At 40.4% G+C, this 115,685-nt stretch overlaps 6 protein-coding genes across 16 annotated transcripts; 2 read left to right on the top strand and 4 right to left on the bottom strand.

The window, feature by feature from the left end:
- Window positions 1-3,502: 3,502 nt before the first annotated feature.
- On the bottom strand, window positions 3,503-46,180 carry nbeal2 (neurobeachin-like 2). 6 transcript variants are annotated; one of them, XM_044117673.1, is made up of 55 exons: window positions 45,593-46,180; window positions 36,776-36,864; window positions 36,461-36,625; window positions 35,592-35,673; window positions 35,155-35,267; window positions 34,820-34,902; window positions 33,236-33,321; window positions 32,818-33,121; window positions 31,945-32,051; window positions 31,614-31,700; window positions 30,806-30,889; window positions 30,530-30,628; window positions 28,906-29,561; window positions 28,690-28,822; window positions 27,929-28,048; window positions 27,504-27,834; window positions 27,301-27,383; window positions 27,122-27,214; window positions 26,733-26,904; window positions 26,035-26,168; window positions 23,834-23,993; window positions 23,431-23,533; window positions 23,164-23,314; window positions 22,748-22,903; window positions 22,031-22,190; window positions 20,814-20,902; window positions 20,012-20,725; window positions 19,056-19,240; window positions 18,800-18,956; window positions 17,978-18,121; window positions 16,300-16,623; window positions 15,452-15,601; window positions 14,391-14,548; window positions 14,177-14,301; window positions 13,973-14,090; window positions 13,700-13,857; window positions 13,465-13,598; window positions 12,642-12,749; window positions 12,446-12,541; window positions 12,240-12,364; window positions 11,494-11,634; window positions 11,278-11,408; window positions 11,079-11,188; window positions 10,873-10,990; window positions 9,629-9,726; window positions 9,247-9,360; window positions 9,076-9,159; window positions 8,874-8,983; window positions 8,246-8,418; window positions 8,053-8,147; window positions 7,833-7,949; window positions 6,117-6,278; window positions 5,597-5,745; window positions 4,942-5,077; window positions 3,503-4,780 (listed from the first exon to the last, which is right to left on the bottom strand). In XM_044117673.1, the coding sequence occupies exons 1-55, from the start codon at window positions 45,665-45,667 to the stop codon at window positions 4,673-4,675; spliced, it is 8,457 nt and encodes a 2,818-aa protein (XP_043973608.1). In that variant the 5' UTR covers window positions 45,668-46,180; the 3' UTR covers window positions 3,503-4,672. The 6 variants fall into 6 exon arrangements, with proteins under 6 accessions (XP_043973608.1, XP_043973609.1, XP_043973610.1 ...); XM_044117674.1 differs by having other exon boundaries at window positions 19,056-19,237; XM_044117675.1 differs by lacking the exon at window positions 45,593-46,180 and adding an exon at window positions 44,514-44,625.
- A 1,664-nt stretch (window positions 46,181-47,844) lies between these two features.
- On the top strand, window positions 47,845-56,143 carry ccdc12 (coiled-coil domain containing 12). Its single transcript, XM_044117672.1, has 7 exons — window positions 47,845-48,013; window positions 50,800-50,873; window positions 54,373-54,452; window positions 54,534-54,595; window positions 54,678-54,712; window positions 55,160-55,236; window positions 55,761-56,143. Exons 1-7 carry the CDS (start codon window positions 47,888-47,890, stop codon window positions 55,838-55,840), a joined length of 534 nt encoding a protein of 177 aa, XP_043973607.1. The 5' UTR covers window positions 47,845-47,887; the 3' UTR covers window positions 55,841-56,143.
- A 130-nt stretch (window positions 56,144-56,273) lies between these two features.
- On the bottom strand, window positions 56,274-74,590 carry si:ch211-257p13.3 (kinesin-like protein KIFC3). The gene is made up of 20 exons (XM_044117671.1): window positions 74,376-74,590; window positions 74,051-74,179; window positions 73,659-73,752; window positions 73,395-73,546; window positions 73,050-73,302; window positions 63,448-63,620; window positions 63,001-63,066; window positions 61,949-62,086; window positions 61,664-61,861; window positions 61,402-61,575; window positions 60,630-60,777; window positions 60,414-60,544; window positions 60,219-60,330; window positions 59,964-60,145; window positions 59,787-59,891; window positions 59,239-59,369; window positions 59,034-59,154; window positions 58,812-58,941; window positions 58,486-58,715; window positions 56,274-58,413 (listed from the first exon to the last, which is right to left on the bottom strand). The coding sequence occupies exons 2-20, from the start codon at window positions 74,156-74,158 to the stop codon at window positions 58,288-58,290; spliced, it is 2,772 nt and encodes a 923-aa protein (XP_043973606.1). The 5' UTR covers window positions 74,159-74,179; window positions 74,376-74,590; the 3' UTR covers window positions 56,274-58,287.
- Window positions 74,591-79,073: 4,483 nt separating this feature from the next.
- On the top strand, window positions 79,074-85,107 carry cep72 (centrosomal protein 72). Its single transcript, XM_044117667.1, has 15 exons — window positions 79,074-79,190; window positions 79,386-79,513; window positions 80,024-80,216; window positions 80,308-80,419; window positions 80,898-80,977; window positions 81,060-81,118; window positions 81,350-81,392; window positions 81,645-81,845; window positions 81,958-82,139; window positions 82,235-82,328; window positions 82,419-82,597; window positions 82,691-82,817; window positions 82,905-83,016; window positions 83,987-84,113; window positions 84,418-85,107. Exons 1-14 carry the CDS (start codon window positions 79,115-79,117, stop codon window positions 84,045-84,047), a joined length of 1,647 nt encoding a protein of 548 aa, XP_043973602.1. The 5' UTR covers window positions 79,074-79,114; the 3' UTR covers window positions 84,048-84,113; window positions 84,418-85,107.
- Window positions 85,108-86,575: 1,468 nt separating this feature from the next.
- Window positions 86,576-102,875, bottom strand: LOC122831469 (tubulin polymerization-promoting protein). Of its 2 annotated transcripts, none has more exons than XM_044117669.1 (5): window positions 102,379-102,875; window positions 91,954-92,034; window positions 90,466-90,801; window positions 86,955-87,108; window positions 86,576-86,869 (listed from the first exon to the last, which is right to left on the bottom strand). In XM_044117669.1, exons 2-5 carry the CDS (start codon window positions 91,965-91,967, stop codon window positions 86,660-86,662), a joined length of 714 nt encoding a protein of 237 aa, XP_043973604.1. In that variant the 5' UTR covers window positions 91,968-92,034; window positions 102,379-102,875; the 3' UTR covers window positions 86,576-86,659. The 2 variants fall into 2 exon arrangements, with proteins under 2 accessions (XP_043973604.1, XP_043973603.1); XM_044117668.1 differs by lacking the exon at window positions 102,379-102,875 and adding an exon at window positions 93,073-93,182.
- A 468-nt stretch (window positions 102,876-103,343) lies between these two features.
- zdhhc11 (zinc finger DHHC-type containing 11) lies at window positions 103,344-112,623 on the bottom strand. 5 transcript variants are annotated; one of them, XM_044117661.1, is made up of 12 exons: window positions 111,202-111,288; window positions 110,954-111,073; window positions 108,899-109,117; window positions 108,071-108,249; window positions 107,066-107,167; window positions 106,858-106,982; window positions 106,617-106,772; window positions 106,403-106,527; window positions 106,278-106,327; window positions 106,135-106,189; window positions 105,951-106,029; window positions 103,345-105,139 (listed from the first exon to the last, which is right to left on the bottom strand). In XM_044117661.1, the coding sequence occupies exons 2-12, from the start codon at window positions 110,984-110,986 to the stop codon at window positions 105,006-105,008; spliced, it is 1,257 nt and encodes a 418-aa protein (XP_043973596.1). In that variant the 5' UTR covers window positions 110,987-111,073; window positions 111,202-111,288; the 3' UTR covers window positions 103,345-105,005. The 5 variants fall into 5 exon arrangements, with proteins under 5 accessions (XP_043973598.1, XP_043973596.1, XP_043973600.1 ...); XM_044117663.1 differs by lacking the exon at window positions 111,202-111,288 and having other exon boundaries at window positions 103,344-105,139; window positions 110,954-111,195; XM_044117665.1 differs by lacking the exons at window positions 110,954-111,073; window positions 111,202-111,288 and adding an exon at window positions 112,292-112,490.
- Window positions 112,624-115,685: the final 3,062 nt, after the last annotated feature.

Here is a 115,685-nt window from a genome sequence, read left to right as displayed (position 1 = left end):
CTATGATTGTCTAAAGTGGTACCATGAAAAAAATGAATTTTAATGTATTTTAACCCCTTCCTTCATCAGTATTTTGATAAGGTTTTTCTGGCTGCTTTTAATTTAACCTACTCATCCTGACACATAAGGCTTTGAAGAAAAGATTGCAAACCTTAAGGCCTGCCACAAAGTTACAGTTTATACTCCATTAGTTGAAAATCATGGAAAAAATCAAATTATTATTTTAGCATAAAAAAAAGCATATTTTAGCATCATCTGGCAAAAGAAGGGTGATGCACCTCTCCGGTCTCTAACTGTTGATAAAGAAGTGAAAAAGTTATAAGACCGTTTTGGGCCTTCAAGAAATGAAAGACGTTTAGCACAGAACTCCATGTTTGAAAAAGCAGAACTTACTGGCCAAAGATGACTCTCAATCCAGTTCTCAAGAATCTAATTTTACTCTGGAAGCACAGGAAAACAAACAAGCAACTGATAATCAGAAATTCACATAAATAAGCAATTCCTGTCTTTATCGTGTAATATTGTAAATCATCCAGCAGGAGCCAGGGCTCATGTATTAATAAGAGGGCTGAGTTCCAGTCTCAGTTGGGTTTGTGCGTGAGCTGATCAGACTGTTGTGAGAAGAAAAACAAGAGATAAACCACTCAAACTGTGACCGACAAAAGGCCAAGGTGCAACTTTTCATGTAAGTACATTTATTCTGTGGTTAAAAACAATCCACCTCATAAACAATGATTGTACAGCTGGTTCTGTTTTTAGAGATGCCAACTATAACATTTTTGATCAGTAATCTGTTGCCTCAGGCTTTCTGGGGAGATAAATATAATATTGGACACATGGCTAATTTCTTTTACCAAATGTTCAAAGTAGGAAGGACAAACAAACATGCCACTTCAACAAGAGCATGTCTGCGCTGAATCTGATTATCACAAGTCGGGAAAAGGTTTCCTATTTCTAAAGCCAGAGAAATAGTTTACCGTACTGTGACAAACAAGACTGGTTGAGGACCCAAGTTTATCTTACCAAAGGTAAAAAAAACACCTCTAAATCTTACAGTGTTAAAGAATAGTGTGTGTGTTTTAGGGTCACCAGGCACTGCAAGAAGAGTCAGACTCCATCTCGAATAGATGATGGCTCCTTGGAAACACATTTTCTGTCCAACCGATCTCTAACTTAACCCTGCAGAGTTTGATAAATGCAACTGGAAAACGTCACTACACTGCATCCTGTAGTATTTCATTACATTCATCCTCTCGTCCTGCCCTCTGGTCTGGAGGAGTGGGCAGGGTGGGAGAGGGGAAGGCTGCTGGATCAAAGAAAAACATGGGGCCACCACTAAGAGAGAGGTGTCAATCCGTCCCCCTCCTCTGTCGGGGTGAGCACACAGACTCCTCACCTCCTAATGCTTGATTGGGGGTCTAGTTTTACCACCCACTTCTGCTTCCCCATCCCATCCTCCCTCCACTGCAAATTGTTCCCCCACGGAGGTGTTTATGGGGAGGCGGACAGGATGTTCGGCCCAACAGGAGATCAAAGCCCCCCCACTTCCACTCCACCCACGGCTGCTCCCCGTGACCTTTTCAACTCCAGTAAGGGTTAAAAATCACAGACACATGCAAAGCTGTGATTACAGTAGAGAAGCTGGATGATCTATGATTGTGGCAGCGGGATCAGTTTCCCCGTCCTCATGTAGCTCAAATAGAGGCTCAATTTGGAGTAACAGGCCGCCCTCCTCGGGCAATCCACAGAAAAGAGTGGTATTAAGTATCAATGCCACAATCACTGCCTGTTTTTAACACAGTTTTCACAGAGAGAGGGAAATTTAGTTGAAGTGAAGACATATCTTTGAATTAAGATCAGGTAGTATGGGTTTTGATGAATGAAACCCATTTTTCAACATGTTCCAGAGGTAAGACCTCATGGATTGTAAACAACAAATACCAAATAAACTTGGTTTAAACTGTCCGTTTTCAATCTTGGATGGTCTCTAAAACACACACACAAACACACACACAGGCCACTGTAAAAGTATTCACTCCCATTGAACTTCTCCACACTTCTGTTTCACATTATGACCACAAACCTCAGGGCGTTTTAGTGGGATTTTACGTGATGGACCGACACAAAGTAGCACATAGCTGTGAGGTGAAAGGATAATTATGGTTGTCAAACATTTCTCCAAATAAAAATCTAAAACGTTCGGCTAACGTTGTATTCTGACTCTGCTGAGTCAGCAGTTTACTGTAACTACAGCTTCAAGAGTTTTGGGGTACATTTTTGCAAAAATGCTCAAGCGCTGTATGATTAGCTGGACAGTAATTTTAAAGTACTCCTACAGATTTTCAATTAGGTTTATGTCACGGTCATTCTAACGTGTTAATATGTTTTAATCTAAACTAATAGATTATAACTCTAAAAGCCCAGTTTCAGGTTTTCTACAACTTTTAACACCTCTTTCCTCATGATTTCAGTATCTCCTACACATCTTTTGTTAAAGTTTTGATCAGACTTCTTTCAATACTGGCTTTTTTTTTTTTGCCACTCTTCTACCAATCAATTCTCCCACCTGAGCTTTGGCCCCCTGCAGCTCCTCCAGAGTCACCATAAGATTCTTGGCTGCTTTTCTGACCAATGCTCTCCTTGCATCGTTTCAGTAGGTTTACAGTTCTGCCATTTCCTAATGCTGGAGCTGTTTGAGGTGTTATAAACTTGAGGTTCTGTTGAATGACCAAACCCTGTTTTAAACTCCCCCACATGTTTATTCCTGATCCGTTTCAGGTGCTTCTTGGTCTCAATGTTTTACATTAACCAAGTTTCTCTGGCAAACCTCTGAGGCCGTTACGAAAAGGCTGCATTCGTACTGAGATTAAATCACACACATACGGACTCTATATACCAGCTTCTGGAGACACTTAGAAGCAGATTTTATTCAGGGGTATTAAAGCAAAGGTGGGCTGAATACAATTACACGAGGCACTTTTCAAGTTTTTACTTGGAAACTGTTTCGAAAACCATGCGGCATCTTCCTCCCATTTAACAATTACGTTGTGTTTCTCTGTCTAAAGACACAAAGTTGGGGCACCGCGTAGCTCAGTGGCAGAGCAGCCGCACCAGATGTGGAGGCTATACTTTAGGCAGATGTTTCTGGTTTGATTCCTGACCCTGGCTCACCTACTGCATGTCTTCCTCTAGATAGGCTAACGTTTCTCTACAAAGATTTTGTGGCCCTAGATCACTTGTGGCGTAAAAAAAAATACTAATAAAGAATAAATAAAATAAAAACACACGTCAAGGTTTGTGGCTGTATCGTGACAAAATGTTACGAACTTAAAGGATGTGAATACTTTTTAAGGCACTGTAATTTTCAACACTAGATTGTGTTTTCGTAATGTAGCTTCCTTTGTGTTTTCGTGAAAACGGCAACTAATTTGTGTTCTGTACTTTTTCCACCAACAAGACAATAAAAGAAAGAAAGAAAAACAGACAGGAAGCAAATTCCCCCAGAGTTTCCTCAAGGACTGTTTAACTTGCTGCAGATTCTTTAGATGCTCTTTCACTACAACAGCAACACAGGCGAATAACTTCACACGGAAAACAGTTTACTCATGGCTTCATTCAGAACATCTCTTCCACATCTGAGTCACAATGAAGCAGAAAAGTGTCACATCTTACAGTAAAATCATTGATTGGAATTCAGTGTTTATTACAAGTCCTGGGAAAGGAGGGGGGGGAAAAAGGCACTTATTCGATAAAAATCAAACAAGGATACAGGCATGTGGCAAAATGCAAAACCGCTAAAACCGTTGAATTAAACTGTTCATAAAGGCCGATTGTGTGTATAAGGCAACAGAAGGCTCTCTCTCCCTCTGACATGAAAGCTCAATTGTCATTTTTAACAAGTGAATATCTTTCACATACTCGACTATTAAAGCAGGGCTGCTTTAATTGTAACAGGTTTTAATTTCTCAGAGCCTAAAAAGGAATGCAGGCCAATAAACTGCTGCGAGTCGAAGCATCTGTCAAACACTAAAACCCACAACACAGCAGAGGTTCACAAGCTTTCTACAGTCCCTCCGCCTCCTCCCTCCCAACACTCCCCTCTTGTGGCATTCACCAGTATTGCAACGTGGAAATCTCGAGAGCCGTCCACTGCGGTTTCGTTTTTTGTGTCTTTCAAGTTTCCAGGAGTTTTAAGATCCTGTTGCCAATCAATGGCTTTAGGAGTTTTTGTTTTTTTTAAAGAGTGCAGAGATCCCAGCACAAAAGGAGCTGTGCATGGCGCTCGGGGTTGGGGGAGAGGTGAAGGTCGTGGTAATTTTCACAGCGTCACTTCTGTCTGAGTCTAAGTGTTCATCAAAGTGAGTCATTTCGCTGAAATGTGACTCAAAGAGTTCCCGCGATCCATCATGAGTTTACAGCCTGAAAGCCCCTCCCAGCCCCGAGCTCTTCCACCAGAAACCAGACGAACAAGGCCACTCTTTGGATTGATGCTGATTGAAAACAGCACACCTGCTAAAGAAATCTGCAATAAAATATAAAAACATTTAGGATGTTTTTTTTTTTAAAAAAAGTGCTCAGTGTATAATTTCTCTCCCAGAGAGATATCAGTGGCTTATAAGTAAAGTTCCCCCAGTTTTGTTTTTAAGAAAAAGTCTTCGAGCCGCAATTCCTCTTATTTGCCGACTTTCTCCGCAGGATTGTACTCGGTTTCACCGGCCGACACCTGAGAGATGCGGCGTGTGGAGCCCCACAGGCGACGGGAGAACTGTCCGGAGCGAACCTGAGAACAGGAGAGAACGTGCATTTTATTCACAAGGGATCGGTTGCACCAATTACACCATCGTCTGAGAAACGTGGTCCTCAACAAATACTCTGTATAATTATCCTCCTCCCCCTTTGCCGCCTTTCCATCTCACACACTCTTGAAGTTTGGCTTCTCACCTCTTCAGGCTTCCCTGCCCCCACCACTATTAGCTTCCCGTCCTCCAGTCCCACGAGTATGTGGCTGAACTCTTTCGTGACAGACACACTCCTCACAGCAACCCTTAAGGCCAGAGGTGTTATCAGAGAATCCAGGCTGCAAAACAGGGAGATGTTAGAGCTGGCTTATCTTTAAGAGTCAAATCTATTTAATTTAGTCTATTAAAAAGATTAAAAAGTATCAGAAGTAAATAAATGCATAATAAATTGTATAATTTATATAAAATGAATATGTGCTGTGTGGATGCTTTTCTTCAATAGAGAGAGCAAACTTGGTCAGCCTGATCGAGCTTCAATTATTTTGCAGATTATATTGAGCAAATATGTCACTATTGATGTGCATGACTAGTAATTAGAACTATTGACTCGTGTGGACAAACCTTTTAAATGTTTTTCTAAAAATATATATATATATATATATGTATATATATATATATATATATATATATATATATGTATATATAAACATGCAGCATTTTACTTTACATTTCCATGTGTCAATTTTTGTTGGTTTATCATAAAATCCAAATAAAAACATACACTAACGTAATGTGACTAAATGTGAAATGGGACTTTGAGTAACTCTCAATAAATGACTTATTCGAAAAGCCTCTACCTGAATAAATCCCGGACGTGGAGGCTGCCCTGCACGGTCCCCAGGATGACGTATTCAGACACCAGGTGAAGCGCGGTCATCTGCTCCTCCATGGTGATAGAGGACATCAGGCAGCCGTTCACAGAGTAAACATGAACGGAGTGCTTGCCCTGAAGGAATAATCCTCACATGAATACCAGTCGAATTGCACTGCTCTTCTTTACTGGCTGTGGTAGTCAAGGGTGATGTTACATTATAAGCACAAAAATGAAAGCATTTTGTTATGATTGCATGTGGTAGACCAGCACAAAGAAGCACACATTTGCTGGAGAAAGATTATACAACGTTTGCAAAACATCTGTAAAAATAAATAATCTGCAAGATATATTTGTGCAGTTGGCCCTTGGACTTTTAATTAGACACTTTAACACCTACATACCGCTGGTCTGTGTTTGTCCGTCACATAAAATAAGTACAAAACAGATTAAAGTTGGAGGTTGTGAAAAGGCTCAATGGGGAGTGAATACTTTTCTTTACGTACCTTCCTGTGCGAGCGTTCCTCCTGAGACGTCTGCACCACGATGTGGCCTTCCATCCCGACTTGGAGCGCACTGATGGGGGCGCGTACGCTGCTGTCTCCAGGAGGCCGCAGCGTTCGGAGGTACTGTCCCCGTCGCACTGTGTGCACAATCACAGTCCCATCCTGGGAAGGAAGCAAAGCAATAGGCAGAGGGTCAGGAAATATGCAACAGCTGCTCACACAGATAGACCACTAAGAGTTTTTCAACATGTATACAGACCTAAATGGAAGCATTGTGACTCTGTTTATCATTTTTAATTTGGTGGCAATATTAAAAAGGTAATGAAATAGAGGATGGTCTAGGAGAAAAGACTTAGGAATGCAGTATAACCTGGGAACAGGCTTCCTGCTGACTGGGTTTCCTTCCTCCACCACATAAACCTTCTTAGACTTCAAAGACACACATTTTTGTCTAATCAGCCTTTAACTATCACTCCCAGGCTCCACTTTCTTTTCCTAATTTGGTCATTTCCAACCGCACGAAAACAAGATAACGCACAGTCGCGAAACCAACGAGTGTTGTCATGGTTACAGCACAGATCTCAAACTCATAAACAGAGTCGTCTGGGGTCAGATGAGATCAGCTAAAAACTTCATTTTCTACATGTGTACATGTACTGAACAGCTAATGTGTTCAATGACTCACTATTGTCTGAGTTGTTGGATTAAGATGTTACTGCTGGCGGTTCTGTCAGCAGTTTGTGTCTTAAAAGGTTCAGTGGAAAAGTCTGTCTGACAAAACTCCAAGCTGTTTGTCTGGAGGTCAGGGTTCCTGAATATCTCACATCCTAACATTGCTCATTTTTCCAGAGTTCTCAGTTCTACTTTTACCACATTTTCCTAAAAACAAAACAAAACAGATTTTCAGGGAAGAAAGGGAAGGACGGATGGATGAATGGATGGATGGCATACACATGTTCTTCTTCATTTGCTTGAATCTGGAAAATATTTAAACCCAATTCCAGATTTTTCCATACAGCCCGGGAAACACTAATGAGCAAAACGCATACAATCGTTGCTTTTTTACTTTTTTTTTTTTTTAATGACACCTAATCTAATTTTAACGCAGGCCGCTTTGGTCTCTAATTGACAAGCTGAAATGACTAAAGTCATTTTATTTAAGAAGTTCAGAAACATGTGCTGACGATTTGGTTTCCTGCGGCAGCAGTTCGCACACGCAACGTGCACAGGACCATTTTCTGCTGCAGATGCTTTCCCAGAGTGAGTTACAAGGCACTGGGAAACGTCCATCTGGAGTACAGAGAGTGCAGGATGAGATGTAGAAAGTACACACCGCAACATGGTTTCTTTTCAGCAGACTAAGAATACCGCGTATAGCTCCTATTACACGTTGCATATATTATGTGTTGACATTCATGCCACAAGCATTTGAGTGTATCCTAGAAAACAGAAAGGAAGGACCACCTATGTCCGTTTTAGCTGTGTCACAGAACAACTGGCATCTTGTTTGTTAGAGACCCTCCAAGCTGCAGGAGGCATATTGTAAATATTTAGCTCAAATAGTCAAAGCTGTATTGTTAAGCACTCCAGAAACCCGTTGTTGATGGAAAATAAACCACAAGCAGGAAACGTATCGATGTGAAACCAGGCATCGAGATTTCTAAAACGACGTTTTAGTCACGGCATCTTCTTGTGCTGAGCCGTAACATCTCTGACCTTTGACCCAGAGACAGCCATGTCCAGTTCGGTGCTGATGGCCACACAGGTCACCTCCTGGTCGTGTCCGCAGAGGATCTGCACAGGCCGAGGCGACAGGCTGCTGGAGAATCCGCCCTGCGGGACGATTTAAAATAACCGTGAATACACATCTGACGGCTTCGCTTCCAGCCAGAGCAGCTCAGTGTGGGTCTGTGTGGGGGGGCGCAAAGATATTCACCTGCTGCAAAACCTGCCACACTATGCAGGACGTGTCTCTTGAACCAGAGATGAGGTAGATGCCACACAGATCCAGAGCCAAGCAGGTAACAACATCTTAATAAATACACAAGTAAAGAAAAAAAATTAAAAATCACCTCATGCCAGTGAAGAAAAGAAAGAAACCTTTCTCTGCGTGCTATGAGAAAGCTCACCGATGTGCCGGCAGATCCTGCCCACCAGCTTCCCTTTCCCCAGCTGAGTGACGCGAAGGCTGCAGTCCCAGTGTCCCCCGCTGAACAGCAGACGACCGTCGTTGGACACCACCAGCACCTGAGCGCTGAGCTCCACTCCGGGAGAGAAAGGTCCCGCCAGGAAACGCTGAGTCCTGCAAACACAAAGAAAGGTTGAAGCAAGCGAGTCTGTTGGGATCTGAATGCGACCAGGTCAAAGCTCTCAACATTTGTTCCTCATGGGATACAGATTGGATCAAAGTAGACTCCATTGCTCAGAGTTCATTGAACATAATTTTTAATTTATTTCCCAACAATTACGACCATAGAGGACTTCAGCAAGGCTTGGTGGGGCCAAGCTTGGGAGTCACATAAAAGGAGCATCCTGGCGTGGGCATCGTAGTTTGTCATGTTGATCATGTTGAAGAAAATCAGCTATGCACCAGGGAGAATATCAAATTTCCCCTTTTTTTGTGGAGCACATCTGTAACCCACACTGCATGACAACCAGACAAAACAATAACATATAACATGCTTTGGAGTTTCCTGAAGGCCAGCGCTAAGCTAAAGAGTCTACCACTCTGAGTGCACTTTATATAAACTCACTCACTTTGGATTGGTCATCGTTGGATCTTTAGTGAAAGTGAAGTAGTTGGTGATGTTTTTGTCATATGGAAGCCAGCTGTGTGTCCCAATCAAGCCACTTGAACTTACAGTCACCTGTACAGAAGAAAGCGACTTGGCGTCAGAATAAAAAAAAAAAAAGCTTGTAAAATGATTACTGCTGTAGCCGAGCTCGGTTTGGACGTTACCAAGGTGTCTGAGCCTTGCATGATGGAGTGATTCTGATTCTTTGGTACCAGTGCTTGAACCAGAGGAAGTCCATCACTAACCACCTGAGGCGGACCCAGGTAGACGTGTAAATAAATACAGCGCGTTCGATTATTAAATCAGTGGAATTAGATGAGCACAGGAGTCCTCACCTCCACGAACGGCCGGAGTTTGCCGAGGTGTTCAAAGATGTTTGCTGGTAGGTTGTCTAGGCGGGCCTGCCGCCGAGATGCATTCTGGGCCGTCATCCGAGGAGGGTGAGGCTCCTGATCGGAGACAAAGGTTACAGAGAAACACTGTCATTTTCTGATGCAGAATTACAGACGGAAGCATTTTTAAAGCCGATGTGACTGAAATCTCTAGAAGAGCTGAAATTCTGATCTTTTTAAAACCTGCAGAACAATTACACGTTAATTTGGCTGGTTGAAACAATATGACTAAACTAGAATTAGAATAGAACAGATTAAGTTAGAAAAATGTTAACAAGAGCCTCGAAAAAGTGTCAATTTCTGTTTTCACTTTCACTTAGTGTACCTTAAGCAGCTGACAGGGAGTCTGTCCAAAGTTGCTGATTATTCCTTCCAAGGCTTTTCGCTCTGTCTCATTGGCAATGGCGTCCAGATCCACAGCACCTGCAGCAGCCAATAGAAGACAAATATTAACTTTTTCCCAGAGAAAAGTGAGATATTTAGAGGTCAGATACAACTTTTTCATAAGTTTATGTAAAACAATCTTCAGACAAGAAGTCTTAAAATAAATCAATATGCATGTTCCTTATTATTATTGTTATTATTACCATTATTTCAGAGAGCGGAATATTTAGCCAACAAAAATTCAATTCAAGCAAGTCAAAAATGTATTGTGATCTTCAAACGTTTGGAACTGGTTCCAAAAAAAAATAAAATAAATAAATAAATAAAAAATAAAAATCGCTACTCGCCTAAACTGACCTTTATCCAGTCAAGGGACGTAATTTAAAAGCTTAAAGCAACTAAAACCATACCCAGCTTTATGTTACCGCCATGCACAGTGAGAGTCATGGCCAGATATCTAAGAAAGGCTGGGAAATAAAAATAAATATTTATAAAAAGGTACTTTACACATGTTTAGAGTGTAAGAAGTAACAAAAACATGGTTAAAGTTACATTTCAGTCTGAAAATCGGACATATAATAAAAACCCCTTCGAGCCAAAGTGTTCTCATAAAAGGTCATATAAACATGTTAGCAAAAGATCAGTGGTGTCATAAAATTTTAGATGAAAGTGGAAAACGCCCCCCAAAAAACCCTTCCCTGTAGTTTAAGGCCAACTGAATATTTATCTGGTTTTAAGTTTAATGACAATAAAACAGACAGATTTTCTTTTTGATGTTTCTGCATTGTTACAGTTTATCAGCTGAAATCGAGGAAGCACAACCACACAACTCCTTTTTTCCTTAGCCATTTTCTTATTTCCTCCCAAGTCCCAAGAGGAAGCAAACAAACACAACAAAGATTTAAACTGAACAGCCACTAATACGAGCAAATTAATCCTTTACTCACGTTGTTTGTTTAGCTCATAATTTTCTGTTGTGAACCTAAATAAGCTTGTTCAGGCACACAGGAACAACTAAATGCACACAAAAGAATAGGAGTGATTACCCTTGTCCATATTCTATGGCTCTGCAGGCTCAGGAGAAACACACTTCACATGTTTTCCTTTCCATTTAGCAAGGATCGCCACAAAAACATTGCAGTTTGTTCATTCGTTTCCTCACGAAAGTCCTGGTTGCAGCCTCACCCTCGTAAGTGCAGTAGTAGAAAACGTTGAGCGCTTTCACCGCCTCTTCTCCTCTCTGCTTGCATCCAAAGATGAGGTCGATCCACTCGTGGAGGTGGGAGGACACGTGTTCGGACTCCTGCAATTCAAGAGTTGCTTTCATGCTGTAACTCTGGCAGCAGATGCATGACTGAGTTTTATGGCTCTGCGTGTTGTTGGTGACTCACCAGGGCTTTCATGTGTTTCCTGATAAAGTCTTCCCTTGATGTCGCCCAGGGAGGCAGCAACACATCTGCCACCAGGTCCTGAGATAACTGCAAGCGGCCCAAGTCGAAGCCTAGCAACGGATTTAAACGGATTACTTTCAGACCGCAGCGGACATCCCGGAACGGCACCGGGTTTGCCGCTGCTTGTGGAACGTCTCACCATTCATGTTCTGCAGGAACTCCGGGAAGTAGAAGAACTCCGGGATGAGCTCTTTGACGTCGGCCGGGCTCTCCATGCGAGCCTGCCAGGCCGCCGCCACCGAGTGGAACTGTCTGTCTGCGACGTCGAACCTGAACGACGGCGACACGTCGCATATTTAGAACGGAGGAACACACGGGAAGCTAGGAGACATCAGACGGTGGCCACGGTCCTCACCTGCCGCTCTGCAGCTGGATATGCAGGGTGGTAAACGGCTCCATGCGGATCATGTAGTGCATGACTCCTGCTGCATTAGAGTAGTGTGTGCCATAGTGGAATTTCTCGGTGGTGCCTGATGGGTCTTCAAAGCTCTCATACCTGAAAAAAAAAAAATTTTTTGGCCTTTATTAACTAAAAAGAATTTTAAAAAAAAATGATAAAATTGTGCACGATTGTAACTTGGAAATTCGTTAAAGGCTGAAATGTTTATGAATTCATTTAAATAATCGTCAATTAATTTAGTAATCAACCTTTACTAAATTAAAAACCCTCTTCTGTAAATCTGTTCCACCCAAAACTCATCGAGTGGCTGTTTTAGTTTCACCTGGTTCAAATTCTATTAAAAAACCCTTTTGCTGTCCAATTATTAATTGTTAAAACATAATCAGCAGATCAGTCCTACACTGTATTGACGTTAGATCAACCAGAAAGGGCATTTAAAGGAATTCCGTGTTATTGAATCTCAGTCAATAAAATGTTTATTTTCTTGTTTATAAAAGGAATTTGTTAATTTTCATCTTTTGATGTATTTAAAATATTGTATTAAAAAAACGGCTTAAATGAAAAATCTGCAGAATGTGCCAATTCCCCCCTCCTCCCCTGATCAATCATCAGAATAATCAATGACTAAAATAATCATTAGTTGCAGGCCTACACTACGTTGTTTTTGTTTTTTTCTCTTTTGCATTAACAGAGCCTCTTACTTTTCTTTGACGTTCTGTGCATGACGTGGGTTGACCACACCTATGGGCTTAGATAGATCTCTGAAAACTGAGGGGTCCTCCAGATCCAGATTAGGAGAAGTGTAGTCACACAGAACCCAGGGGAACTGAGGAGAAACAACCAACACAGACGTCTTCTTAGACTCAGAGTGTACCACTGGAAAAACAAAACGTGCTTCGGTACGCACCACGGGGTACTGGGACAGGTCGTTGTACGTGCGCCCAGCGATGGTATTCAGCTGCATCAGGTACTCAAAGTTTGAGATTTCTCTGTAAACCCATTTCTGTTAAATTCAAGAGGACATCACATTAGGTGGGAAACATTGGAGCCACGTAGCGCTGAATGGATAAAACACACATGGAAAAATGATGTCAATAAAACACCTGAGTAAGGCCTGACGCTTTCAGCAGCTCCTGAGGGGAGCGGGAGCCGAAGTAGAACAGGTTTGGAGGCCGCAGCCCGAGGATCCTTGAGTACACCTTGTTTCGTACCTACAAGGTGAGAAATGTAGCATTTTAGAGCTTCTAATGCTTATTTAACATCACAGCATAATTTGGACAATACACAACAGCCTCCATATTTCTAGGTTGAAGTGTGTTTATGGTTTAAAAACCCATATTGTCACTGAAAACTGAAAATGTGTTGGTAGAATAGATTTAAGATGGAAATCCTGACTGCAAGAGGGATTACAACCCTCTACTAATGACAGTTTTACTTAATTAAAACCAGTTTTGACTCAGAGGAAAGTTGCAACAACCCTTAGATCTTTAGGAATTAAAGCCTGAGAGATGAGTCTCCCAGGAAGACTAACCACACACACACACACACACACACACAGCAGCAGCAACGTGTGTGCTCCTGCTCCAATTATGAAAAGATTGCGATCACTTTAATGTGAATCTCAGAACATAAATGCTGAAAACTATTCTATTTGTCTTTATAAAAAGGCTTTAGGAGCTTTATGTTCATGCAGAAAGACAGCAAGATGAAATTTAAATCTGAGAAGAAAATGCTATCAACTTAACTTTGCACTTCCTTAAAAGATATGATGGATAATAAATGCAAGAGATAGTTTGCAATATTGCACACATCAATATCGGGAATTACAAATGATTATCGTTTCAAATTAAGACTATTGGGAAACGTTTTCATTGTTACTTTAACAAAAAGGAGCTTCTGTTTTTAAACTGCATTCTTAAATTTGACCTTCTTTCTGAAGTTGATGAAGTAATGGGCCTGGTCAATGAAGAAAAGTTCCAGCGCAGACCGTCGCAGGTTGTATCTCCTCAAATGGACCTCCCGAAGCTGAGACAGAGGTCTCTTGAAATCGAACCCGATTCCTGCAGGATAAGGGAGGCAAACTTATGACTCATCCGAGACAGAAACCTTTAAAGAACCATAGCACAGAGAGGTGTAACTTTCAGATGTACTCGTTTCTTACCCTCCTCGGTCTCTTCCTTCTCACTGCTGCCGTCATAGAAGTACAGATGATGCGTGGTGACCTCCAGCCGACCCGGCACCACGGCCACGATGGTGATGAGCTCACAGTCCTCAGACAGAACCAGTTTCTCTTTCTGATTCTCGTCTTCTCCTTCCCCTCTGAAAGCAGCGTTGAAGGAATCAGGCTTGATGCGGCTTTCCTCTATATTTTAGTGCTTATTTGAATTACACACACAAGCGGCTGACACTCTTGGTTTGAAAAGTTTAGACTTACTTGTTATCCAAAAAGACGAAGTCCTCTTCTTCCAAGTGGTCATCCTCCATGTCGCTTACTTTCGCTTCCTTAGCCACAGCCAATGGGATCGGATCAGAGCTGCGAGGGCTTTCAGCTCCTGATGATCACAACACGACTTCTTTTAATAGTTTGCAAAAAGATTTTTAAAAAATGAAATATTTCGATAACAAACTGTCGTCACACCCATGTTGTCCCTCAGAGCGCTGGCCTCACTGTGGGAATCATAGTTGTAGTTGGGCACAAGTTTGAGTCGCATCTTTGAATACGTTTCAGCAGCGGACAGTTTCCATTTCACCTCTGGCTGAACTCTGACGTCAGGCGTGAGACAGACAAAACTCAGAGCAATCTGACTTGCAAAAGGGAGAACAACAGGCTGAGAGGGGAGATGCAGTCGTACCTGTTGGCCCACGGCCCCCTCTCACAGGTGAACAGCCTGCGGAGAGCTCTCCAGTGCTGCCACACCACCCCCTGCTGGCTGGCGTTCTGCTTCTGCCAGATCACATATCTGTTGCTCTCACTGCGAACTCGCTTCATGCAGGGGTTAATTATCACCTCCTGTTTGCCCAGAGAGACACATTAGCTACAAAAAACAGAGGTCTTATGGTGGAGTGTGTGGACAATGCATATATAGAATAGAATAGAAGTACTTTATTCATCCCAGCAGGGAAATTACTTCGCAGTTGCAGCACAGAGACAAGACACAGTAACAACTAGTTGTAGATAAATAAAATAACTAAATTGTAAAATTGTAAAGTGCTGTGAAAAATAAAATGCAAAATGTTGGTTGCACCTTTAATGCATTTTATTTCAGTTTTATAGGATACATGTTTGAAAATAAAACCTGGTTTTCAATTTTTTTTTATTTTTACAAATAAAAGTCAGAAAAGTGTAGCATGTATTTTATATCTAGCGAGCAGAGATAATGAGTGTGTGCAGCTGCAGGTTTTTTGGAGCTCTCTACCAGTTTGGCACGTTTAGAGATTTTTATTTTTTTTTTCCCCCCATTTTGTTTTGAACATCAATTTTTAAGTTTTGCCCCAAATTGTTCATTAGATTTAGGTCTGGACTTTGACTGGACCTTTCTAAAAAAAAAAAAACACTAAGATGATCTGATCTAAACCTTTCCCTATTACCTTTGGTTGTATCTTTAGGCTGTGAGATCTTTCCATCTGTTTTTATACTGATATTTAAAATCAGACAGATGGTAAGCATTTATAGCTAAATATGAAAATAGGAGGCTGGACAGATATGGACAGCACACTTTTGAGTTTTTTTTTAAAGTATAATTAAAAAATGAAAACATAGTTTTGCATTTCTTTGTATTTGTCTTTGATCTTGTAAACCTCCCGAAAAACAAACAAGCAAACAAACAAAAAAATTGACGTTTGTTATTGTAGTAAAGAAAAATTTCTTTAAAGCTGTTGAATACTTTTGCATCAAAGTGTAAACGCACAGTACCTGAAACTTTGACTTGCTGTCAGATCTGTCCTTTTCCCGTTTAAATGCTGTGCTCATTAGATCGTCAAAACACGAGTTCCAGAAATTGGACATGATATCATGACTACGCCCAAATGTGTCCAGTTCGTACTGCTCCATGGTGGGCTGAACCTGGGAAACAGACAGATAACCATCACTACTACCTTTAACTTACTATTGACTTCAATGTATGTGATAGCCAAAAAGTGATGCTTAGATACGGAGGTCCTGTTTCAATTAATAGAAATACACACACATATGTCTAAAGCAAACACAGCATCTATATAAATAAATCCTGAGAGGACGGTTTATATTCTCTCGCTGCCCTTTTAAAAGTTGTTTTAAACATTTGCAGCAGCCAAAGTTCAGCCACGGTGCGAAACGTGCTGGAAGATCCGAACGCTGAAGAAAACTAAACAGAACAGATTTATGGGCAGGCGAAGTCACACAGAGCCATGATGAATCTGAGCTCCAGCGGAGTGGAGGGTGTCTGTTTGGCAGCAGTTTGTCTAAGGTTCGAGCATAAACTGCTCCATAACTAAGACCCTCTGAAGGAAAGTTTAAGGAATGTGATGTAAAGCAGCAAAAGCCTTTTAAAAATACTAAACTTTGCAGTAAATATCTCAGGGACAATCTGGGGGGTAGCAGGTCAGACAGAATACAGGATTACTAAAATATGTTATGTGTGTAAGAATTTGACAAAGAACAGAGTTTGAAGTGTCTGAAAGACAGAGGAGCAGACTCCCTGGACTCCCTAAACACCAGATAAATGTCAGCCTTTTCTTCTTTTTTTTTTTTTTTAAATACACAAAGTGTGTCCAGACACGAACCTTCTGCTGGTAAAAGCTCTGCCACTCCAGCGCTTTACAGTAAACCTTCAGGTCCTCGGCGAAGGTGGTGCTCCCGTTGGTGATGGGCAAGTTGGGCAAGTGGTTCTGGAGGGTGATGGGGTCTGCGTGCTGGGCCAGCAGAGTCCTCATAATGGGCACCAGCTGGGCGAAAGTCTCAGAACAACTGACGTTGGAGTCTTCCGTTACACCTTCTGGCCACAAGGGGGCGCCAAGCTTTCCCAGCAAGAAGCAGACCTCCTCCCAGCTCAGGCACAGAACAGTCTGCAGGAGACTGTGGAGCTTCAAATAGGCCATTTCACACACCTGAAGATGAGCAAAGACACATTCAGTCAAATTCAAACTATACATGTAAGATGATGTAGATTTTTTTAATTTACTTTAGTAAATTATAAATGTGATAAACACTCTTTAATACTAAAAAAAAGCAAAGAATTTTAGCAAAGTTAAAAATATATGCAAAATTCTGAGCAATTATAACAAAAGAAAAGTCACAAATATGTGGTGCATCAAAGAAAAAAATGCCAGAAAATTCAAATGTGAATAAAAAATAAACAGTCAGGAAAATTATTTAATTTTGTTGGATTTCTCCTGTTTTCTTTATTCTTGGTATCTCATACGCTGACACTTTGTTCTCACCTCAGAGGGTTACACTGTAAATCAAGGCCTACAAAGGCATGGTTTGTTTGTGTCAGCTGCCTCAGCCAAAGCAAAAAGCTTCAATTTGAGACAAAGAACTCCTTCAATCATTCTTTGTTAACTCCAGTTTACCTTTAAAGCTCTGAACATAAAAAAAACAAACAAACAAAAAACATCTTGCATGAATAATGTATCATCTCCCTGACCTTCCATTCAGGAAAAACTGGTTGAAGAGGTGTAAAGAATCTAAAAATAAACACAACTGCTGCAATTCAAACAGGAATGGTGGCAGAAATCAACAGTGTAACCTGTCACACTAACAACTGCCATTTCAGCTGCAACTGTATTAATAATAATATGCAAACTATAAATAAAGACTGAAAGTGACTTCTTCATCTTCTTTCAATCCTAAATTACTGCCTCCATAAATAAACCTGCAGAAGATTTTCCCCACACCAACATGTCAGAATAACCAGACAGAAAGACCCCCCATATAAGTCAGTCATAATTGAATAAAAATGCAGTGTTTTGGTAACCAAAGATTAGGAATCGTTTTACTCATGACATTACATTTTTAACATTAGAGCAAATATAACATTTATTTCTGAGCAGAAGTTAAAGCAGATCCCCCTAAAGGTCGTAAATACTGAACTCAAAACATTACGCAAACAAATTTACTTCCTGTCAGCATTATAGATGATCAGAGCAGCAGCACGTGATGGAAATCCAAATGGCCGATTTAATTTACACAGTCCTACAAGAGCAGATGTCATAACTCAGAGGGGAACTACCCTTTCATGCTGAACACTCCCTAACAGGAATGACTGAATACCAAGCCTTGTAGGGCTCTCTTTGCAAACGGTCTCTTTATCTGAACTCACTTATCAAGTTAAATAAGTTCCTTCGGACAATTTTCCACAGCATCTTCTGCTGATATTGATCTCCGAGGAGATTAGGATGTGAAAGCAGAGACATTTTAGAGTTTGCGTGCTCCACAGGTGGGACTGTGGGTGCGGCTGACCTGCGAGTTCTGCTGGTGGATGTATCCTGTGATGATACGCAGGCCGATCTGGGCCATCTCCTTCAGCTCTGTGTTTCCTGGGCTGCCGGGGGTGCTGTGCCAGGCCTGCAACCTGTCCAGCAGGTTCACCACCCCTTCGAAGATCTGCAGCAAAACAACAGCTGTCAACAGAAAGCCTCGGCAAGAAAGGAAAAAAAAAAAAAAAAAAGCACAGACCTGTTTCCACACCTTACAGTAAACCTTAACTACACCCCGAGCTGCGTTTAAAAGTCAAACTTGACTCTCTAGGCCTTTCTGTAACACAACCAGTGGCATTTGACCTTTGTTGAACAGTGGCAACACCCAGAGATTTCTCATTTATTATACTTTGTGTTTGCTACTTTGTTCTAGGAAGAGTAGGAACAATTTACTTAACTATTATTACAAATATTTACCCATGACCTTGAAAAAATATTTATTTTTATTTTACTAAAACAGAATAATTAACTTTCTGAGAGAGTTAAATCTAATTTGACATCCAGTACAGTTCTAAGTTAACCTGAGTAAGAACAATTTACGTTTTGACTTAATTTATTAAGGGAAAACACACCTAACCAAACCAACCTGACCCAGAGTAAAAAACTAATTGGCCCAAAATATTAATTTGTTCATCAGTCAATTCAAAGTAAAACATTGCATCTTTAGATCACATTGCAATACGATTTTCCCACAAACTAAATTTGACATCAGATTTAGGTGACATCAGGTACTTTTTGCTATCTGATGTCAAGACAGTGATCACGTGAAACCCATCCTGAACATGGACACTTGAACAAAAGCTACCTTCTCACTCCACAGCGTTCGGTTGTCTGTCCCCTCGGCAAACAGGAAGTCCTGCAGCAGCCTGAGGAGCCGCACCAGACTGGGACAGAAGGGCAGAGACACTCCCTGTGCGTCCCTCAGGTCTGACAAGGACGACTCCAGCATCATTTCCAGAAGACTGTCATGTGCAAATAACAGAAATACATTTAACATAGCACTGCCTAGCATTGCGTTGTTTATCAGAACAGGATCTCAAGTTAAATTCTGCATAACACACCTGCGTTTGATTTCATCAGGAGGGCGAACCAGTTGGCAGGAGGAGCCCAGTTTGGTGAGAACAGAAAACACCTGTCCCCTCTCCCTCCACACTGCGTCCCCGGACCCCTCGGCCCCGCTCCCGCTCCACAGCACGGAGAAGACGATGTTGGTCAGCAGGTTGCACAGCTCCTCCTCGGGGGTCTGCTGACGTAAAAACAGATGAGTGTGAAAATGAAGAACTAGTTTACGGAGCCTCGTCCACATTTTACTGGGATTTTTGAGAGACCATCAAAAAATAACAGTTGTAATTTCTTACTAACAACAAGATAAGAACAATGTGGCATGCCTTAATAGTCACCAATACATCTAAATAAAATCCAGTGCAACCAATTGACTAGTGGTTACCTGGTTACCAAGGAACACACCAAACATGTCATGTAAAAGTAGGTATTGAGAAGTTTCAAAGTTAGGTTATAAAACATTATTCAAAGCTTTGGACATCTACAGCTCAAGTAATAACACCTGTTGGACAGCCATGGCATGCCATAAATATGGCCAGAGGACACAAAATGCTATGTTTGGAAGAAAACAAAACGAAACATCAACCTGGCCTAAACACAACATCACCACAATGAAACATGGTGATGGGACGATCATATGTACCTCTGACAGGAAAGGTAGTCAGAGTTGGTAGAAAGAAAGATGCAGCTAAATGCAGTCCTAGAAGAGGCTGTGAAATACTTGAAGGTTTTCAGTCGTCTGATGTGTGAAACAGAGAGAATCACAAACAACAAAGTTTGCATCACAAGCTGAAGTGAAAGACCTTTGTTCAAGAAACCTTAATACAAATCCATGGCACGTTTTTCAGTTCAGGAGTGGAAAATCCCTGGGTATTATGGAAACCTTCACAATCAGGCACAACCCTCAGCTGGTCTTTCATATGAAGTAAAATCTGAGGAAACAAAAGAGTAATACCTGAGGATTGGACGTATTGGAGATGGTGTCTCCAGTAGGAGGGTCTGTCCCATAGCTGGTGTCATCCAGTATATTAGACAAACTGGAGCTCTTTCTCGGCCTTAGTGGTGGGAAAGGTTTGGAGTGCTCCAGAGGAGAAGGCGTGTTGGTCAGACTTCCTGCTGGGGTGTGTGTGCCAGTGTCCCCCACGCCCCCTAACTCCAAATCAAAGGGAGAAGTGCCAAACGGGGAGAGCGGCTGGTAGTCTCTTCCCTCATCATCCGGCCGAGGCGAGACGATGTCAACCGGATTGGAGGCGGAGGAGGAGTGGCTCCCCTGATCCACCGAATCAAACGACTTAAAATGAAGCGAGCTGCCATAGTTCTTCAGCTGGCCTCCTCCTCCACTGGGTGGCGACTGGGATAAATCAGAAAACCCCTCAGAGATGTCCCGGGGACCACATTCATCGTCCTCCTCCTCATCTTCGATGTCCCTCGAGTTGCGATAGTTCATGTAGATGTCGGTGCGCGAGTCTTCGACGACCACAGACTGCTCTCGGCGCAGCGGTGGCCGGTAGCTCGGCGCAAAGGAGGCGTGGTTGCCAGAGTCTGAGATGCACACAGCGTGGACTTCTAAGGACTCCTTTACGTAGAGTTTGGTCAGAACATCCTGCCAGCCCGGCTGCTTGGCGAGCTGCTTCACGTAATCCTCGTTGGAGTAGATCAGATGAAAGAGCTGCAGGGGATTTAAACGAAGCACAAAGACATCTCAGATTTGCTCATGATGAAAAGAAGCAATTAAAATTAGATGTGAGGAGACTGACCTTGCGACAGACGTCCAGTCGGACGGTGAGCTCAGCTCGATGCGACAGACAGACCACAGCCAGGAGGTCTCTGAAATTAGGGCTGGCATCTGTAGCAAACAGTAAGACGTGTTTATGACTTCATTAATTAAATTGAAGGTATTTGAATAATATGAACAGCAAATAAAATTATAGATTTTTCTTAATTTCTCTAGAACATTTCTAATTTTTAATAAATGGTACAGAAGATGAAAACCACTTTTTGGTCAACTTTTTACAGACAATTTTTATTTAAAAAAATACTCTAAGTAACTTTTAGGCACTTTAAAGGAACAGTAAGAATAGAAAGTAAAAAGCTATAACTAATAAAAACTATCCACAATTGTAGTTGTCAGAGAATTTTATAAATATAGGCAACACGTTTAAACCAGATATTTATTTTTCATAACTACATCTTATCTAAGACTGCAAGTTACAGAGAAAAGTGAACTTCTGCTTTTGGTACAGGCTGAGACCCCAATGTAAAATAAATGCAGCTAAATATATTGTGTAGCGTTGATAAGCTATTCTCAAGAGACTGAGGGAACTTCCTGTCAGTGAGGATCAGCTTCAGCTGTGGGAAGTCGAGTTTCTTTATCTGAACTCCTCATTTCAGGGCCTTCAACAGCATTTCTGCTGAACTAAGGTCAGGAGTTTCATCTGGCTCTTCCCAAAGTTTAGGATCTCCACTTGTTGTAGTGGAATAAATTTTGTGTTGATGCCTCCTGTGTTACTGCGAGGAATAAATTTCAACTTTCACAAAGATTTTAATCACGAATAGAGATGCTTTGATAGTCTCCCTTTTATAGAAGTCATTACAGACATGTTAACATAGATTCAAGGAATGACAGACCCAGTGCAATGTTTAATTGAATAAATACGATTTTTCTGTTAGGAAGAATCTTTCTGTCCAATATATCCCGCTGATTATCTACAAAATGTTTAAATTAGTGTCCTGACTTTTGACCTCTCCATGTGTTCATTAACATAAAGGAAACAATTTCCAGTGGTGTTTCTGGCGAGCGGCGGCTTAGTTATTTTTCACACCAAGCTGAATTTCCTTGACTTACAATCAATAAGGGCAAAAATTTACTTGAAACAATTCACAGAAAATCAAGTGGACCAACACCAAATAAGAACCTCAACCTTTGTAATCTGTCCAAAAGCTCTGAAACTAATAAACAAAACTTTTGTCTTACCTGTAGCAAGGACCTGCTCATATAAACAGCGTACAGTAATCATGGACACAGGCATATCTTCAAGAAAGCAAACCAGGCCGAGATAACCAAAATCCTTTAGCTTGATTCGTTGCTTGTTGCGCTCTGAGACTTTCTCACTCTTGAGGATTTTGTACAAAACCTGGAACAACACAAGAGCGATGCACCTCAGTAGGTTTAAGCGTAATCAAAAAGTGAATTTAATCCAGTAACTCAGTTCAAGAGATAAAATTCCTAGATGTATTTCACGTAGAGTGGAAAACCCAGAATTCTTTAATTAAGATCAATTGAAAAAGGATTTGTTTGACAGGGACTCAGGTTAAACAAAGAACATGTCTATGTTCTACGCAGTGTCTGCACTCATTACTTTGTCTAGGCTTTGTCCATCTACATGACTAAATACATCAATACAGCATTTCACGGAACGCTAAAAGAAGAAATTTGACCGCTGAAGCTTATATCTGGAATATGTCTCTTATGATGGCACTTTTTCCTCCCACTCAATTATTTGATAACACTTTTGCAAACAGCAATCCTTGAGAAGCCTCTTCATTTTTCAATCTGCACAAAATGATTAATTTTTAAATAGATTTATTGAAATAAATGAACTTTTCAACTCTATTCTAATTTGTTGAGATACAGCTTTCCTTAAAAGCAATTTCTTGCTATTAATTTGCTATTTTTATCAGTTGTTCTCACCCTGAACACCCTCTCTCTGGCCTCGTCCCCAAAGCTCGCTGTGAGCAGCAGGCTGTACAGCTGCTCCACGCCCCACTCCAGCAGCACAGCCTGCACCTGCTCCCGAGGAGGGCTGCTCCTCAGCAGCTCATACAGCACATCCAAGGCCTTCACCACCTGACAGACAGGGAGAGCGGCTGACAAATTACAAAGAAATGTGGATGGGCGCGGGTTAAGTTGTGTAAAAAAAAAAAAAGGAGTATGAAATAAAAGATAAGCACAAAAAAAAACAAACATGAAGCCAAAGAAACAAAAGCTGAAAGGAAAGATGAATGTTTAGCTGGAAACCGGGAGTAAATCATCCCAGTGAAAAGGTCAAAGGATTGCAATATCAAACTGCTGGAAGAAAAACAGGCAATAAGACATTTCAGTATTACCTGCTGCTCCTCTCCCACTGTCAGGATGTAGGCGAGGACGCTGTGAAGCTCCTCTGCTGTCGGAGACTTGAGGAACTCTTTCAGCAGCGAAAACAGAGACGTCTGAATCGTCTGTTTCTCATCAGACAGAGGGCTGCCATCCTGCTCCACACTGCGACCGAACAGATGAATGAAGAGACTGACATTAGGCTTATGAATGGAGATGAAAGACTCAACTGAACTGAGCTTCAACAGGCTATATTTGGTGCTTTAATGTGTTTTGCTGACCCGTAGTACGTCCGAATAGTATCCAGAAGGTACTGGACCCCGTACTTCCTCTTCATGCGCTGCTTGCTTTTGTTTATCACAGATGACAGGTATTGCACATGTGCTTCAGAGGAGAGAAAAGACACACAGTTATCCCTCTGGCTGACATTTAGAAATGTCAAATCATGATGTAAGGTCGCGTTGAGATAGAGTTGTTACGTAAAGGTTATTGAAGTAAGGCACCCTCAATCTTGACCCAACAGCCTGAACTTGAGAATTTAAAGTATTCTCCATCCACCCTTTTTGCTCCCCTGACTCCTACTCTAACCCTCATTCCTGCTGTGTCAATACAGACAGCTTTGGCATACACGCAAAGCCTCACAGGTTTTATTCAGCAAGAAGGAGGGGGCCGCTGCTGCCTTACCCAAACAAACGGCAAAATGGCTCCTGGTCCAGATGCGGAAGTTAAAAAGCAGGTGCTGGTAGAGTTGCTGCAGCAGCGGGCTGTTGCCTTCATTAAAAACCTGCTCCAGCAGAAGCTGACATGCCATGAGAACGTTCATGTCCATCATAGTGCCTGGAACCTGCAGAAGACACAGAGAGATACCAGGTTTTAACTCAATTAGTTCACACAAATATCCTCATTTTAGCTCTATAGTGTGTAAGTTATTTTTATTTCATTGTAAAGCCGATGAAGTGGCTCCATCTTCTGAAATGATATGCTTCAGAAGTATACATGTTTGTACATTTACACCTGAGGTAAAAATGTTGCAGTCGCAAAATTCACCAACGAAAAATGCTAAAAATTTCAACCTTTAATTTGAATGTTTTTCAGAGGTTAAAAACATCTAGACTAAGAAATTATAAAGGGGAGTAAGAGAACAACATTCAGAGCAATATCTACAAAGTTTTAATTTACTGGAGTTACAATAAAAGACTGGCTTACATAGCTAATTTGCACATTAGGCAAGATTTACCAGGTGAAAAAATATTTCCAAAGTTCAGTGAGAAAACCACACCAGAACGTGGCATTTTGGGGACAACAAGTTTCCATAACAACCATTAGACATCATGGACCTGCCCACTGTTTGTTTTGGGGACATACCCAAAAAGGCTTTCCTGTCCAACCATCACAAAAAGAAACATGCTAGTGGCTCTTTAATCACCCCAAAAACACCGACATGCCAGTCAACGGGTCCATGAGGACACAGGTGTCAGCATGACAGCTAAGAGGTTAACTAGATCCACACACTTTGATCAGGTGAGAATAAGATCGATCCTTTCAGGAACAAGCACTCCAGCTGGGTTTGCCTTCAAACACAAGATCAATATGTGGAAAAGCAGCCTCTACTCACACTAAAGTAAAGTAGAAGTAAAGTGTATAGTGCATGGCAGTAATTAAGATGGTTATTCAAAAAAACCGTGTATTAATATGTCCGTGGCTGCTTCAGCACAGTGATGATCGAAAGCATATGGCCAAACAAACAAGGAAAATGTTCACAAAACAAGCTCAACCCTCTTTCACAACCATCTCAGCTTCCAGATACAAATGCTGGAGAGAGCATGTTGGGCATGAGAGAGGAACCAGAACCTTTCCTCTTCAGTGAAGACAAAAGGTCAGGGATCCTGCTCCGATTGCTTCAATCTCACAAAATGTTCCAGGAGATTATTATTTTCTGCCCTGTTGACAAAAGTGGATGTATATTGACAACGGCATACCAGTAATATGTATTTCTTACAAAGATTATTTACCTCCAATGAATTAACCTAATCAAACAAAAAGTTGTTTATTGAAGAGTGACGTTTGCAAAACAGATCATATTTTGCTGCTTTTCACACCTTTACCAGGGGCAACAATAGAAGTAGGTAGATGTGTGTGTGCATCTTTTCCACAACCAAATGTGGAAACAGCTAATGAGCCTAAAGACAGAAAGTAGTTTCCATACAAGTTGCTCCACCTTCACAACACGGATTTCAACATGTCCTGTCTGTTTGCATGAACATCTCAGCTGCATTAACACAAGGCCTGGTTGACTGGAGTCATCCATGAGTCAAATCTGTGAAAAGTACAAACAGTTTGTCCCTCACAGCACATTGAGCAGTCTCTACAAAAGTTCAACTTTTCAACTACGTAGAAACCATTGCCTTTAAGTCCTCTGCATCGCATTCAGCTTATTTTCATACAAAAATTAACTCTGAATAACTAGGAAGCTCACATTTGTCACCTGCAGTTTCAGAAAATGTTTCACAATTACAAGCTTACACAATGAATGAAAAATATTACACCGAAGTCTGTTGTCATCTTGATTTTGTCTTGTCTTAGTCCATTTTAAATTCTGCTTATATTAACAGTTTTAACTAAAAATACTATTCCTTTTGTACTGCTGTGGTTAGAATTTCTTACTCATAGTGAAACAATACAATGTCTGCATTAATTGTCCCACACATGCATTTCAAATAGTCATTCTGACAGACCACTGCTGTTTCAGCAACACCAGACCCATTTATTACAAAGCAATTATTCAGCAACAGCGCAGTGGAAAAGGTCAGATGTTCACTTTCAGATGCTAATCAGCTCGTCTTGCACTTAAGTTTCTAGAACAAGTTGCTGTGTGGGGGACCTACTTTGCTGAGCATGGCACCGATGATGCTGGGGCCGTGGCACAGCAGCAGACTCTCCTGATTGACGGGGTGGTGACGAATCAGGTTTTTCACCATCAGCAGGAAGGCAGCGATGCTGTTTCTCTCAAGTCTGCCTTCTGGGAAAAGAATAAATAGGGCAAAACAGGGTTTAAGGTTTCCTGCGTAAGCCACAGTGATATTTCCGCATTACAAAGCACGTCATTGACATCGAATGTCAAGATGAGTCATAATTATAAGTTATGTATGTTTTACTTCTGCGACGTTTTTGTAACGTAGAACGTATTCATGTGCACACACCAACCCCTCGCTTTTTCACTTTCGAGATCTTAGCTTTGAGTTTTTAAACTAAAATTGTCCATCATTTCCTGTTTGTTATTGCATCATGTGGTTGTGGGCAGACCTAAGTTTACTCAATTCACAATGTTAAGTCTTTCTTGGAAGTAAAATGAAGTGGAAAAAAGTAAAACGGCTAATATGACGGTTGTGACATCGATTGGTGCAACGCTAAAAACAGCATTTGATCCTTTGTTTTTTACGCCATTTCAGCCGACAAAATGATTCTCACTTTACCAATGTGATGCTGGAGTAAAATGTTGGTTGAGATTGCAATGATCTGCAACCACATTGTGTACCACGGGGGGAAAAAAACTAAAGAACCTTTGAATGAAGGAGAAGCTGACCTGCGGATTTGTTAAGAGGCAGCAGCAAAGCGGCGGGGCCTCGGGAGGAAGTGAGCTCTGGTCCCAGCAAGTCTGAAGTCTCCTGACCGCCGTTGTAAACCTGCTCGGCTTCACACACCTGCTCGAGCAGCGGCAGCAAAACCCCGATTCCTCCCATCACATTCACAACATCCTGCATTAACATAACAAATAAATCAACGTAAAAATCCATTTTATGCAGCAAAAAGAGCAAAAGAGTGAACATTGCAACAAAAGAAAGTAAATCCATGTAAATCTAGATTAGAGCTTCTAATAAATAATTTCAAAATGTTCACAGAAATAACAGAAAACTAACAAAAATCTCAGTTTGAAACAAAGCTGAAAAAGAAACAAACGGAATCATTTCCGACCTTGGTGTCCCAGGTGACCACTCTGTGTCCTGTTAGTCTGCCATCATGCTGGTGATGAGGCGCCAGATCCAGACATATCTGACTCTTAAAAGCCTGAAAATACCCCCCAAAACACATGCGTGTTAATATCTGGTAGAGACTGCGCAATACAGACGCGTGTTGTTCTGAGCTTCGTTTACCTGTGGAGTGTAGTACAGCAGCAGCTTGCTGTTGAGCTCTGACAACTCTCCGTCCGCTTTGAATAAGGGAACGTGATTGGGTCCTGTGACAGGGAGCACAAAGTTAAAGGCCATGATGAACATGTATGCAAACATTAGTTGATGAAAGTTTTGATTAATGATGACTAATGCTTCTAAGATATGGGCAATGGAGTGTGACGAACCTGCCGCATGCAGCGCTCGCGCCTGGGCAGGCTGCAGAGCCTCATGGCAGATGAAGGCCGTGCCCAGCAGCCCATCTAGAGATGTCGGCGATCCCCACTCTGTGTCCTGCAGTCCTGCTGAAATGGTGTGCACCGGGGAGTCTGCCATAGACCCCCACCGCCCTCCCGCCAAGGACGCTGGGAAGGATTGGGAGCGGAGGAGGGAAGGAGCGTGGGGCGGGAAGGCAAACTCTGGTGACGGGCAGGTCGTGAAGGATGAGGGAAGGTTCGGCGACGTGGTGGTGGTAGTGGTGCGGTGGCCTGCGGAGCCGATGCCGCAGTAGATAAACGGCTGCAGCGTCAGGCCAGGTTATGAGAGAGAAAGTTAGAATATCAGAAACACTTCACTAAAGTCGACCTGGAATAGAAAAATATATTTTGTTTACCTCACTAAAAGATGGAAAACGAAGCTGAGCAGTTTTTTGTTGCTCTCCATCGATGTAGACCGTTACCAGGTTCTGACCAAAAGGTCGCCGCCCTGGTATATGGACTACAGCCACTGAATGCTGGAAGGAAGATAAAACAACAGGGCTTTGAAAAAGTTGCCATTTTTCTCTAAAATTTTATCACATTAAACAAATTTCTGTGTAATTTATTGTGTTTTTACACAATAGACTAACAAAAACACTGAATAATTGTGAAGTGGAACAATATTAATACGTGGATTTTTAAACCTTTTATGAATAAAAATCTCACAAGTCTGGTCAGCAATCGCAATCAGGCCCCTTTTTTTTTTTTTGCTGATGCCTCTAAATACATTACAGTGCAACTAAATCAGAAATGAAACAAGTAACCTTCTATTAAACCGTAGTCCACCTGTTGGCTTCAATCCAAATTATTCTCTGAAACTATTGAAGAACAAACAGGATCATAGGGAATCCAATGAAGGCTAATGCAGGATTAGGTAACAGAGAGAATTGACCAGAGAAAGAGCTAAGATGCCTGTGGTAACTCTGGAGGAGCTGTAGACATCCACAGCTCTGTATAGCAGACGCAGTCGGAGTTGAAATTCGGTACAGGTATGAAAAAGACACTTGGATTGTAAAAGTACCACTAATACGACACGTTGAATCTCTTCTAAACTTTGCTGAATAACGACAAATACTTCCCCAAAACAAACGTCTATGTTATGAGTGTTTATACTCACCCAGCGTGAGTCAATGAGTGGGTATTCAGGCAAAGCAACAGCCATGTAGTCCTTCTTAGTGCAAACAGCTACTACCAGCACACCCTCCATGGTGAAAAATGCCTCTAGCCCAGTTCCACTTGCTGTGAAGAAACTTTACACAAGAAGAAATGTGTTAGTCGAAAACATACAAGAATATCTGGGATCAAATTAACCTCAAAGCAATGTCCTCTTTACCTATAGAGTTGCTTTCTGCGTGGCCCTTTTCCCATGTCATATTGAGACCCCTTGTCAGTGTTGGAAGGATGTTTATTGTTATTAAAGAACTCGGAGTGATAAGATGGGAAGTCCATGTTGAGGCAGAGCCAAGCATGAAATGCAAACCCACTCCCTGGCCAGCGCTGGACTGTCGGGACCATAATCCCTGCCATAGGCGGTGTGAGATCAAAATATTGCAGAGCGCTGTCCCGGCCCTCTCTGGCTGCCATGGCTGAAAGCACGCATATCATACGGGTGCAATAAGGGTGTATCTTCCCTCCCACAGCACCGCTGTCCTGATCCATCCTGAGGAGTCTAAGGAGGCTCTTCAGCTCCTCTGGTCTCATACAGAGAGAACCCAGGTCCTGCAAGAGGCCCAGCAGGGCGTCTGCACACTGCCTGTCCAGACTCTGGGGTTGGGAGAGCACTTGCAGTAAGGCGCCCACCATGCCAGCCTCCACAGCCACGGTGCGGCACGACCTGGAGCCTCCGGACACGGCCGCCAGCCACTGGGCCACCAGCAGCTGGAGGTCCCTCTGACCGGACAGGTCAGGCAGCCACTGCAGGAGCAGCAGCAAGGGCTGGTCGTTGCTAATGCCAAGATGATGAGCGTGGACGTGCTCGCCCTCCACTGCCTGAGGTGAAGACAAAAACAGAAGCTCAAACACAGACAGAGTAAAGCAGTCAACGATCAAAACCAGATACGATTCTGACCTGGCTCTTTTCAAATGATCAATATGGGAGTCCGTGACTAAGATTAACTCCAGATACATGTCAGTTGTCTGATTTCAGTGTATTTACGTCAGCCTAAACTCAGTGATTCATTTGGCCTTTCCTCTGGTGAACCCTGACTGTTACTCAATAACAGGTGGAGAAATTCACAATCCCATGCATCCATAAAATACTTTATAGATGCATAAAGAAACATTCAAAAGAAACTAAGATTCAAAGCAAGTCCCCAGTTTATTAAACATGATATGAGCTCCTTTGTAAGTTTTGTTGTCACATGGCTACCTACATATGTACTGAAATGGTTTCCAAATCGAATGATCAATGAGTAATATCAAAACCAAGAGGTAACATGCTAATGTTACATTAGCAAGTCAGGCAATCTTTTCACATGCAACATTTGCCAGAAGGACCATGTGAGTATTGAAGATTGAGACAGCAATATATCTAGAATAAAGAAAATAAACAATTCATGATTTGGGTGTTAACTCATAACATTACTGAATTTTGAAACAAAGTTAAACCCACATATGATCAGTATTTGTATGAATTCCTGCAGAAACTCCGACTGGGGCAATTTATCTTTTATTTGCAAGAAAAACTGCATCACCGCTGCTGCATCCAGAGCGAGTTACAATGAAATACAATCAGGCTAATGTAGATCATGTTATACACAGACTTTTTTATTGCATATTAAATCCACTGAGCTTTTAAATGACAAATGGCATTTATTGTATTAACATTAGTATAATAGCAGATTATGACTCACATAAAGTCTCATCTAAAATGACTCGGATCGATATATGGGCGCAAAAAAAAACAATAAAACAAAAATCACAACTCTGTGCTAAAAAAAAATAACTGTAGACTTCACCATGTTCATCAGCTCCTGCAGCAGCCGCTTGGTGGGTTGACCTTGACTCTTCAGCACATCAAACAGCTGGGAGTAGCCGATCCTCTCCTTGAAAACCTCCTGAGTGCATCAGAGACAGAAATAGGTTAGGGAAAAAAAAAAAACAAAAAAAAAAAACTGCTCAACAGAGATGATTATCTGGCACACTTCCATTACTGATAGGAAGCAAAACAAGCATGTATGAATAGAAACTTTATATATAGATTTTGATTCTCTGAAATCATTAAGAGGGTTCACCTTCGCAGAAGGTGAGTTGCTCATTATTGCTGTAAGGACCCCCAAGGCATGGACTGTTATACTGTCTGCTCCTTTCTCCAACACCTACATGAAAATAAAGAGCGCTCAAAATGTACAGCATCCAACAGAGACACGTTACTAAAAGTTAATTTAGTAATATCTTTCACCAATAACATTGTTCAGCCTGATAATCTGTTAAGTGAGAGAAGTAAACCACAATTATTGCAGCAAACTAAATAGAAATGAGGGCATTATCTGTACCATCTGCCACACAATCACCTCTTTGTTTAATAAAGACAGGCCCTGGCATGCAAAAAAGCCCCAAAAATTCAAACCAGCCATCAAAAAAGACAATAAAAAAGAAAGAAATGAAGCAATCCTGCTGGAAATTAGTCAACATCAAGCTCCAGGACACGAGCCAGGCCTTTTTACACAACCCACAGCAGTCTCATGTGAAAGCAGGAGGTAGAAGAGAAACACGGGAATACATTTAATTAAACACCATCCATTTCATGCACAAAGATGAGCACAACATGCCCTTTTAGGCCCGTGCTGGCAGCAGGGAATTCAGCCGATAACTGTTTGGATCTATGTCAATAAATTCAATCAAAGCTACAGATGAGATAAATAAATAAGAGTCTACCTGATGGCAGTTATCATATCTCACCATATCTGTTTTATTTACAAATGAGTATAAGCCTGACTTCCTGCCTACAACTTCCTGTTTAAATAGCACAGAGTGAGGCTGAGTTTCCTGCTGACGAGACCAAGAGCAACACTAAGCACACACAGGGGAAGCAGGGAGTACCTGGTCCACTTTGACATCTGTGAGTAAATGTGTGGTGAGGTCACACACAACCTCACGCTCCGGCCCACACCTGCTGCTCTGAAAGAGCTTCGGGGCGCAAAAACAAACGAAAAAAAAAAAAATGCATGCAGCAAACACACAAGAGATTGACAATTAGACCCAAAAACAAAATCATCTGAGAGAGGCTGGAGACTGGCAATGCAAGGAAACGCTTGTGACATTTCAAAAATACTACAGACAGAAGTTAAAGCAGCAGTATCATTGAAAGAGGAAGTGGACATGATATAATAAGAATGGTGACAGAATGACACAGATGGGCAGCAAGTCGCACCTTGCTGTTCTGAATCAGTCTGAGGATGTGCTCAAAGCAGTTGTTGTTGAGGAAGACGGCCTGCAGGACGGGTCTGTCGGCGCACTGCAGGATCTCAGGAACAGCAGCTAAAATAAATAATGAAAATTGTTGACTTTTGACCTCTTGTGCAAATATCTCAATAAATTAGAATACCATTAAAAAGCTAACTAATTTCAGTAATTCAAAAAGCTACACCCACATATGAACACAGACCAAAACACACAAAACATGATTACTGGATCATAAGACGTTTGTAATCCAAATAGTTAGGACATTGCTAATTCTGAAACCGTTATTGGTTCAGGAGAGGCTTAACAGTCCTGAAGCTAAGAAATGCAACAGTTGCAGGCCATTTCCAGTACATCTGTGTGTGTGGTGGCTCTTGAAGCTCAGACTCCAGCTAAAGTTCAGACCCTGTGGTTGCAAAATTTGGTTATTTCTCTGGTTTGTGGTCCTTTTGTATTATGCTTTTATCCCCTCCAAAAAAGCTGCCATTAATATACCGGTACTTGAATGCACCACTTTAACAGCCATCCTGTATAGCGATGACCTTGCATGACTTAAACGTAAGTCAAGGACTGTCTGCTAGACTAGAGACAAATCAAAAAATATTTTCTCAGTTGTTTAATCTGGTATTGTAATTTTGTGAGAAACATAGTTTTTGCTATTTAGTTCTAATCATCTAAATCACCAAAGCTAAAATCCTGAAATATTTTACTCTGTGTGTAATGAGTCAATGTGAGTGTTCTAATTTAAAATACTAAAATCAAAGTTTTTGATCAAAGTGATTGAGATTCACCCGCACTTGGGACACAGCTATGCCACATAAATCTGCAGTAGTGATGCCCTTACTCAGCATTTGGCTCTGGAGTAATATCAGGCTCTCTTCCCAGCTCTGCCTGTCTTCCTGGTCACTGCTGAGTGGGCGGTTCCAGTTTAGGAGTTGGAAGTAGCTCTCCAGTATCGTCTTGATCTCCACCTGCCGCTCCACAGGACTGCTGGAATGCAGGAGGTGGATCATCGCTGTCAGGCACTGCAGCGTCAGCCGAGGGAGCTTTGTCTCTTTAGATTCGGCAGAGATCCGGCAGCACCACACCCGCAGGACGGAGAACAGGTCCTCAACAGACTGTGGGCTGATGGAAAGGAGGCCATTTTTCTAGAAATAATAAAATAAAATAAAAAAAGGAAGTTAGATGAACTTTGCAACCCCTCCTCTTTTTTTTTTTTTTTTTTTTTTTTTAAATGTAAATAAGACAGATTAGTTGCTGACCTTCCCCCCACTGATGACAGCACCTTGGAGATGAACCAGTCTGAGTATAAGGAGCTCTGGGATATTTTCACTATCCTGGAGACTCTCTGGATGAGGAAAAGAAATCAACACAGTGCATTTAAGACGAGGCAGAAAAACGAACACAGGAAAAAAAAACAAAAAAAAAACATACATACATTTCAGCTGACTTTATTTCAGAAACACTAAAATATTAAATTACAGACATAAATATTCAAAGTAAATAATAGTGAGATGGGAAAATAAAATATTACCATTCAGTGAATGTACAAAAACATGTTTAGCTACTAAGGACATGATTCACCTCTTTCATCTAAAATGTCAAATTTAGCTAAAAATGCTCCACACATGTACAACAGTGTGTTTAATGTTTTTTTTATGACAGAGTGACCTAAATAGGTTTTGATGGTAACTGAGAAAAAAAAAAAAGAGACACTGAAAGCTACAAATAATCAAATTAAATTATGCAGAAAAAGTCAGAGACTGACTTGGCTAAAGATTTATGCCTTTCGGCTGAGTCATTCATAAACTCAATAATAAAAAAATATATTGCAATAGCATCAAAACTTGAGAAGCACATATCAAAATATTTTGTCCTATATCTGATCTACATATTTTTGCTTTCGGTTTTGTCTTTCAGGTGAGTATAACTTCTCTTTAAGAACTTATTCAAAGTATTTTTCTGGTTCTCAAGCAATAAGTGGTCATTGACCGTTTATGTTAGAAGCAGGGGCAACATCACACCATGTGACACGTTGTGGACCTCTTTAAAACAAAGACAAAATGATTACATGATGTACAGTTTGACATATCATATTAGAAATTTATCTTAAACATCTTACTGATGCTAAAAATAGCAAACTTTGAGTCATTTGACTGTCACAACATTCATAGCAAAACAAAAAAAAAAAAGTGTTATAATGAGAAAAAGATCTGCATTTTTGGGTTTCCAATCAAGAAAGCACCCTTCAGTGGTACTACTAAGCAGTGGTCACATCTGCTGCATAATTTTTGCATCATTTCTGAGTATCTGCCACCAGTTCACTTCAGCAATCTCCATCTCTGTAATAAAACTTTAGAGGAACCCCGGCTTGACCACCAAGACTATTGTTTTTTCTTTTCTTTTGTAAAAATGTTCCTGCTGCGACTTCTTTCTCAAAAAATAAACCCCCTTAATTGGTTAAACATTATATAAGTGGCCCTTAGCATTTCCAATCAAAGCCTGCCATTACAGCATAATCCTCTTAAAGACTTGTACATACTTCAACTGGCCCAAAATGAGCTTTCCCACATGGCTTATAGATCAGCACTTGCTAATCAAATGGAATTATGTAAAGACAAACCTGATAAGTTGATGGAGGACAACAGAGTTTTAACCTTAACTGAACCAAAACAGGTCGGACCAGATCGGAATGGGCTTAATGCTGTTTATAAAACATCAGGATGTTTTTTGGGGGTTTTTTTTATGTTAGATGTAACAAGAAATGTAAGCATTTGAGCAAAAACATTTTGACTGTCGAGATTTGTGAGGTCTGACAAAGACCAGAGATGCTGGTTGTGTCTCACCGTGAAACAGAGCAGGCAACTCTTCAGGCAAGGCCAGTGGGGAGAACTTGTACTTGTTCCTCTCCAGCAAACTCACCTCCTCCCTGCAAAACACAAATCCTTGAGTCATCGCCATCCTATCACGCCTCAGAATCAACAGGCGATTTTCACTAATGCTTGCTGGTGCAAAGTTTGGTTTGTTTTCAAGGCGTAGGGAGCCACAAGTTGAGGTGTTACACATCGCAGAGGGTTGGGCAAGACAACGTATTCACAAGATAATCTTTGAGACTTTGTGTGACGGAGTCTCACCTCCTACGCAGTCACACTCTGAAGGGTAAGACAACAGACACACTCACCCTGCCAGACGTCTCCTCCACGTCTGATAAGGGTCAAACAGACTCTCGCAGAGCACCAGTCCATACTGAACCACCTGCTCCAGTGATGACTTCTCTCCTTGTCCCTTCTTTAGCTGTACAAACAAAAGGTTTGTGCACAAGCACTCATTTTCCATTCAGCCTCAGTTTTCAGGTACACCTGTTGAAAGTCTTTCAATGTGCAACAATTCCAGTCCTTTGAATAGAAGGTCAAACACACACCCACTTGTCTTTCACTCTAAACTAGATTTGTCACTTCAGGGAGAGGATGCCACAAGCTACAGATATGATGAATTCACTCAGAGTTTATTCTCGCTTTGATTTGACTTTTCTGGGATTTGCAGGCTGTACATGCTGAGCATGTCTGGTATGCGAGTCATAAATCAACCACTTATTTCTTTTGTTTCAAAGGATCTTACCTGCTCCAAACAGAAATTTAAAAGCTTGATAGTTTCAAAAACAAAGCTGGGTGTCTTTTCAGGATCGATGTTCTCCATGTTCCTAGAAGAAGGCAGAAATGAATGCCGTTTTTAGAAACATTAACTAATAGCTTAACTGGCATTTAGAAAATTTTGATAACCCTTTGTGGGGCTGTTTTGCTGATATTGGTACCGATCCTTTCCATAAAGTGAATCGAATTAAAAGAAGTAGGACTAACTCTTCAGAAGGACTTAATTCTTCGGATTCACCTTAAGCAGCTGACAATTCAACACTTGAACTCACCCAAGTGCTCCAACAGAACAACAATCGCACATCTAACACTCATCGCATTAGACTTTGAAATGGATAAAATGGGTTAACATTAGGGTAGTGGAAATCCAAGATTGCAGCCATACTAAAAATGTTCAGACTATGGTTAAAAGTCTAGTCTGTGTAGGACATCAACGGATTTAAATTAGCTTTAACAGTCTGTCTAAAGGAGCTGATCTATGTCAAGATGAGTTATTCAAAAAAAATTTTCTGATGACTACAAAAAGTGCATGATTGAAACGCAACTTGCAAATGAATCTTTTACCAAATATTTCTAGGGATGTATGCATATATTTAAGCATATACAAAGCAAATTAGAGAAGTCAATCAGCATTTGTATCACAGGCATTTTTTCTTTACTGTTTAAGGATTTATAATACTACCATGAACAATAGCTAAATCTGAAACTTCTAACCAATTACTTCCAAATATTTTATGCTGTGTTGCATTTTGGTCACTTAGACAACAAACGTTGTCAAGCAACTCTAAGACGACCCCAGCAGCTACAAAATATGCACATAAGGATTAGAGGTCTCACCTGCAGACGATGATAAAGAACTTTATAAGGAGCAGCGGGTGTGGCGTGTTGCCATTGTCCTCGGTGGCGCTGGAGAGGTGGAGCGCGCTGTGCCATAGCTGGGTGCTGAGGAACACCAGGACCTCCCTGGGGAGCAGAGGCACTTCTGAGCTGCTCTCCTCCAGCCTGGGAGAAAGGCGGCAGAGGACAAAATGAGGAGAGGGAGAAACGTGCACTGGGGTGGCACTGTGCAACATAAACACGTCAATGCACCTGCCTTGTGGGAATGCAAATCAGCAGCAAGGTAGTTTAAGATTTTCAACTGTTACTACCCACCTCCGAGGCTCCAGAGAGTGTACATCGATGAGCCGCTCAAAGGATGCCACGAATGCCTCAAGCCACTGCTGCAAGTAGCTTACATCTTTCTGCAGGACAAAAACAACACATGCGGAGAGTGAGTTAACAATACATTCAGAGATAATACGCATGTCTGAGAATGCTATGACTAGTCTGAGCAGCAGAAATTGACGACCTGCGGCCGAAAAGATGGCAGTGACTAAACCTTTTGACCTGTTTTTGAAACAGGATGTTGCAAATAAATGTGACACGAACAGAGGAACGCATGAGGCAATTCTTTCCTTTTACAAAAGGACAAACAAAATCATCCCTGTCTTTCAAAGCCCACATCTGTCACAGCACAGAGTAAAACTCAGAAGTCTCTGTTGCTATTTCTTTCAAGATGGACATCTTGATGAGAGGACTTCTATGTTTCTAGATCCTTTGAAAGTCATGTGAGTCAAGGATGTTTACAGATGCCTGTTATCGTGGTTTCAATCAGTCTCTGCAGTGCAACATATCCTGCCAATCATCCCTTCAGAAAACAGTCGCATAAATTCACGTCAGACAAAGTAGGTCTTCATGCAAACAGCTTAACTCTTAACGTTCAAAAACGGCTCCATATTAGGCTGAAAGTTAATGAGCCCAGATGAATTAATTAAGGAGAACTACTCTGCGTTTCAAAGTGAAACTACACAACAGAATGTGCAGCAGCAGAACAACCTGAACATGTTGATTGGATGAGCATACCAGCCACCACCGTTGCTGATTTGGGACACAGAAGCTTCTCAAAAGCAGGCTGTGAGAAGAAAGATGAGTCGCTTTGGACGTACTTACTCACTGTTCATAAATAACACATGGAACACGACACGAGGAGCAACAACTCATCTGGTATTTCCCTTATCTGACAGGCATATACAGTATATAATCTTTGCTAGAACACTACAATAAAACAACTTTTGATCCAACATGCATTCAGTAAGACAGATGTACTTTTCTTTGGCATCTAGTAAAACTCTCAAATACTCCACTATTGTTAAATTAGCCTTACCAACTGGCATTGATTTGGGTGCCAGTCCATCTCTCATTGTTTGAGTCTGAGCAGGGTGCCAGGTTCCAGCGAACCCAGTCTCTGGTGAAACCTGCAAAGCGGACAATAGCAGGCAGCTCGGCTGCTGCACTTCACTCCTCAACCAAACTCGGGCGTCTAACTCAATCGCCTCTTGTCTGCTAACGTCAAGCAAGCAGCCAGGAAATTACATGTCACTTTAAGTGAAGCTCATTTCCTTCATACTCGGCTTCCTAGTCAAACCCCTTCCTCTTTTGGTTTGTGCTGCAAGCAGCAATGGAGGTAGGAGGCCTCTGTCAAAACTTCCCACAGCAACAACAAAGAATCGGGCCCACGTTATGCTTTTCCTAAATATAACATCAAAAACATGTCACAGGACAAACAGGGTTATTTTTTTTTTCTCATTTGGGTAAAAAAACAATAGACAACTGTCTTTTAGAATGCCCTAACTTGATGCTAAGCATCAGATCTGTGTTCTGATCAAGCACATTTTTAAATGATAATCATTCAGCTGTCTTAATAAACCCTGTTCCCACTATCACCGTTTTCATTCCCTGTAGGGGTCTATTTATGTCTTCAAAACTGTATTATAGGAAGTGCACATTGTGTGTGGTTGATCAAAAGAGTAGGGTTTTTTCACCACTTATAATAATGTTTAAAGTGTAAGACGGTTCTGTCTGTCTCAGCTTCCTGTTTGTCTATAATTTGAAGGAGAGGTGGACAGAGAGCTGTTGAGGCACCAGTCACTTACGACATTCAGAAGCACAGATATTACTAAGTGGAACAAGTTCTGTAGGTTTTCTTTGCACACAATTAACATGAGTAGCACTGAATTATGAACAAGATTAACTGTCAGAGGATTATATCACAATAAAGATTATATCACAATAGTGTACAAATGCTAACACTAGCTTAGCACTTCAGCTATCTGCTATAGATGAAAATAATGACAGCACTGAAACTTTCAGCTGTGGAGGCAGATATGGGATTAGAAACTAATAAAGCTTTCTTCTGCTTTAGATTAAATTAACCTAGCTTTCTGAACGTAGTTAAACTGCGATGGAGCAGAAACTCTGGTTAGGACACCATATCTGTGGCTGTTGAGAAAAATTAATGGGGGCAATTTTAGCATCCAGAGCATTTTTTTATGATTTAGCCAATGAGGTTTCAAGCATATGTTTGGCATTAATTACATTGCATTCAATGATGTATAGGACAGGGATACGGTATTGAAAGCAAATTGATAAAACTGGAGTAGACAATGAATCCACTACGTATATTGTTGAACCAATCGACTGAATTCAATTATGAAAGGCGAAGATAATCTTTATCAACACTGCAGAGCATGACCTCAGTGGAGTGACCTCTTCTTTTCCCAAATGTGTAGAAACAGGAGTTACATCTGATCCAGCAACCAACAGCAACCAGTGTCAGATTGTTACTAATGCACCAATTTATGCACGGCATAAATGCAACCCGCTGCATTGCAATCAATCAAATTTTATTCATATATTACTTCTCATACACACATCAATGGAAAGAGCTCTACAGATTCATAACAGCAAACCTCCAATCCAAATAAATCCCCATCTGGATTAAAAAGTCATTTTCAACAGAAATATACACATGCCCACCCAAAAAACAGACACCCCATCATTCATGCCAACACACTTTTAAATACAATGAAAAACTATTTTTTTATTTAGCAGGAGCAACACTGCCGATGAGCTAACAACAAAGGAAATAAAAAATTTGAATCACAAAATAATAAATAAATAAAACTAAATGTGATTGCAAACATGTATATATTCAGTGAAATGCAAATTAATGAAATAAATTAAAATATAATAATATTGAAAAATGTAAAATCAATTCTTGAACTATAAACACATTTAAGAATGTAATTTCTATAATTAATTTCTGAATAAAAACAAAGTAAATATATTAGTAAAGGAAATACACAAACTTGAAGGGACAATAAATCTATGTTATTCTGCTGGATGCTACTGTAATTCCTCTCTGGTTGCACTGCCTGAAAACAGGAAGCTGCTAAACAGCCCATTGTTTTTCTTTCCAGCATCTGGACAAATAGGTATCTGGGATCTGAGAAGGGAAGCGGCAAGGACATCAGTAGAAGCTACGATTCAGTCCTCGACGATACTCATGGCAGAGTTTGAGTTTTAGAACAACATTTGTCATTTGCTTATGCTGAAGCCTCGCCCTTAAGAGAGTAATATAGGATGTAGTTGATTAAGCTTTATGGTTTGGAAAATATTGTCTTACATATATGTGGGGTGCAACTAAAGCCCATGTAGCATGCTTGGCTTTCCAGTTTTATGTGAATGTCACATTTCTACTCCGGCCTGAGTTTGCCCTGGACGTCTTGTTGTAAGTTCAGTTGGAAATTTTACGAAATATGTATAGTTTTAAGTCTGATAAAAAAAGAAGAAGAAAAAGAATTGAGATTCCAGGTAGGAAGTGAGACCAGTTCGCTAATGAGAAGCAAGACAAAACTGGCTCCACCCGTTAAGAAATCCTTCACAAAGTTCTCATTGATTAGCCTCCCATGAGAAAAAATTACTGCAGTCGTATCCGATTCTTTCCCTGCACATTACTCGGAGCAAGAAGCATTTGATTAAGGTATCTTAATGGGATATTTACTGACACAGATATTAAAGCCAAAGTCCTAAATAGGGATGCGAAACGAACCCTGCAAACTGTGTTATTTAGCAGTTTGTTTTTTTGCACATGGCCAAGCAGCTGTGCTTCTCTGTGCTGCTTGGCATTCTGCTTCGCTCCGGCTTCCTGCACAAGTGAAAGCAAAGAGGACTTTGATTTTCCTGGTTGGCGGCTCTGTTGGTAAACAGAGGAGGCCGTGGCTCATGGTGGGTGCCGGGGGGGTGGGGCAGCAGGGATTCGATCACACAACTTTCATCAAAAGCTGCAGGAATGGTTGCTGCTGCAGGTTACATTCAGAATCAGGTGAACGCGGCAAGATAAGTAATGTCATTTGTTCAGTTCTCAGAGGGATCCAAGGGGGATGGTTTCACAGCTGTGCCGATGAGTGGCAGTCGGGTTGTCGCTGTGGTCTGGTTTTGCCTCTAAGGGCTTTAATTAGTCCCCTCAAGTAAGAAAACACAGAATAATCACAGATTGTTTTTCTGCGAGCAGGAAATCTTTTGGATCACCACTAATCGTTAGGAAAGATGCTTATTTGTTCCTTTATTCTCATTCTATGAACATCTGGAGGGCTATGCTTCAATGTTGTATCTGGGTCATTTTCTCAATGCAAAACCCAAACAGCTTATTTATCAGTAAACTCTAAAGGTGAATGACTGTTTGGTAAGGAGTTGTCTGGGCTAAACAAAGAATATGCAATACAACATATAAATGTATCAGCCAATAAATAACCATCAGATAAAGACCTGCAGATAAGGATAAGTTTTGTTCGGTTGTGACTAACAGGGCAAAGCTCATCCAAGCTTGGTAAAATGGGACAAAGTATATAGCTTTACTTAAAAGGTCATATAAAAATAGATATGTAATTTTCCTAACTGACTTTGACTTTGATAAAAATAGCAACAATAATTAATTTCCTCTATAGAGGAAGTGGAATGATCATCAACTGTGACTTGCAAAAGTACCCACTCTCCCTGAACCTTTCATATTTTGCTGCATTGCAATAACAAAGATGTAATTTATTAAGACTTTTATGTCAGACCAGCACAAAGTAAGGCATAGTCATCACCTATATACCTTTTAAAAAAGCCAACTTACTTAAGAAGCCCATACCCTTTAACACTTCTTTAGGCACAATCTGAGAAGGTTAAGTTTGTCACAATTTGATCTGCCTTTTCTTTGCCTGTAAGGGATAAAAACTAGCATAATAAATGAGAATAAAACTCCTGAAGCAATGCCAGCAGGACTGGTTTTAACCTGGCAAGATTATAAACAAGAACTGAAGCCTGGCTCTGCTATGAGGGTCTGTTAACACAACCATAGGTTTGTTTAGCACTTAACTGCAAAACCCAGGGAAAACTCAAGAAGCATTTAGAGTGTAAACGTCGTATCTTTACAGTGGCCCCTGAGTTATTTATTGACCTAAAGTATGTGAAGGATGCATGGGATGATAAAGAAAGTGGGAGGCTTAAAAAAAAGCAAACATTAAGAAAACCATCAATAGAGATAATTTGTTATTCAGCGCCTGCATGTTTGATGACTTTTATGGAAAATTTTTCTCGTTGCATCAGAGCGTCTTTTCAAACAATCTACAGAAGTCGGTGATCTAGAAAGTCCTAAGAGGGGTGTGTGTTTTCTCACACAATTGAAGGAAACAGCTCTTTTTTTCAATGACAAGCCTGTGCAAGTCGTGCTTTTTTATTGCAAGTACGTGAAGGCTGAGAGCCTTCAAGTCCTAAACTACTACAGAGAGACAAACAGCTGAAATGATGCATCTAAAACCAGTAAAGCATGTCGTCCATGGGGACTCTGCATGAAGATGCTGAGGGTTCGTCAACAGTTTTAATAAAAGACTCAACAAAGCCCGGCTTTGCTGTGCAGGTCAACGTATTTACTATAGTCAAATCTCTCCTTGATGTGTGATGAACCAGACCTGTGAGTCAGCAAAGGGATGTGTCCAGTTGAGAAATGATTGTCTGTGCCAACTCACCTAACAGGCAGATAACAAAAGCACTAAACACAATGGTGTGGTAGCCACTAAAGGAGACGCTGGGGAATCAGTTCTGCTGCTTCTCTGCAGCCTCTTGTGTTTCTATGCTGCGTGAATCACATGAAGTGGTTGCATCAGACATGAGTTATATCCTTTACCTCTACCATCTGAGTAGACGAAAAACAAACACTGATGAGAACAAGTGTTGAATTTTGGTTTTAAAAAGACTTTTATTAGCCATTTTTTAAATTTATAACAAGGAGAGTGGAACGGCACAGATAGCCAAGATGCACCTTAACAAGGAAGTGGTCTCACACACACAGAGATGTTAGACAACTCTCACTCAGAGGAGTTTCAGGGTACGGTAACTCCTCTGCACCAAACACCACAAACACACGCCTTAACTCTGATTCTTTCTAGAAACAGACTAAGACAGCAGTGCAGATTACCAGCTGTTGTGTTTCTTGCACAACCAGAAAGCTCAGCACATCTACAGCTGTCTATGCAGCAGAAACCCAGAGGGGGAAATAAAAGAGTAGATTAGAGAATAAGAAATCCTTTGGGATCAGCCAAAAATGATAAAGACGACTCATTTGATAATATGTTGTGCAAGAAGTCATACACTAAAGCTCTGATAGGTGTGGGCTAGTTTACCTGAATCAAGATTTACTGTGCCCTGCTGGTCAGCTGGAAGGAGATTCTATTTTATTCTAACTAATAGAAAGGATAATTGTTGACAGTGAAGGTGTTGAAGCTGAACTCATTAAAGCAACAAACATCAAACTGTGCGCTGAAGGGCAAATAGTTTTAAATTAAAGAAATCAGAGCATGAAATGCAGTTTTGTTTTAAATATTTGAGTAAGTACCATAATAAAAGAGTAAAAACAGACAATGTTTACTGCTGTAGTGAACATACCTGACTTTTGATTTTCCAAATTTTACTGCCATCTTCTCAAATGTCTTTTGGATTATAGGCTGTGATTAAGCCTGACGAAACTACATAGATAAAAAAAGAGTCTTAATGAAATTTTTTTAATTGTCAAAAATGCAGATCTGCTGTAAAGAGAGAGAGCGAGTGAGAGAGGAAGAGAGAGAGAGAGCGCAGGGCTGTCCTCAGGCAAAGAAGCAGATTGCTAAGACATGAAATAATAATAAATGAGTCACTGCCCATTCAGAGCCAAGCTAAGCGGAGATGTAATCATTATTCAGAATCTAGGTTTCCAGAAAATGTATAAACATGAGGTTAAAAGTAATAAATGATGATCTACTGTGGAGTTAAACAGACTCTATGCCTAATTTTTCCACAAATGCAGTGGCTGTCAAATAACTACCACTGGAGTAAAGGTTTTCCAGTCATACTTACTGCCATGCTAAAAATTGCAGTACAATAGATCAAGATTTCACAAGTTTGTTGAGTCATTTCATTAGAGGGTGGGGGAATAGAGACAGATCTTAATTGCTACCAATTAGAGGCTGGTTGAAGAATAGATCTACTCAAGCATTCAATTCTTACTCAGAAACTGGTTAAGGTCAAGTTCAAACTTCAGATGTAAATGTTCCTGATGGACTGTTAAACCCAGGAATCAAGAGCTAATTATACCAAGTTATACCATTTAATCAGTTTCTATTCTAGCTTATTACGAGCAGGATCTGGGGTGTTGGCATGTCCTGGTAACTGTCTCTAGCAGTCATCATCACAGGGCAACACAAGGTGAAAATGGGACAAGTATGGAAGCAGACACTAACAACTGAAGGTATAGTTTAGAGCAGGGGTCTCAAACTCCAGTCCTCGAGGGCCGCAGTCCTGCAACTTTTAGATGTGCCTCTGCTGCAGCACACCTGAATAGAATAATTAAGGCTCTGGAGAACTGATCTACACAAGGTGGAGGTAATTAAGCCATTTCATTCCAGTGTTTTGTACTTGTGGCACATCTAAAAACTGTGCCACAAGGACCTGAGGACCTGAGTTTGAGACCCCTGGTTTAGAGAGAACAATTAACCTCACATCCATGGAGTACCAGAGGAAACATCCATAGATGGAACTCCACACAGAAAGCTGCTGAAGTGTTAGAGCAGGGGTGGGCACTCCTGGTCCTCGAGGGTCAGTGTCCTGCAACTCTTGGATGTCTCCCTGGTCCAACACACCTGAATCCAACAGCTGAATCACCTCTCAAGTGCAGTCAGGTTCTCCAAAGTCCTGCTAATGACCTCATTATTTGACTCAGGTGTGTTGAAGTAGAGACACACCTAAAAGCTGCAGGACACCGGCCCTCGAGGACCAGGAGTGCCCACCTCTGTGTTAGAGTGATGGAGAATAGTATAACACAGTGCAGCCCCTCCCCACCTGTTGCTGCATGTGCCAGACAGCTAGCAGAAAGAAGGCTTCAACAAATAAAAAGTACAACTTTGACTCTTGGGAAATATTTCCAAGTACTAAGAACACAGAAAGCCATGATATGGAAACTGAATTATCATCACCCTTCAGTTTGCTAAGCTAATATTTTGCAATATTTTACAACTGGCAACTCTGAATTATCAGATCATGTAGGCCTACTGGCCCTACATTATAGCTAACAAACTTTTAGATTTTGGCTAGTAATAGATTGGCACCAATATTCCATTAAAAATAGTGATTGCATCCCATTTTTAAGAACATTGTCATACTGATGCAACATGTTTCAGTGAGGAAGACAGACAGCCAGGTAGGAACAGGAACAGGAAGTAGTTCCAGAAACACCTGCATCGCAGGTACATGATCTAATTAACTTTAAGATGTGTTTCAGTAGCAGTTTCTTCATGACTAGAGGTGAAAAGTCTCGGAAGTGTACGAAAACGACACACGATGCTTGTATGGTTTACACAACGCAACCAAAGTCACAAGGTAAATAAACAACGTTTATTAAACGCTGTTTATAGGCGAGCGGGCGAAAAAGAACCGATTTCCTCATATAAGCCAGACAACTAACCACGGGGCTCACAGGCCTGATTGTTATGCGTTTATCGGCTCTGAGTAACTCCGAAGTTCGGGCACAGGAGCAACAACAGGTGTCATCGTCGGCTCTTCCGCACTCGCACTCACCTTTGTGTAATACAACATCCACAGCTCGTACAGCCTTTCCTTCGATGCCATTCCGCCGCCTCTGTGGTTGCTCATCACCTCCTCGTGTATATTTCTCTTTTTCTTTCAAAGAATCATGCGAGCGGCGTCTGTCTGAAGTTGCTTCCTAAAGGCAGGCGGACGCGGCGCGCTCCTGCCAACCATTCCTGCAAATGTCCAACAGAGGTACACAAATCCGAATGATAGAATAAATAATTGAAAAAGAGCTCTCAGTGTCCAAACGCAAAGTTATCAGAAAACGCGGAAAAAACACCAAGTCGCTGACTCGATCCCTTGCCGAAACTGTGCAAGCACAGTGGAGGAAAATGCGTGGAAATATACGCCCGGAGAAACACCCATGTATGTCCGCAGTTACAGCGAGCTTGTTGCTGTATGAATCCTGCTGGAGAGGGCTCCCGCGGAAGAAGCGAGAGATGCCATCCACTCTGGACTCAGAAACGGCAGCGCTGCCCGTTTTGGAATCAGCTGCTTTCAGAGGGCGGACAAGAAGCGACTGATCATCAACTACTGTTAACAAGACCATAAATTCACTGGGAAGTTGACTGGAGATCATGCTCACAGGTAGACTGATATTCTTAAAGACACATGCACAAATAAACACGGGCTTAACCAAACACTGCCAAACATCAGCAGCAGACAAGTCTACCTGTTCAAAAAAGGAAAATAGAAATCTAAAAGCAAATTCTTTACAGTAGAAAGAATCAGGGCCATTTTTGCGGGCCGAGGAACGTGTGTTTTTGCACAATAAAGAGCCAACAGCTGAACTTCAGACTCCATTATCAACTTGTAATGGTTCCCTATTGCTTATTACGTTGTATTAAACAAGACTGTAATAAACAGCAGATGCTTTTGGGAATAAAAGGCCATTCATAAAATTATCTAGAAATAAAAATGAAGAAATAAAGAGATAATTGTTGTGCACAGCTAAAGGATGAATACTGAAATTAAAACGTATTAGGTTTGAAAGCATGGGTTAGGTAGAGGGTGCATTTTATTTTTTTGCAGGAAGTCACAACAAATTTGTGGAAGACTAACACAAGGTGAAGTAGGAGATGACACATTCTGAAATTGTTTATTTTAAAATTCTGAAAAGTGTGGAATGTGTTTGAAATCAACCCCCATTACTCTGATACCCCTAGATGAAACCTGCAAATAGAATAATTACCACTCTGCAAAATTGCTTAGTGTGGAGAAGGAAAAAAAACATGTTAAAGAAGGCATACAAATTTCAGACTTTTATAAGAAGGTCTTTAGGTCATGTGAGTCTAGAATGAGCTTTTTCACCTACATGCAAAATGATTGATAGAAGCCTAACACAGTAATTGCAAAGATGGAAGGAAACGGGAAAATACGTCACTTCTAAATGTTCAGCACTGGTAGAGGCATAAAGCAAAAGCTTCGTAGCTTTAATTGTAGCAAAAGGTAGTTGCACAGTGTATTGGGTCAGAGGAGATGGTTTAAAAAGCATGCCACACCTTTCAGGTTTATATTTATAAAAAAAAAATGTTTGCATAGGTTTGTTTTCTTTTTCTGACAAGAGCATCTTTCAGTGGCTTTATTGAACCGTTTCTTTGTGTTGCTTGTGCAACACATTTAGTGTTGTAGTGATCCATGGAACATACTCAAGATAAATAAAACTATATTATTTTATTTTGATTTTCAGCTTTTGTTAAGCTGTGAATCTCATTTGAAACTGGAGTTTATTTATTTATTGACTGACCTTGAGCTTGTTTTCCCCTGAGGTTATCTTTCTAGGTTTTTCAACATCACCATGACAGGGTTGGGTTGTGACACGCTAATGTTAATCACCAGAAACACGGACCCAGTGCAGCTTGAGGAAGCTGAATTACTATGGCAATGGCCTACATTCCTAAACAAGACCTGACACTGTGACCATCAGCAAAGGTTACAGTGAGGCGGTAATATTTGCTTACATGAACTTGAATATAGAGCCTTTGTAAAATGTAATTGAATAGTAAATAATTTGAGAAAAAATAACTTGTCATCTACGCAAAATAATACAAATGCAAATATTATGTGGAGCAAAACATTAATAAATGTGTGTGTGTGTGGGGGGTGGTATTTTCAAGACAATACCGCTTTTGTTGTTTTACATAGATGCAAAAATTACAATGGTTTCGTTGTTAATTGGGGGGACATTTGTTTTCAAAACAAAATCACATGAGCAGGCAACAGACCGTCCAAGTTGAAGCGCTCGACGGGCGATTTTACGCCCTGCTGTAACAGGGTCTGTTAATGGATGTCAGAGGGAGTCGAGCGGCGTGTGGAGAGATAAACATGGAGAAAAACGTCGGGTCGCTTCAGGAGCAGGCTCTGAAGAGAAAAGAGAGACTCAAAGCGCTGAGGGATAAAAAACTTCACGTAAGTCCCTCTTCTAGCTTGGATTAATATTTGAGAATTTGAACACAGTTAAGAAAATCGTACTTTTTTAAGCTAGGTAACGTTACCAACTTAGCTTCAGGCTAACGTTAGCCAATGAGTTGAGGCAAGGATGTAAAAAATTATTCTATTTTATTTAAATACATTGTGTATGTGTTTGCATAGTTGTTCAGATATTAAATTAAGATGAGTTTAAGTCAAATTTGATTTTGTAATCGCCGTTGTGTGGCATATTTTATCTTTTTCTTGCAGCGCTGATTAGCTAAGCTAAATGTTTTAAGTTCTTACCTCTATATGCTGGATGATTATACTGAAGGTTGCTTTGTCCGTTCACATTGCTTTATGTTGCACCCATATTAACGTTTTTCGGCCACAACATTGAAAACCTGATGTTCACTTGAGAAAGATCAGATTAAACTCACGGTGTATTTGATCACATTAAATTTGTGACAGGTCGTATTACATCGTTCATTTAATACTAGAATGCATAGATTTAGTCAAGACAGTCCCTTGTATTATTATTTTTATTTTTTTTATAAAAATCTACGAGGCAAGCAGTTTTTCCAATCTCCCTTTACCCAATACCCTCAAATAAAATCTAATACAAGAAGTTTCCTTTAGAAGTCAACATATTTGTAATTAGATTCTACCTGGATGTATGTACTGTCAGTATAAATAGATAAATCTGCTTTTATTTCAATGATCCCTTCTGAAAGTAGACCTGAATTTTGAGTTGAAATTAAATACCACCTGTAAATCATGCTTGTAAAACGCCCTGGGCAAGTTGATATCACCCTGAATTACAAAACCTCAAAGAATGGATTGATGGAAAAAAAATAAAATAAAAAAATCCAGATTTTCCAAAATTATTTCTTTTTAAACAGAAAACTTCATCAATCCATAAGATAAATTCAACACATAGTCCTACATAAATATAAATTAGTGTAAGAATTAATTTACATTAATCTAAAGTCTATAAACCTGTAGTGCCTTCTGACCCCAACTTGAAAGTCCTTGCATTAGAGAAAAAATAAATAAAACATTTTTTGAAAGAAGAAAAAAATAATAATTTAAACGGGCGTGGAAAACAAGCAAGTTGACAGTAGGCTCACAGTGGATGAGAAATATGTAATATGTCAGTATTTTTCCATTAGTGGTGAGCCCTTTTACAGAGGAATGTGATTATACTGCTTTAAGTAGTTGAAGTTATGGATGTTTTCTGAAGTCTGGCATTGGTTTATGGAACTAAATGTCTATTTTATTTAGCACCAAAGTTGTATCTCAGCGGAAAACAATTGTTGCCGTTTTATTCACATGCACAAACAGTTTAGGCACTGATTCAGTTACAACTTCACTAAATACAAACTTTTTCCAGTTATCACTGTGCTCACAACATGTGTTGCACTATTGGCATTTATCTATGTCTTCCCAGAAAAAAAACAAAAAACATAGAAAATAATAATAATTACTATAATTATAATAATCTTTCCCATTTATTTAGCATATTTGAATTAAAACATAATATATTGCGTTAGAAAATCAACAGGACAAATTATTCCAAGAATAAAGGACAAGATTTAGTCTCAAACCTAATATTCAAATCTAATATGGCTGTAGTAATAAACAATTTATATGCATTTCTAGAATGCATTCTGTTTTAAAATCATAAATGCATACACAACATGCATTTGCGCTTTAATGTTTGGTTTCAGAGTAACAGTTTAGATGTTCTCAGCCAAGTTACGAGTTGCATCAACTGGTAGATGTTACTGATTTTCTGACCTGCAACTTTAAGCAGGATAAGTAGGGTTGATTGTATTTCTAGATCCTGATCCACATCCAGAGGTAAATGGCCGGTAACAGAAGTAACCACGGAGACTTGTTCTCGGTTCACTTCACTGGGTGGGCTTAATGTTTGCTCCACTTCATCTCTGAGTGAGATCTTCTTGAAGCAAAGATGATTTTCAGTTCCTCATTGGGGTTGCAGTCTGTGTTGAAACATTTGACAGTTACAGTATTTTTGCTCCACTACGGTCATCTACATGTTCTAGAAAGGGATGTTTGTAGAAACCTTATTCAGTGTGCCACCCCGCCCCTCCTCATCCTCTCTTTTCATAAGATCCTGTGATATTGCAATGGTTGATAAGTGTTTCCTCCAGTCTGCAGTTGTTGTCCTTCTGTGCTGCACTTGAATTAGAAGTCACTGCCCAGAATTGTTCAAGTAGGTGGACAGGAAGCCTCTTCAGGAAAATAGAGTCTGGGAGGGGTTTGATTTCCTTTCTTGCAAACTTTGAAATTTAGTTCAATACATTTGAGAGGTGGAGGGGGCTTGCTTTATAATTTTTGTAAATGAGTTTTGTAATTTGTCTCACTTGATTACATGTGGATAGATTTTGTGCAGAAAATACATTTGCTTTTTTTTCCCACCAGTACATAAAACATCCACATTTCCAGATTAATATATTATGTTTTTTTACTCAGAAACTTCTAAATAGGTCAGCACTCTAAGCAACAAAGTTCAAAATGTAAATGTGTTATTTGACTCCCAAATCCCAGGACATTACAAACACTCATAATTATGTTTGTCTATGCAAATGATGGTTTGTGGGTCTCCTGTGACAGACCTAAATTAAGATGATTCATGTGTTCTTTAAAAAAAAAATTGGGAAGTGTCTTATTTTTTCATGGCTGAATGCAGTGATTCTTATTTTCCTGTTTGCTGTCATGCTATTTGCTAAAGTGGTCCTGCTGTGCTGATGTGTCTGTAGGGACATGAGCAGGAAGATGAGGAACCAGAGAGCAAAAAGGCGGCACTAGAGGAGACTCCTGAAGAAAAGCACAGGTTGGACCTCCTCTCCCTGCAGAGATGCTCACGATTTGTTTGTTTGGTTTGCATATTGCTGTTTCTTCAGTGTTTACTTCTTCTTGCTCTACAGTTTAGACACAAACGGAACTGAAACTAAACTTGATGTGCAAGATCAGAGCCTTTATCAGCGCTTTAATCGCCTCGCCACTGCGTGTCTGTCTGTGTGTGCAGGTTGTGAGATTGGATGTTTACACTGGGCTTACACACAGCCTGGTGCCATTAGCAGCTCAAATATTGTGCAGCTCGCTCGACTTCATATTAGCTGTTGGTAAGGAGGGAGCAGCCATCTTTCCTGTCCTACAGGACCTTTTTTTTCCTCCATTGTTTATATTTAATGACTTTGCTCTAAAGGCACCTGAAGGAGTGCCGCAGCTTTTCCTCCAGTCCAACAAGACAGGTCTCTCCGCCAGGGTGAGAATAGCCTCAGGGCTTACAAACATCTTTAGCGTTTGGGTGTAAAGAGTGTCAAATATATTCTGTGTTTTGCAAACACTGACACTGGTCTGCAATATGCTGTGAGTGTATTGTATCTTGTTATCAGCATTAAAGTTTCATAGGAGATCGAGTTGCAAAAGCAGGTTGGTTCGGGGAAAAAATAAATTCTTCTTGTCCCTTCGAGGTTTCTATTTCTTTGTTTTCTGACATTTTGTTCCAAGTCTACTCCACAAGATGCACCAACTATGCCTTGCAGCTTTTCTTGTTGCATCATGTTGGGTGTGGCTAAAACTTCAGTTCTCTTATTGAGAAAGATGGGCGAGCAGATTCCAAGTTCCTCGAGTTGACGAATTACATTCAAACTTGAACGCCTTCGAAATCTTCCTGTTTCATGTTCGTGCTTGCCGTGTTGTGTGTTAAAGTAAAGTGGCTGAGTATATGCTGGCCTGATATTATTGTAAACACTTGAGCTCTACTGCTGGCCTTCCTCCTCAGCAAGAGTTTTCTCAGAACATTTAGAGAGAGCCCCTCTCAGCTCATGCTCCGAATTTATCACAGTTTCACTTTGATGCCACTGTCTGCTTGAGGTGGAAATGTGTAAAACACACCCATCAGCGTTTAGAAGCATTTGAACTTAGTGAGGGCTAATGACAAAAAAAATAAATAAAAATTGCTGGATCTCTTGCTACGCGTTTATTTTCAGGTGTGGGAGGAAGAAAGGACTTAATAGTGATGGAGATGGTGTAAATTTCAGCTTAAATATTAATGGACACAACAGGGTGATTCTTAACAATGTTGACGACCTTCTGACCTTCAGCACCACACTAAAAGGTTCAGGTTTCCATTTGCAGGTACGTCAAAATAAATGCAAGAATTTGCATTTACCTATTGAAATTGTTGGAATTATCTAAGCTCCTCTCCACAGAGATGAGAATGAAATTTAGTCAGTGATCGGAAGGTTGTAGGTTCAATTCCAGCTTCCTCCTGCCACACGTCGATTGAAAACCGTTTCAAAAATGCAAAATATTTTTTTATCATGATGTTTTCTTTTAATGAAATACCAGAGAAAGGGACCTGAGTTTTCTGCTGCTGTTTGCAGCATTGAGTAATGTAATCCCAACCATACCTGTTCCTGCACACAGTCAGTCAGCTGGCTGAATGTGATCTACTATGGGTTTTTTTTATACATCACAAGAAAAAGCATAAACACTCGTGTGGAAACTAAGCTGCCACCAGCAACCACAGTTGGAAAGCTAAGAGTCTTTAAATATGAGGATGACAAAAATAGCAATAGTACAAATAAGCATATTTACTTAAAACTACTAGTAAACTTTATTCAGTATTTTTCTGAATTCTATGAATCAAAACCAAAGTGATAAATATGTTATGTTAACAACAATAAACAATATGTTAGTTTTAGCACTGCAGTATTTTTACCCAGAATGTCATCTTATATAAGTCCATGTTTACTCTTGATATGAAAAAACAAAAATCTTATATGGGAGCTGATTCAAACCGTGACGCTATAAAATTTCACCTACAGACTAAAAGATCCAGGTTCTGGGTAGAGGTGTTTGAAATGAGCCTGATCTCTTTGGCTCAGCCTTAGCATAATGTGAGGAACCCCGTGTAGAGCTGCTGCTCGTCTGGAACAACATCAGTAGAGTTGCTTCTGTCGGGATACTTCCTGGACCCAACCCTTTGGAGATTTTCCAGGCATGTCCCACCAGAAGGAGACCCCAGGCTCGATCCAGAACTCACTGGAATAAGTGTGTGTTCGTCCTGGTTTGCCGTTTCTCAAGATCTCCCAGAACCAGCTGAAGAGAGTGTGCTGGGTAAATGTTAGGTTTCCTTCTTTGACCAGCTACCTCCATGCCCCTTTTTGGATAGCCAGACACCACGGCTGGATGAATGTTAAAGACAAGTTTTACCAGTCCTCTGATTATCCCTCCATTCATTGGGATCGGGTTATAAAATTGTATCTAATCTATCATTTGCATTTTTGTTTCCACACACAGTTCTAGTTTTAGGGGACAGTATTGAAGCAACAATTTAAGCTCCAGTCAACTTTGGCAGCAACAGGTGTGGGAGGGGAGGGGAGCACTGTCCTTCTCTGTGTCATAAAGTTGCAGAAACCTTTCTTTAACTTGGATCCATCATTAAAAGCAGTATGATAGAAAAGGTGTTGAAGCCGTAACTGAATACATGTACCCAGCTGATCCCTGGTCAGTTGTAGAAAGATGGGAGATAACGTTGGGATAAAGAAAGCTGGGTTACACGTAGTCTACTTAATGCCAGTGAAGTGTTTGATCAAGCTGGCTTGCATAAGACATTTTTATTATTATTAAAGTGACAGTTCTTTACTCAGTCCTATTTTGTTTGTTTTAACAATTAAAGCAATGTTTACATTTTTCTACCACTGAACCAGCCGCGTAAGCATCTGATCCGCACACACACGCACGTTTGCATAAACACGGGTCCCTCTGTCAGCCGAGAGCAGCAGGATCCCTGCTAGCTTTTTCACCCGTACCCATACAAGGCATTGGGCCGTCCGACAGAAGGAGTGTGGTGGATCTATCAGGAGCGCAGCGTGTCAAGCTTCATCCCAGATCCACGCTAAGCTCTGAGCAGCCTCTAAGTCTGTTGTGCCGTGCTTGTTAACCTCCGCCTCTGGACCCCTCGGTGGGATCCGCCAGAGACGTCGGCTAAGCTCGCCAAGAATCCCCTCTGTGTGGAGCCGTGGTGAAAGACGCAGCCGTTCTGCATCAAGGGAAGAATTCCTCAGCTGTTTTCTGCCCTCCGTGCCCAGGAGCAGGTGGAACATGTTAATCAGAAAAGCTTGCTGGTATAAATGGGGACATTATACTCTTACCGCCCCCTTTTTTTTAGACATTAGATGTGCAGCTGTGCGGGGATTTCAGATGGTCCTTTATGTTCTTTAATTTGCCTACACTGCCACCTGCTGGAAAATATGTTTGTAAATTGTAAATATGTTCACTAGTTTTGGAGTTTTTTATTTATTTATTTTTTATGTTTTCAGAGAGCTGAAACTGAGGAATTACACTCCGGAAGATGAAGAGCTGAAGGATAGGCAGGTACCTAAAGCCAAACCAGCTTCAGGTGAGACTTTTGGATTGAAAACAAGCCTTTGGTGCTGCAGAAATTAGATGTGCTGAAAGTGATCATGTTCTTTGGTTGCAGTGGAAGATAAAGTAAAAGATCAGTTGGAGGCAGCAAATCCTGAGCCCATAATCGAAGAAGTGGTGAATACTTACTTTTGTTTAGATCTGTTTGACATTACTAAAGCATGTTAAGTTGTCTAATTTACCTTGTTTCTACCTTTAGGATTTGGCCAATCTTGCACCAAGAAAACCAGATTGGTAAGCCCCGTTTTGAATCAAGGTTGTACAATGTCTATTAAAATAGTCATAGCTGTTGAAACGTTTCACATTTTGTCCAATTATAATCATAAACCTCATTGTGTTTTACTAGAATTTTATGAGCTACATGTAAAAAGTATCCCTGCAGTATGATGCCACCATCACCGTGGGGGTACTGTATTAGTTTTCCATTACAAAGGCTGTTTTACATTCAGCACAAGAATTTCTAGTATACTCTTGTCTTGTCTGAGCACTTTCTTCTTGTTTTCTCTACATGGATTTGTAGACAATGGGTTGCAGTTTAATTTATTTAGAGGCACCAGAATATTATTGCCAAAAATTGTCATTTATGGTCAAATTTAAAAGATAAAATGGAAAAGAAACTGTACATTAGAAGAATTTATCAAGAACTCACCATGTGTTTTCCTTTTTTTTCTTAATCGTCAGGGATCTGAAGCGTGATGTGGCAAAGAAACTGGAAAAGCTGGAAAGGCGAACGCAGAGAGCCATCGCCGAGCTCATCCGTTAGTATCAACCACTTTGTTTCCGCTCTTTATCGCAGGATGCTGCAAAGATAACCATGTTTGTGAGGACTGTGAATTATTAGGCTAATTGCTCTGTGACTCCCAGATGTTATGGGGGCTTGGAGGACTCTGATAACCTCAGATGTCTGATTCCACTGCTGATAAGTGAGCAGCAGTCCAAAAATAGTTGGATTCTGTCAGGGAAAAACGATACTGATTTTGAATTTTACCACTATTTTAGATACAACACTTCTCACTTATACTTAAAACGCTTCAAGAGGACATGCTGTGAGTTAGCAGGTGCTACAATAGCCGAGATACTGTTGATGTAAATAAAAATGTTCTAGTTTTAAATTCAAACAGACACCATGAACGATGAAATTCTGCTCATCTACTCATCATCTCGCAGAAAAAAAAACCCTAACCACACTGGGTTTTAATTGGACCTGTGGTCTGATGTTCCTGTTTTGATGAATGAATATACAGGTGGATCAGACTGACTGTGTTTGTGTGTTTCTGTCCAGGGGATCGGCTGCGAGGCAGTGAGGAGGAGCTGGCAGCGGCGGTGGGGGCTGTAGGAGCGGAGGAGGGAGACTCGGACTGAATACGTGATGCGACGGGGAAACTAACAGAAACTGTTCACTGTGCTTTCAAATGCGAGCTGCACACGTTGGTTTCATCCTGCAGAGGACAGGGTTGGATGTGTTTGTTTTTTTTTCTCACCTTCCTATGAGTCATGTGTTTCATATATGGTTTCTGAAGGTGTGTGTTATATAATGTTTTTTAAACATTTGAAATAAAATGGCTGTTTTTTTTATGTCTGAATTTCTTTGTTAACATAAATAAAGCTAGTATAGAAGATGTTTGGATTAAACATCGGTTTGTAAGCAGAGACTTGAGTTTGTGCTTCTCCCAAAGTCGAAATGAAGAAGAGCAGAAAGGAAAATGTTATTTTTAGGCTTCATTCATTCTCTGTCTTCCATTGTGTGTTAGAGATCTGACTCGCTCTGATTCATTCCAACCTGACCGCTTTTATGCTGTTTAATTAAATATTTACATAGAAAAGTTTAATTATCCAAGAATCCATCCATCTGTCCATGCTTTCATTAATCTATTATTTCATTAATCTGCCTTTTCATTTATTTATTCATTCATCTTCTGCCATCCATTCTTCCTCTCATCTTTGTTTTCCATTCATTCTTCTGCTGATCTGTCCATCTTCACCCGTCCACCTGTGTCCATCCAGCCAGTAAATAGCTGAACTTGATCATTCGTCTGTTTATCCAGCCATTCATCTTTTGAGTTTTTCCAGTTTCTGGTGTTTAATACCCAACGAAAAATGTCTAACATTTAAATAATGTTTATACATTAAAAAAAAAAATTAAATTGAGGAAAAAAACAACAATTATAACATTCCCTTGTTTACGAGTAAATATACAAAAAAATAAGATTATTGATACAAAAAGCTTAGACGCAGCTATAATGGAAAAAATGGAATGGTGTAAATATTTTTTGAGCTTTGCTATGTTTTTACTAATCAACAAATTTCTGAACACACTGAGACACATTTTAATTACTGTACACATTTATTCAGAAAATTACCTGAAGATTCACTCTCTACCACTGAAATACCTCCTGATAGGAACTGCTACATGATGTTTTGCTACATTAGAATCAAAAGCACCTTTTGATTCAGTGGATAAAAACTGATGAACACATATGAGCAATAAATAAGCTTTTAGTAATGTGTGAAACATTCACCAGTGACCTCTCTTGCAAGCTGAACTAAAACGCTGCTCTCTCACAGTAAAGTGCATCCTCTATCTCTAGGCCCACTCCACCCGCATCAGGAGTTATTGCACAGTTCATTTCAGACAAGGCCACCAGCTTCCCTCAAAACGACCTCTGTTCGCATCTGTAAAGGCAAAAGACCAAGGCGTATCGAAGCGTTCAGTCACTGCTTTTTGAGTTTTTCACAGGAACGACATAAATATGGGTCTTAAATGTACCTGCAGCTCATAATTTAGCTGTTTCTACACACTACAGCTTCAAAATGTGTTGCATCAGCAATGACACAGCCTACAGACGTCTACATCAAGATGGGTGGCAAAGGGTGCACAAAGTGCTGATATTGTGACTCTGAATCAGGGTGTACCATGAGACAGCTCTAAACAGTGTGATGATCACCGAGGTTGTGATTAATTCCAGATTCTCCTAGACAACAAAAATAAACAGCACTTCAAGGAAGCATCGGGTTTTTCAGCCGAGAGAGAGAGGCAGAATAAATATTCCTGACTGCATGCAGGTCAACTAATGATAAAGGGTTTTTTACTGAATATGGCGGAGAGGAACAGAACCAGACCTCAAACTGCAGACCTCCACAGATTTAGCCCTTAATCAGGTTTGCGGCTGATCCTGTTGATACTTTAGTGTTGAAAGTAGCTGGTGGGATAAAGGTAAGAGTGCCTGCAAAAGTATTCATACTCATAAGTTTTTCACATTGGTAACTGCAAAAATGTTCATCGTTTATTGGGGTTTTATGTGATAGACAAACACAAGGTAGTGCATCATTTTGAAGAAAGAGAAAATTAAGGTTTCAGTATGTTTTCAATACGTCATGCATTTGTCTTCAACTACTTTACCCTCGTACTCTAACGAGAGTACACAGCAGGGGCCTAAAGACAATGCTATGTATAGATTAAGCCATAATTCTGCTAAAATGGCCTAGTCAATGTCCAGGCCCAAGATGAGAATCCATCGAAAAATCTGTGGCAAAGTACACCTCGCTGGTGTACTTAAAGCAAAACTAGCTCTGTGAAGTATTTTCTGTAGGAGGCTAAAGTATACACGCATGCAGCACAGTTGTGAAATGGGCATCTTTTACAGATGCACTCCACAATTATGCACAACCCTGTGTTGACCTTATCAAATACAACCCCAATAAAATACAGTAAATGCTATAAGATTACATAATGAGGAAAAATTCAAGGAGTGTGAATACTTTGTCCAGGTGCTTTAATACTGTAGGACTCTGTGGTGGATTCAAGGCCGTCAGTCACACTGGCCTCCGCCAGATTCGATCTTCCTGGCTGCAGGACCCAGCTCCACTTTACAAACCTTCTGAGCAAACTTCAGAGAGCATAACGTCTCGCCCACGTTGCTCTCCAGCGCAGACACCTTCGGTGGAATGATTTGACTCAGTAACACTGTAAGAATCGGTTGACGGATGGGCTTAAGGATTTCTCTTACCTGCACCACCATGACGGTCTTGCTGCCTTTGCCGAGGGAGTCCTGTAATAAGTAGGTAAGGCGAGAGTTCCTGAAGGGGATGTGGGTGTGCCGGCCCCGAAGAGCCTGAATGACGTCCCCGAGCGCCAGCAGGGAGCGGTTGATGTTCTGGGCCTCCTTCAGCCGCTCCCCTTCGGCTCCAGACTTCCAGACCCGCTCGGAGCCGGCCAGGTCCACCAGGTTCATCTTACCTGAACAACGAAGAGTGAATTCACAGAACTGATTTGTCTTTGAAAGACGAAACTCCTGGCAGTTTGCGCTGAGAAGGAGAAAAATGCCTGACTGACCGGTGGTTTTGGAGCCAGAGGCAAGGTCAGTACCCTGGACGGTGATGCACAGCAGAGCGTGGGAGCGTGAGCTGTGCTGGTTCATCTGAGTGCCAAAAGTGATCCTGTTCCTACGAGCTGTGGCTAAAATCTTAAAAAAAAAAACAATAAATATAAAGAAAACCCTTAAGCATCTGAAATGTATTCATGAATGGTGATTAAAGCGGTAGGAGGTCGTCCCACCTTCTTAATGTGCTGAAAGTTCCTAACTTCTATAACTCTAAGGCCTGGAACGTGCAGCTGTCCCGTTCCATCTGGGTTGATCTTTATGTCCAACTTCTCTCCATCCTTGCTCAGCAGGTCTCTGAAAGACCAACCAGACTTAACCTCCTTTTGTCACAATATATGTGACAGTATGTCACCTCCAGTCAAAAAGCAGCACCTGTACCTCAGCACCTCATTGTAAATCTCCACAGAGCTGACTGTGACTGTGTAGGACCACATGTCCTTTCTCTCTTCGATCTCACTGAAGAGATGTTTCAGAGCTCGCTGGTTGATTCCTGGGTTTTCCACACTGCCCTGGAAAACAAGAAGTGGCCATAATATGCTGTTGGATCTTGACATTGTAACACAGCCGGCATTTTTTTTTTACAGCCATTTTTGATTTCTTCATGATCCTGTTGATAGTGGCTTTGTGGCGATGGCATCTGAAACTTTTCAGTCATGAGAAACTTAAGGAGAGGCAGTTATTTTTATAGGAAGGAAAAGTGCTAAGTTAAAGTTTTGCCCTAAAAATATTGAGCAGGAAAAGAACAACTTGGGTAACACTGAACACAGGAATAATATTTTCTTTAAAACACAAACATATGTAGTAATAAACTACAATATATGCGTCTAACTAAAAAATGTGCCATTATTATGAGGTGTTTTTTTTTATATCAACAAATGACCTTTGTCAGTGCATAGTAGCAGCCATGCTCTAAAATGAGTGTTTACCTCCATGGTGTAGGTTTTTCCAGAGCCTGTCTGCCCATATGCAAATATACAGACATGGTAGCCATCAATGCAGGACGTCACAAGAGGTTCAATCTCCTGAAAGACCTGTTCAAACCAAACCGAGAGTGAGGTACAGGGTCAGAGGTCATGTCACAGTAACTTGCTCTTTAAGTCTACCTCTTCCTGTGTGGCATGTGGCTGGAAGACCTTGTCCAACTCAAAGCTGCGACCTTTTCCCTTGTTCAACACGGTGAGGGAGGACTCATTGTTGGGGTCCGTCGTCACGACAACAGACTGTCCTTCCTCATGCTGGTCCTCCTTCAGCACAGGCTTGACCCGGCACAGCACACGGATGTTGCCTGAAACAGAGAGAAGGCTCAGAGAGTGAACAGTTTTACTATATTTGCTGGAGCAAACGTGACTCTTCCTCACCTTTCAGCTCCACCAGCTGCTCATGGAGCTTCCTGCGCAGGGCCACTTCCTTCCTGTATTTCTCCAGAAGGTCCTTGTTGGCTTCAGACATCTCACTGATAGCTGCTGAGATCTACCAAAGAGAAAACACAGCGTGGAATCTCAGAAATCGGATGTTTCGTTCCACCAAAATACAGGAGTTCAGGCCTGAATTACCTGCTTTTTGGCTTCATTGATAGCTGCACCGTAAAACTCTGAGAAGTTCCGAACCTGACTCCTCAGGCTGGCATAGTCTGTCTTCATGGAGCGCAATGTTGGAGGGAGAGCTGTTAGACGCTTCTGCAAAGCTGAGGGAGAAAATAAGGCGTGAAGAAATATTCTCTGATTAAGCAGAAAGTCTTGTGAGCAGAAGCAGAAGCAGAAGCGACTGACTGAAGAATTGGTCCTGCAGGTTCTGAAAGTGTTGAGCGGAGCAGCTGGCAGCAGCCTTCACCGCCTCCTCCTTCCTCTCCTCCAAGTGGCCGATCTCCTTCAGCAGTTCCTCTCGCAGGTGACTAATTTCTCGTTCGTACGCTGCAATCTGTAAATATTTTATCACAACAGTTTGTCAGCCTGTTGGCTTTATATTTACAGTGACTTAACTCTACACAGTATTGTTATAGAACAACAAGAGGGTAGAACTTTTATTTTATTTTCTATCGTCGGATCAGCTGTTCATCACATTGACTTTAAATTATATCTAAACATTAGCGGTTTAATGGCGTATTGTTAGCAGTAAGGTAGAGAAAAACAAAATAACGAGTGATGTTCACAATGTGCAGGACCTTAAGTTACCTGGCATTTTTACCAAATAAATACAATGAACTTGATTTTTATGTGACAGGCGCATATAAAGTAGTGCATAATTGGGAATTGGACTGTGATTTAAGAGTGGGCTTTGACTGGGCCATTCTAATACATAAAAATTTAATTTAAGATTTAATTTAAACTGTATGATTAAGGTTGCTGCTTCAATGTAATCCTTTGACCTCGTCTCAAGTATTTTGGAGCCTCCTACGATGTTGCATGCATAATGCTGACATGGTTTTATGAGCTATCACTGCATTAAAAAGCCTCCATGAAACTCTATGGTCATCCATGTTCTCCAACAAACTGAGGGATTCTAAGAAAAATCACCCTGAAAGTTGAAACCTTTAGTGCTTACCTTGTGCTGCAGGTTGCAGCTATATTCATCCGACTTCCTGATCTGTTCCTCCAGCTGTCTGCACCTCTCATTCTGACTGGACAGCCTTTCAGACAGCACCTCATTCCTCTGTCTGGCTTTGGTCAGCTGCTTCACTGTGGCCGGCGATTCCACCTCCACTGTCTGCGTGACATACTGCAAAGAAGATTTCCATCTTTTCAGGATCATATAAATATACCCGAGTCCCTCTGGAATCCATCACAAGCCCATTACGATGGTTCACCTTCACAACTGGCTCCTTTCCTCTTTCTTTCTTCAGCTCCAGCTCCAGCTCCCTCACTCTGTCTTCCCGTTTTCTCAGCTCCTCTCCTCTTCTCCACTCCCTGTGTTCGCCCTTCCTCTCCAGCTGTGAGAGCTGCTCGGCCCGCTGCTGCAGGGACGTCTCCAGCTGCTGAACTCGCCCACGAAGGTTCTCGTTCTCCTGTCGTGTAAAACGAAGCACGTGTGCGTGTTGACGGCGGGCTGACCGGCACGCATGCGAGCTTGGAGCTGAACTCCAGCCTCTCACCTTGATGAGCATGGTGTTGGATTGAGACGGGATGGCCGACAGCTGCTGCAGGAGGCCTTGTGTGACGCTCAGGCTCTGCTTCAGGCTCTCGTTCTCAGCCGACAGACAGAGAACTCGCTTCTCTGAGTCCGTGGCTCCCTAAGGGTAAAGTGAACAATAAAATGAGAAAACAAACACTGCCGCTCATTTGGTTTTGCTCATCATGAGACTTTTTTTTGTTGTTGTTTTTGTCTGACACATTGTTAGTAAGATACATTAATTTTAAAATCTTGAATCCAAATTACGAACACAGAAGTGAATTTTAATAAAACTAAAGAGATAGTTTGATGAAACCCTTGATTTAAATGAAGCAAAAAAATATTTGGCGGTTGGTTTGACATTCAGCAACAACTGAAAAATGCTACAGAAGATGTTCATGTTCTCTTTCATTTATCTTCTGATAACACAACACCTTTGTGTTGGAAATCTTCTTTAAATTATATAATAAGAGCATCACAGTGTATTGCAGAGCAACAGTATGTAAAATCAAAGACATCATAAGGGCATGCTGTGTAGTTAATGTAAAAATGCTTAGGTTTTTAGGACTGAGAGACATTTCTAATGCTAAAATGATGCTTAAGGCCCCAAGCTGTGTCTGAATGTTTATTCAGATCAGACAGGATCAATATGACATAAACGTGTGACAGCAAAAATGAGAAAAGTCAAAATTCAAAAATAAATTTACAAATGGTAGATCAAATAAGCATAGCATCAACTACTCCTTTGTTACTTTAATTTTATGATTCATAATATATCTATATATATATAGATATATCATAAATCATAAAATTAAAGTTTGTTATATAGATACAGGATATATATATGTGGATAGATATATATCTACATATATATGTATATATATGATTTCCTTCTTTTTGTGGTAAGAAGACAAGCTGGGTGCTGCTTGACATTTACAGAACTATTTTTATAACGTATTTGAAGCGGCTCTGCTGATTGCTTGAAAAGTGACAAACACTTGATGAATGACTCAGTCAACATCTTGCAGGACTCACAGTGGCTGTTTTCAGTCTCGAAAGCTCCTCCTCACGCTCCTCTATGCAGCTCTTCAGCTCATCAATCTACAAAAAATGAAAGCAATTTGGAAAAATGTGTTAGATGTCTCAGAATGAATACTGAGACATCTAACAGTATGTCTGTTAGACATACTGTTAGATGTCTAACAGTCACATTCTTCTATTATCAGTAGAAGAATGTGAAATATTTGAAGTAGCCTCTTATTATGTGGGAATATTTTACTTCTAAGACGCATTTCTCTGCTTATATTGAATAGAAGTGGCACTCGTTCAAAATATCAAACTGAAAAGTACAGTTTTGATGGTCTGCTTTTAAAATACATGGGTGCAGAAGTTGAAATCCATGCTCCAAAGAAACACAAGCTCGCTTCATAATACATAATATACATGTTCAGTATTCATATTTATTAAAAACCAGCTGTGTACCTGCTGCTGAAAGGCCTGTATGCGGGTATGCCTGTCTCTTTCTTTTTGCTCCAGCTGTGAGTGCAGCAGACGCAGCTCTCCTCTCAGTTTGCTCCTCTCCCCCTGCAGTCCATACAGCGACTCCACCAGCCGGTGGAGACCAGCTGGATTCCCCACATCACTGCTACACTCACCTGGAAGACAGGAAACAAAACCAATGACATCCAGCACAATCAGCAATTTAATCCCACTGATATTCTTAGAGCAAAAACTGCAGCCATAAATTTACTGAAATAAAATTTGCTTTTTGTATTTTTTTTTCAAATTCTTTGTTGTTTTTTTTATTATAATGTGATTGATTATGCAAAACATTTCTCTGCGTGTAAAGACATTATTTACAAGACTGCAGTCACAGTCAGTATAAATGCAACCTTTTTTTTTACTCAGAGCCATCTCTTCATTTCTCTAACATTTCCACGGCATGATGAAAAGCTCACGTGTAAATCTAATATTTATTACCATTGAAAGTGGACCAACTTTCTTTTCTTTTTTTTTTTTTTTGCATCAATAGTCAGTGTGCGCTACCGTTGACATCATTGTGCTCGTGTTCTAGTTCCCATCCCAAGATGCAAATTTAAAGACATGAATTATAATAATGAAACTCAAACCTTTTTTAAACCGCCCTGTACTCCAACCTGAGCTGAGGCAGCATGACTAACAATGCTCCCATCACTTTCCCTCCGCCTCAGTGATTTATCAGGCTCTGTCGTCTCCTGTTCTCATTTCGCAACTTTATGCTAATTTTATCAACATTGCATGCCAGGTTTGTCCTTGTGGAGAGGTTACGGAAAGAAATCTGCAGAAGGAATTAAACAGGACTGTAAATTTTAAGTTAGCAGCTCAAAATTATGGGAAAAAATATATATATTTCAAACCAATAAATGTATTTGTAAAACTCTTGTGAGCTAAATAGAAAACAGCCTAAACAGTTATAACCCAACCATATTGCCTGACATCCTGCATATTCATGATATACAGCATCACTCAGACCTGCACTTTGTATTACACCTATAAAATAAGGGATAGAAATAAACAGAATAGCCTTGTGAACCACCGGGACCGCGGGCTATTTTTATCCCAACACGTTTACACGTGCTACCCCAGCATGTGCCAGACCTTGTAACTCCATTTGCTCTGGTTTAAACAGCATCAGCAGACATGTTTTATTCACGTCAACACAGCTGAGATGATCCAGCAACTCAGGGGAGTCATGAGATCCTCTTAAATTTATCCGTAAAACTAAGACAAATTTGCTCATGCAGCTTGTTAACATTCACCTGTTAACAAGCTGCACAGCATGGAGTGACACTCTATGAGCGCTGCTTAGGGTTTCTGATCTGACGTCAGACAACCAGTCTGTGGTTACGTCTGAATCACAGCAGGTACAACCACGGAGCTGGTCTGGTTTTTGTGACGACACAGCTGCTGAAAAACATTTGCAAAATCTAATCCTTTTTGCTTTACTCGTGTCCAATCAAAGTTCTTTTGATTATGGTACATTTTCCTGTATTTATTTTATTTTATTTTTTTTTGGCTGTTTTTGTATTCTATGCATCTGCAGCAAAATGTATGAGAAGTATGTGGATAGCATCAATTAGCATCAACAATCGTCAACAATCAATCCCAATTATTTAAAGCTGATTTGTTACAAAAAGTCACATGGTCTTAACATGGCATTCAAGTTCCAGTGGCGTTTCCTGCACAGCTACTCTGCTGAAAAGGATCATTGAGCAGACATACGTGTAATGAGTCCAGTTCTCCCAGTTAGCTCTACTGTGCATGCACCTGCTGCACAGTCAGTACCATCACCATCATTCCAGTCGACACAAAAGGGAAAAATTAAGAAAAGCATCCCTTCGCTCATCAGTTAGGAAGAAAGAAGCCGTTTGAGCAAACTATAGTGGTACAAGTTCAAACTGAATGCACTATTCTGGAAAATCCCAAAACAAGCGAGAGTTGGCGTTTACCGATTCAGCAAGTGGCCTCAATCAGATTGTGACCAGCAGAGGGGGTTGATCTTTTTACACAAGACGCACCAGAGCACGGAGTAGTCTACAATGATTTATTAACAAGTTCCATTAAAACATTTTTCCTTTAAAACATGGCCTCAGGCCCACTACTCAGCCCCTAGAAGGAAAAGGCATCAAAAATAAGGACAATTTAAGTTATTCCCAACAAAATGAATGAACAAACAAAACATGCAATGCAAAAGAAAACAAATTAGTAAATCAAAACAAAGGAAAGCAAACAAATTAGTAATTTAAATAATAAACAAACAAACGGCAAAGAAAAGAACACAACCACTGCAAACGATGGGACAAATTGTCATTGTCCGACTTCTAATGTCTTTTCACGGGGGGCCAGAGGAGTATGCCCGCTCGTTCCCGCCAGCCCAAGCGTCAGGCTCTCGAGAGCGGCCCAAACAAAACCGGCAAGACAAGACAGCAGGAGCGTCCAAGCGCTGCAACTCTGGAAGAATCCTAAATTAGAAAACTCGTTAACCCTGGATTCAGGTAAAATAAATTAAATTCTAAACCGGTAGCTTACCCAGATGTGGTGACACAGCCGACCAGGGAGGGAGCGGATCAGCAGGCGAGGGCTGGATGGAAGCCGCCGCCGCACCAACCTCCACCTGCAGCCGCCAACGCCAGCTGCATAGCGCTGCAACGCACGGCAGGTATTGCACCAGAACCCGACAACAATCCCAGCCCAGATGGCAAAAATGGCACTTACTATTTTGGATGAGTGGATCGAGCACACCAGCCACTTGGGCAGCCAACATACAGTAAGGAAACAAGGCACATGCACCTCGCAGCGGACTGCTCAGCTTTAAAGCCATCTGCCCCACCCACCAATCAGTCGCTACACCTGGTGTGTGTAGTTGGGAGGGTGGAACGCCATCCCACCACATTCTACCCCCCGGTGTTGCATCGTCGCCCCGACGATGAATCTACAAACCTCAGCACCAAGGACGAAAAACTGCTAGCTGGGAGTTGGAGACTGGCTGACTAGATCCTGCAGTATGACCCACAGGTCGAGGAAGATGATGGACATTCGTATGCTGACCAGCCCTGGAACGAACAGTGCGACGCAAGGGTAGAGGAGCTGTCCCAGAAGTTTGAGCAGGGTGACCATGTCCTGAAGCAACCTGTGGAGCTGCAGAGGTGGATGGTACTGAAGTATCAGGAACCAATAAGCACAAATCTTCCTCCAAAGAGTCATCCAGTCCCCCTGATGGCAAGGTAGGTTTTAACTGCAGGGGTACTGGCGTAGGCTCTGGCCCAACCCGAGCCTTCAGCATGTCACGATGCACCTTTCGAGTTCTCTGCAAATCACCTACAGGAGCCACAGTATAAACCGGCCCTCCAGCTGTTGGAGCTCTCACGACCTGATGGATAACCGGGCTAAAGAGGTCCTGGATTTTATGGCGACCTCTAGCACTATGATCGCGCAGGTAAACCAACTGTCCCTCCTGCAATGGAACCTCCCGGATGCCCTGATCATGATGCTCTTTTCTACGCCCTGCAGCTGCCAACAAGTGATCCTGAGCATGACGGAACGCCATAGTTAACCTGGTCTGATGCTCAGCCAGCCAGTCCACCACTTCACCTGGTGCAGGGTCCCGAATGCGACCCAACAAGAAATCCACAGGCAGGTGAGGTTCACGGCCAAACATAAGGAAAAAAGGAGACTCGCCAGTGCTCTGATGAGGGGTAGTGTTATAACAGAAGAGTACTTGTGGAAGACAGGAAGCCCAATCCCGCTTCCTAGATGTTGGTAAAGTGCGCAGCAGATTATGAAGTGTTCTATTAAAGCGCTCACACTGCCCGTTTCCAGCAGGGTGGTAAGGGGTAGTGCGCGACTTTTTAACCCCATACAGGTTACAGAGCTGCTGAATTAACGCACTCTCAAAACTCCTACCCTGATCTGAATGAATACGACTTGGAATCCCAAATCTAAAGAACCATTCAGTGAGCAAAATCTGGGCAACAGTGGCTGCCTTCTGATCCCGAGTTGGAACAGCAATGGTGTACTTACTAAATACATCAGTAATTACAAGAACATTTTCCAGGCCATTTTGTGAAGGCTCCAACATGGTAAAATCCATGGCAACAATCTCGTTTGGCCGAGAAGCCAACAGATGACTCATGAAAGTGCCAGAGCTAGATGGTACATTTTTAGCAACCTGGCACCGTTGACACTCTTGTACCCACTTTTTGATGTCATTAGACATCCCAGGCCAGTAACAGCGCTGCCGTACCAACTCTGTGGTGCGCTCCACACCCTGGTGTCCATGCTCTTGATGTAACTGAGTCAGAACATCCGGTTTAAGAACTGACGGCAAAACCAGCTGTAAGACCTCCTCACCACCATCTGACCGATGGACCTGACGGTACACCACACCATCTCTCTCCACGAGACGACCCCACTGTCTCAAAAGAACCAAGGATAATTTGGGAAAGCGCTGCCTCTCCTCAGGAGTAGGATAAACCTGCCTCCTCCAAAAACCCAAAATGTCCTTCAGGAGAGGATCAGCTTCCTGCAAAGCACAAAGATCAGACACAGAATGAGACGGCAAAACAGTCACCATAGATTGGGTTACTGACAATGGAGCAGGAATTGGGGCACACTGAAGAGCCTCTGGGACAGAGGTACATGACAAGAGTTCTGCCAGGCTGGCACCTGATGTTGGCTGGCGGGAGAGCGCATCAGCATTATTGTGCGTCCAGAACGATACTTAATATCGAAATCAAAAGCAGCAAGTTGAGCAACCCAACGGTGCTCCATGGCACCAAGCTTGGCCGACTGAAGATAACTCAACGGGTTGTTATCTGTGTAAACTATACACCGGTGGCCCAAGAGATACTCCCGAACTTCTCAGTCATGGCCCATTTTAATGCCAGAAACTCCAACTTCATAGAGCTATAATTAGCCATGTTACGCTCTGAAGGTTTAAGACCTCGACTGGCATATGCAATGGGCCTCACTCCATCCTCTGTTTCCTGTGACAGTACTGCCCCAAGTCCACTGTGACTGGCATCAGTCTCTAGAATGAAGGGACGTGAAAAATCAGCATATGCCAACACTGGTGCAGATGTTAATTTAACTTTTAAGGCCTCAAAGCTCTCCTCACACTCTGATGTCCAAGCAGATTGAAAAGCCTGGCCAGACCCCTTCCTGGGCTTTGTGCCCACTTGTTGTGCCACCAGCCTATGAAGAGGACCCGCTAGCCTAGCAAAACCCTCCACAAAACGCCTGTAATAACTTGCAAAGCCCAAAAAAGAGCGAAGCTCTGAAACATGTGTGGGACGTGGCCATTTAGCCACTGCTTCAGTCTTGGCTGGGTCTGTAGCTACACCTTTATCTGAGATAAGGTGCCCCAAGTATTTAACCTGTCGCTTGAAAAATGAACACTTTTCAAGCTTTACCTTCAGACCTTCTCTCTGGAGCCGAGCAAGAACCGTTTCCAGACGCTCAATGTGCTGGGAGACTGAACCTGAAAACACAATGATGTCATCCAAATACAAAAGAAGAGACTGGCACTGCTGGTCCCCAAACATCCTCTGCATAAGACGCTGAAAGGTACTAGGTGCATTACAAAGCCCGAAGGGCATACGGTTCCACTCAAAGAGTCCAAATGGCGTACAAAAAGCAGTTTTTGACTTGTCCTGTTCTGACACAGGCACCTGATTGTACCCACTGGCTAGATCTAGGGTGGAAAACCACTGGGCCCCAGAAAGATGGTCCAGGCTTTCCTCAATGCGAGGCAATGGGAAAGCATCTTTTCTCGTCTTACTGTTAAGCTGACGGTAATCCACACACACATGCAGGCTGCCATCTTTCTTCCTAACAAGAACGATGGGAGAGGCATAAGGACTGCTGCTTTCTCTTATTACCTGGTTCTGTAGGAGCTGGTTGATGTGTGACTTGGCAGCCTCGTACTCTGAGGGAGGGATACGTCGGTACCTCTGCCGGACTGGGACCTCATCCAACAGGGGAATGTCATGGGAAACCAGATTAGTGCACCCCAAGTCACCTTCATGGGTGGAAAAGACAGAGCTGTACTTCTGTAGAAGCGACTGGACCTGCCTTTGTTCAGTTTCTGTCAGTGCAGACAAATCAACAGAATCAAGCAAACTCTGTTCTGGACCAAGGGCAACCTGGGAAGAAACTGTAGCACAGGGCCTTATTTCTGTCACATCACGGGGCAGGCTAACCACTTCAGTTCGACTCAACAAACCGAGGTGAGTTCGGGGATAGAGTACAACATCAGTAGTTCCAAAATTCAGGACAGGAACATAAGCAGTACCGTGCACAGCCTGAATGAGACATGGAGAGGCCAATAAGCCAGCTGGTAAGCCAGACTCTGGAGGCTCAAACAATAAAACCTGACCAGCAAGTTGTTCAGGGCAGGTTGCAGCTACAAATTTCATAACCCCACCAGTTATCCTCACTGGTCGAGGGCCCCGGACCCTAACAGCACCAGTCAACTGTGCTGGGGACTTAGCTGCTGCTTGATGACACTGCTGCAGGGCCTCCACAACTGGACCAGGAGACTGTGTTACTGAAGGTAAATCAAAGAAAGAGCCTCCATGTGCCCCAAAAAGTTCTTGGTAGACACGATTAATTATGTTCATTCCCAAAATGCCAGGAACAGAAGAACCAACATTAGTGGGGTCCTTCACAACCAGAATTCCACAATGAGGAAGCACTTTGTCACACAGAGTGACATCCAACTCTAAATAGCCAATGTATGGGATGGAAAGACCATTGGCTGCCCGAAGCTGCAGCCAGTGACATGACTGAAGGCCATCATGCCCCAATGATGCAAAATGTTCCTGAAAACAGCTCTCGGTGATTGTCGACACCATGGAACCTGTATCTACTAAACAAGTAACAGAGACACCACTCATGACGACATCAATGACTGGGCAGGATGCCAACAATTTTGACGCGGCTGCTGTTTGCGAGCCTGCTATTCCCCCACCTGAGTTGTGGCTCAACAGCTCAGTGGGTGCTAGTTTTCCGCCTGGTTAACATTAACTGGCCTTGCCACAGAGTTAACCCTAGCATGAACCCGCTCACCATCACACTCTCTGGCAAAGTGACCCGGCTGTTGGCACCTGTGGCAGACTACAGAACCTGGACGAGGATGCCGCACTTGTGGTAAAGAAGTCTGCAGAGAAGCAATACACTGGGTGAGTTGATTAATCTGTTCTTGTTGCTGTTTTAGAAGTTCCCTTAACTCACTAAACTCAGAGCGGGCAGCAGTAGGTGGAGTTAGCCGAGAGCTGCCATACACCCCGTACTGCAGCCCATATGTAGAAGGGAGAGAATGACTACGCTCCCTAGCGCCACCTGGAAACCCTTGTCTCTCCCACCGAATTGCCTCCCCACGCACATCCAACAAGGTGGCAGTGGGATGACCCCGAACATACTGCTTAAGTTCCCGGCGGAGAGCACTATCCAACACATGTTCTACAAACTGGTCACGCAGCAGAATATCAGCATTCAACAACCCATCAGGAGCATTCTGCTTAACTGGTTCCATAAGGGCCATCAATGCTAGGGAAAACTGCAACAGTGTTTCCTCCTCCTGCTGCTTCCTAGAAAAGAATGCATGCTGAAGAGTTACATAGGACTCGGTGCAACCATACAACTCCCTCAAAATAGCCAAGATCTTAGCTGGATCATTCCTCTCTGCACTGGTGCGGTACTTTATTTCCTCCCTTGCCTCCCCCTCTAGATGATCAAAAAGGAAGAAAGCCTGGTCTGCCGTTGACAAATGGCGGGCCCGAATACATGATTGGGCCTCCTCGATCCACTCACCAATCCCAATGCCAGTCCTACCACCGAACATGGGACATCGCCGGTCCCTGGGCACAACCACCAACCGCTCAGCAACTACAGCGCCAGCATGACACCACCAGCCACAGCTGGGGAGGGAGCGGCGCCCAACGAACCTCCAACCGTCGCATTCTGCTGACCAACTCCATCCACCGGGCGGCCTGCCACCTCCTCCATACCTGCAGGGGAAGACTACCAAAAGGAAACACGAGAAAAAAAAAAACAAAACAATGAAAATAAATCCTGAACCCACAGTTAAGTCTTCCTTGGATAGCTACTGCTGTCTTGTCTTACAACACCATGAATAAAAACACAGCTAAGACCCTAAACACACACACAAAAAAAAACAAAGACAAGTCCGTGTTCAATGGTGCATCCTGCTCACAGCGCCAAATGTGACCAGCAGAGGGGGTTGATCTTTTTACACAAGACGCACCAGAGCACGGAGTAGTCTACAATGATTTATTAACAAATTCCATTAAAACATTTTTCCTTTAAAACATGGCCTCAGGCCCACTACTCAGCCCCTAGAAGGAAAAGGCATCAAAAATAAGGACAATTTAAGTTATTCCCAACAAAATGAATGAACAAACAAAACATGCAATGCAAAAGAAAACAAATTAGTAAATCAAAACAAAGGAAAGCAAACAAATTAGTAATTTAAATAATAAACAAACAAACGGCAAAGAAAAGAACACAACCACTGCAAACGATGGGACAAATTGTCATTGTCCGACTTCTAATGTCTTTTCACGGGGGGCCAGAGGAGTCGTGCCCCGCTCGTTCCGCCAGCCCAAACGTCAGCAGGCTCCGTCGAGAGCGGCCCAAACAAAACCGGCAAGACAAGACAGCAGGAGCGTCCAAGCGCTGCAACTCTGGAAGAATCCTAAATTAGAAAACTCGTTAACCCTGGATTCAGGTAAAATAAATTAAATTCTAAACCGGTAGCTTACCCAGATGTGGTGACACAGCCGACCAGGGAGGGAGCGGATCAGCAGGCGAGGGCTGGATGGAAGCCGCTCGCCGCACCAACCTCCAACTGCAGCCGCCAACGCCAGCTGCGCAACGCTGCAGAAACGCACGGCAGGTATTGCACCAGAACCCGACAACAATCCCAGCCCAGATGGCAAAAATGGCACTTACTATTTTGGATGAGTGGATCGAGCACACCAGCCACTTGGGCAGCCAACATACAGCAAGGAAACAAGGCACATGCACCTCGCAGCGGACTGCTCAGCTTTAAAGCTATCTGCCCCGCCCACCAATCAGTCGCTACACCTGGTGTGTGTAGTTGGGAGGGTGGAACACCATCCCACCACAAGATGAAAGAATTCAAAGAGGAATTTGACAAGGTTTATACTTACTAGATTTATAACAACAATCATCACTGTCATTATTTGCGTGTGGGAGTCATTCGAGTCAAATTCAAGCTCAAATGTCGTCACCCGGAATACACATAGAGCTGTATTAGTTGTTTTTTTTTTTGTTCCCCTACAGTCTGTTTTTTTAAAAGGTGTTTTGTGAAATCCTGCAGTGGAAATCCATACTTCATTAACCACAGGTGTTTTTATTGCCTGTTAGTGATCACAATAAAGCTTGTAGATAGTATTTTCAACAAAGTCTATGACCTTTACATCTGTCTGTTTTTCATGATCCCTTCACAGCATGGGAGTGATAACCTCCCCGCTCTCATTCCCTCCACCCTTCTGTCTCACCCTCGCTCAGGGGGCTGGGACTCTGCTGCTGACTGACGGCCTCCTCCAGGCTGCTTATGATGCTGTTCTTGTCTCTGATACGCTGGCGGTAGGAGGCCCGCAGAGTCTTCATCTGACGGCGATGGTGGACGCGGTGCCTCTTCAGTTGGACCCGGTACTGGTCGGCCTGCTGCTGCAGCTGCTGGAAGTGGGAGTACTGCTCCAGAAAGCTTAGCAAGTGGGACATCACTGCCACCAGGGGAGACTCAGCCAGCTGTTTGAGGAGGAAACACATCCTTAAGGTTTATCAACCTGCTGGGGGTCTGGGGGTGAATTCATGTTAGCCTGCTGCATCTTTCCTGCTACCTTTCCTGTTGCCTCCAGCTGAACCTGAGAGGCTCTCCTCTTCTCAGTCTCCTGTTTGAAAGACAAAAAAGCTGCCAGAGGAGTGCAGGCTGGGATGTCTGGGGCAATATCCTCATCTTCATCACTCAGTTCGTCACTGTCACTGCTGCTGCCTGGTCAAACATTAGGAGAACAAGAGAATGAAGAACTGTTTGCGCTAAATATTAATGCGTAAGTGGGATCTCCTCAAGTAGGACATGCATGGTTTCTTTCTCATGAACTCACTTGATTCACTAAATCGAGCACAAGATTTTTTTGTTCCGGAGGAGTGGCCATCTCGTCTCCTGCTCCTTGTTTCCATGGAAACAGGTTCTGACTCCTGTGCACAGCATCGTATTCAAGGGTCAGACGGTAGCAGACACAAAACACACACGCACACGCACGCACACACGCACGCACACGCCCACACACACACACGCGCACACGCCCACACACACACACGCACACACACAAATGCACATTTTTACAAAACAAACACATATTCCAAATCCAGACATGCGCATAATTACATGCAACAAAAAACCAGCACTGTGAGGCAACCTGTGGCCTGATTGATGTTTCCAAAAATATCTGAGCAGAAAATCTCTGAGGATGTAAAATGATGTGGCTAGACTCACATCTAGGGAAGCTCCACAGGCTCCATCCAAGCCTTCCTCCTCTTCCTCCTCCTCCCTCCTGAAGACAGTGTAGAAGATGTAGACTAAAAGCGAATAGAAGGCGTACATCCCCACGCTGTCAGAGAGCTCCTGCGAATGATAAATGAACCCGCTGATTTAGTTATTGTGAAACTGACAGAAGGCATAAAAATGATCTTAAAATAGAGAAACCGATCATCTAAATGTGCATGTTGAGATTTTTTTTTTTCTTTTTTAGGATGCACTGGAGCCTCTCAAGCATTTTTTTATTTTCATTTTATCTAGCTGAATTAATTGTCTTCTGTACCTCATCAAACGACTTCTTCCTCCCGATAATAGGAGCCAGTGATTCCAGCCCTTTGTATTCCGATGTCACGCTCCATCTGTGTTGTCAATCCCAACTCCTCCCATGCAGCTCCTTTTCTCAGGAGCTGCTAGAAGATCCCTGCACCGCCTGGCTCAATCTGTTCTCCTCATCCTTTCTCCTCCCCTTCCTTTTCTCCTTCTCTCCACTTTGCTCCATCCACCAGCTGCAGCTCCACGGAGCATGCTCAGTGCGGCTTCCTGAGCCGCTGCAGTGGTGCCGCTGCAGATGCAGACAGATTTTATGGAGAGAATGGGGTGATAAGGCCGATGATGACAACGCTGGCCTGGCTTGGTAGAGAAGGAAGAGGTGATTCATTTCATTCTTCTGAGTATGTGAAATAAACAAACATTGCAGGTTGTTGATTTTAAGCAGGTGAGTAGTGAAACAAAAAAAGTTGTGAAAGGTTACCAAACAAAAATGAATCTTAAAGAATGCAAATAACACAAACTTTATTGTCTTTTATTGGTATTTTATTAGTTAGACTAACACCGAGTAGTACATGATTATAAAATGTAAAGGGGGAAAAAAACACTGTTATAGAAAAAAATTGAAAATGGTATATTTATGTGTATTCAGTGCCCTTTACTTGTACAACACTAAATCAAATTGAAACGGAATGAAAGTGCCCTTTTTAATAAATAGATACCACCTGTATTAAATTAAATTTCTGAATTAATAAATGTTTTGGGGACATTTATAAAGGAGTTTGGTTGTAAAACTACATTCAAAGCTCTGAATATCTCATTAGAACAGTTTGATCCATCATCTGAAAATGGAAAGAGAATAGAACAACAGAAAACCTACCAAAAATAGCCATCCACTGAAACTGACAGGCTGGACAAGGAGAGCATTCAAAAAGCCCCTGGTAACTCTGGAGGAGCTGCAGAAATCCACAACCCGTGGCAGAATTTAACGCAACAACTTGTCGGTTGCACACTCAGCAAATCTGATCTTTATAAGATCCAACACCACAAACATTCAACCTTTAGTTCTGAAAGTAAATGCAATGTGAGGTGGAGAACTAACACTGCACATAACTCTGAAGCAGCAGAAGATTTGGGGCGAGGATGAAGGTTGACCTTCATTTGATGAAGGACGACCCCAAACATACAACCAGAGCAACGGTGGAAAATCCCTAATAAAAAATACTGAAGTTTGTGATGGCAATACAACTTGTTTTGGTCATAAGACAGATTAATTACTTTTGAAATAAATACATTTTTGTAGTAAAAATAAGAAAGGAACAGGCAACTCTATAACCATTCGTCTTTACAACTAATATGTCCTGAAATGACTTAGAATGCAAAAAAGAAAAACTATTTCTTTCATTCCCCTCAGAGTTTGGATTGAAGCCACAGATGTTTTACATATACTGCAGTGAGTCAGTTTAGGCAGCTGCTGAAACCCTGGGAGACAAGATGCAGCATCTTTTCCTGTAGCTCACTGCAAAACAGAGATGTGATGAGCATCAAACTATGACGGAGATAAAGTTAGAGCTTTGACCACTGCAGATATTTTTGACATGATGAGGCTGCAGAGCAACTCTGGAAGCAAACGGTTTCTGCTTGCCTCAGTCCAAAATAAAAATACAAGCAGATAAAAACAGACATTAACACCAGCAACTTGACAAGAATTAAGCAAAACAGATAGAAATTTAGAAAACACAAGAATATTTTGACTTTTACCTGCAACTCCTACATTTTTCAGTTTTTATCACTGCAACAACTGAGAATTTGAACTCGCAGCTGGGAATTATCACACTGGTTTTGTGTAATTGTGTGTTTTTATTCAATCACAGATCATTTTATGTTCAAATGAAGTCTGACTTAGCTTCAGCAAATTTCATTAAAATAATATCTGGTACTAAAACAATGGACTTACTGCAAGGGACTGCTTTCCAACAGACGTCCTAGTTTTTTTTAAATGTTAATTAGCAAAACATCAGTTAGACCTACTTATTTAGTTTTAGCTCATGTAATACTGTGCAAAAGCTTCAGGCCAAACTTGATTTCTTTATCTTGCTACCAAGGGATCAAACTGATCTCCTAAGGTTGCCTTTATCAGTTGATCTCAGGATCAACTGAAATCTTCCTAATTTTTATTAAAATTTCCTTTTTCCGTTTTTATGTATGCATGGGAAGACAGAAATTATCTTGATTTACACTGCACATAAAAAAAAACTACAAAAAAAAACAGTGCTGCATGGCAAAAGCAGACCACAACCAAAAGTAATAAAACAACCCATATATTAAAACAAAGTGATAAGTTAACAGGAATAAGTTGCATTTATAATAAAAAAAACAGTAAAATATGAACACAAAAATTAAGAAAATAAAATAAAAAAATACATATGACACAGGATATACAAATGTGGTAATCTGTAGTCTAAAAAGCACCACTCAGATCCACAAAACTATCATAGCAGAGCTTCCCAAATCAACAATTCAAATGTCATTTCACCTTCTGAAAAAAGAGTTTTAAAGGTTTAATGCCCAACTAAATGTCGTCATCAATACAGTAATCCCCCAAAAAACATTTTGAGCTCATTTCAAACTATTTTCTCAGGAGTTTAGAGATAAAAGGCAGCTTAAAAATGGGTTAGTTACAACATTGCGTATAAATTCTACAATATTAATACACAAATGATCTGGTCTTCAACAGGTCGTAAACATTAAGAACACAGATACGATAAAGTTATTAAATGAAAAGATTGTAAATAAAGATGCATAAAACCATTGTAGTTGAATTCCTGAAACTGTGTTGTGGATTCTGGTATTAGTGTGCTATCCTAAGAATATCATAGGCCAACTTCTGGAAAACCCTCTGACAACTTTCTGGAGGTTCCCTGCTGCAAAGTAAATGTCAAAAACTCACAGAGAATATGTGAATTACAGCAGCACAAAAGTGTCTGCTTCTGTAAAAAGTGTTCAACCTTATAATGGTGGAAATGTACATTGTTTTTAGATAATCTGTTCAGCCAAGTTAGGTTATTTCATGTCCCTTTACCTTTTGTAATGAATACTTTACCTCTGCAAAACAAAAATCACCACTAATTTACACATTTATTGGTCAGTCACATCCAATAGAAACTTGTTGAGGGCTTTTGTTGAAAGCCAACAGCCTATTGACAACGACCCCTTAAGAAGACATTTCATAAATCCTTCTGCAGCAGGTGGAGAAATCAGAGGAGAAAAAGCGTTCATGTCGGCCCTCTGTGCCAGAAGTAACGGGAGGCTGAGGGCCACGCCGCCTGCGGCCCCTAACGCATTTCCTGCAAACAGACACACAGTCAGGCAGCAGGACAGAGAAGACAGGCCGAGGGAGCGAGTCAGGACAGTGAGCGTCTCTGCTGAGAGCCAGTCTGTGAGTCCGAGAAGCAGACAGGAGCCGCACAGGAGAACACGAGCCGTGTTGTGGTCCTGACTGAGCCACAGGAGGTCGAAGGAAACCAAAGCCGGAGCCAGAACCTCCCCGGTCCATTCTGCTTCTCTCTGAAATGTGGAGGCATGGAAGAGGCAAAGAGATGCAGAGAACCCGAGCAGGAAGAAGCCGACAGAGGGCCCCCTGTGGTCCTATGAAGAAAGACAGTATGATCACATTCATGGTATGTGGTGAGTGTAGATTTATGCAGGCACAATGTGTGTAGGAAGAGTGACAGAAAGGGAATAGTTATAACTTAGTCTGTAGGTTTTAAAGAGCAAGTCCCACCTACAATTTGTTACTTTGACAAGAGAAAACGCATTTTTCATTTTAGAGAGCTTCACTCGATGTGTTTTAGTGAGTTATGTCCTGCAATTTTATTGCATTTAGTCTTAAAATATATGCCTACCTTAAAGAGTCTATAGGAGGAGTGCAGGGCTATTGCACACAAAACACTGTTGAAACCAGAGATGACCCAGTCCATTATACAGAACGCCATTGATCCTGATGCAAATACACGTTTGAAAACATCCGAAAGTCTGCCAACTGGCAACACGCAGATAACATCAAAGAAAGTCTAAATCAGCGCATTTCACAAAAGTTATTAAAAAGTATCAGGATGTGGACCAACAAGGCTTCCTTACAGATAATAACAGAGGATAAATCGGCAAACTCATCTGGCAGGAACAATCAACGGTTTGTTTTTACACGTGGTCAAGCCTAAAGTCCAGTGCGCATGCTCAAAAAGAATGCGTTCAATGTTGCTCGTAAAAGCTGAACTGTACCAGATTCTGAAGCACCAACAGCCTGTCACGTACCAACAACCGACAATGTTTAAAGTAACTCAAGTTCTTTTCTTCTATATTCTGATGTTATGTTATGCAAACCTGGATCCCTATTGGCATCAAGTTCCAACTATATGAATAACTAACTAATTAATTCACTATTTGTGTTAAGAAGCAATTAAGTGGGTTTTTAATAGCCGTAGAGAAGGGGAACAAGCAGGTATTGACCTGCAAGATGCAATTTATGCAACAAATTTGTACAACCTATTTTAACTTTGACACAATTGCCTATATGGAGCATGATTTGAATATATTAGAAAAACTTAGCACAGCTTAGATGTTCTTTAAACATATGCCAATCTGTAAAAACGCTTTATCGAAATCATTTTCGTCATTGTTTTGTCTCGCTATTAAATTGCTTGTCAAATACTCGTTCCCCCGACGGTACGTGGACGCAACAAAAGTTCGAACAGTATGGCGGCGGTGTGTTTGACAACATTAACAGAGCAATGGATACGAGACAGACTTCAGTTAAAACATCCTGTTCTTGGTAAGACGGTCTCCCTAAAAAGCGCTCGGTAAAAAAAACCGAGTAAACATTGAGGGTAAATTATTCACTTTCAAGCTTTTCTTTTTGAAAACGTAAACCTATAAGACTCTTTCCCAGGCCTGAGCGGTGGTAAGAAGCTAACCAAAGCTAACGTAGCATGAGCTGTTTCGTGCATAAATAATATTTTTTAAACAGGTGATGTTCGGACACTGAGTCTCCCAGGGACACATGAGGAGAAAATCGGGCATCTTGGAAAGGCTCTGAAAAATTTTTCCCGACTAAAATCTCTGGATTTGTCTTACAATGCCATCGTTTCGTTGGAGGTTTGTTTCTCTGCTGCTCATTCTGCACACGAGAGTATCACGTTTTCCTTTTTCATTAAGCTGTTCCTCTTTAATCCCTTCAAACTAACACAAATAAATTGGGCTTAATCGTTAACTGGAAAGAAAAGAATATGTTATTTTACAAACAGAAAATTTAAAAGTGTGACGTGTATATATATTCAGCCTCTTTTGTCTGACACCTTTAAATAAGACTTAATGTGAGTAATTGCACCTAATATTTCCAGAATGTAATTTAATCTCATCTTAAATACAACTTCAAGTATCGTTTTCCTTCCACTTCACAGTCATGGTCTACTTTGTGTTTGTCTTTACATGAAGTCTCAACAAAATACATTTAAGTATTTGGTCTCTCATAGAATATCAGTCGTCCTGTCTTTCACACATCTCCTCTAAATTCATTTTTCTTACCTCAATTATGGTGTTTAGTCATAAGAAAAAAAAAAAACAATTTTTATTCCCGATTGAAGTTTGTTCTATTTATGTAACCAGGGGGTGAAGCACTTGAAGAAGCTGGAGAGGCTGATTCTGTACTATAACTGCATACCATCCCTAGAAGAAGTGCAAGTGCTGTACGAACTTCCAGTTTTAAGGGAACTGGACCTCAGGCTAAACCCTTTGACTAAAAATTGCCCGGGCTATCGACCGCATCTGGTGCACGCCATGCCCAGCCTGCGAAAACTTGGTAAGACATGCTCAAGGTGTCCACACTGTGCTCATCACAGGCCTAGATATTTGTTTATTAAGTGCAGTCATTCACGATTTTTCGTTCACAGATAATTGTCCAGTCACAGACGCGGAGCGCAAAGCTGCAGTACTCGAGTTCTCCACTCAACATCCCTCTCTGCGGCACAGCAGCTTGTTCCTGGATGGACATCAGGGCCTAGGGTAACACAGAAAGTCTTCACATTCTAGACAAAAATTTAAGTATGCTTTCATCTTACCACTATGATACCTTTTACCTTTATTAGCACCTCTGGTACAAATACGAAAGAAGCTTTATAAGAAATATTCTTTCCTTTCAATGGCATAATCTCACTCAGACCACTGTGTGTTTATTCAGAGGATGATAACATTATTATTTTACTAAATTGCCAGTACCAGAATCACTGGCAGTTCTGCTGTTAATACCTTGTGTCAATCGGACAGCAGGCAGTCTTTCCTCTAACATTTCCCGGGATCTAGGTAAATAGAGAGCAATGAGAAATGCCCTCTATATGGCGAAATATTGTTGTGTTGATTTGGCAGTATGTTCTAGAATATGTTCATAAATCCTGTTTTACCTTTCTCGCATGGACCATCTGGAATTTTGCTTAAACTGATGCTGTGACCTTTTGACCAGCCGGTTTTCTCTTCTGACCCACAGCAACAATATTGTGTTGAATTTTGTTGAAGCAGCTACCAGAGGTCAAGGGGAAGGTGACTCTCTTTACAAGGAAGTGGAGGGTAAAATTTTAAAGTTCAGCGCCAAATTATAATCTGCTTCTTCCTCTATTGTCTGAAATTTCAAACTGACGTCTTTACTTAGAGCCTGAAATAGAGGAGCCAGATGACTTTGTGGTACAGAGGAGTTCAACTCCAAAGAAGGTGATTAGTTGCTTTTTTTTCTTTCATATTTTACATCAAACTGTTTTATCGATTGGATTGCAAAAAATGTCTGAAAGCTTCAGAGATTTCAGTTTACATGGAAGTTTTCGCATATGAAATAATTTCAAAAATTCTATCTTAATGTCTGGAAATGTACCATAAATGTTAATATTACTTCATCTTTTAACTTACTAATAATAATTTTTTATTTATTTATTTTTTTAATTGTAGGAATTGGCCAAGTCCATCCTTCGGTATTCTTCCACTAAAAACTGTAAGTGTTCAAACTCATCCATTATTTCTTAGAAGACTCTTAGTCAGAATATCAGATTGCAGCAATAGCATCTTTTTAACAAATTTTCTCCCCTTTTATCTATATATTGCCTAAATGGTCACTCAAGACTAGTTGTGCTTGAGTTGTGAAGTTCAGTCCAAGTTGCCATTAGGGGGAGACAGAGGCCATTTTAGTTATTTGAAACTAGAGCGTGTTTGTAACATTTATTTTCACTTATTTATAATTTCCCAGCTCTTGCCGAGTCCAAAGACTCACAGATGAACACACTACCTCATAATGTAAGCACAACATCACCGAAAGGAGCCGAAAGACCAAAAGTGTCGTTTGGTCCTGTTTTTGAGAAACACAAAACTGTCCCTGGAAAACAAAAACGAAATGACTCGTCCAGCCTAACCAGGCACAAGGCCAGGGGTCATTTTACCGCAAATCCTGGTGAGTTTTCAATTCCCTGTGAACTCCTTTACACTAGACTTGGACAAGTCAACAAATGGCAACAATTATTTCATGACATATCAGTAACTTTGCGCTTGCCACATTTTCCCAGCTCAAAGTGACCATCGTGCCTCTCCGTTTGGTGACATTTGCCCTCCTAGTCCGCTGCGTTCTGGTTTAAGCCTCGCAGACCACTCGAACCCCGTCCTGTATCCGGCCAGGCTGACCTACTCAAGCTCTAATAAGACGGAAGGGAGATCCGACCCACAGCCGCAAGCTGAAAAGAAAAAAAAGGTCGGCAGTTTTCTTTATTAATTGGTACGCTGAACCTCAGATTGTTCCACGTTCGTTTAATTAGATTTGCTGACATCTCCGCATTCCCCTCTCAGGGTGGTTACCGGAAACCCCTGGAGATGCTCCTCAATTTGGTGGACAAACACTGGCGGGGGGAGAGATCGCTGCATCACAACAACAGCTTCCTGTGTGAGCCGGCCAAAAAAAATATTTGAGGCGTCCAATCTCAGGATCTAGAGAAGATGAATGTGTTCTCATCCGATCTATTTTTGGCTGTAGCTCAGGCGGTGCAGATCCTCTCCATGATGGAGAGCAATATTTCCAGTCGGGAGGCTGAGGTCAGGACCTTAAGACAGGATGTGAACGCGCTTCGGTTTCAAGGGCTCTCACGAGAGAACGAACACAGAACAGAAGTGTGTGACCTCTCCGCCCAGCTGGAGGAATCTCGTAGAGAGGCGGTAAGTTGCCTCCACTCTTAAAAAAACAAACAAACAAACAAACAATGCTTTAGCTTTAAGAAAGTTGTTCATGAGTTGACACTTTTAATCCAGGGGAAACTGAACGAGCAGCTCAGGATTGTGTTGGAGGAAAATGTCGCCCTGCAAAAACAACTCATCAAGTTAGAGCGGCAGTATCTGAAGTCGATGATGAAAAGTTCACCGGTTACTCAGATCCGAGGTGGGTGTGATCGCCAGAGATGAATGTGAGTCATGTTCCGGCTGTTTTCTGAACTAACAACACTTCTTTGCGTTTGCTCATCCTTAGAGGCTCAGACAGAAGTGGAGGAGCTGAGGAAAGAGATCGAGGGCCTGAGGATAAAAGTGCAGGAGGCCGAGAAACTCCAAGAACTGTCAAACATGCTTCAGGAAAGCCACAGGTAAAGACGGGAGATCGTTCCTGGGTCGGTGTTTATACTTGGGTTTGCTGCACAAACACCAGAAGCATTCACACAACCTTTTAGCTTGTCACGGCCATAGATTTAAAAGTGTTTTACAGTCATTTACCGTATTTTTCGGACTATAAGTCGCTACTTTTTTTCCCATGCTTTGAACCGTGCGCCTTATAGCCCGGTGCGGGTTTTCTGTGGATTTTTCTTCAACCGCCACGGGGCTCTTTAGCAGGAAGTGCATTATTGGAAGTTAAAATTGGAAATCAAAGAAGAAAGCGCTGATTTTCATTTAGAACAAGCACATCCTCTGATCGACTGACCGGTTGCCTGACCGTGTCAAAAAAAAAGCATTCCCACAGGAATATGGTGCCTCCGCCATGTCCCAACATATAGTTTTTAGGGTGTTATGTAGCGCAAGCCTTCCAACACGCATTACATTTGCACATAAACCAAACCAACCAGGTTCAATTTCAGTTTCATCCAACAACGTCACCTTGTTGCACATGCTTGCTGTCTCCGCTACTCGAGGACCTCTTGTGGCTTTCTTTCAACAATGGCTTTCCCTCTTCCTGAAAGGTCGGACTCATCAAGTGTCAGACTAATGGTGAAATATTGTTTTATAGCCTAACCCTGCTTTAATCTTCTTCAAAACCACATCCCTGGTCTGTCGGCTGAGTTCCTATGTTTCCATGATGCTCTTTGTTCCCTAATGTTCTCAAACAAACCTCCGAGGCCTTCACTGAAAATGATTCATTTGGTGGCTTCTGAAGGGAACTGGTTACATTAGGTTTTATGTAAGGGAATTAGAGGAAATGGCACGGAGCAGATATTTGTATTTGTTCTTAACGAAAGCATGCATCGTTGGTCTGTCACGTAAAAGCCCAATAGGGGACCCTGAGAATACTGTAGCAAAGTTGGGTTCTTTTTGTGTGATTTGTTGTTTGTGTTTATATTGCAGGTCCCTGGTGGCTACCAATGAATGTTTGCTTGCTGAGCTTCGGGCAACCGCCGAACATTAAAGCCATAATGAGACACGAGGATTGTGTATCAAAGCAGAATTATGCCAAGCTTCACATAAGCAATAGGTACGTTATTTTTGTAATTTTCTGCTTAATTTGAACGGCTGCAGTTCAGGCCATTTACATTGTGTTCAGTCTGCTTGCATTTTAATGAGGTGTCCTTTTATTCTAAATGATTATATATGAGGTGTCCTCTTGATATAAACAGTTAAGAGAACTGCAATTCATTCATGAAAGCTTGTATATAAGAGCGTGTCAGGGCTGTTATGTTAACAAATGATTTTAGGGGGAAACTACGAAGGTCGGGATGTGTTTCCTGGATCTGTGGCAAGATTGTGTCTGCATTTTTTTATTTTTTTATGTTTTATAGGTCAGCCGTGTATCCATCTGCTTTCTACGCTGCCGTGGATTGAATGCATCAGGACTGCAGCTGCACTGTGACTTTATTTATACGTCTGCCTCGGGCCCGGAGAGCCGCTCACACACGCACACACACACTTTCCTCCTGCAGACCTTCATACGAGTCTTGGCTGAGCGCCTTAGAAGCGAGCTGAATGTAGCCGCTGCTTTTAACTGGATTTCCCAGGTCACTGAGCGGATGGTGCGACCTCTGCAGAAGCACCCCTGAAAAGGCCATAAAACGGATATATTGTTTCTGCTTATTTATTTTCAGTAATGCAATATAAATCGAGAACACACTTTTAGAGGCATTAAGAACAAGAAAAGTAGTACACTGCATGCACTGGGGCACAAAAGTACTTGAAAAGTTTTTTTTGGTTTTTTTTTTTTGGCTTTTTTTTTTTTTTTTTTAGAAAAAACAAATATTTCCTCCACATTAAAGGTGCACAATATTTGGCATTAAAAACACAAAGATACTCAAGCTAACACCAAAAAGCTGCTAGTTTTGCACTCGATGCACGATTCTTCATCAGCTGAGGCTACAGGTAGTGTGTTGCACACAATGCTGTTATGTTGGAAAAATATTTTACACAAAAATTGTTGTATGCAGTTTTCCCTTGTATCTGGTAGAGCATGTTAGTAAACATTAAACCCCTGCTTTCGTCAGGTAATTACTGTGCCTTAGATGACAGTAGCTTACACAAAAAAAAGGTACAGACAAATAGGGCGGCATTAGAGGACAGCTTACTTTGTACAAGTACAAATACATACAGTCATTGCAGGCAAATACAAGGTTTGATCATGATCCCACTGTTTCAATACTTAATTTTATGTATTTATTTATTTATTTTTAACCAAGAAAATACTTAGGTTTGACTAGTAGTCTGTAATCACATCAGGCACAGCAGTTTAGGAAGGAAAAAAAAAACCCTCTGTCATCTATATGCTTCTGAATCAAATGCAATATACACAACATGCACGAGGTACAGCAACACAGAAAAACGAAATACATAAAAATCAGTGTCTTAAATTAGGCTAATTGGTAGAAACAGTTTAGAGTATATACACAACTTTCAAGCAAATATATTAGAGCGACTGTGTATAAATCTGGTAAGGAGATAACATAACTAAGACGCTGAAAATACAATCTTGTACAACTGAGTTTAGCCAGTGGGGGAAGATCATCTGCTGTAAAATGCATGTTGATTTGTGTATAATTAAATACCAAAAGATCAGAAGAATAATTATGTTTAAAAACAATTATTAAAAGGGCAGGTCTTTTATTATGTTTCATGAATTATAAAGTAGAAAAGTTGTGTCAGATTATATCGCCTCTAATTTACTTCCTCGGTCTTAGATGTGTAGACTAATTATCAAAACTAGAGAAGCCCAAAAAGGCCAGATGCATAACTTTTTTATATACTTTTGTAAACAAAAATATGTCTTCATTTGAGATCTTTTTGAGGGTGCTAGGTTTTTCATCTGTCCAACCAGGATAATTGGACCGATGCAATCATTCCCTACAAGATTTTCTTGAAAAAATACGCACACAATTTAAGCGTGTTTCCATTTTTTAAACGGCTTTAGGAACCTCCGCATTATTTAGTGAGTCTATGAAAGAAACTTAAAAACTGGACACCAGGCTTCCTAAACACAGATTTGATGAGTGCGGGTGGGGAAAAAAAGCACTGAAGATGAAATGAGGGATTAAAGTTCTCGAAACAAACAGCAGTTATCTCTGTGTTAAACAGAAAGTGTGCCAGTCATCTTTAACCTGACATCATTCTTTCACCAGACAGGGTAATAGAAATATCTTGCAGTACGTCCCATAAAAAAAGTGCAATTTTTCTTTTTCTTTTAATCAAACTGTTCTGTTTTTGTTCTTGGCACTCTGTTCATTGTGCTTGTTAAATATTAAGGGACTGTATCATGAGGCTCTAGCAGCTCCTCTCATTGGTTCTTAGTGTTTGGCAGTAACTCGCTATCAGACAGGAATGTACCAGCTGGTGATGACTTCGTAAAAATCCATGTAAACAGTTTTCCAGTTCTCACTCAGAGAATAGTTTAAAAACCATTCCTTTTTTTAAAATCTCTCTTACACACAGACATACACATAAAAACAAATGGGCTGGGAAATGTATGAGCTTGTATTTTGTGCTTTCTAGGAGTACTCTGTAGAAAATCATCTTAGCAGTTGATGAAATGTTTTGCCTTCACATGGGTCGGCCCTCGGTGGGTTTGGTCACTTTCTTTTCGTACGTCCCTCGATGTTTGTATCCCGACACGTATCCCGAAGTGTCGACGAGGTCCACCCGGCCGGCCTTTCCCTTCCCTCGGCCGGTCTCATCGAAGCGCTCCTTGTGCGACCCCGTGAACTTGGTGGTGTCTGTGAGGCGGCTCACCGTGGGCGAGGCCACAGCTCTCTGTGGAGCGGTTTGCAGAACGTTCGGGTCATAACGGTGGTCGCTGGTGAAACTGATGTGAATTGTGTGACGGACGAAGTCTTACCGTGACTCCTGCGATGACCGGCGCCTTCCCCTCAATCAGCTTGAACACCTCTGCCTCAGCATCTTCTCCAGTCTTTTCTTTGTATTTCTTGCGAGCCAGCTCTCCAAGTGCCACTTTGAATTCCTCAAACGTGATGGTTCGACAGGATTTCTTCCTGGAAAGTTGGAGCAGAAGGAGACTTGAGTTTAAATTTGGGGAAGCTCTACTTGCAACTATGTGAGCATAAAACCCCAAAAATGACTATATAAATGTCTTTGGTATTTTTGCTTCCAACGAATGAGACGTTCCTGTTATCTTGAAACAAAATGAGAGAAGAAAGGTGGGGTGAGATCTCAAATACATAAACATCTGGAGATGCTCCGGCAAAACCGCAGCTTTTAAAGCTTGCTCTATCCACAGACCTCTCAGAACAGATTGAAAGGGCTCAGTTAAATTTTCTTTATCATCTTGCAGGCTCACAACACGAACCATCCATTAAATGTCTAATTACATTTAAGTCTAAAGTAATTAACATCGACCCTATTAAAATGCATGTACCGGTAGCTATAATCCATTTCAGACTAGTTAAATGTCAAAGGATGAAAACTTGTAATAGTATTCAGCCAGATTTAGTTAATCATAAAACGAGATAAGACGAATGATTGTTGAGCAAACCAGGGATATTAAAAAGAAAGTCTGAAGCTGTTTATGTAAAGAATAGAATATGACTTTAGTGGTACACAAAATGGAGATGTTTGCATTAGTTCTTTCAGGCTGCACCTCCTCACTCAAAAACCTGCAGAATACAACCAAGTATCTGTGAAGGCGTTCAATTCCCATGTAACAGATCACACCTTGAAAATATCACCGGTCATCAATCATTGCTGCTCTGAGAGCACTTCAGTTGTTTAACTCGCCTTTTGCCCGTTTCACTTCTACATTAAAAGCCCTTAGTAACACAAACAAAAACAGCCCATTGCTGTGGAGATAAATCACCCAAACAACAGCCTATAAAGCCAACGGTCTCCCCAGGCAACCGTGCTGTCATAGCGACGAACTACAGCAAACAAGAAATGTTTGGGCTTTACTATCAGTTTGACTTTTTCGGTGACCCGGTGGTGGTTTTGTTTTGGAGATCGTTTCGGTGGCGAACATCTGAAGCTCTGATCCTGTGCGTCTGTTTCATGCCGTCTACGGTCAGAGAGGAAGCTGGACTTTCAGCTGCTGCTTCTGCAACACATCTCTCTTTTCTGTTTCACCATGCTGACATGCTCAGTTTCTTACAAGAAATGGCAAATGGTTATATATATATATATATATATATATATATATATATATATATATATATATTAAAAGGCCCAAGCAATATCAGAGCCAATAGGGAGTAAATGTAAAATATGAGTAACCCTAGAAAATAAATCCCCTGTCGTATGCTGGTACTAATTAATTGTGAATTATTGGTTTGTTGCCCATGGCTTATGCTATGTTTTTCTGCCCTGAACGACAGCAGAGACAGACCTTCATTTGCAGCATACTGCCATATTCCCTGAGCCATACTGTGATTGGCCAGTGCGAGTTTAGTTGTGTGTGTGAAATAAATGAATAAACTTTGACGCAGGTTAAAAATAAATTCATGGTGTAAAGATCAAGAATGGAGGCTCTTCTGTCCCTGCTCAGATATGCCTGAATTAAGAAACTACACAAAACGTCGCCCCTCGCTCTACTGTCTCTCTGCTTTCCTGGGAGGCTCTGAACTGTACACACATCTCCTGATCACACTTCAGTATTCTTCACAATATACCGTGGGTGTACCTGATGATCCTCAGCACTTGAGATGCGACATTTACATGTAAGTCTTGGTGTATGCAAAAGAGCGCAAATCCACCAAGCCTTAAAAAGACAGAATCCACTTTTAGTTTCTTACATTTCTGCAGTGATTCTGCAGGACGTTGTTGGCACATTTCTCAGTATTGGCCAACAGATCAGGGTGTAAACAAAGCTGCACAGTCACCCACTAGATTCCTTTTTGTACTTGCCAAGAAAATCATTCCCATGCCAACAGAGATGGTGTCATTGCAGGTGTCTCAAAACAACAAAAATTGCTTTGATAGTGCAAAGGTGAAGAAGGCAAAGGTTAGTTTTCGTGGATATATTAATAAACATAACGCACAATCAACCAATCAAGCTACATATCTGGCATATATCCCTTTAATTTCTCAGTAAAAAAGAAAGATTAAACAGGTAAATAATGTACACATTCCAATTATAAATTTTTTAAAAGTCAGATGTTTAATTTAGAATTTAGTTTTAGGATTATGTTGGAGGTTTTTTTTGGGTGGGGGGGGTTGCAATACCAAAACACTAAAAGTGCTATTGGGGTTGTTACTATAACCATTTTTTTTCCACTGTTGGTTCTGAGAACAGAAATATCGATGTCTTTAGAAACAGAATTACATACAGTCTATAGTGTGCTGTTTAGTGATACAACTGCACTAGTTAATGCATGTGGTGTCTTGGTATAGTAATATTGACTAATGTGAAAATTATATTATTATTATTTCTATTTAGATGGGCCGTTGTTTTTTATTTGAGCAGCATTTGTGTTTGACGGGTGCAGCCGTACCGCCTGTTATCAATAAGACTGCAATGTAAGTACTAATGTTTCATCATCACTTTTTTAAATTATTCTCTCTCTAATACCAGAATAATCAGTGTTATTCTGATATTACTCAGAATAATACCATATGTCAAACTTTTAAGTTTGTATCATACATTTCTAATAACTGTAAATATAAGTATATAAAAAATTTTTTTTTTCAATTTTAATAAGGACCTCCATCTACATCAAAACTACTAAAAACAAATACATTCTTAAACACCAGCAACACAGAAAGTTTACAATTAATTAACAAATCCAAACTTTTCAGGATTTAGTAAAATTGTCTATGCTGTACATGTTTAAATGTAAACTTTATTTTCAATTATTTGTGACTATCACATACGCTGTTAATAGCATATTTATGGCTAAAGACAAATAAAAAAAATACCCTGGTAATAATTTAGTTTAGCTCTGCGGATAAAAACCTTTTCTTTAGCTGTCAAACGATATTGAGGTCACAGTCACTGTTGTAGCGACTCTACATCAGTAAAATCAGACATTAAAATATGAATCAGCAAAGCCTGAGGAGATAAAAGATGAGCCATATCTGGCCTTTAACTCTGGCTGCTTTCTGATGGAGAGCTTCATCTGAATGAAATGAACACATGGACAGATGTCATAATTTAGTACTAATGAAGACTGTGAGCTTTCTTTGGTTTATAATAAGCTCACAGTGATTTTATCTTACCCTGATCTGGAGCAATCAGTTCTTCAAAAGCATTTGAATCCAAAAATAAATGCACAAACATGCCTGAAGTAGTATGCCCTTTTTTTTTTTGATTTGGCCTAAATAGCTATAGAATAAACAGGCACATTTAAATTAACTAATAGCATTATGTTTTCATTTTAACGTGAGATTTATGGCTTACTTACTTTACTTTGCTGAAAACAATGTCAACATCAGTGAGGGTGATGTTTTTCCCATCGATCACACCGCAGTCTTTACAGAGTTTAGACCAGTTCTTGCCATGCATCTCCTTGCCGGTAGCACGAGTGTCACCATGGATGGCAAAGCGTCGAAAGGACTCTTCCAAAGCGGTGATCTCCACCGGTGTGGACGAGCCCATACCTCCATCACTGGTCCCATTCGACTCCGTCGAAAGCCTTTTGGATGTTCGGTCTTTGGAGTGTTCACTGTGTGGCCGTAGAGGGACTGCGCTCATGTTGGGGTGCTTAGCTGTCTGGACTTTAAAGTCGTCTATGTTGTCTCTGCAGGCGGAAAAAGTATGTTTGGCCATGCTTTAAATGTGAGAAGTACGTCTGCAAATCTTTAATGTACATGTACTAAAGCCCCTCTGAAAACAGATTATAGGGTTATTAGATAAAATAAGAACAAGCAGTGAATAAAATACATGTGATTGTAGAAAAAAAGCAACTTTCTCATAGGCAAAATGCTACAATTCATAAAATAAGTGCATATATTAAGGCGGATTAATTTAAAAGAATGCAGATAGAAAGGAATTATCAGTATCTGGGATAACTGCTTCCCTCCTCAAACTTCTCCCTATAGTTTCCTGGAGTTCTGGCCCACTCCTCCTGACAGTACCGGTGGAACTCGGTCAGGTTTGTACACCGCCTTACTCGCGCATGTCTCTTCAGATCTTCCCCCAACTTCTCCAAAGGACTGAGATTGGGGTTTGTGATGATCACACCAAAACATTGATTTTGTCATCCTCAAGCCACTTCAATTAACTCAAATGTGTTAGTTTAAGTACCAGAAGTTGGTGGAAGGAGGCCCAAAACGTTTGACCCAAGTCAAACATTTTAAAAGGCAGTTGTCCCTGATACTCACAAAATGTATGTTAATTTTTGAATTCAAAGAGTGTTAGCAAAAAAAATCCCAAAAAATGTTCTCCCCAAGTTTTCTGGCATGTAGCACAATAGAAGTATTTTTTGGTAATTCTGCCTAAGCTTAAACAACAAAAGTTTGGTCTGCTTTCACCACAGACAGCAAGAAAAAAAATATGATAGTGTCTTTTTATTCAGTGAATGTAAATATCTGGTTTCAGCTGTAGATATGATCTAATCCATATGTGCATGGGATTAGATCCCACGCAAGTTCAGACACTTCTGCGGAACAAAAAAAAAAGTCAATCATACTCTGAGGTCAAGTCACAACTTGCTTTTGGTCTTGTCAATTTGTAAGGGTGTTTTCAACATTTCCCCGCTGGGCTGGAAACGTTAGATGTGTTCCCAGACTCACGATGAGTGTACAAATGCCTTATAAGTTCTGGCACCAACATGAAACTCATTAACAAATACTTGCAGAATTTAAGGCCGAATAAATCAAAAGGACAAAGTCAGATATTCATTCATTGTAAAATATAATGTTAGATTAAATAGACGACTACTGAAACTTACTTCTGGTCTCCCATGGTTGAATAGGAATTTGAGTCCTTCTGTGAAATGCTTGTATTAGATGATTTTTGTTTTGTTCTTGTGCTGTAAAAAAAAAAAAAAAAGATAAAAGAAGAAAATATAAGGATGAAGGTGATTTCCGATAGCATACGAGTTAAAACAGAGGCCAGAACAGAAAGGAGAATAGACTTAAAAACACACTGATCTTGTTAATAAAGAAAGCTGAAGACTCATTCAGATCATTGGTCATCCAAGGTTTGTTATTAGAAAAGTATCTAACTGTTCTAGGGGAAATAGTGTTGTCCACTCAGACGTTTATATAGTTAGTCACACACTCAGTCAAGGCATAAATGTCTTCTTCATATCGGTGGCACAGAGCAATCCAGTCTGTTTCATTGAAACAACCCCATGGAGCTTCTTTAGCTTCCTGTAAGCACTTTCTCACAGTCCTTTTTTTTAAAGGTTGTCTCTGAAAAAGGGGTTTATATTCTGAGTGGAGAAAACAATGTTGTGATCTGATTTTCCAGGAGGAGGTCTTGCTTTGGAGATGTATGAGTCTTTGATGTTTGTGGAATACAAATCCAGTGTCTTGCTTTCTGTGGTAGAGCGGCTGTTAAACTGTTGAAGCGGTGGCAGTGTAGCATAGGGTGAAGTGTAATTGAAAATCACCAGATACTGCTACAAATGCTTTGGCGTGTTGCGTCAGAATCTTAGTAACAACAAAAATGACGACTTCGCATGCGTTACAAAATAACACTGGTGAACTCTCTTGGTGAATAATATGGACAAAAACTTACTGATGTTCTTTCAGCTTTTGCTGTGTTAATCAGCTGCTGTTGTAAACTACCTTGTTGCTGTGGTTACGCATCATAACAAATGTGCAAACTATAAAAGGTAATAGCAAATAACAAACAGGCAGATTTTCCAACAGAAATGCAGAAATTAAAATGTCAAAAATAAATAAATAAATAAATCGCAATGAAAGTAACAGCTACTTCAACGTGCTGTCAATTCTACAAGAAAGAATAAATGCTACACTCAAAGATTATGTACTCTGCTCTACATTTTATCAACCACAGAAAAAACAACAATTGAGTGTCATTCAAACACACAAATACTTACAAAGACGACATTTTTACAAGGTACAAAGTGCATAAAGTACATACGGAGTACTCCTAAGCAGTTTACTTTCTTCTAACTGCATAAATTCTTGTTGACAAGGTTACAGAGGAAAAATAAGTCAGAGATAGTTTGCTCCTAAGAGCGCTCACTCGGTCATGTTTCTACAAATACAATATGGCAAAGATCGTTTGTAGCTAAGACGTTACACTCTAATCAAATTTCAAACTCAACATTGTTTTAGCAATACTTTGCATGGTTGTGAATTTAGTTATACAAGTATGAACTTATTTAGCAACTTATTATAGTAATAAGTTGCATTAGTTAACTGTAAATTAACTAAAAGCTAATTTACAGTATTTGATAGAATGGCATCACATTTACACAATTAAGTACAATGAACTGAAATGGGTCCTAACTAGACTCAGCTCCCACTACCTGCTTTTGGGGCTGCTGTCTGTGATTTTATGACAATGACAGCAAACCATAGGCACAGTCAGTTTTTTTTAAGAAAAAAGGCCTATTTCATCTGTACGACTTGGAAATCTCTTTGGGTTTGCCCGAAGTATCTAAAAGTTTTTTGTTGATTCAAATGTCTTTCACTATGGAGGAGATAGGCTGTATTGGTGGTTAAAGTTTTCTGTCAGGTGACTTGCTCCGAGTGCTGTGCTCAGTATGCCTAAACAGCAGCTGTTGAGTTTGACCACAACTGAGACATAGTTGTTAAATTGTAAAAAGATTCAAAGCAAAGTGGAATGAAGCAGGAGAACAACATTTTTCTGTGGCTTTTGTCTCCACACGATAGACTAGAGGCTGGAGTTACACTAAAAGATCAGAGACAAACAATGTTAGCATTAGCCTAACTCTTACTCTTGAGCAAACTGCTCCATATGGAAACATCAATAGGAACACAATATGTGTTTATTGAGCAGTGGAGAAGCAAGAGTCATGTTGGATAAAACTCTGGAAACAGTTGATAGAGCTATAACCATTTTGGATAATGCATTGCCAAAAATAATTTTGTCTATACTTGTCTATTTTTTCACTTTTATACAAAACCATTAATAGTGTCTCTAATCAGTGATCAGAATGCCATTTACCAAATGGCATATGGCATTTGGTGACGTGCTTGTAAATTTTATGTCTAGAAACACATCCACAGAGGTGAATTTAAAGTACACTGAAGCATCTTTGAGTCCGACTAAAAGATAAAAATAGATATAGAAATGATAATTTTTTCTATTGGATTCAAAACTGCTACTTCCAATAAGGAAACTTTAAAAAAAAATTAAAACTAATTTGGTCAAAATAGAATTTTGCAGGATGGACCAGAAAGAGAACGAGACATTAGGATTGGTCAGTAAAAGCCTGATTATGCATCTCAAATGTACCCTGCTGGGTTTGCAACAAAATAGAGAGGCTCCATTTTTGGTTACAACTAATAATAAAAATGAGCAGCTTAATATTTTAAGACATGCAGTTCAAGTTATTGCGCCATAGTAATGGAAAGAGGCAAGCAGTTTGAAAACAGCCTGGGAGGCTGCTTTTATGAAGCAACAATCATGATTTTAAAGTGATTCTTATCTGATTATGTACTTTACACCAATGTGCAGAGAAACATCCAAAAATCAAAGTGGAACAAACATGTTAACTTCAACAGTCTCCAAAGAAAGAAGATTAAGGTTGACATTGAAATTATTTGTTACCTAATCAAAGCCTTAGTATAATATTCCTATTTGGGATTGGTTTGCTGTGCTTTGACTTATTTTCTCTATTTTCCTCGGGATGTCTTCACACAGTTTGAGCTGAGGGGTTTCTCTCTAAACACAGCAATCTGGTTTGCATCTATAAATAAGAGCAGCAGCCTCACTCCTCCTTAAGTCAGCTTTTAATACTCATACAAGGTGGTAAAAAGAAACACAAAGTGTGAACGTAATGTAGTCCTGCCTGTAGCAGATTTGTAGGAAGATATCATCATATTCTAATTGCAGTTGAAGGGTTTCTGCTCACCTTTCTGCTGCCCCCATACTTAGCTCAGCATCCTTAAAGAAATGAAGGTTTGACCCGAAAGCCACTAAAATAGCATACTCACAATCAACAGTAAAAAAGAGAAATCCAACATGCAATCCAGAGAAAGAGCAACTTTCTGCGGATTTAACCATCTACTCCCTTAAGTCGACGGTAAAGAGCGTTCACTCACCCCCAGAGACCGTGGCAAAAGCGAAGGGCTTTGTCTCCGAGACCAAGTGACCCACAGTCTCAACTGTGACCTCACTAAGTACATATGATACTTAAGTACTCAGAAAAGTTCACGTTTTCAAGTGCCACACACGGACAGTGCATAATGCCATTATATTAAGCCACTCATTATAACAGAAAACAGAAGAGATTATTAATGTGTATGAATAATGGCATTTATGGCTATGGACACTAGGAACCCATTGTCTGGTGCGAGTGGCTGCTCTGTCTGACCCCATGCCCATTTCTGAACACATACACATGGTGACATCGCAGAGCAACACTATTGACGGCAGGGCTTTCTGTCATATGTCATCCAACGCTTGTGCCAAGACAAATGAGATAGAGGGCCCTAAGGCCTCAACGTGACAGCACTGAAACACAAAATGAAATAAAATTCATTCAAATAAACCTAGAAATCCTGCCGTAGCTACAAAGCAAACACGGACAAATCCATTCGATCAAACTGCAAAGATGTCTCATCAAATTATGTTTACCAGGCAGCTTAAATGCTAATTAATTTTAAAGTTCGCTTTTTGGCTCTTCAACCTTTGTTACATGTTATCTCTCTGTCACTGCTCATTTTCTTTCTGCAGGTCTGCCTGTGATTTTCAAAAACAGAAAATGACTGAATAAAGTGAGCCAGTATTAAGAAAGTGCTTTGTGAATCAGGATTTAAACATTACATCTGGGCACGGGGCGATTAGAGATTTACACATTTTACCTTAAATAAAAACGCACAAAATTGAACATAAATTTGTTTAGCATGATCAACTTGCTTATACATAAAGCACTTCAACTTTTTTTTGTTTTAAATTAACCCTCTTTCTTCAACTTGGTCTTTCATAACCCAGAGAGAGAATCCAGCCTGAACTTGAGGATGAAGATGGTAATATGAGTAATAAAGAAAGAAGATGACATCATGTGAGGAAAAATATCAATGTAATAAAGGAACTGGGTCATAAAGAACGTAAGAGGTATTAGACAAAAACAATGAGATCAGTAAATAATTGGGAAGTAACAGAGTTGTGGAAAAGAACTATGTAGCGATAATAATACGAGCAGTTTATTTGTGAACTAGATGTTTTTGGATGATGCCCAGAGGATACAAATACAATTATTAGTACTGATGTAATCAGGGCACAGGCCAGAATGAATAATTGTGAAGGTGGAAGTAAAAACCATGAATATTCTTTAAGGATAATCAGTTTGCAAGTATAAAACACATCCATGGATGAAAAATATTTTCCAGCTAAATTTTTAATTCTTACATGCAGCGATGTATGTGACAGTGGAGAAAGAGATGAGAGAATATCATGCAACAGTATTATTACATACAATGTTTATTGCCAGAGTGAGAAAATCGGTGTGCTGTTTTATCCAATAAATTAATTTAACCACAAATATTAAAGGTTAATTGAGCTTTTATTTAATCAGGCTTAACAAATTTGAAACACAGGAAAGAACAATTTTCTTTGCTTAAAACTTTGAACTTCGCAACTCTGCAAATCTGTACTGAGAACAAAATGGCATAAACAGCCTTAAAAAAAGGAAAAGCCTAAATCAAAAAAATATCCTGTTAAATAATTCTATCTTTAAGTATTCCAAACTTTGAGAATCGTCCGAGTTATTCGAGCAGTGAGGCTACAATTCAAACATTGTGCGTCCACTGAGTTTCATCAGTATTCAATTATTAATTTAGAGTGGAGACTGAATTATTATAATCTAATCTTCAGTGTTTGCATGTGCTGGTCTAACAGTGACTGAAACTCTGGAAAACAATGAAGTCTTTTCACTCCACTCCTCCAATTTATTGTCAGTCACTTCAGCTGCCTGAGTGCTCACCCTCCTTAAGCAACACCATTCTGAACACATAAAAGAGTCACCATTAACATTAAGGGGATACAGTCATTTTTAATCGTTTTAAAAAAGACATGGCAATCCAACATGTCTTTTTTATGGGGCCGCATCGTTTCACTGAAACTTGATCAGCACAATGATCATTTTACAACTGTGCCATGTTTTCTGCTCCAATTTGCTCCATACAAACGAGCTGCCATTTGGTTAGAGGCAGATCTCCAGAGACAAATCTGCGACTGGATGACAGCATGCTTACATACGCTTGCCTTCTGGCCCTCCACTGCACAGATGAATGCTTTAACAATAAACTGACCCAATTTGAACTGCTTCTATTCATAGCAACAATGGGTGTGCCGTAACCAAAAACATTGGATTTGCTCTTGAGAAGGTAAACCGAAACATACAGACTGAAATACATCGGTACCAAAGGGATAAGACTGCGCTGCTAATTTGGCAGATGGTGTTTAGCTCACGAAGTGATGTCACTGTTGTCAAAGTGATGTGTGCGAGTGGTTGAGCAGGAGGACAGTGCACACCTCCATCAGGGCATCACAGTGAGTGTGGGCATGGAGAGATCCCATCTGTCTTCTGTCCAGACCAGCATCATTCCCAGACAGATACTCTGGAATGTGACCTTATCACACATTCACGGCTGCAAACTGAAAAATGGTTTAACTTACAGGACTAAGCCAGATGTGTCCAGGTTTTAACTGGTTATGTTAAAATAATTTGAGAAATAGGGATGAGTTGGTATTCCAAAAAAAATAAATTAAAAAGTTACGATCTCAAAATCCCCAAAATATTCCTCCCTTTCTGCTGTTAAAAGTCATTTTTATAAAACACTAGAGTGACTGGAGTCTTGTCCAGCTATGTGGAGTGAAGTAACACCTCACTGCCCCTCCCTTACCTTTTCTGGCACACACTGCAGTCGCTCCTACACAGTGAAATGTTTATAAAGTCGAGGCATGGAAACTATTGTTTTTAGGGTATTTCTTGCTTGAAAACACAGTCGACATATGGGCTAGAGCTGCATGTGTGTTAAGCCACAAGCGCAGCTAGCCTGGCTAACTCACCAGCTAACATCAGCTTACAAAATCTGTAAAAAGCAGAATGACAAAAAGAGATCATTTTCTGCACAATAAGCACGTTTACTTAAAAAAAAATCTACTAAATCCAAAGGTGTTCTTTTCATACACCTACCTTGAATCTTCCAACTGTGTGTGAAAAAGATATGTAAATAATCAAAAGGTGACAATGTTTTTTAAACATGTTTTAGCTGAAACTGACTTTCATTTTATTTCACATCTAGAACAGTAGGATTTAATTCTTTCTTTTTCAAAACCTCATCTGTGTTTATTCATGCTACATATGTGTTACTTATTGAAAAACAGTTGTTGACGATGATGATTTACACATTAAATTAAGATTAAAGGTGGTGGCCAACTACCGGACATCCTTTATAAACCACAAACTGAGAACAGCGCATGTAAAAATGAAAAAAAGCAGCATTTACTTGAATGGTTGTAATACTAATATTTTTTGAAACAGCTTTATTCCATCAGCTACTGCGACCCAGACACCCACCATTCACAGGAAATGTTTTGTTGTTTTTTTAACTTTATTTGGATATTTTTCAAATTAACATGCAGAAGTGAAATATAGTCAAATAACATTCACAAAACACAAACAAAGCAACCACTTAGGCAAACTCTCTCCAAGGAAAAATGATAACCAAGAGACTCACAGGACAAGTTTAACACAGAAAGATCATTGGTGGTGCACCGCCTCCTGCCTTCATTTCCCATGTAAATAATTATCATTCTGTCCATAAATAACCAACCAATGCAACCGTAAGAATGGATTAAAGGTTCATTAAATAGAAATATGCCAAAAATTTGGTAAGACTGAAAAAAGACTAATTAACAGACAGAAGAAATATTGGCCAGTTGATCCAGATCAGTTAATCTGGATCAACTGATCCAGATTATTCCTAAATGAAGACACCAAGATGGTTGAGATTATCTACTGCAGGTAAGAGGTTAGTGGCCTGTGACATTTTTTAAGGGAGCCTTACTTCAAAAATCATGAACTACCCTTGTAAAGCTTTGATGTTCCATTGACTTTAAAAGTTGTGAAAAAAAAGTAACTTTAAAGCCTCACCTGTAAATTCAGAAAAGTGATGTTCTTTGTAATTTGCTATGTTTTTCTTGAATGCTTATGTAATAAATGATACAACCAGACTCACTCAGGAGCTGCCAGCATGCTTCAACAAAAGAAACAACAATCCCAGCCTCTTTATTAAACAAGGTGTACTTAATCTAAATACAGTGCCCAGTTTGATAACAGTCCCCTTTTCACTCTGCTTCTGCACAGCATGAAAAAGCAAAAAAAAAAAACGAAATCACAAAGTTGAGCCCAAAGTCTAAGATGACCAACAATCTGTCTCCGAGTCCTCGTCTCTCCAGTAATCCAAACTGCTTGCTGACTCAAATATCTTGGCAGGCAGAGAGATATAGAGATGTTTTAAACAAACTGCAGCAGTTATTGTTGGCAGCCACATCCCGAGAAGCACAGGCAGCATATGAGAAAGCCCAATGGTTCTGTTGCAATTGTTTTATTTTACTAAAAAATAAAAAAACAAAAGATGCATGATCAAATACACGAAGGTGTCACCAACACAGCTAAGATGACACAAAGTCTGCTGGGAAAAGCATGATTCAGCCCATGTTATTTTTGATTAAAGCCGACTGGATGTTAGAACGTTTTGGCTGCTTGGGAGTTCAACTCTCCTAATCCCCCTCCGTCCCCCCGGCTCCCCTCCAAATAAATACGGATCTAAGGTCCCTATTTATTCTGAGAACATTCTCTTGATTCTATAAAGATCTGTGGGATTTGAGCCATCACCAACAAAATGAGATAATTTACAGTAACACTGAGGTTAACTGCTTGTGACAGAGCCCAGAGGCTCTTGAACCAGCGCAACGTTAAGCTGTGCTGAAATCTGGGACAAACTCAAGTCACCATGTCTTTATTTCAGGCAAACCCAATTCATCCTTTGGGGAGAATATGGCAGCAGAGGCCATAAGTAAGAAGAAAACAGATTTTTTTCTTTGATCACATTTGGAACCAAATCTCAGTTTGAGACTATTTGGGCTATCATTAATTAGCTCTCAAACAGCTTTGCAGTACAATGATTACAGTATGACGATGGACACGTTTATTGCACTCCCCCGGTAAAAATGAGAAGAAAGTCTTAAAATAAATAAATCTTTTAATGAAGTATCATTATCTCGTGAATTCAACCTTTGATTTTGATATGCCACTGGCGAAGAAATTTTAAAAAATCAACATCGAAAATCATTTGTTTCCACAAACACCGCCAGTTATTTTTCACACTCTTTACAACTTGCTTCAATTAATGCTCCCAGCAATCACGTATACAGCGCACTCTGCAGAGTTACAGAGCTGATATGTTTCCAAACAGCTGTAAACATATCTATGTTGTTTACAGCTATCTGTAAACAACGCAGATATTTAAGAAGAAACTGCTATGGTCCAAACCAAGCTGCCTGCAGCATTTAGTCAAATGAGGCAACAACAGTAATAAACGTCATCATCCTGTTTCCATGAAATATAAATATGATGTGGCACAGAGGCTCATCGCTCATATAGCCACTCTTCAAGCTAGGAAAGACAAGAGAACTTGCCACACAAGTACTGTATGTGATCAATCAGAAGGTGGCTACAAGAGAAGGTCTTCTCTGTTAATATGTATAAATGTGAAAGTTTGACAGCTTGAACTGTAGCAAAAGGGGCTGGTCGCAACTTTGTGTCTCCACAGTGAAATATGGCAAAAAAGTGGAATCTTGGGGACTTGCTGTCTCCATAAGACCCTTTAGATCTACTTATCAGGTTTCTAAGGAGGCATTCCAGAAAAAAAAGTTTCTTCTGTGCTACTATTGCAAAAATAAGCAAAAATCTGCCAAACTATACAAGGATGTCACTGTACTTTGGTCAGATGAGAACAAGATTGAGCTTTTCAGCAACAAACGTCCCAAGTGGGCTTAATGTAAAACTTGGATTGAATGTATGTAAAGGCATCTCATGTCTGCTGTGGAGCACAGTGAAGGATCTGTGATCCTGTGGGCCTGTTTTTTTTTTTTAAAAAAAGGAGTGAGGAACCTTTTTAGGTAATGTATGTATGTATGTATGTATGTATGGATGGACGGATCTATGATGGATGGATGGATGGATATATATATATATATATATCAGGTATCACTTTGAATACTATAGATTTTAAATAAAATTGTGTCTGATTATTGTTTCTTTCTGCAGGCTAATGATTCAAAACGTAAAAGCAAATCTACATGGGAGTGCTCCAAAGACCATTTGTTAAAGAGAAGAGAGGTTAAGCAAGAACTCAGGATTGTGTTGGATTTAAAGAGACAGTCAAAGATTCTTCTCTCATTATGCTTAAAGCTTGCAAAATGTTTTAGAAGATGAGATGTTGTTTAATTGAATAAAATATTAAGAACAGCGCCAGGAATTGTGCCTCGTAGGATTTCTATGAAAAATAATTACACCTAAACAAAAGACTTTCCTACATTTTTTTTAGTGTGAGCTTATGATACTTCTATAAAAGATGGGTATGTTTTAAAGGCTGTTTACACACTTTTACCAGGGGTCCCTATAATAACAAGAACATCCTGTCCTCCATTCTTCGGGAAGCTAATATAAGAGGGAGGGGAACTTTTTTTTTTCCATTAATAATTATATAACCACCTACAGAAAAACAACAGCTTGACGTAAAGGCTACAGCACACAAGCCCCTGTATCATTCAGAAAAGTAAATGATGTTCACTGTGACAGAAAGCTCATCATGTTTATATTACTGAATATGGCCGCAGCTGCTGTAGTCTGAAGAGCATCTGAGCGCGTTTTCAGACAGAAACATGTTACATAAATGTGCAAATGACAGATTCACACAGAGTCCACGTGATCCGTTTGTTATTGTCGGCCACATATAGAAGCTTGCCAATGCAAAAAAGAAAAAAAATGTACCGAAATGAGCTGGCTGCTTAAAGAGGCTAATTGAAAATCAGAGTAAAAAGAGACATGCAGAACTTTGCAATCAGCTGTACTTGCATCCGTGCATGAATCATATAAGTCAAAACGAGACGCATTAGTACAAGTTTTAATTAAACGTACCGTTTCGATCACCCAGTGACGTAATCCTTCAGCGCTACCAGTCGATTTCAGAAAATCATAATATTGCGCGCTGATCGGGAGCCCTTCTCGCAAATCTCCTTCCTCCCCCGCTACGTGCTCTCAAATCTGCCCGATGGTTCAATCCCCTGCGAGATGCTGAAGAGAAACCAGGCCGCTGATTGGCTGCCACCGTGCGCGAGGAGCTGTTTTCCGCCTTCTTCTGTATTGTTGTTGAAATTGTGCTGCTACAGTAAACGGCGGAGCGCTCATAAACATGAATGGAGGAGGATGTCAAAGAAAGCTTTATTCAAGCTATATTTACATTTATTTCTGCTAATAAGCAAACAGAGCATTAGGCACACAGTAACAATTTAGTACTTATCAGAACCCTCGTTGGGGTTAATTTAATTTCTGAACTGCGGGTGACCGCAAGAAATTTTCCTGTGACTGCCTTTATATTTCATCATCTATTTCCTCCATTGGCTGAAGCATTTCTCTGAACAGACTTGCCCTCTGAACCTTGCTTTCTTGATGTCCAGTGCGCTGAGGTTATTACGCAATCAGAGTATGATGTGCTGGACATGGATGGAGGTTATGTAATCCCTGCACTCCTTACGGTGAAGCATCTCCAGTTTTTTCTTCTCTCATCAGATGTATATGAAAACACTTCAGAACGGTGGCATGGTTGATCATGATGAAAGCAGATCGAGCAGACTGTAATAACGGATGACATAATTGGCTGTTCAATCTGATTCAAACGCGCCTCCGTGTGGTCAACGCGCAGACGTGCATGTGGATTTCGAATAAATGGAATAGAGCTGTCTTGTATCGCCCCCTCAGCGGGGAAATGCAGCAAAGTGACAAATAGAAGCACACAAATTCACCAAAGGTAAAAAAAAAATATATATATATAGCTAAAATTTGAAATACGTGTGTGTAATAAAAGCAAAGTTACAGTATAAGAAGATAATTCTGTAGATAAAATTGGCGTTCTCAGACAACAAAGTGTGCATCCGAGAACCATATAAAAGCAGATTAATTACAAGGAATAGCAACAACTGTGCAAATAAGACTTAAACACTTAAGCCTCAAATAGATATTTAGTTACAAAGTCCATCAGCTGGATGTATGTGGAGGTATGCAGCAGATTTAGTGAAAACTTTCATTTCTGTAATCATTTCCAGCCGATTTGAGATAAGCTCATGAGGATTATAGCTGCAAGAGGGAAACTCAGACATCTTCCTTAAGGTAACTCAGTTCAGCTCATTCTGGGAGAGCCCGAGGAGTTTCCAGGCAAAAAGTGAAAAGTCAACACATTTCAATCAAATACCCTGCAAATTTTGTAAAAGTATAAAAGGCTCTCCATCACTTTCAGTTGAATATTTGCCCTCAAATGTCAGCTTTTTAGAAATTAATACAAAAACGACATTTCAAAATATGCGGATGTAAAACTCAGCTTTCAACAAGATGCGTCCTCCACAAACCTGCTGCAATAAAGATTCATCTTGAAGAAAGAGTGTTCTTTTAATCGCTGTACAAATTAGGTAGAGCTAACCAAAGCTTTAAATATTTTTAATAAAAGTTTGAGGAAAAAAAAAATCACAACACAAGAAATAAAAATAGATACATATTAAATCATACAAAAATATCCTTTGAAAAGTTAAACAATAAAACAAAAACGGCCAAACATCCAATCTGTTTAGCAACTGTGGTTTCAGCTGCAAAACGCTCTTTCTTCATCGACATCCAGAAAACAAACGTGGTGCTTCAGTTTCATGAAGCATATTTTCAAAGTAGGGAAGAATTATTGGCATCCCTAAAATGTAACCCTTTGTTTTTGAAAACATTCAGAAAAGGAACAATTCAACTAACTTTGTGCAAAATATAACTGTCATTTTAAAAAAATGACACAAAACAAGCAGAAGATATCCTATTTCGCTGTTCCTCAAACTAAAAGTGGGCTAAGAGATTCTGAGATAAACATTTAGATTTCAATTTTATTGCACAGATGGGGTTAGTGTTTGCGATGGAAGAAAAAAGAAACTGCTGGGGAAATTTGGACTGATGGTTTGGGTCGATAGCCTGTGCTGCATACAGAACCATAAGGGTTACAGGAGACATCTACCCACAGAAATAAAAATGTAAGACTGCTGCTTCCAAAAATTCTAACCAATAATTAACTTTTCTCTTGTAAAGATAGCATTTGAAGACTTAGAACTTTTTCAGAACTGAGAGGCTTGGGCTTCAGCTAAAGAAGTTCTTAAATAATTGATCATCAAATGACTGAATCTGAAGTGAGGAACTTCACTGAAAAATAGAAAGGGCAAAATATTTCAGTCCTGAATACCAACATGTCTAAAACTGCCTTAGAGAGAAATGATATAAGAAAAATTATACAAAAAAATGAGAAGTTCTATTATCAAGTCATTGTGATGTGTGAAAAGCCAAACAAAGTCTGCCTCTATAATCTATTTGTCTACCCTGATTACACTAAATCAAACATGTTTCAATTATTTCTGAAGATAACCATACATTTAGGGTTACAGTGTTAATGTGCCAATAATTCCGACCCAAGCAGCAAATTGTTCCTGATAGCATCAGGTCCTGGTCCATCTCCTTCCAGACAGTCACTGAGATGTAGGAGCCACAGCTGAGCAGCCCAGAGGGTCCTGAGCCTCAGGAGTGGACTTTCCACTGGTTCCCTGATCTTCCTCATCTTTGTAAGGCTTTGGACTCATGATGACACTCATTGATATTGACCCTTAACGACAAAGAGAGAACAAAGTAGTAAAAGAAATGTAGAAAAAAAAATTCTTATTTCGTTCACAATATTGTGCTTAATATGGAATCAACCTTCACACTTATCAAATAGAAAACAAAGAAATGGCATAGATATTTAATTAATTCTGCATTTGTGTTTATTGGGAAAGCACAGTGCCTTGCAGTTGTATTCACACCTGTTTACTCTGCTACCTTTAATTCAATGTAATGCGACCAATCACCATCAAAAGACAACTAATTGGTCAACAGAGTCGACCGGAATGTCATTTATTTTCACTACAAATCCAGCTGTTCTATGAAAGCCTCAGAGGTTTCTGAGAAAATTAGTTGAACAAAAAGCATCATGAAGACCAAAAACACAGCAGGATCGCTGAAGCATGATGGTGGCAGCAGCATACTGTGGTGATGCTTTTCTTTTAACACAGTCAGTAGGGTTAATAAGAGTTGCTGTGAAGGAAAATGGAGCTAAATGATGTTCAAAGAATTTGACAATTTGACAGATGTGCTTTCTCATCTATTTTTAGATGGGCAAAAATAGCAGACAGACGCCTCAAAAAACTTGAAGTATAATTGTAACTAAAGGTGGTGTTGACTGAGGCGGGCTGAATGAATGTGTTGAAAAAAAAATTATATTTTAACTTTACAATTATGAGGCAGGCTCATAATTGCTCAGATTTGTTGGTCTGAGATTAAAAATATGATAACTTACATTGAGGTTTGTGGTTGTAAATCATTTTTGCAAGGCACTGTGCATGTACAGTCAATGTAAGTGTGCATATAAAAAAGTATACTTGTTTCATTCTGTGTTGGATTTTCTGTCCCATAATTGAAACTATTCTCTTTTTCTGCAGACTTCTTAAAGTTTTCCAGCTAAGAAAAAAACAGAAGAATTTTGATGCAACACAGCTGAATTTCTTAAAGTACACATGGAATTTCTTTTTCTCCAAAAAAGTAGAAGTGAATCAATACTGTTACCTCTGTACATATAGAGTTTGACAGTCTGCTGGAAAGTTGATTCGTGTTGGCAAATCTGAAGAAAGTGCAGGAAAAGTCAAAACATTACTGATCTCTGTAAAAACCATCCGATGGTTCTTTAAGGTGCTGAGATGAATCATTACCTTGGACTCTGCGGTAACGTTTGCTCACAATTATTTGTTGCCTCTTGGTTCTATAAAACAAAAAGAGATTTTTTTTTTACATGAAGGATTGAACACAAATAATTGGTAATACATAAAGTCTGTACCTTTTGAGAGCGTGTAAAAGATTTTGAAGAGCAGGCACTTGCACTTTTAGATTCAGTGTTTCGTCTTCTGTCTTCCTTCTCTCGCTTGTTCTTTACGTGATCATACGTGCTTATTCCTTTATAAACTGGCGGGAAAACAGATGGAGGATGAAACAATGAGGATTCTTGACAGAGAGAGGAAGAAGAGATAAAAAGGAAGGACCACTTCACTTACACAAGTAAAGGTGAAATCCCAGCAAGTGACAGAACAGCAACATACAGACGATGCAGAGCAGAACTGTTATGAAGGCTAATGTAAGGAGACCAGCTGAACTCGTCTTTATAGGGGCTAATGGCAGAAACACCAGCCACGTTGTGTTCCCCAGCACTGCTTTAAAAAGAAGAAGAAAAGAAAAGGAGTTACAGCAACCTTTTTTAAGTCATGCCGTGAACATCATGAAAGATGTCAAACTCACTCCTAAACTGTGGTGCAGTCCGTAAAATATGCGGATCCAAGTAATGTTGAACAAATATGAACAAGATGACAACAGTGAGCATAGAGACTGCTAGGATGGCAGAAATAAGCGCCACGAAGAAGAACCTGAAAGTAGCAAAAGCTGAGAGTTTGTTTATGAAACATAGCTGGCTTTTAAAATCACTATTTTATCCAAATGATGAACTTACCAGTAGTTCCTCTGACCCACGCAAGTGTTCAACCATTTGCAATGATGATCAAAGCCTTCCACACATTTGTTGCAAATTCCACAATGTTTCACTTTGGGGCCACTACAAGACAATCACTTTTGCTTATTATAATTCATTTAACACTTTCTAAAGTGAAAGTTGTTATCCGATGTGTAGGGATTTCAATTTGAATTCTTCGTTTCTCTATCTAGTGCTTTCACTCCTGCGTTTTAAATTTTGTCTCACCAGTGAATTTATTTTCCTACTAAAGGTCTCCGATCTCGACTGTCCCGGACTGCAGCTGGCAAATAGAAGTCCAGAACCGGCCCATGCTGCTGGTTCTGGATGAGTTCAGAGATTTGCTGTTGCTAGCTACAGTCCAAGATGGTTGAGTTGGAGTCTGTCTGCATAACGAGGGAAACATACTGAGGAAAACTGAAGAATAAATTTGTCCAAAAGCAGTACAAACATCGGAAAGCAGAATCAAATGCACAATGTTGTGCAACAGTATACTCCTTAAACGTTTCCATATTATGTTATGTTACAACCACAAACAATGGTACAAGTATACATGAAAAAGACAAATGCAAGACATTTATGAAAGCTACCAAAGGTCAGGGCCATCTACTTAAATAAAATTCAATCAATTAGTTTTCACTTTTCAGCTAGTTAATGACCAGTGGCTGTCAACTAATAACCCTAACGGTAGAAAACTAAACTAAAGAGCCTATTTTTCGACCAATACACAGACAGTACATATTTGAAAGCTGATAAACGCATCATTCTTATGAGAAAGTATCTAGACAAAAACCGCAGCAGACTGAGCTACATGTTACAGACTTAGCTATCAGTTAGCACTTTTTGTTAACTAAATACTGATGATTTACTAATAGATTTTGTATAAGATTAAATATCTGTTTACAATAACTAATGGCTACAGAAATGTAAAAGACATGACATCAATAATATTGAATCACATTAGATGCTTCTGACTGGGATACATACACCTTGACATCACAGAGGTAACAGTGAAGGTCCTGGATGACATGTGCTTGTTTTGCCTTGTCAAAAAGAGGCAGAGGAGAGGAATAGTTCTTTTTGGCCCGAACGGTCAGATCGGCTGGATCTATAGTTACAGTAGCAATGTTAGTGAAAAAGTGTAGCAAAAATGATATCCCAGAAATCTGAGAAAATAACAGTTATGGAAGATAGCGATGGTGTCTGGAAATTGCAACAGTACATGTAAGAAACCAAAATCCACAAAGTTGCATATGAGCTAAGCAAAAATATTAACTTCTGAAGTTCACTATGAATTTATAGAGTATATTTATACTGTAGGGAGGGTCAGGAGGAATGTCAAAAGGTGGGAGAAACAGATGGGATGTCTAAGACTAACTGCCTTTAGTCATTTAGTAAATGCCTTTTATTCCTTTGAATTGTTTTTTTATACCTAAAGTCTGAGCTTGCAAAGTTGGATACAGCTTAGAAAAATGAACAAATAACTGCACACTTTATGTTTGGGGGGTAAGGGGATCTGTGAAGATCCACTGTTCTTTGGTTTCAGACGCTTGAGTAAAATTATCTAGTGTGTTGACATCATGCAGTGTTCATCATGTAACAAAAAGACCACTGAACATGCTGATCCAGTTTGACAAGAACCACAGAAAAGGAGACAGAGTAATGTTTTGTCTAACTGGAGGCCATACAAGAGCGCTACACAACTAAACTCTTGTTTCCTTTTCCCCAGCAGCCCAAACAAACTCTTAGCTCTAACGTTTGTTGATTATTCAAATATTAAGAGACCCGCAGCTGCAGCGACAGCATTAAGGATACAGCATAGCTCATGGCATTCCATGGCTGAGGCAGGAGGGGGATGAAAATCCCAAAGGAGACTACGGCGAGGTAGATGTACACCACCCACCCGACCACTTGAAGGGGCTGAAGGGGCCACGACCATCCGTTGATCCTTGGGGTCCTGGAAGGGACCAACTCACTTTTGCTGCTGCCACGTGTGGGAGCTGTGCGTCTAAACCTGCGACTGAAGCAGTTCATCTGGACAGGGATAGAGGAGAATAAGGGCAGACTTTTTAGCATATACGCACATTCTCCACCTGTAGAGTGTAGGGACATTTGCTGGGGAAATGAGTTAGGAAAATGAGCTGCTGATAATGAGAGCGACTGTTCAACTGGTGACCAATGGAGCGCTGCTCAGACTGGTACATTTCACAACTACAAAAATGGAGTAGAGACTTGTCTATGTTTAGCTTATATGGTAAGAAAAAGAATTGGAAGATTAAGTCAGATTTAAAAATGTAAAGATCTTTAGCAATTGTGTATATTCTTTCACAAACAATATGTACACTGAAAATAAAATTTCTCATCTTTTTAAAAATAAGATTTTTTACTTTAAGCAACAATAAACATATCTGCTGTGCTTTTGGGTTCGTCACATCCCAAGAGGCAAACAACTCCAGCTAATTGGCTTGACTGGTATATACAGGAAGGAGAAACAGCAAAATGTCAAGTGTTCTCAAAAGGAAGAGCTTTCAACATTTAAGAACAAAGTCCCTTGTGTAAACATCACACAGGTCAAGTAACCTTTAACAGAGTGACAAAGATTCCAGTCTCTTTTGTTGGGCTACTTTCATTCTTCCTGTTTTAAGTCTCCATCTTGGAGATGCAGCTTGTTAGATTCACAGACATGTCACAGAAAACAGTTTCCATTTAAATATTTTTTTTCTTTTAATCTCTTTATCTGTGTCTTTGTATAAACATTTTATACATACAGTACAGAAAGCTTACTTTGGAACGTCATCGCTCAGTAATGGAGTCCATTGAGTGCTGCAAGACAAGCCTGGTATCACTTAATATAATGTGTTGATTGACTGGAAAATGATAGGGTTTATGAGTTTTCTAGAGACCAGACCCTTGTTGGAGCAGTCAAGAGAAATTCTGCCAATTCCAGTCACCAGTATATTTCTAGGCGGATCTCTAGGCTGTACTGCAGGTGCATGCATGTTTCTTATTTATGTGTATGACTGGGTTGAAGAAAACTTTACACTTCCACACTAGCAGTCGTTAGGATTTGAATATTATGTTATTTGCACTTTTACCTCGTTGCAACCTTGTTCCTGATTATTAGACAATGACATGTTGGCATTCCAGTCTGCCATGGTCATCTTAGTAAGCCACTTTCACATTTTATAATTTCCAGATTTGCATAAAATCCATGTAGTATTCTGAAATAGGGCACGCATACAACGTTAATAAAAGAATTTCATGTTAAAGTCATGGTAAAGACGTAAAAACAAATATTAATATTAAGCAAATATTAATATGTATTTCCTAAACTCTGAGCGTGCCTTTTGTGATGTGACCAGAGGTATCAATGCCAGATTGTTAGCGTGATTATTTTACAATATAGTAACAAAACAGCTTATTTACTTGTCTAAATATTTTTTTCAGTTTGTTAAATGAGGACTAAACGTAGTCCTCATTTAAGATAAAAACAACAACAACAACAACTAATAAATTCATCCATTTACGGAAGTAACAGAATCCATCCTGCACGTAATTAGCAAGATACTTGAAGAGTTTTCAGGAAACAGCTGACTTAAAGAGGAAAAGAGCCCCAAGGTTCAACACCCTCCTATCAAATTTCGCACATGGTTTTACTTCAAAATGCTAGTTTTAAACTACAATATCATATGTACTATAATACATAAAAATCTCAACCAGATATTTTTACTTTTTATCATCTTCATATTGCGTTAAGGTTTCTGTTTTCCTCCCTCTTTGTTTGACATTAGTGTTTGAACCACAAACAACCTCCAAAGTCAGCAGAATAGGGAATTGTTTCTTAAATTGAAACCAAAATGTATTACTCACCTTTTTCATGGGAAATCCACAATAAACAGTCATTTCTTTCCAAACCCAAACGGAGATTTCCACCGCATTATATCCTTCAGTATTTTTTCGGCAGTGCAGATGCGTCACATAAATGGCTTACTGTCAAATAGTGTGAAATCACCCAGCATCAGTTAGAAATGCTTTAAAAAAAACTGTCTGAATTCAGGAGAAATGTTTCCTGCCCTTGTTTAGTGAAGGACGAGCAACCAGAAGTTAAATCAACTCACTCAGCAGGTCTCGGAAACGCTATGGTAACTGTTCCCGGCGCGCATGCGCGGGGCGGCTCTCTTCTTTTTTAAATTAGTATCTTCTACAAACTTCTTCATTTCAGTCTTTCTTTGAGCAAAACAGATAACACGCCTTTCAGAAAAATCTTTATAGATTTTTACTTAAGCTTTAGTGTTCACATGTGAGGATAAGGAAACTGTAGACATATGGATACAAGAGACTTTATAGTTAAAGCTCTCCTATAATTTCAGTGCAATCTCCTCTCTAAGAAGACATGCAAATGTGCAAAAGAAACGGTTTTACACTTTCACTTCCTTAAAAGACTTACACAACACAAGTAAAAATATTTTTTTTCACAGCCTTCAGAAATGGTGAGAAGACATCATTTGTGCATTTCAATATACTGCTCTTGTTTTTTTCAGCCTCCTTTGACTGCATACTATGGATATTAAACACTCACTGCATCTAAAACAACTTCTACACAAGAAAAATGCACAAAAACAGTTAATGAACAACAATGCAGGTGCAAGTATTTATTCTTGAAGGGTTGCCTTACTACAAAAAAACCCCAAACAAATAAAATATGATCTCTACACCAATTTTCAGTCTGAGGATCCTGCTGTCTCATCCATGTTTGGTCAGCAGGAAACTGGTGTTCTTGCCATCACAGATTGTTGGTGCATGAGCAGCTGTTGGCTGAGTTCTCTGGTTTTGGAGACTGCACTGGAATTGGCAATTTGTGCAAGGCAAATTAAGCTTTAAAGATTTAAGTTTTAGTTCACTTAAGTTCTCTAACATACATCTGAGGCCAGAAACAGAACAGATGCATATAAATTCTGTTTAAATGACACATCAGTGTACTATGTTTACTGATTAGGGGACTTCTGATGACACTGGATGTTTTTGAGGGGCATCAGAGTATGTAGAGCTGAATGCAAAATAATTAATATTTCTTCTTAATTATTTTTAAAAACTATATATAATTTTCATTTTACTTCAAAATGCTACATGCTTTGTGTTGGTCTATGTTACATAAAATCCACACCCAAAACCAAAAAATGTTTTAGTTTAGATTAAAAACCTGATTACCTGTACATGGCACTGTAGGTAGCTTTCCAGTTCACTGTGACCCTGATATGTGCTGGTGCTGACCAGGGTACTGGCATCATTATCAATTATGAGAAAAATAAATGAGTCAAAGCGACACAGGCGACGTTACTCCCACAAAGCCCTCCTAGCTAGCCAGCTCAGGTGTTCAGAGTTAGGTGGGAGAAAATGGCAGCTGGAGCTTAAGGTGGAGAACAAAAGGATGTAGGCTAACATAAGTCGGTTCATTTTTAATTAAAAAAATTTTTAATTTCATTTTGAAACATAAAGAAGTGTTTACAGGTTAACAATCTAGAATAACACATTGAAGGTTCAAAAACAACCTCAAGTTACAGCTAATGTAGGCAATGTATCTTGAAGACTTCCGGTGGGTTTCTATGGCTACCCAGACACATAGATCACGTGACAGCCGAGGCTACGGTCTTCCCCTAGCTTTTCCCCAGAGGAACATAGTTTCGCGATGTTAGGCTTCGTCATAATGATTTGTGACGTAAAAGAGCACAAAGGACAGCTGTTTTTAAGACAGAGAGCTTCTGGTGAGCAGAATATAGTTTCTTACTAAAAGCAAAATAGGAAAATGGCGGAGTCAAATGACCAGTCGAAGAATATCAGTGTCCCAATTAACAATTTGGAGGACATCCTATTGCCTCGCTTGAACACATTTTCCCCTGCACAGTGGACTTTGCTTTCCCAAGGTACAAGGGATTCGCATATAACAAGCATTATGGCTGACATTGTTGTGAACATTTATAAGCAATCTGTGGAAAATTCATTGAAAATCCTTGCTCCAGTGTTTGAACAGAACATGGCGACCACTTCCTATGTGAAGAGTGAAGTGCCAGAACAAACGTTCAGAGTGCATTTGACGAACTTGATTTCAACTGAAATCGCCACTGTTCTGCAGGTATTACCAGAAGTCTGTGGGTGTGGTGTAGAGTTGAACTCTTTGATGGAAGAGGAGGTCTCCCGAAAAGTAACGGCTTTTGCAAATGCCATTCAGAAGGCCCCAGATTATCCAGTGGAACCGGCTGTATATGTGAGTGGTTGCTTTTCTAACTTGAAAAATTTTAGCAAGATGGTTTCCAACACAATTGAATGTCTCCAGAGAGATCTGAACAGAGCTACAACAAAATGTGTTGAAAGATACTGGACAGAATTCACAAGGAAGTGGGCCTCAGGTGTGACTTCTCCAAAACCAGAGGTTGCACAACATAATGTTTCAGAGGAAGGCGTTTCTCAGAAAATGAAATCTCAAATTTCTCTTCCCTCCGTTTGTGAGAATATTTCTGAAATAATAGAGAAATATACACATGATTCATGCAATGCCAAAACCTCTGACAATGTTGCAGATGTTTTGCCAATAGATCCTTTCAAAACAGATGAAGTCACAGAAGAAATTTGCCAAACTATTTTAGAGGACCTTCATTACTGTAAGTCTCATGGTCCAGTAGGGCAGACAGAGAAGACTTGTCCATGCACACCACATTTTAATTTTAAAAAGATTGCTGGTTATCTCAGAGACTTCTATTCATCAAATCTCAAAACTGATCCAGTTGGAAAACAAGAAATAATCAGCAAACCAGAATATTCCAGGTTTGTTGAGCAGCAGTTCACCGACATGGTGTTTTCTTTGGAGAAACTGATGCATTCAAGAGACACAAAAGTTGTCAAACTAAAACATAAGCCACATAGATTAAAAAGAGTATTGTTCTCCCTGTTGCCTGGATGCATTCCAGAAGTTTCATCAGATGAGGAAAGCCCAAAACCACTGTACTACACTGAGACAGATTATTTTCCTAAATTGGATTTTCAAGCTGTTAAACCCGAAATTGTCAGCCTGTGTGCAGAATGTATGGAAAACCCAGATCTACAAGACAGGATCAAAATGTTTAAGAGGGATCTGACGGATAAATTATATGTTCATATCATGAAGAAGCATTATCATAAAATTCCTGTTCCTCCAAAAGGAAAATGCCTTTCAGATTGTGTCCTCTCTAGCAAAAAGATAAAAGACATTTCTGGAGAGCTTGAAATTTCCCCTGAAATTATCTATGTCAGAGTAGAAGACAGTGTAGGGACTTTTTTCCAGAACATCTTTCTCTGGATAAAAAATGAAGAAACAGATCACATAACTCACAGCGACAGAGTGTCCAAAGTGCTCTCGGAGATCAACGATATGGTTGGACAACTATGTCCCTCATTAAACAAAAGACAGCTAGAGAGTGAATGGGACTCCATGCAAGTCATTGGAAGTGGATTCACCGACAACATTGATTTGGATAAAGAAGATCAAATCTCTTTCAAATCTCACACTGATTCCTTGGTTCTGGTCCATCGAGGATCACCTACCAAGATGTCCTCTGCCAATAGGTTTACATCATCAGGGAAAATTGCTACACATGCTGATGGTAAAATCCAAACTAATGTGAAATATCCAGAGTCAATTGAAACCATAGAACTAACTTATAAAGAGTTAGAGGAGGCTATGGCATGTTTTGTAATGAGTGCAGTTTTAGACTGTTTGAAAGAAAATGGTGGACCCCTGGAGTACAAAGAGATAACGGATATTTTGTCTTCAGTCTCAGGGGAGAAGGTAGATAGATTGCCTGACTTTACTGTCAGCATACACAGCGAAAACATTAAAAATTTTGTTAACGAGATCTACAACGATCTGAAAAAACAGTTTGGCTCTACTGAAGCGGTGTGGGAGGCTGCAACATCACAAGCTGGTCGTCCTTTCACGCAGGCTGTCTTGAGATATTTAAGAAGTAAGAATCCTAATAAACCCCCCAAAAATCCAATTTACAGGTTCTTTTTAGTTATCACAAAACCTTTTAGGAAGCTACTCTGAAAACACAGAGGATCTTCTACCCACCTGTAGATGATAGCCCACAAACACACACAAACTTTGCAAAACATAAATATTTTAAATATATTTCATACAAGATCTATGCCTGGCCTTTACATCTACAGTCTCAGTTTTCACAATACAGTTTTTCATTTAAAAAAAAATGTTTATGTAACATAATTTGCCATCTTAAATAACACAGAGGTGAACTCTGATAAGAATGACAACTGTCGTTATATTTGGAGTCTTCACAAATTGGGTTTTCACCAGGTTACTCTGGTTTTTCCTTGTAAAAAAAAATACACCTTCATTTATCTAATTATTTTAAATGCTCCCCTGTACTTGAAAGGTAAATAATGATTTTATTTAAAATGATTTACATTGAATATCCAAATGATACATAGACTTACACTTAATACAACATAACATACATCTCACAATGTCAAATAAAATTTAAGTACAAGAACTATAAAACACTGTAACCAAAGAAAATAGCTGGCATATTCAAGAAACTTCACACATCCAATC

Source organism: Gambusia affinis, linkage group LG05 (assembly GCF_019740435.1).
Source record: "Gambusia affinis linkage group LG05, SWU_Gaff_1.0, whole genome shotgun sequence".
NCBI lineage: Eukaryota > Metazoa > Chordata > Actinopteri > Cyprinodontiformes > Poeciliidae > Gambusia > Gambusia affinis.
This window is presented reverse-complemented; position numbering and strand designations above follow the sequence as displayed.

What these genes read in the sequence shown, in the direction of transcription:
- nbeal2 (XM_044117673.1), bottom strand. Translation starts at nt 45,667, where the DNA reads ATGAGCAACCACAGAGGCGGCGGAATGGCATCGAAGGAAAGGCTGTAC. An exon ending in TGCTGTACTACACTCCACAG is followed by an intron (nt 27,215 to 27,300) that starts GTAAACGAAGCT and finishes GGGTATTTTCAG; the next exon opens with GCTTTTAAGAGTCAGATATG. An exon ending in CCATTTTGCCGTTTGTTTGG is followed by an intron (nt 23,534 to 23,833) that starts GTAAGGCAGCAG and finishes TCTCCTCTGAAG; the next exon opens with CACATGTGCAATACCTGTCA.
- ccdc12 (XM_044117672.1), top strand. Translation starts at nt 47,888, where the DNA reads ATGGATGTCAGAGGGAGTCGAGCGGCGTGTGGAGAGATAAACATGGAG. An exon ending in GCACCAAGAAAACCAGATTG is followed by an intron (nt 54,713 to 55,159) that starts GTAAGCCCCGTT and finishes CTTAATCGTCAG; the next exon opens with GGATCTGAAGCGTGATGTGG. An exon ending in AGCCATCGCCGAGCTCATCC is followed by an intron (nt 55,237 to 55,760) that starts GTTAGTATCAAC and finishes GTTTCTGTCCAG; the next exon opens with GGGATCGGCTGCGAGGCAGT.
- si:ch211-257p13.3 (XM_044117671.1), bottom strand. Translation starts at nt 74,158, where the DNA reads ATGTACGCCTTCTATTCGCTTTTAGTCTACATCTTCTACACTGTCTTC. An exon ending in CACATGCCACACAGGAAGAG is followed by an intron (nt 59,892 to 59,963) that starts GTAGACTTAAAG and finishes TGGTTTGAACAG; the next exon opens with GTCTTTCAGGAGATTGAACC. An exon ending in CTCTGGCTCCAAAACCACCG is followed by an intron (nt 58,716 to 58,811) that starts GTCAGTCAGGCA and finishes TTCGTTGTTCAG; the next exon opens with GTAAGATGAACCTGGTGGAC.
- cep72 (XM_044117667.1), top strand. Translation starts at nt 79,115, where the DNA reads ATGGCGGCGGTGTGTTTGACAACATTAACAGAGCAATGGATACGAGAC. An exon ending in ATGCCATCGTTTCGTTGGAG is followed by an intron (nt 79,514 to 80,023) that starts GTTTGTTTCTCT and finishes TTATGTAACCAG; the next exon opens with GGGGTGAAGCACTTGAAGAA. An exon ending in TCTTTACAAGGAAGTGGAGG is followed by an intron (nt 80,978 to 81,059) that starts GTAAAATTTTAA and finishes GTCTTTACTTAG; the next exon opens with AGCCTGAAATAGAGGAGCCA.
- LOC122831469 (XM_044117668.1), bottom strand. An exon ending in ATTGTTTTCAGCAAAGTAAA is followed by an intron (nt 87,109 to 90,465) that starts GTAAGTAAGCCA and finishes CCAACTTTCCAG; the next exon opens with GAAGAAATCCTGTCGAACCA. An exon ending in CGGTCATCGCAGGAGTCACG is followed by an intron (nt 86,870 to 86,954) that starts GTAAGACTTCGT and finishes ACCGCTCCACAG; the next exon opens with AGAGCTGTGGCCTCGCCCAC.
- zdhhc11 (XM_044117661.1), bottom strand. Translation starts at nt 110,986, where the DNA reads ATGACTGTTTATTGTGGATTTCCCATGAAAAAG. An exon ending in GTGGGTCAGAGGAACTACTG is followed by an intron (nt 106,983 to 107,065) that starts GTAAGTTCATCA and finishes TGCTACTTTCAG; the next exon opens with GTTCTTCTTCGTGGCGCTTA. An exon ending in CAAACTCTATATGTACAGAG is followed by an intron (nt 106,030 to 106,134) that starts GTAACAGTATTG and finishes TTTTTTTCTTAG; the next exon opens with CTGGAAAACTTTAAGAAGTC.